At 43.3% G+C, this 144,179-nt stretch overlaps 1 protein-coding gene across 1 annotated transcript; it reads right to left on the minus strand.

Annotated features, from left to right (window-relative positions):
• Positions 1–8,862: 8,862 nt before the first annotated feature.
• On the minus strand, positions 8,863–115,030 carry GPC4 (glypican 4). Its single transcript, XM_061178667.1, has 9 exons — positions 114,334–115,030; positions 42,622–42,780; positions 29,204–29,595; positions 16,800–16,965; positions 11,416–11,546; positions 11,176–11,322; positions 10,451–10,587; positions 9,614–9,789; positions 8,863–9,516 (listed from the first exon to the last, which is right to left on the minus strand). The coding sequence occupies exons 1-9, from the start codon at positions 114,491–114,493 to the stop codon at positions 9,314–9,316; spliced, it is 1,671 nt and encodes a 556-aa protein (XP_061034650.1). The 5' UTR covers positions 114,494–115,030; the 3' UTR covers positions 8,863–9,313.
• Between the last annotated feature and the right edge of the window lie 29,149 nt (positions 115,031–144,179).

Below are 144,179 nucleotides of genomic sequence, written 5' to 3' on the forward strand. Positions count from 1 at the left end.
TGCTGATGCCCAATGCACTTCCCCACCCCAGATGCAGCAAGAGTGCCCTATAGGCCTACTGGTGTTGCCCTCTGGTAGTGCACAGGTGTAGTCAACCCAGTTGTTCACCTACCCAATAGATGTTCCTCCCTTCTTCCTTGCCGATCACCCCCTAATTTGTTCAGGGTAGTGTTCATACTCCTCCCTGTAGCCACATCTTTCAGGTAAGACTGGCCTCCGCCCAGGGCATGAATCTTGGTTAGCCTTCCTACTCAACAGCTCAGGGCATGTGAGCTGATTCTAGGCAATGAGAGGTGAGGGGATGTCTGCCGGACGAGGGTATTAGCTCTTCAAAGGAGACTTGAGAATAAAAAAAGAGTCTCATTGCTACCAGCAGGAAGTTGCGTGTGAAGATGTATTATTACTACAACTGTGACAGCCATCTTTTTTTTTTTTCCAGCTTTATTGAAGTTTTACAACCATCTTTCAACCATGAGCAAAGCTATCCAACATGCTGAAGTTGGCAAAGTTGAAAGATGGAAAGGCTCTGGATCCTTCATAATAATGTTGAGAGGTAACCATCCCTGGAGCTTCCCTACATCGCGGCGTCTTGTTATATGAGATGATAAATCCCTTGTTGTTTAAATCATTTTGAGTTGGATTTATCCTTACTTGTAGCCACGAGTGTCTTAACTAATACCACAGTCTTCGATCGGATCTCGTCCTCTCAGTGTCTTATAGAGATGTGGCGAAACCACTCTTTTAATCCATGTGGTCTGGGCCAGAAGATTACAGGAAAGACAGACAAGGGGATTACTCAGAATCACCCGTTCCCTCCAATACTGGTCTTCCAAGACCACTTTGGATTCTTTGGGGAGATACAGATGGGAATTTGATCCTGGGAAACACTTCTGCATAGCTTTCTCCTTTCTCCCTGTCAACTCTGGAATCAGAGGAGCTGGTGCAGCTTCATTGTGTGACCCGGAGAGAAAAACCTTTCTTTACAAAGGAGATGGCAACTCCCCAGGAACTCAGAGTCTGGCGGGAAATGGGGGAGAACGGTGGAGAGAGGTGGGGTGGGGATGGGTAATCAAGAGGCTGGAGAGGTGCTCGCCTGAGGGTCCTGCTTGCCTGCCTCCTGGGTGAAAGGCTTAGTGTGTGTAATTCTCCTCTAGGAGCTCTGGTAGAGAAGAGTAGAAAGAGGTGTATTTTAGGGATGGAGAACAGTGAAAGGTCAGGGTGGAGGGGTAAAGGGACCCTTTGGAGCTTCTCCTGGTTTGAACCCTCAGATCAGACTACGTCATCATTAGAGAGTTAGAATATTTTCTTGCCAGCAAGAAGCAGGCTTCACACTCCCATCGGCTCACTTTCTAGAAAACCTCAGCCTAAGGCTTTGATGTAAATGCAGCTTTCCTGCTATCACTCGGCAAGGGTCGGCGTCCAGGCTAGCTCCATTCTAAATGCGGACAAGTGCGCAGCCCACAGAGAGGGCGCCAAGAGGGCAGATGGGGCCAAGATCTTAGAGCCCCTGCAGCTGGAGCTCCTTCCTGCCAAGGCCCCAACCTGTTTCCCAGCTCCTGAAGTCTAAGAGAGAAAAGCCCAGCAAGCAGGCAGGGCTTCTCCTTAACCTGATGGATATTTGGCCCGTTCATCCCCCTAGCTGGCCGTCTAATGCTTGGAGAGGTTTCCCCACTCCCTTGCAATCCCAGGTCCCCGCAGGATGGTGTCTGGGGAACCAGACTCCAAGGATCCTTCTCTGTGTTTCTCTGCAGAGCCAGGAGGCCAGAGCGGAAGGGTGTGGCCTAAGATGCCTTGGAGCTCTGGAGGGCCTGTGTGGGCAGAGGCATGCAGGTGAGCTGGAAGCAGTGCCCAAAGAAATGGAGAAGGTGTGTGCGTGTGGATGGCTGGCATGCCAGGGTGTGATGGGCTGGGAGGCCGGGAGGAGCGCTTTTAATGTGTCTGACTGCATTCTGAGTCTGGACGTCCAAAAAGTACTCCTTGGGTGGAACTGGGCTGTCTTCACCAGTAAGTTCCAAGTCAAGATCGTTTAGGAGAGGCGAGAGTGTACGGGGTTATGAAGGGAGCTGAGCGCTTTAGGCTGTAGAGTACAGTGTTGAGCACGTTGTCAAGCCCAAGGACGATCCCATACTTAGTTCATCTTCTTTATACACCCTGGGCATCGCGTCAAGTCCTATTCAATAATTTGCATTAGATTGTGCCCCCCTTGAATTTTCAATTGCCTTGCCTGGCTTTTGAGAGCTTCGTATTGACACCCCCCCCTTCCCTAGTCCCATACTAGCAAACGCATCGCCTCTGCGTTTTACACACATTTCCTTTCTGCCGCCTCACTACCCATACCTATCACACTACCATTCCCAGATCAGTTAGTCCCATATCCCCGTTTCTCCCCAGTGGCTTCCTGACGGTAAGGACCCCATCTGACTTCCATCCTCACTCTTGTCCTCCCGTGCAGAAACCAAGGCCAGACATATCATAGATCAGATTACTGCCCCAAATCCCATGTGATTTTGGAGGCCCACATATCCAGAGCCATTAGAGACCTCTGCTCACCAATAGCTGGCCTCTCTAGGTATTTCATCTTTGGAGTCTGTTTCAATATGACAAGGACTTGCAAATTCGTTTGCTTGTACAGTTCTCCAAAAGGGAACTTAGCAGACAAATTACACAATGTGGGGCACATAAGGACCCAGCCAACCCTGACCTGTGTGGAGGCCAGTGGCCCAAGGGGCAAGTTGAAGAACACCAGTCCCTCTCAGCCACCTCAGACGCTGCCTTGCTCCCCCATACCACTCTGATCCACCTCTTGGATCCAGGGATTTTGGTCATCATCAGCGTACAGCATCTTTGGTTTATCCAGTTACATAACTCACTACTCATCGAGTAAGGGAAGAAACCCTCTTTGTTCAAAATGGACCATTTACACATTCTAAGAAGGCAGTTTGCCTTTAGTTCTAGAAATTCACCCTTCCCACAACTCCCGATTCTAGAGGTGTGATTCACATTGCCTCCCAGCGCCTCTCTTCTCAGACTAGTGAGGCCATCACTTGCCTTTCATTTGGAGGCAGAGTCCTCGGTCCCTGCTGATCTTAAACTACGTCTCTCTGGACCTTGCAACAAGGTCTGAATACCTCTAGTCAAGGACCTTTCCAAATTTTTCTAGCACATACTGTCTGATGGGCATGCTAGGACATATGTTCAGGAAACAACCAACAAAAGCTCCAGGGTTCTCTCCCCTCCGCCCCCTTGCCCGAGGTAGGAAATGGCAAGTCAAAATCTCTTGACCCTAAAGCACACGTACTGTCTTCAGATGTTGTCCTTCCTAAGATGCACTAAGACCAGCCCAGCGGGAGGAACCTATTGTTACACTCCCCAGGCTAGAGCAGCCCCTGTTATCTCGGGTCTTTGTGTCCAATCTCTGACCCAGGTGTAACTTTCAAGGTGGAATCTTGTCAAGGGCTCTTTAAGAAGCCCAGATACTATTCACTGGGCCCCATTTATCCCATCTATCCTCACAAAGCTCCGGCTGATAAAGCAGGTGTGAATATTCCCAACGTAAACCATGGTATTCTTCTCAACAGATTAAGGCAGCTGTCCGGGCACGCCCAGAGCCCATTCACACAGGGTCACGTGAGGCTGTCCTGCAGATGACGGACAGGTTCACTTGACTTAATCCCAGTTCTTCAAGAACCAGCAAGTAGAGACCACATGGTCCCCTTGCACTATCATCCGAGCTCTTTCTGCTTTGAAATCAGGCTGAGCAAAGAGCCACTGCCACTGTGGTTAGAAAACCTCGGCATCATCAAGATTTGTCTCCAGGTGGTCCTGGACTCCTCGCCCTGAACTCGGGTCGGCCAAGTCAACCAGTGTCTGCCATGACCCTTACCCTGGCCCTTCCGCAGGACCAGGACAAGCTCTACGTGCAGCAAGCCTGACAAGCCCCGTCCCTTCCTGATGATTCAGGGAGGTGGAATAAGGGGAAAAGGGTAATCAGAGGAAAAATACCACTTGAGATAAACAGGCTTTTGTGGCAGACCAACCTCAGTTCCAGACCTGGTTCTTGCATTTCTTACCTGTCACCCCTTGGACAAGTTACCCAGCTTCTTCCAGTCATTTGACACATCTGCAAAATGGAAGGATTTCTACTCTGCCGGATCGTGTGAGATCATTGCCGTGGCCCAGCTTTTGTGCCAGGCACACAGGTTCAACCCACCTCGCTGCTCAGTCGAGAGATTACAGGTGAATTAACGGCAAGGAACTACTTTCCTTTTTACAGTAAATATGCCCAAATAACTGTTCCTTGCTGCTGCCAGAGCTCGTTCCAAAGTACTCAGAACTCCAACAACAAAATAACAACAATTTTTCTTTACACTTACGAGAGACGTGAGAGCAGGGGCACTAAAGACCTTTAAAGGCAAATGTAGTGAAAGAGGATTGAGATCCTAGTGTGTGTTCAGAAAATCACCCGCTGACCATGATTATTTCTTTCTGGCCAACCTGGCACCAACTGCCCATGCGGTGAGTCACCAAGAACAGCGGGCTATAGGCAGCTTGAGGCTGTCGATGGTGATGCAGAAAAGCAAACCCCAGGCAGTGGTAAATCTAAGAAATTCTATCTGGAATGCATTTTATATGTGCATGTGTGTATATTTTTTTTTTCTTGGCAGGAGACTTACCTTCCGAATTATGTTTCCCTTAGGCTATTATTAAAATAGTGTGCATTTCCCAAGCACACACCACTACCAGCAGGGCAGCCCATAAGTGACAGGGTAGAGTCTAACCGGGATTAAGTGTTTGAAAATACACAAATACACCTCTGTGTGTAGATATGATTGTGTGTATACACACACAAACACACAGGACTTCCAACTCTGTCTGCTAAGAAACACAAGTGCAGAGAACTTTGATCAAAGTCCATAAGACTTTTAGAAAAGCATGTTGGGTCAACACACATGTGCTGTCTTTTCAATTCTTTAACCACACCTGTCACCTTTCATCAGCTTTAACCTGACAGGATTGACACATGAAAACCTTGTTCTTTACAATGATCCTGTTTTTTTTTTTTCAGAATTCCTAACATTTCTTTAAGAAATGTCAAAAGTAGAGTAAAATGGGCATTTAATTCCACACATGGACACTCATAACTTCTAATTCCGAATTTAGAAGTCACTTCAAACATTGATGAGTAAAAATTTAATCTTACATGAAAACTGAATGTGGACATTTGCATATCCTAATGATTCCTCTACCGCTGGACAGATAAATCACGCAGTAACCCAGACGATCTAGTTACACGTTTTCCTGACACTCTCACCTCCATCCTGTGTGGCAGTTGATGGTGCTTCCAGGCATCTGGGCGTGAGGAAACATTAAGAGTACTTCATTCTATTAAACATGAGTCGATTCCAGGGCACAACATTTCATTTCTGAACCATTTCCAAGCATTAAGAGTGGTATTAATGCACTGTGTTCTAAGAGGATCTTCCCAATCGCTTTTGCCAATGTCTTCTTCACTGGTGACGATATGGAAATAAAGCGCCAAAAATGAAGCTTAATGAACCACAGAGAGCATCCTAATTGTGCACTCCAGGATGATAGCACTACAACGCCAAACTGCTCCTCGTCAATTCCATGTTTGTTTCTTGAAAAATTACCTAGATTAATCTGGGCCAAAATGCAGTAAAAATCCAAATTGTGGTAGCACGGAGAAGCCATGCCTTTAGAACAGGAATCCATTATCTTTAGGGACTCCTCCTCCTCCTCTCAATACTTTTTAAAGTTAACCTAAAAAAATATGATGATTGGGTATAATATGCTACCTTTCATGTAAAAAGGCAAAAAAGAAAAATCTATTCATATTTGCTTCTATTTGTATAAAGGAACTTTGAGAGAAGATATATTAAAAAACTAATAAGTTTATCTAACGTGTGGGGGGGGTAACTGGGCAGATGGATGCAGGAACAGGACAGAAACTTGTGCTTTGCACCTTTATAGTACATGTTTTGGTTTTTAAACCCTGCCTATATATTACCTACGTAAAAACTAAATTAGACAAGCAAATATTATATGGCATTTGCCTTACTGATGGACTCGAAACTCCGATATTACCAGGTTATCTTTCAGGTATTTTTCACATATATAAAAAGGATTTTTAGAAGAAAATAATTAGGAGTTTAAAAGTGGAAACTGAATTTTTAAAGTATAATGTATCACGGAATGCTGAATTATATTTTTCCCACTAAGCTTTAAGTTGGAAGAAACTTCTCAGTGCTTTTTTATTTCAAAAAATAAAGTTGTATTTGGTAGTCTGGTATTTGCTTGAGAGTGAGTGCGCACACATACACACACACACACATACACATGCGCACATACACACACACACACACACACACACACACACACAGGCTTCCTGTAGTAGATACAGTTATTAACATACTAACTACCTTTTAGCTATGCAAATGGACATAGTCTGCCAACACAAAAGGGCAAGTAGAATTTTGTGTAGCACCATCTATACGTATTTTTGTTGTGGTTCTGTCATCACATATGATAAATTTTACTTCAAAAAATTAACTGTTAATTTTCGTTAAAAATTACCTGCAAACTGTTAGGTTTCTAACACTCAGGAACTAAAGTTCAAAAATTTAAGTCAATTGTTTGTATGGTTTTATCAAAATCATAGGTGCTAATTACTGACTTTTTGAAATAAAGTACAAATCTAAGTGTCGTAAAATGTTGTTTCTTAAGGTACAGATGAGAAACGACTTTGTAAAGCACGAACCCTTCACGTGCTATTAACTAAGGCTTTGGAAAAGTAAGTTCTCCTCACAAAGCTTTTCTTCTACCTCATATGCTGAACTCTTAGGTTTTAAAATATTCAGCTTGCCTGTATTCCTGTTTTGGGGAGGGTGTGGGGGTGTGAGCCTGCCAGCTGGTTAGAAGCCAAGAGTTATCCAGTCAGACCTGAATGGAAAAGTCTAGGATTTGTTTATTTCATATTCGAGTTCAAAAGCAAGAGACAATTTAAATAATAAAAGAGTAACAGGAAAAAAAATGCAAAGAAAGAAAACAAATCAGTTAGACTCCAGAAGAACCTTCAAGAATATTTAATTCGGAAAATGTTATTGGTTTCGAGAACTTGACTGAAAGAAAACAGCTGGGCAGAGTTCAAGGTTTTAAATTAAAAAACAATCTAACAAGGTCTATGGGGATAACTCTTCGAGCCACATTTTGGAGACCAGATTCATTTCTACCAAGTAAAAATAATAGCAGTCTAAGCTAAAAAGGAAATTCCTCACAACTGAGGTGGTTACTAAGTATCAGCATATTTTCCAAGTTCTCACAAGGCAGCTTAGCTATTTACAATCAATTTTTCCTCATACATAAATGGAGCGCCTTTTCAATTTTATGTCTTCTGTGATTTGTTTAAAAAATAAAAGAACAAAACACTTATACACACCAGCCAGAATATGCCTATTTTATTAACATCATGCTTTAATAAATAACTGGCTACTTCTAATAAAATTAAGCCTCTGTTGACAACAGCCCCCAATATTCCATTTTGTCCATTCTACAGAATTTGGTGTAAAAAGTTGAAGGAAATGTAGACCCTGAGCTATCAAGTAATTATGTTTCAATATAAAAATAGAGAATTACTCTTACAACTGAAGATTGAACAATAACACAAACAACCTCTCTGTGGGTTTCAGCTTCCATGGAATTGGTTGGGATCTTAACGGCTGTCAAAGCAGGAAGAGACTTGCAGAGCGTGATTCTTTCTGAAGACTTCTGGGAACTCTTTTTAACGTGATTTTGTTACATTCTCATAGTTTTATGGGCTGTCATTTGGTAAGGACTCAAGGAAAGAAAGGGCTCCAAAGGGGCCAAGGCAGTGCTTACTTACTCTTTGGCCTGGGACGTGTGGCTAAAGGTCACCACTAAGATGTGGTCTTCTCAGCTCTACCTACTCCCACTCCTTCCCCGCCCCCCGCCAAATCCTGACAACACATGAAAAACAATCTGGACACTCAGATCTCCCCAAGTGGGCTACTTGGCTGATAGGGTAGCACACAGCTGTGAACCATGCATGGCAAGACCCTTGCCCTTCTGATCAGATGGGGCTGGGAGAGAAAAAGACTCAAATAAGACACCTTAAATCTTTTTTAAAAAAAAACCTGGGATCCAAAAACAAACGCAAAGACACCTGCTCGGACGAAAACTTTGCTTGAGTGTTGATAGTTACTCCCTGAGCCCAGGCTGTACCCCAGTTCTGGCCAGCCCCCAGACAGCTCCCTCTATATGACCGGGGTTGAAATCTGGAACAAGAAGGACCAAATGAGATTGCTGGGATATCAGTTCAAGGAGGGTCAAGTGTGGACGCGAAGACCAGCACACAGAGGGCGTGCTAACTTGCCTGGATAAAAAAACCCAACCAAACCAAACCCAACCCACCCCCAAACTAAGTGTGAACAGGCGATAACTAGGATATCCTGCATGCCTTATATCTTTCGAGGGAGAATGCATCAGGAATCTTCTAGATGGACTACACTTTAAGTATAAGTGGCTTCAAGAAATGGACCTGTGATCTTAGTTTACACAATCCAACTCAACCAAAATGGGTAGTCTGCAGTCTCTTCCAGTCACCAGCTATAAATGAAGTATAACCTTCTTCTTGTATTGATGTTTGAATACAACCTGACAAGTGACTCAGAAGCCCCCTTGCACCTTCACATTCTGTCCTAACTTAATAAAAAATTTAAAAAATTACCTCCTCTTCTCTCCAGATAAGGCAACTAAAAACAACAGGGATAACTGGCAATTTTACTGCTTGTTGGGCTTTTTCTTTTAATAAGATAACATGATAAATAAAACCTGCTTCTGTACAGCTATTTAATATTTCAGAAATACATACATGTTACATGCCAAGAAAGGACCCTGGTTTTCTTGTAAGAAACAAGGTGAGACCGTATTGAAGAAAAAAAAAACCCACAAACAAACAAAACAAAACAAAAAAAACAAACAAACAGAGTGATAAAAATCACAAATGCACAACTAACTACAGTTCTGTACCTACACTGTTAGCCACATTTAACATGATTCTGAGGGAGCAGGACTGACCTTACGTACAAGTCCCCTTTTCCCGCAAAACTGAATGAAAAAAACAAAGTCAGCATCTTTTAAACCAGTGGCCACATAGTAAAAACTGTACATTGTTGTCCATTCATTTAAAAAGCAAAGTCACTAGGATGGTATAAAAGTGATAACCAGTGCCTTTTTAACTTTTTGATGATGAACACTTTTTCTCTAAGGTTGAGAATTATCTCCATTCTCTCTGCATAACCAGGGCCAAGACGCAGAAGACAGTGAGGAGGTAGGGCCGGGCCCCAGCGGGGACCTCAGCGCTGCTGGCTTTATCGTTGGCACTCTTCCCAGAGTGGTCAGTTGCATTATACTCAAACTCCGAAGGGCACTGCTGATACTCACATCCACTTCCACTTCCTTCTCCACTGCTCTCATCACCTATTTTTGAAAAAAAACAATGGAATAGAGATTTCATTCTGCTGGTTCTCATCACAAGGTATACAACAATTTGTCCTTTAGAAGCACAAATGCTTACTGATATCAAAGAAGTCCACATCATTCCCATTATAAGCATTCTTCATTTTACTGGTCATAACTCGAAGAGCCATGATTTGACGAAGGATCAGTATGTCCGGTTTGCTGGTGTCAACCTGGACTTCCGGATTATTGCCCTGGTTGGCTAATCCGTTTCCTGTCACTGCAAACAGGTACCTGCAATGAGGAATGACCCCATTCACATGATCAGTAAAACAAAAAGTTACAGAAGATTGTCAAAGATTCCTGCCTAGGTTCTAGTATTTTCCACTGAGTGCAACGAACTGCAAGTGCTTGCCTTTCGAAGAACTCGAATCTCTCCTTTTCCTGGGTATACATTATGTTTCTCCAACCTGACTGTGACCTTTTTGAAAACTACCCATTTTGCGGAGGTTGGTGGGTCAGAGTGAAGTGGGTACTTGTCTAACTTACTGAATATGTAGGGGAGGGACACACAGCATCATCAAGTAAGAGAATGAGACCTTTGGAGAACTGGTACTTTATGAGGCCAGGCCATCGAGCACAGGACCACAGGTATAAAGCATTAAAAATAATGACACTATTAAAACAGCTCAATCCCTCATTGCAGCTGTAACACCAGCTTATAACCACTGTCACAAACCTTTGCCCCAGAACTCTTTGCAAGTAGCTGGGGGCCTTCCCAACACTTCTACAGCAGAGCCAATTCCTAAGAATGTCTAGAAGCCTTCCATGTTGTTGCCACCTACTTGTGAAATGCTTCATGCTGCCTCGACTAAACAACTGAGCAGACCTTCTCTGAAAGGACTCCGGGCATCCAGGAAGGGAGAGATTGCACACCCGTTCGACGGAGGCTAACCTGCTTTTGCCTTTGCCATTCCAGCAGTCATCCTCATTGCCGTTTCCTGCAGCCATCCTCTCATCGTTGCAGACGTTACTAGGAAGAGAGGACCAGAACTTCTTGGCCTGTTTCAGTTTCTCCTTGACATCAGTAACCTCATTGAGAGAGAAAAAGAGACCTCTGTAAAACCCTAAAACTACCTACACATGTGCCTTTTTCATCACTGTAAAGTATCTTCAGAGTCTCTCTGTAGTCAGAGGAGAAAAATACAGATCACACTGATATGTAAAACGTATAAAATCACCCAAAGAATTAACAGGTGAAATAGAAGCTCTGTGAAAAAAATGTTGCCTAGTGCCTAGATCCACCGTCCATTCTCACTCTTCATTAGAACCGCCCTCTGAGGCCCACCGGGTCTCACGCCCCGGAGATACACTGATAAGACACAGTCTCTTCTGGCAGGGCTTTTATAACTCAGGATCCAGCCTATGTGTTACCCACACTGTGAAACAAAAGGCAGGTGTTCAGATATGCCTCAGCGCACCCCACTTGTTAGCCTACAGATGAAATTTCTGAGCTAGGGAATCAAAGAGGCAGATTCACTGACATCCCTGTGCAATTTGCTGGAAAACTTTCACTTGAAAAGACCCAACAGTTGGAAGCATCCCAAACAAAGATGCATTTTGAGCAAATGTTTTCAGTTCTTTGTCATTAAACACGGCCATTCCTGCCAAAGTGCTCACCAGTCGGTCCAAACTAGTGCCAGCTGCTGTGGTTGGGCGCTCCTCGGGGTGAAAGGGTCTGAAGCGGGCACTGAAGGCACTTTCAGAGATGGAACGGGAAATCCGACCAGCTGGGAGAGGCTTAGGGGGTCCACATCCCTGGAAAACCTGCATTGGCATAAGTGTGGTCACGTGACGGAAGTGACATCGCAGGCTGGAGCGGGCCCCTTCCTCTCCTTTCCAGGACCCGGCCTTCCTTACCTTCTGAGACACCTGCACGCTGTTCTCCTGCATGTTCATAATAGCATCCGAAATCTTCACATCGATGGGATCCATGACCGATTCAATGTTGAAAGGACCCTCTAACCTCTCGGCCACCATCAGCATAGCATCTAACATGAGGTTTGGGGCAGAACAATACAGCATACAAAGGAAATCATTAGCTTGGCCTTGGGTGATCAGTCTGATTATTTTACTGTCTTTGTTTCCCTTGGGGGGTGGTGCTGGGGGGGCGAGGGAGAGGCATGATCATCATTAATTCATGCTTTTAGATCTATGTCTATGACACAGAACTTCATTCAGTCAGTATGTACCACTAGCTCTCTAGAGTGTGAAGTGACCAGATGAAGGCTTTATTCCACAGCAAGGAAACCCAATCGGGAACCTCCTAACACACTGATTATTCATCCCTCCATGTGTCAGTGGCTGTCGTTGTACGGCTCTGAGCTAGCTCCCAGCTGACAAACCTAAGGCTGGAAGCAGAATAACATGCCAGTTCTCCCAGAGACCTCCACGGATCTTCTCATTTCATGTTCCATTTACAAGAGTCAAAAACATAAATCAGGGGGCTTCCCTGGTGGCGCAGTGGTTGAGAATCTGCCTGCCAATACAGGGGACACGGGTTCGAGCCCTGGTCTGGGAAGATCCCACATGCCGCGGAGCAACTAGGCCCGTGAGCCACAACTACTGAGCCTGCGCGTCTGGAGCCTGTGCTCCGCAACGAGAGGCCGCGATAGTGAGAGGCCTGCGCACCGCGATGAAGAGTGGCCCCCGCTTGCCGCAACTAGAGAAAGCCCTTGCACAGAAACGAAGACCCAACACAGCCATAAATAAATAAATAAATAAATAAAAATTAAAAAAAAAAAACCATAAATCAGTTCGAATCCTGGCATACCAATTCTTTTCTTTCATTTTTTAAATGAAACCCTTTCAGATCCTTGAGTGCACAGTTAGAAAATACAAATGAAAGTGCTCCTAGGAATTTTAATGACCTTCCAAATAATGACATTTTGAGAAATGCAATTTTTGTATTAAGATAAACTTCCCATTTCAAATACAAGGGCCTTGAGTTATTTTAAAGCAAAAACATGTACCTCTTTGTATTCAAATGAAAAGACAACCCAAGACAGGGCACAAAATCCATGTGTTCACAATGTGTGTCTTCACTAATTACTCTGGAAATCACTTTTACATTTTGGAGGAGTCTAGAATTTTTTAGGACACATTGAATCTCTTACATGAAAAGCGCTGTATGGGTTTTCTTGTCATCCATGGTTCTTGGGATTATGAGATTTAGTATTTTTCCCTGATACTTATTGCGTAAAATTAGAAGAAATTGGAAAGGTAATCTCCAAATGAGAAAAAGGATGCCTCATTCATGACAAGCAGTGAACTTTTAAACTTGTTCTTTCCCCTTAAAGGAGAGTTAGGCTCACATTCTCCACAGCCTTCAGGTAGTCCAAGGACAGCTGCCAGAAAGAAGGGCGAGTTTCTAGAAGATGGTGTGTCTCTCTCAAAGCGCAGGCCACAGCTGAACTTCTACCTAAGCTCGCTGACGGAAAGGAGTTCTGGCGTCAGCAGATCAGAGAACCCAAATCTGGTCAGCAACCTTACACCTTCCCCCGAGAACAAACGCAACCCAACATTTTAAAGCATGGGCTCATTTCTTTCAACTACAGTTCCGATGTCACAAACCACGAAGAGATGTCCGTGCAATGCAATTTTTTTTGAAAGTCGTAACAAATGAAGTTTCAGGTTGCATTGTGCTAAGCGCCAATAAACTGACACTTCCAATCTCTAAGGAAAGGCTGCCAGCATGAATCTACCATTGTGCTCGAGGAGAGGAAAGATGCGTTTGATGTGCTAGCAAAAGGGGACCTTTGTAAACAAGCGGAGCACAACCTAAACGTGTTCATCATCGTCAAAGCATATCGGGGCTGCCACGCCCGGAGAGCACATGCCTTCGGGGCCGAGGAGGAGTTGCTGGCTCCAGAGAAAAAGATCATGAAGGGACAGACCATAAACATCTCAAACACAGAGGTTTCAACAGGAAGGAAACGGCGCACCTCGTCACTACTTATTCCCCTAGTGGCAAGGAAAGGCCAGATCATGAACGTGTTCGTGTGTTTGCGAAAGGGAACATAAACCCCAATTCTTCTGGCTGTTTGGTGTCTTTGTCAACTCCAGGCCAGCCGGCCGTGCACAAGGGCCCGGGAAGGGAGAGGGGCCAGGCCCTTGTCGCGCCGGTGCCATGGAGTTGCGTGTCCTGCGACTGAAGAATGCGAGTGAGGCTGTGGTCTGCCTGGAGCCTGCAGCCCGGGAGCCAAAGGCGCCCCTCAGCCCCAGGGCAAGTCCAGCCTGGCTATCCACTGGGCGCCTCCATAGAGGCGGCCGGCCCTGATGAGAAGCCCCAAGAGGAGTCCCACGATGGCTGGTCCGGTGTTGTTGCCTCTGATGGATCTAGGCTGCAGGTCTCCCTTTGCGGGGTATCTGACCGGCTCCTGCCTCTTGCCAGGAACTGGCTGACGTCCCAGCCGGCAATCCCGACCCCCTCATACTAAACTCCCAGTGGCAGCAGACATGTGACGTTCATAAGGGTGGCTAGGAGTCAAATGAATGTTACCACGACGGCAGTATGCGACGGAGAGCAAGTTGCACCTACCCGTAATTTATGATTCCCCAGAAACTGACTCTCGTGGTGGTGGTGGTGGTGGGAGTATTTTTCAAAAAGAAGGTTTCCTGTAACCAACCTCTTACGAAGCCAAGTCCAAGGTGTTTTGACTATTCGGATCCACCTTGATAAAGGTGGACGGCAGTTGAATAGGTACAGTTCAAGAGAGGGACAGAAGAGCTCGGCAGCGAGAAGGCAGAGTGGAAAACTCATCCTTAGTCTCTTCAAAGGGTCTAGTCCCACTGCAGGATTTCAGTGCTCAGGACACTCCCCCCGCCACCCGGGCAACAAAGCAGCCCCTTCTCACGAGGGAAAGCGATTCCTCTTGCACTGTGCCGCCGATAATCAGAGACCCACATCTTCAGCCTCGCGACCCGACTGGATGAACAAAAGGCAGTTTCCCGACTTAACCCCAACATCTGATTTAAAGAAGTGGGGAAAAAAGCCCTTGCCCATTCATTAACTGCAGTCATTTTAAGGGGGGGAAATTCCTTGCAAAGAAAAAGAAAAACAAAAAAAAGAACTTATGGCCAAGGTATGTAAATTGGAACTGAATTCTATAACCACAGAGCAAATTAATTAAACCCTTGTGAAAATCCACGAAAAAGCACTGGAGATTAACAATGTCTATTACTCCTGGCCTTTTATATCAGCTTATTAGAAATAAATAATAAAACACCCATTAAAAATGAAGTTTAGATATAATTATATTCCTCCTCCCTCCAGAAAGTATCATTTAAAATAACTGAAGAAAATTGATTCTGAAATCCTACCAATTTCCACTTGGGTTGAATTTTTGTTTCATCAAAGACAACAAATGTAATTTGTAAAACACACAGTGAGAACAGTGGCAGCAAGGGAAGTCCTCCTTGATTTAGAGTACCTGGTTGAAGACGTTAATTAAGCAAGCCAGAGTACGGTTTTGACATGGACCTGCAGACTCTTGGAAAAAATATGTAGAAGAATTTGTATTTTAAGACGAGTTTCTGAGTTATAGTTTCTGTCAGACACATTAGAAGAACAGAATAGTGTACTTCATTCCTGATGTGCCTGTAGAAAAGTTAGCCAAACTAGATCATTGTCACCAGACATTTTTGCTACTGTATGGCAAATGCTACAGCTCTGCCCAGAGAACTAGTGCATTAGATGTTACAGGAGAAAGCGGAAAGGCAAACCATCTTGTTTTTTAAAAATGAATTTAGCAAAAGTGAGCTGCAAACTTGACGTTTGGGGTGGGGGTGAGAGTGGGATTAAAAAAGAGAGAAAGAAAAAACTTTCAACTTTCGATCTAGAAATGCCATGGGCTTTTACTTCCATGGGAAATGTTTTCCAGCAACAATTTCTCCCATGGCTTCTTTCTGGGCACGATTTGTGCGCGTGTGTGTTGGCTGGTCTTATGGCTTCCCTTTCATGGGATTCTGCTTTTCTGTGTGTGGAAGATTTTTTCAGGTCTTCTAGCTTTGAGCTATTTAGGGTACAATTGTGCTGAAGCGTTTAATATTCACATCTTTTTTTTTTCCCTTGTGTCAGTGTTCTCAAGAATCTGTCGGAGCCAATTTATTGATGCACTTTCAGAGTTAATACGGTAATCAGCTCTCATGCAGACTAAACAGCATTCCCCTCCCCCAAAAAACCCTCAGCAAATTGCATACGTGTTCCCATGATGTGGACAAGTAAGTGAAAAATAGGTGCTTACAAAGACAATCAAATTCTACAATTATGTAAATGTAACTGGGTATGGGAGAAACACCTGAGTTTGTTTTGGGGTGTTGATAGTATGTGGGTGAAGCCCCACCACTAGCAGCTTCAACAACCGCCACTAACATTCCGGGATTCCCATATGCATTAAGCAGGCATCGAGGGAGTCAATGACTGGATATTTCAATCATCCATAATTTGTCCTTTCCCACAAATCATAATTAACGTTCTTAGAAACAGGCCACTTTACTTCCATTGCTGTCTGGGTTCCCAGTAATGGTTTTCTAAGTTTTAGATGTAGATGAGAACACTGACCTCTAAAATTATCAGGACAAAAGTCCTTCCATTCTCACCAGAGCAGTCTGTGATTGTTAAATCTCTACAGAAACATAACCCTTAAATTTCCACAATCAGATTGCACCTGATCCAAATACCCAACGGGTATCTGGCCGTTTGCAGAAGATTTGGTTGCAATGTAACAGATATAACATTTGAAAAACCGCTTTCACAGCTCAGTGATGGCTGCACTCCAGCATTTACATGGATACCAGCCTATGATGCAGAACTAAAACTGACCTTTAGGGGGAAAAGGTCAAAAAATCACTTCCTTGTTATTAAAACTTGGTATTCGCCGTGTCTAATGTCTGTCTAACGTCTTCAGAAATGCCACCATTAGTTCAAGGGGACATTTACCTGTAGAGTGGTGGAACTTTGAGTACAGTTAGAACTCTGGCAAACACTATATAACGAACAGAAATTTCATCGCTGACAATTAAAGCATTCCTTGGGGAATTCCCTGGCAGTCCGGTGGTTAGGACTCTGCGCTTTCATTGCCAGGGCCTGGGTTCAATCCCTGGTCAGGCAACTAAGATCCCGCAAGCCATGTGGCATGGCCAAAAAAAAAAAAAAAATTAAGATTAAAAAATAAAAAAAGCATTCCTTGTAGCCAGAAGCTTAGCAATCAATAGCAACAGAAATACATTAATCGCCTGCTCACCTATGAAATTGTTCCACTCGAAATCAAGATCCCCTTGGTTGGCCAAACAACCTCTCATGATGTTGGAGCAGTAGTTGTAACAGGGTTTCACAGTCACGAGACCTTGGCAGTGGGAGCAGTAGATCATCTTCAACAGGGCATGGGTACACTGGGCTGTGGGATTTACCTAATTGGGAGAAGAAAAAGAGAACGGTGGGGCAAAGATAGACACAGCAATTGCAAGTCTATCAAGTTGACTTTGAAGGCTTGGCCATGAACTTCCCTTAAGAATGAGTCGTGATGGGTCACATTTAGCAGGCCTGGCTTGCTTCCTGAAGAGCAAAATTAGATAAAGAAAAGGGGTATGCTGGGAAGAAGGCGGAGGTAGGGATGAACACTGAATTACCTTAAACAACAAAGTTGCATATCACAGACACACTCACACTCATTTTAAACGGCTCAATGATTTCAAAGTCCTTTTACAAATAAATTTCCAGGATCGCCGTAAGACGCAGTAGTAGAGGTGGTCTTTACCTGCCCGCCATCCATGGCCAGCTGTGGCCTCTCCCATCACTGTGTTTGCCTTGCCAGACTGGAACTCAAGCACATCTTCTCTTCAAACACATTGACTACAAGACTGCCCTTTCAAACGTAAGCCCCCAGTCAAAGTTTAGAAGGGTACCTCGTGTGTACTCCCTTCTGTGCCAATAGCTGCACAGAAGACAAAATTAATGTAGCCTACAGGGAAGAATGTGAATAAATTTGAACCTGGGGTTCTGTGAAGGCCGTCCAAGGCTTGGGAGCAGTACAGCATAGAGTGCTCAGGGAACACTTGATGAAGAGGTGGGACTTCAGTTAAATTCTGAAGAAGGGGTTGGATTTATTTATTTATTTTTAAAATTTTTATTGAAGTAGAGTTGATTTACAATGTTGTGTTTAATTTCTGCTGTACAGCAAAGTGACTCATATTTATATTCTTTTTCCTATTCTTTTCCCTTATGGTTTATCACAGGACATTGAATATAGTTCCCTGTGCTGTACAGTAGGATCCTGCTGTTTATCCATCCTACATATAATAGTTTACATCTGCTAATCAGAAGGGGTTGGATTTCAATGATCAAATGAAGGCAGAACATCGCAATTAGGAAGAATGAAATGAACAAAAGCATACATGGTACTGAGCAGACCGTGGAATCTTAGAACGGGGTTGAGGAATTATGGGAAATAAGGTTGGCTGAGTATAGGAAGGGCTGTGTATGTGGCCAGACAGTAAAGGGGATTGAAAACCAGGCAGAAATCAAGACACCATATGGCAGGACACAGGGAGCTACTGAAAGTTCATGAGCAAGGGAAGAGGCAAGGATGAAGGCGGCACCGAAGACGGATTGGGCTAGGCGTCCTCTGTAGAGAAATGAGACTTGGTTTCATCTTTCTTCAATTGTTTCACCTTTCAATTGCACTCCTATAGGGTGCAATTGTCTTGGGCATAGAAGAGCCGATCCCATCCTGTCACTCATTTCCATCAATGCTTAGAAAGGATCATGGCCAGGATCACAAGCTGGCAGCTCCCCAAGAGTTCCTGTGTTCTCATTCTCTCTGCCCCACCCTCCCCTTTTGGAGTCAATATCAGAGGATTAGTGCATTCCTCTCTATCAGTACCAACCAGCTCTGCAAACAGAGACTTCTGAAAGCAGATACCACTGCAGGGAACAGATGCTGGGATGCAGGGCAGTCCAGCAGTGCACTTCACCTGCTCTGGAGCGTAACTTTGGATACCACTTATCAACAGTAGCCTTAGGAACAGGAATGGGGGATTAGCACCATCAGGAGACAAACTTCACACTGTTAGGCTCCTATCTGATGTACACACACACACCCTCTTATCTCAAACAGAACTCTAGCCTAAAAGGGGGAGGAACATCCAACAGGATGGTAGTTGTATACACCGAAGTCAAGGTTCCCTGCGAACAATTAGGACTTTTCCACAGTTTTAACCAGTGCCAAATGTTTTCCTAGGCAGTAAATTAGTCCTTTTAACTATGCATTAATGTACAGTAAAATCTTGGCTAACCAATACCCTGGAGGAATAGCCAATCTGGATAGCTCAGTTTCCTGGACAGCTACAAGAGCATGCCTTTAAAGTCACAGAGAGTTAGGACTTTGATACTTTCCCACCCCCTCACTGGACAGAGGAACAAACAGGCCTGGAGAGAGGAGGTGGCCAGACAATCATAGAAGTTGGAAGGGGCCCTAGAGATCACTGAGTACAGCTCTCATATTTGAGAGATGAGAAAACCAAAGCCAAAGAGAATAATCGACTTGTGGGCAGCCACCTAACTGCATATGATTCTAGCACTGCACCTAAACACTGAAACGACTTCCCACATATATCATGTGTCCCTGCCTCTTTAAACTGAATATATGAAACTCGAATCTTAAGCATCGGTAGTTTTCTGCTTTATCTTAAATTAGGTTCCACATTGGTGAGATTGCCAAAATGGCTGGATTTTGGAGAGGTAAAGAGTTATTATGAAAATGCCTGTGAAAACCAGGTTAGTGCACGGCATTTTTTGATTATGATGCTTATCAGGAAATGATGGACATGTCAACAAGCAGTTACTGAGCACCTACTATGTGCCAGGGATTATTCTGGAATGCATTTGTGATTAGGTAGCAAGGCAAGTAGGAATTTCTAGACTATGAGACCTGTCCTAGAAAACACAAAGAAATTTCCAAATGGTATAGACCTTTTGGAAATAAGAAAAAATTTTAAACTCTACAATTGTGCTCGAGAAACACTTTTGGCCAAAGAAGTCCTTTCCCCTTCTCTTTTTTAACTCTAGGAGGGGGTTCACCATATCCTTGGTTCAACTGTAAGTCAAATCATTTATGCAGTAGGCCTTATAGGAGTATCCTAAAATAGGTTGATGGAGCCTCAAGTTTTAAAAGAGAGACCAAACCAAATGACACAGTAGAGTTTTATTAAAGGAAGATTATGAAGCTGGGTTTGGTGGAGTTTTTCCATTTCATTCTTTGGCTAAGTACTGGCTCATGTTCTGCACATGATTTGTTGCGTAACTACTAAAAATGATCACAAGGAACTCAGCTAAAACATGCTATGGAAACACTAAATAATACCAGAACTGGGGAAGTTATAAGGAAACTGGGATGAGAAAGGACATATGAAATACCAAAGTTAGAGAAATTCTGTCTTTCGTCTCACAACCCCTAATCAGACTACCATGCAGTGTTTTTTACATGAAGGGAATTCAGAACCTGGGAAATAAACCCCTTGTGTGGGATAAAGTAGAAAGACAAAGGTTTTTAAAACAGTCATGAGAACTAAAGAAATAGGGGTCCCCTGCAATGCTCACTCCCCCAGAAGAAGTGATGAGACCACCCCCCAGGTCTTGGGTCCCCATTCTCACTGACCTGACCAAGTTCAGGAAGGTGAACACAGAGCACTAAGGACCAGCTCTCCTTTCTGACTCTGGACTACCCCAGTGGACAAACAAAATGGCTGTCTCTCTTTTGGAATCGTCTATGGCTTCTCGGTAAAGAGCAATGTAGGCTGGTCAACAAGCCAAAGGAATACTATTGCACTGGGAAGAAAAAGCCTAATAGTATACAGTACTTCAATTTAAAATCACCTGTGGAGTTTCTGGTAAAATCTAGCATCTCCTTGATCCAGTGATGGCTCTCGCTGTCATGTCATGATATACCAGGCCCTCAAGGGTGCTCCATTACAAGCTCTCAATGGTCTCTCCACCATGCCACGGGCAAAATACTAGCAGATACTATTATATCTGCTTTCACCCGAAAGCAGATATAATAGTAGACTCGTAAGCAGATATAATAGTAGACTAAGTCATACTGTGTTCGGGGGATTTAATAATTTTGAATATAAATTCAACTTCACTCACATTCTACTCCCTTGTAACACTCAAAATCAATTACTTCTCTCAAGTCCCCAAATAACTTACTTACTGAAATAATTTACACCAGAAGCCCCAAGACTCAGTGGTAGATCATGCCACATGGGGATTAACAAAACGGGTAATCATACTCTAAGATCTTCCTTTAGTCCTCACTTACGTACTGATTCTCTATGGCATGCCATGCCACTTAAAATGATCAATCTGATTATTCCTTTGGGTCACAGGTCTTGACTAACGTTTGATATGTTTTCCTTTTATTTAGAAGGGTCTGTTGAGCCCAGATGTGACTTCCAGAATCCTTGGGGCTGGGGGAGGAGTCGGGTAGGGGTTAATTATGGTTGCTTTTATAAAAGTCAGATTTTTCAGACCTCACTTAGCAATTAAATAGTTATTTCTCAAAATGATATTTAGAAAGAACTAAAGGAAGGAAAAGGAAAACTGTACACTCCTCCCTTCCTCCTTTGAACCACTGACATAAAGAATGGGTTAATGGTCTGAGAGAGAAAATGCTTATTCAGTTTCTATGGTTTCATGATCATGAAGGTCATGATGTTAATACTGAAGAGAAAAATATTCTGTTCGATGTCAGAATTAATTTTCTACTGATAGCTTTTATTGGACTTTATTGCTTTATATGATATAGAGTACTTATTATGTGCCAGGCTCCGTTCTAAGTACTTTATTTATATTAACTCATTTAAGCTTCAAAATAATCATAGGAGATGAGTATTATTATTTCGTTTCACAGATGAGGAAGCAGAGGCCCAAAGAGATTAAGGGACAAACACAACATCTTCCAGTAGATGGCCAAGATGGGAACTGGGGCAGTTTTGTCCTAGAGCAGGTACACTCAATTTCCTTGATGTATATCTTTTGAGTGCCAGACTATCGGAACCTTGAGGGCAGCACATGGGCCTGGTCCTTCTGCATAGTTCCCAGATCTAACATAGGGTATCCACACACAGTGAATACCTCAGCTCTGGGGCTGGATATTTTCTAGTGAGAATTTGCAGGTTTCAAATTTACTGACCAAATGAATCAGTTTTTATGTTGATGGGCAAGTTAGGATGCAACTGTTCTACATGGAACAATATCTGACTGGACAACTATGGATGAGATGACAGATTTTTTAATAATGACTTATGTACTCAATGCTACAGCCTTACAATGGTTCAAGATGCTACAGGGATGAGAAAAAAAAATATTCACCAGAGGAAGACACAAAGAACTCAAAAGCTCAAGTAAACACTGCTGGACACAAAGAGAAAAGAGGTTACTGGAACAAAACAGGAAACTATATATTTTGCCAAAGTTTTAACAGTTTGAAAAACTTGCAGCTAAATGTAGCAGAGATGATCAATTTCTACTAGAACGTGGCATATTATTTATATAAGAAAAAGGTTTTAACGTTAATTATAGAAGAATGAGATGGCTTGATTTGTTTACTTTGGGGGACCAGTATGATAGAAAGGGAACATCGTCTGGACTCAATATTCCTTTATTAACTCAAATCAAAATCAATCTGAGTTATTGAGCATAATGACAATACATTAATAGCCAACTTCCAAGCCTTATGAAATCCTTCAAGACTGACTAAGGTGTTTCTAAATGGTAAGGTAACAAAGAATTTAGATCTTAGGAGCTAGTCTATGTTTCACGGTAAAAGTCAGTGGAGGGGGAGGGATCCTCATTTCCTTTTTAACTTATTAAGACTCTTAAAAATACTCATTCCTGCGTTCCTCAGGACATACATTTAACGTGACATCTGCACTCCATTTCTGCTATAAAATGCCTTTGCAGAAAAGTCCTTTTCTCTGCAAAGACTCTCTTAATATAGATTGGGATTTTCTACCAAATAACCTGCATTTTCCAAACACCACATTAAAAACTTCTGCAAGCCGCCTGAAAAAAGGGAAATCCTGGAAAAGAACTCTTCACACAGCCTGGATCTCATTTCAGTAATTCAGAATGAGCCTTCAGCCACATTACACAGTGATGGCAGTCAACATGTGGCACTCAAGTTAGAAACACATTTCCTTCTAGTTTCTTCCAGTTCCTAACATACATTCACTGCAACATTTTTCCCCTGCACTGCCAATAGTACCAAACAAACAGAAAGGGTCTAGATTTTTATCTGTTCTTGGTAACATAAGCACCCAACAAAAATAACAGGAAATCGTTCCCCAAATTATGGTCAAAGAAAGAGATAGAGGGACTATCAAAGAAAGAGATAGGGGACTTCCCTGGTGGTGCAGTGGTTAAGAATCCGCCTGCCAATGCAGGGGACACAGGTTCAATCCCTGGTCTGGGAAGATCCCACATGCGGCGGAGCAACTAAGCCCCTGCGCCACAACTACTGAGCCTGCGCTCTAGAGCCCGTGAGCCACAACTACTGAGCCCGTGGGCCACAACTACTGAAACCCATGCGCCTAGAGCCCGTGCTCTTCAACAAGAGAGGCCACCGCTCGCCGCAACCGGAGAAAGCCTGCGCGCAGCAATGAAGACGCAACGCAGCCAGAAATAAAGAAAATTAAAAAAAGAAAAAAAGAAAGAAAGAGATAAGGAACCCAAACACGCTGTGAGATGTGAAGGGTTTATTCAACAATTTCCCAACTCGGTTTGATTTCAATACAGAAACGTGCAAAGAAAGAAGGTAGAGATTCTCCTATGTCCCTGATAATAGGATTTTAAACACATAACAAAAGATATAAAATAAGCTAGGATTCATTCAGGAATATTTGGAGCCACACTGTAGGTAAAACTGAAACTGCATAAATGCTTGAAAATAAGTCTTGTTGTGTTTTAAATCAGACTCAGTTATGATAAGTTGAAACATCATTGTATCCGCCCCCTTGTAGAGGGCTCTATTATTGTTTTGAGAGTATTCAGTCCTTGACACTTCCCACACCCCTACCTTCCCCATGTCCACCCCTGTATATATTATAATGTATAGAATATATATATATATATATATATATATATATATATATATATATATATATATATATATATCCCACCTTCCTCTTTGCAATTCTAGTCTTTAAGGTTGTGTGTGAAAAAGAATATTAAATGTTGAATACGTATCTACACTTAAAAGCTTTTTGTATTGCTCATTTTTTAAAATAGACATAATGATTTGGGGAAATGGCAAGCTAATTTGTGTAGTACTCTTGTAGGTGTCGGGGCATTGCGAATAGACAACAAAGAAGGGAGATCAATGAAAATCATTTTCAAGGCAGGACAGTCATTTAGACATCACAAGGCTAAGGCACCGATTTCTAATTACAGTCCCCGGAGTTTGGGGTTGGGGTATAGACACAGCCCCATTATGTCAGTGTTAATTGAAACCATGAGAATGCAACTCTCTTTGGCATAGGAGCTATTAATTTTCACGGTGCATGTAACCACTTGTGCATTTTTGAAAGACCACAACAGACTTCACCCTTCCAGGCAAAACTGCTGCTGCTAGCAGGTAAATAAGAAATGTATCATGAACGATGACAAGTAAAGATGGAATAAGTAATACAAAGATGTGTAGCACCAGGGTATTCGTGAACCATCTGTTCCTAATTAAAGGGACTTTTCTGAAGTTTGAATTGCAAAGCTCAATGGAGTAAGCTGAAATCACTGGATGTCTGCGCCCAGAAAAACTGAAGCAAGGCAAGTATACTTCAAGTAAGAAGTGAGTTTCTCCTGACGTCAGTTAAGCTTGCTGGTGCTAATAGCCTTTAAAAGGTTTAGTGATAATCAAATCATTGCTCAACAAATAACCGCAACCCTTTTGTTGCAAAAGTAAACTGGAGAAGCAGGGCATCTGCTCATGAAAAGAAAGTGTGAACATCTCTGAGTTAAGCATGCATAACTAGTCCCAAGACCACAATGGTTTTCATAGTTGACTTTAAAGACTTCTTTGTAGATGAAATGGGTGAGGTTCTCCACCCTGAAGGGTCTTTTTCAGGCCCAAGGTAATTAATTCTACTGGACACCAAAAGAAGGAATGTATTTCTTGAGTTGCTCCAGTTCCACCCGCCAACTACATTTGGGCAACAGTTCCTACATGAAAAAACATTGCTTGGGTCCCCACACTGTTAGAGCTTACTAATTTTTCTCAATCAAATGTAGATTATTTTCAACATGTTCAATTTGAAATATGTTTTTCATAGCCAGATCATTTACTGTCTTCCCCATACCACTACACCTTAAATTAAAATCTCTGTTGAGCTGGTACTCATACTCCAAAAACGAATGTAATGAATATTTTTTCAAATGTGCGAGTATTCCTTTCCAGCCTTCTAAAAAGAAACATTACACTGATGATATATTTTTACGTAATTTGTGTTTTGGCGTCTTTAGAAACTGATTTGATGCTTGAGTGTCTTATTATTATGTAATTTAGATATAACTCAACCTAGTTGAAGGGTTTGATTTCAAGTCAGTCCTTAAGTCAAGAAGATGCTCAGTAGTAAAGCAAAACATTATTTTTTAAAGTTTCCAATTACAAACACAACATTTAAAATAGTCATATTTCTCCAAAAAAGATATACAGATGGCCAATAGGCACATGAAAAGATGCTCACCTTCACTAATTGCTGGAGAAATGCAAATCAAAACTACAATGAGGCATCACCTCACACAAGTCAGAATGGCCATCATTAGAAAGTCTACAAATAAAAAATGTTGGAGGGGGTGTGGAGAAAAGGGAACCCTCCTACACTGTTGGTGGGAATGTAAATTGGTGCAGCCACTATGGAAAACAGTATGTAGGTTCGTCAAAAAAAAAAACAAACCTAAAAATAGAGTTACCATATGATCCAGCAATCCCACTCCTGGGCATATATCCGGAAAAACACTCTAATTCGAAAAGATACATGCACCCCAATGTTCATAGCAGCACTATTTACAATAGCCAGGACATGGAAGCAACCTAAATGTCCATCAACAGACAAATGGCTTAAGAACACGTGGTACATATATACAATGGAACACTACTCAGCCATAAAAAGAGAATGAAATAATGCCATTTACAGCAACATGGATGGACCTAGAGATTATCATATTAAGTCAAGTATGTCAGACAGAGAAAGACAAATACCATATGATAGCACTTTTATATGTAATCTAAAAGATGACACAAATGAACTTATTTACAAAACAGAAACAGACTCACAGACATAGAAAGCAAAATTATGGTTAGCAAAGGGGAACGGGGTGGGGGAGGGATAAATTAGGAGTTTGGGATTAAAAGATACACACTACTATATGTAATATAGATAAATAACAAGGTCCTACTGTACAGCACAGGAAACTATATTCAAATCCTATGATAAACCATAATGGAAAAGAATATGAAAAAGTGTGTGTATGTGTGTGTAACGAGAAACTGTACACGAGAAACTAACACAACACTGTAAATCAACTATAATAAAAAAATTTTTTTAAGTCATAACAGTATTTTCCACTAAACAATTGGCAAGTAATGTTTTACTGAAAGTAAATTGAGCCCTATAGCTTGTATTCATTGTATTCTCATATAACGATACAAACATCTCTTAGGCAGACATGAGAATACAATGAATATAGAATAGGGATCATTTCTCCAAAAATTTAGGGTCATATTCGGAAATTAACTTTCTCAAACAACTTGACAAAACTAAGGTACACAGAAATGTCTTTCTTGCTTTAAAAAAATTCATACCAAAAGCAACACTGGAAATTGTGATTATTTCCTTTTGGGTCACATACTCTTTACTGCACAGGTAAGTAAGGGTGAACAGTCAATCTTATTGATTTCCCACCAGTCTTATTGGTGGTGAACCAATCTTATTGGTTCTCAGTTAATTCTGGGAACCATGTCAAGAAGAATGCAATACTGGGAAGCCTCGAGTGTTTATTGACCCTGGGAGGTGGCATGACGTGGACTAGACTTCTAGCCTTCAATCTTTTAACCTGCTTCCTTGGTTCGACCACCACCTTCCCCCTCAAGTTAGGGGTTCTGGAATCTCAGTTCTCTAAAGGGGCCCCAACGGGGCTAAGGGAGGCTAACACCACGGCAGGCTTGTGTCAGCCTGGTCCTTTTTCCCAGGAGTCAACTCAGAGGGGGGGATGGTTGATGTAAAGAAACCACTTTCAGACACTTGCAAAGGGTGTTCTAGTCCTTGCTTTTCTCTTTGGCACACACATGCACACGCACATAGACGTTCCAAACCACATGGCATGCATGGACTTCCCTGGTGGCACAGTGGTTAAGAATCCTCCTGCCAATGCAGGGGACGTGGGTTCGATCCCTGGTCCGGGAAGACCCCACATGCCGTGGAGCAATGAAGTCCGTGCACCACAACTACTGAGCCTGTGCTCTAGAGCCCGCGAGCCACAACTACTGAACCAGTACGCCGCAACTACTGAAGCCTGTGCACCTAGAGCATGTGCTCCGCAACAAGAGAAGCCACCGCAATGAGAAGCCCACGCACCGCAACGAAGAGTAGCCCCCACTCGCCGCAACCAGAGAAAGCCCGCGCGCAGCAACGAAGACCCAATGCAGCCCCCCCCACCAAAAAAAAAACAAAAACAAAAACACAGCAGCACCTTTCTGCCTATTCAGCTTAGGATAAATGCGAGGAATTGCTGAAGGAGGGCAGATGTGTTAGGCGAACTACTATGTAATTAACTTTGATCTGGATTAACTGTGCACTGTTTAGGGACTCTGACACGAGCACCTCCAAGATTAGTAATGGTTGCAGAGGTGGGGGCAGCAGTTCAGGATTCAGACTATTCCTTTAATTATACCCATCATCTCCCTACTTGCTCCCACCCACCCCTCATATGCCCCAACAATTTTTTTTTTTTTTTTGCAATTTATGATGAAAATATCAGGAGGAAAAGGAGTGAACAAAAACGTACTGTAAGGAATTGTTTCCTGATGGCTTATGGCTGGGAAATGGGAACACACACACAACTGTAATAATGGAATGCAACCAACCAACTAATACTAACATCCCCCAGTGCTAACGTGCAACAGCCAATAAGCACCTAATTTTTAAAATACACAATTCTTTATCTTCACTCTGGTAAACGTAAGGTTCCTCGCTAGGGGGACCATGAATCCTGGTCTGCCCGTGTTATCTGGGTGTAATTGTTTTCAAGCACCTCCTGGTTTGGACAATAAATTATATGGCTACCCTAACTCTGAATGAACTCTCTAAGAAGCCACTGGATTTATATTTTACCGTTAGTATCGCTGTCTAGTTTCTATTTTGACCACTCCTCCAGTCCTCAAAACCACCAAATGGGCTAAAATTTGGCTTTTCCTTTGAGGGCCTAAAGGTAACAGCACTAAGATCAGTCCTGCAAAGATAACTTCGCTCCAGAATATTCTATTTCTTCACTGGCATTGAGTCACAGAGGGGTAGAGGTGGAAAGGCCTTCAAAAGGTTTTCAAATTTCATCTTTTTTGGGGGGTGGGGGGAGTGAAGGAGCCATAGAATCTTTTCCCCCTTGAAATCATGTTCAAAACCCTACTACATACAACTGAGGAAAGCAAAGCTTCCCTGGTGCAGCCAGGAGATAAAGGCACAGATGCAGAGTCTCGCCCACTAGAAGAACCCTGTGTCTCCCTTGCCTCTCCTCAAGGAGGCCCCTGAGGTACCTCCTTAGCTGGCTCCAAAGAACAGTCTGAAAAATACTGGTCTGGTCCAATTCCTCTAATTTACAAATGAGGAAAATGTGGCTCATTTCATTTGCTCTTTCCTGCTAGTACAATTCCATTCTCTTTCCTGGTAATTCTATAAACAAAGCCATTAAGTCAAGAGCAGGTGGTCCACGTTAATTGTCATAGAAAGGTCTGTCTTCTAAAGGGCTCTGAGTATACCTTATAACAAGGAAACATATAGTAATGGATGTGAACTTCTTTTCTAGACTGTTAACTAGCAGGCTCAAACATAGTCACTCAAAACAACCAAATGTGGAGTCTATCTGTATATGTTTCTTTCTCTGAAGCAGAATAGGAGCTGAAAAGAATATGGAGGTATTAAATCCATTTTTTGAAAGTTTTTTTGTTTGTTTGTTTGTTTTTGTGGCTGCACGGCATGTGGGATCTTAGTTCCCCGACCAGGGATCAAACCCTCGCCCCATGCAGTGGAAGCATGGAGTCTTAACCACTGGACGGCCAGGATAGTCCCTGAATCCATTTTTCAAATTAAGGTTCCAAAGTGAACACGTATCCTGCTTCTAAGAATAGCTACCAAAGAAACCACAGGAAAGAATGATGTTGATAGATGTTCATCGCTGTATTGTTTATAGCCACATGATGCACATGTATCAGGACGAAGTGTAGGAGAGAAGAGGGGAGAGAAAGATGAGAAAAGAACAGAAGAAAAAGACAATTACTATTGAGACGATGGAATTCTACTGACTTATTTTTCCACATCTCCCAAACTTTCTTTTAACGTGAAACAAAAGAAAACAATAACACAGAATGCAAACAGCGCTTACCACCGAGACTTTGCTCACTACATCTCTTGCAACTGCTAAGCCCTGAGCAAAAGTGCGGGCTGCTACAAATGCACGAGTGACCTGGAGCTTCAGTTTCCGAGGGACATCTCCAAAGGGCTTCAGCTGCTCCGTGTACTTGCTCACGCACTCCAGATAGTCGTCTGTGAAGTGGTACTGGGAGTTCACCAGGCGGAACATCCGCTCCAGGAGGCGGGCCCAGAAGTCATTCAGCATTTCTTCCAGGTTCACATTTCCCGCCACATAGTAGCGCTTCAACTCTTCGAAGAGATCTTTAAATAGCTCGGAATTTTGCATGTACAAGTGACCATATGTCTTCACAAACATGTCATTCAGGGATTTCTCCGCATTTTCAAGTAGTTCTTTGAAGAATTCTAAAAACAAAACCAAAAAAGAAAGGGTTCTCAGTAATTAAATAACAGAGTGCTTGCTTTTCAGGTAAATCTGAAAACTGGAAAAAAAAAATCCTGAAATTAAATTGGAAAACATGCTTGTATATAGGGTGGATTTCTTTGGGGGAATTTGGCATCTCTGATCGTTTGTCAATGAAAGGAAACCTATGTCACAAAGTCACGTGTGTCTACGTCTAAGAGAGGGAAAAAAATGAAACTTTAAACGGACAACTTCTCAGGACTCCCTCCCTTCCTCCTTTTCTCATTTAGTCACAAGGTAAATAAAGAACTGGATAAAAATGGATACATAAAGTCTAAAACATGAGGTTTCCCAGAACTTTTTACTGTAAGAATCTAAACCAAAGTGGATAATGCCTCCTCATTGTAACCCGACACCAGGACAGGTGTCTTTAAGACATGCTGTTTACTTAGACATGATTTTTTTTTCCTTTTCTCCTCCTTACATCTACATGACATATAAGAAAACTGCCTGGGAAATGCTTGAGGCCAAGAAACAGAATGAAACACGCCACATAAGCAGGAAAAGAACTTCTCAGGTGTTCCCGGTGACATTAGTATAAAGTGGGATATCCAAGGTGACCTCGGGTTCCTAAAGGATTCATACAGTAAGACCATGAGATTAAGATAACATGGAAAAATAACTGGGAAAAAAAAAAAAGAATACCTGTGTTTTTTGGGTTTTTTTCAGATTTACTTTTTGGGCACCGCATAGCCACACAGCCTAAATGTTAAAGACTTTAATCTCTTAAATACAAATGTCAAATGAATTTCTCCTGAAGCTTTTCTCAGGAAGTTCCCTGAAGACAGGAGCTAACAGTCTATCTGCAACATTAATCATTCTTAAAGACTATGTCTGGTATAAAAATAAACACCTCATGGTATCAAGTTTATAAGCAGGAAATGTAATAAATACCAAAGCAAAATATAAGGACCACATCAAGAAAGAAGCTGCCTCCAAGTGAACATGGAACAGACAGGAAAATAAGACAACTCCTTCAAAGCCAGAAAAACATTAGTGATCTTCTCAAAATGCAATAGCGCTACAAAACCATTCTCTCCCGTTTGCCTTTTATTTCCTGGGTTTTCTTCAGTGAGAGAAAGGGAAATCCCCATTACAACTGCACAGCCTGGCATTTTTACCAAAGTTCTCTCCCTGGAAGGAGGCCAGAAAGTACATAAGGAGCTAGGGGAATGATAATGAAAAGAGTTAGTCAAATCAGGTAGCCGGGAAGGCCGCCTCTGATTCTCTCCAAACCCCAAGTGGTTCTCGAGTGTGCTTCCATGGGCACACACCATCACCACCGGGACACAAGTTCTTGGACCCCACCTTAAACCTACTGGATCAGAAACTCTGGAGGGCGGGACCCAGCCATCTGGCACTCTGCTATACCCCAAAGTTTGAGAAGCAAAGTTGTGGAATCTTAGGGTGAGAAAAGACCTTAAATGTCATCTGGTCCACTTCCCGTACCGTCCTTGAATCACTAGCGGCCTTGCCAAGTGGTGCTGGCTTTCACATACTGGAAAAATAAAGCCTGGTTATTGAGATCAGTGTGGAAGCCTTGTGTCAATCCAGTGCTACTAATATTTCACCATCCAAAAGAGCGCATTCCAAAGGCAACCATAGGTCCTTCCTTAGATTGGATTTTTACAATATTGCTCATAAAATTGGCACACATCATTTAGTGTAGAAACAGGATGTTGAGAATTATTTGACTTGTGCTTTCATGACTCATTAAATAAGTAATTCTGAATACTCACTTGCATTTCTAATGAATGCTGGTTTTAAGGGTTGGGGCAGAGTGGCATGTCGAGCTCAGTTTTAACTGAAAAACGCTATGAAATGTCACTATTTTTTTAGGCTTAAAAGTGTTCCAGGTCAAAGAAACGCTAAGACACTGAACATTTTATGGAAAAAAAAAAAACATTCTTAGAGATCCTCATTCAGGTCAACAGCCTATGGGTCGGTGTAGTTATATATAATACAGCTACTTCAAAGTACAAGAGCAATGATCCAACGAAGAACAGGACTGATTTTAACCCAGCATGCCCTCTGTCCAATATCACAATGGACCTTACTTTATTTCCTGGGACTCAAATTCTGCTAGGAAGGTTGTGTGTGTGTGATGTTAGCTTATATTTTCAGAGTTTAGTTTGGTGCTGTATACATATTAAACTCTAATTCATTTAATCATGCAGAAAATTGATTTCCTTTCCTTCACATTTTAAAAGATTCTTTAGTGTGGCCGTATAAGTTGCAAATATAATTCCACTGAGTGGATTATATATAGAAATTCTACAAAACTGATATAAGGAGTTAAAATCTGCTAATTTGATCTCTCCAAATAGCTATGTAATTTGACAAGTATGTACTAAGTGGTTGGTATGGGCTCAAGTCAAAGCACACAGCTTTGCCATGCATCTTAACCTTCCTGCCCAATGAGACTGTAATGAAAATTTCTAGAACGATGAATTTTCTCCATCCAATTCACCTTTACTATACCCGCCACTTTCCACACATGGTTTTATGGAGGCACCAGAGATTTTTAAACCGTCTATAAAATCCTTAATCTTTCATTTCATACAGCAAGTTTTGTTGTTGTTGTTTTTTTAATATTCATCTATTTCACCTGCGAAGTCAACAGAACAAAAGTCAAGCGAACCAAAAGACCCAAACTCATTTCTCCTTAGACGTGTTCTTACTGGCCCTGGTAAATGGGGCTATTCTACCTATGCTTTTTGTCTCAAAGAGATCTTTTAAGGATGGCAGACATAATTTAAATGCTGAAATCCATACCAATTAGGTACCATACCTATCAAAGCATAATAATTTGCTGTAAGAAAAAAGGGGGGAAAAAACTTTTACATCTATTTCTCCTATCAAACTAGCCGCTCTCATATGTTCTTGTAGATTCCTTAACCTCCCCACCTCCCCACCTTTCTTCCCACATTTCCTTCTACAATGGGGGATAGAACACAAATTAGACATTCAGGATCTGGTCCCCAGCCACCAAGAGCAATTTCATTCATTGCTGCAAAGCTCATCTCCACTTTTCCCCCCATTATTTAGAACTCAGAATCAGATCTTAACTGCTGAACAAAAACTGTGCAGGTTTGAGACACCTAGCAATCATCCCATTGTAAACATTATGCCTGAAGCCAATTATAAGACACTTGGTGGCTAAGAGAGAACCAGCCAGGAGCAGTGTAAACCAGAGTTCCACCAGGATAAGAAGCTGACTTAATTGGAATTCAGATCTCCCTTGCAGCAACTGCTTGTATTCATGAAAAATGCTGCTCAGAGAGTCTGAAAGAAGAGTGAGAGAGGAGACAGTTCATAAGCATTTTAAATATGGTGTCTGTGAGCAGGGTTTATTTCTCCTTCAATTTTCAGTTCGGGCGCTTAAGGATTTATGTTCCAAGGATGAAGCAACTGCTACGCCTAGGGCTCATGAATGACCACAACATAGGAGTGGAAATAAACACTTTAACGTGCTAGGATCTAAAGCGGCATGACACAGTGGGAAAAGCATGGGCCCTCTCATTTATGAGCTGTGTGACCTTGACGGGACAGAAGATCTAAACTCTCTGAGCCTCTGTTGCTTCTTCTTCCATAAAATGGGGCTATTACTGCTCACCTCATATGGATAACGGCTAGCACACAATAGCTGCTCAATGAATGGACACTACTCATAACATGTGAAATGATGTTACTGTCACCTTCAGAGTTTCTTTATATCTACAATTATTGAAAAAGAAAAAAAACCTTTCAAGGCTGGTTTTTATCTTTCTTGGCAGAGTCAAATATTATCCATCTGGGGGGAATATAAATTAAGCCAAAGCTGCTGGAGAATGGTTAAGAAGACCCAAGGCCTTATAAAACTGGGAACAATTCAGCCAAAGGAAATGCTTAATGGCTCTAGCTTCCAATTCTGTGAAACGTCCCAGACATCTACGAGGGTGGAGCGACTCCTGAGTGAAAAACACGGGATGAAGAAATCCAGGGAAGAGATTTTACATGATATTACAACACAGAGTATCATACACAGCACGCGTATATACAAAAAGATCGAGGCAAAGAATCAGGGAAAGGAAAATTGAGAATTAAGCTGCAGGTCAATGCCCCACCCTCCCCATGTATTTCATCTGCATCCTACCAGAAACACCTCAATGCAAGGGTTGAGCTAGGAGACTGGGAGATTGGGAGCGTTTTCTGGCTCTAACATCTGATTATTCTTAATGTCAGTAGTACCAATTTAACATGGAAAAAACTACTAGAGAGAAAAGGCAAAACCTTTCCATATAAAAGTTTTCTATGTAAATATCCTGTCTTTTACAAAAAGAAGAACATCATGTACTTCTGGAACTTCTATCCCCCGCCACTTGTCTTGCATCAAATAAACATTCAAAATTCTTGAAACAGGTCAAAAGACCCTCAGTTCTGCTATTAAATGCCATTAGCTACTACTTTATAAACAATCGACTGGCTATTGATTAATGTGCTAGAATGCATTCTAGAATTAACCTGTGATCTGAAGAGACTGGAAGCCCTTTCTATTCAATCCATTTGCTTGGTGCTATAAATTACCCCCTTGTATTTATATTATTAGGAAGCTGCCTTTTACATATAAGGATTAATTTCCTCTTTAATGTGAAGGCTGTATTTCACAGCCCTGGTGTGGCGTGCAAACAGTTAAGTTACCACATCCACAAAATTCCTGAGAAAGAAGTCTCCTGGTACATGCTACAAATCATACTTCTCACACTGTTAAGAAAACTCAGAGTTATAGCCATCCATTCTTTCACCCAAGACCAAGTACTTGATGAAGAACAGCTAACATAAGCACCTACAAATGGAAGGGGGGAAAAAAAGGAAATTAAGCAAGCATTTTACTGACTGAAACCAAAGACTAATCTCCTCCCCTGTCTTGCTTTTTTGGTCAAGTCTGTGTTAAGTCTCTAACAGGCACTTTCCTCAGGAGTGCCTGCGAGGGAGGGCATGGTGTCCTTTGAGGGAGGGCATGGTGTACTAAAAGGACGCGTACTTGACTAACAATCATCAGCTGTAGCCCAACAATGGTCCTCTCCTAGGATGAGAAGGCCATTGCCAGCTGAGGCCCTTATTAGGGGCTGCTAGCATATGAAAGGGGGCTAGGGGACCCTGCCACTGTAGGAGCAGCCCTTTCTTCCCAAGGTTACTTTTAGTAGTTAATGCATTTTGAATGCTAATTCTCTCTCCGGACTAACTTGGCCAGGGACACACTGTCAGTACGGTAAGTTCCCTTCCCCTGGACCGCATTCCATTTCTAGCAATGGTACTCCCAGCACCAGCTAGCCAAGTCTCTTTAGCACAGCCGAATTCCTTCTCACTGAGAAGGGCCCACGAGGGCATGTTTAAGAAAGCTCTGAGGGGACTTTTCTGGTGGTCCAGTGGTTAAGACTCCACGCTTCCACCTCAGGGGCCATGGGTTCGATCCCTGATCGGGGAACTAAGATCCCACATGCCACGTGGCCAGCCAAAAAAAAAGAAGAAAAGATGCTCCAAGGCTGAAGCAGTGTTCCAAGTGCTCCAGATACTAACCTCCACGTGGACCTATTATATGACCTCATACACAAACCTCATAATACAGTCTATCTGCTCATGATCTAATATCAAGAGAAAAATCAGGACGCAAAATGGCACAATCGGTTATGATTCTGATTTGTATGTATGTATATACATTGTCTACCTGACCAAAAAAAGATGAGGTGCACACAGTGGTGTTGGATGGGTGTTAGGGATTCAGCGTGATTTTTTTCAATGTTTCTCAATTTAGTTCACCCCAATTTTGCAGGGACACCATCGGAAAAGTAATCTATCTCATGCTTTCAAAAATGACTTATTTCCCTTTATTCTATTCATCCGACTTAAATGCTGGAGGCTTCGACGCATTTTTTTCTACTTCTTCCAAACTGTCTACAGGGAGCACTGTAATACTGAAAAAAACCCCAAACATGGCAAAATACCACCAAAGCAGTTCTTACATTTTTCGTTTAAAAATACCGTTTTTTCCTATAAAGTATTCCTTTCAAATTGCAGCAATTTGAAAAATATGGCAAGGTATGAAGAAAACAAAAATTCCCATAATCCCACCATTAAGAGAACAACAATGGTTTATTGAATTTCTTTCCTGCTTTTTCTGTGAAGGTATGTATTGTCACATGGTTGAGGTCATACTGTATTTATACCCTGTTCTCACGAAACACTGTATGGTTAGCAGTTCCGATGTGATTAAAAAGCCTTCAGAAACATCAGTTTTAACAACTGCATACTATGACACCATACGAACAGATCATAATGTAATCATTATGGGACATTTAGGATGATTTCCTATATTTCATTATTACAAGTAATACTCTGATGAACATTCTTGTACATAAATCTGTATGCAGATCTTTCTTTCCTTGAGATCAAAACCTAGAAGTACAGTTACTGAGTCAAAGGGTATGAATGAAGCTATTTGAAACCTCTGATACACTGCCAAACTGACCTCCAGAAAAGGTATGCCCATGTAGCATTCCCTGCTCCAGTCCTCTGTATTATGAAGAGCTTCAGATTCTTGAGGGGGGAGGGGGAGGGGGAGGGGGAGGGGGGAGGGGGAGAGAGAGAGGGAGAGGGAGAGGGAGAGAGACCGCGCGCAAAGAGCGCGCATTAGAGATGGGCCAGGACAATGAACAAGAAAGGCCTGACTGGCTTGGGAATTCTCTCAGTCAGAGTCACTGCTAGATCAAATAAGCCCTTTTCTTTGCTGGGACAGACAGACGCATGGAAAAAGGGTGAGCAGAGATGATCAACAAGGCTCTCAACTCCCAGGCTCAAAGCACAATGAACCAAAAAATAGATAAAAGCAATTCGGCTGAAGCTCTTCTGTGTATTTACTCGCCTCCAAACAGATCGGCTGCTTCTTGCTGACGCCACGCCTTCTTTAAGAAGCCACAGCTAATAGCAGAGGCCCAAAGAGAGTGTGCTCAGGGCTCCCTGGAAGCTGCACAAGCATTTTCAATGAGACGGCCAATGCTACAGCCACAACTGGCCACACCTGAGATAACAACTCAAAAGGCAGAAAACCCTTGTCAATACAGAAAAGTGCGTGTTTTATCTGAGCTCTTGATTTGATTCCATTAAGCTGGCAGTGGCTTGTTCTCATCACGCTTCACAGAGATTATCAAAGAATTAGCAAAAATACCCAGCATTTTAGTCTCTTTTGTCTGGAAAGGAAAAAAAAAAAAAGAAGGAAAATAGAACTGTAAAGCACAGAGTAGCAGTGCTTTCCAACCAAATCAAACACCCATAGTATGATCTGGAAGGAACACTGCGTTTGCAGGAAGGTCAGAGGCCTCATGTCTTTTTCTGTACTTTCGGGGCTACTCATCCTGCCTGCCGCACTGTAGGAGAGGTTTAAAAAAGCTACAAATTTTAAAAAGACATCTTAATGAATGAAATCTGAGGTAAGGATTAAAAAACAACCGTATGTTGTATGTACGTCACACATTTCTATGACACATTTATCTTGAGGATGTCGAAGACTTAAACTAAAGACCCGGGAGGTCTTCACGAGGTCAGTATGGCCGTGCAAAGGACAATAAGAAAACCATGCAGCTGAAAAATGCTTGCAGTCAGGGGTCAGGAAAATTCCAGAAGCTTCAGCTTAGCCAACAGCCATGAAGCTTAGTTGGCTATATTTGTCTTTCATGGGCATGGGAATCCAAATGCCTTCAACTCGCTGAGTCTCCACACTGCTGAGCCTACTGGCCTAATGAGGTAATGGCCAGGATGAACCATGGAAAATTTTTAGTCACTGATTAAAACAGAAATTTGGCTCAATATGAAGAGTGGCCACCCTTTCCCTTAAGCTCTCCAGCCCCCTTGTTTTCTATCATTTCACAAAGGCAGGACATGAAGCACTCTTCAGATAGATGGGACAATTATTTCTTTTATGTGCGTTTTAAGCTAATTCAGAACATTTCTACTATTATTCGAGTTAACAAGCTTCAGGCTCATGGGAGGGTTTTCAAAGACCCAGTGAAAGTAGCGGAGGGTTAAGAAATGATAGGAGGAAAATAGAGGGGACCATGCAGACGCCTAATTAACATCTTGTAAGACCTTTCACTGAAGCAGCTGGTCTAGTCACATGTTGAGAAGATTCACAGAATTTGAAGAATTGAAAGGGTCTTTTAGAGAGCATCCAGCTCAACCCCTTCATTTTATGGATGGGAAAACTGAGACCAGTTAATTGCCCCAGGTCACAGTGCGCTCACAGCAGAAACAGGCTGACACAGGCTGACAACTCGGTGGGCTCTGCCTCCTGGGCAAAGTTGCTACATTTGCTCCTACAATGGCAAATGAAAGTAGTCTTCCCAATGCACTAGCGTCAGACAACATCACTATTTTCTTAAAATTTCTTTTAGAACACACAAAAACATCTAGCAAATAACTTGATTCGGGGAGTTTGCAAGCAATAATCTATCTTTGTAGTTGTTAACATCATTTTTACTATGTAATTCAGAAATATATTTAACATGGCAGCTCTAATCTTCTTAATCTATTTGGGTTGTTTGATTTCGCTCTGATTCTTTTAAAAACAACTAGTCTCTCACAAAATGCGACATTTTGGGGCGGGTCTTTATGTTGTGGTCCCCAAACACGGATTATGCCGCACTTCTATTGTTTCTATTCCTTTTGCCAAGCAATTCTTTCAAAGCCCCCTGAACGGAGTATCTGATTAGCATATTCATGAGACAACTGATTCAGCTATGTTAATTAGCAATTCTACTTCAAAAAAAAGAAAAATTCCCAAAACTGGCCAAGAGGGGGAGCAGCTAGCTCTGTCACTAAAGTTTTCTGACTCTATGTCTCTAGCCCAGGATAGTCCATTTCTGGTATTGAATATTCTAAGTCAAAGATTAGATGAAGAAGATTAACGTGTAAGAAAATAAAGAGGTGAGTCCTTAAACTCAGAGGCGCAGGTTTAAAATATGGGAAATCTGAGAATTGGGAGGGGGCGGAGGTGCTGCCTAAGGAAGTTCTTCTGTACTTCAGCCAGGTCTGAAAACACACACACGTGCACAGAGTTTACAACTTAAAAACTGGTTTATACACTGTATAGTCTCTTTAGAGGTACAAACGATAGAAAATTACATGTGTAGAACAAAAAACGACCTTAGAGATAAGTGGACTGACTCCAAAATGCCAGCGCTGGCGCTCAGACTGACCAGAGCTCATGGAGGCAGAATGAAAATGGGATGCTTTCTGGTAAAAGAAGGCTAATGCCCTAAAAGCCTCGAAACCTTATTTTTATTTGAAAGTTTATTTAAAACAAACACACAAACAAAAAACCTTGTTCCTGCCTTAGAAAGAAGTGGTATCTCATAAACATGACTGAAGTTTTGATGACAGATGAAGTTGCCTGAGGTCAGCATCACCACGTCAAAGTTATGCTGTAAACTTGGAGATGGCAAAAAATGCTCCTCTGACGTACTTTGACCTCCTACGTTCCCATGTGTCCTTTGCTATTTCCTCAGTACTTATCCCCAGCCTTCCTTATGCCACCTTGCTGCCCCATTTTGGTTCTCCAGTAGCCATCTTGTTACTCTGCCTAACTTCCTCCCTTTCATGCACATCAATAACCCAGGGTTTGGCTTTTATACAAGCTTAGAGAATTCTTTGACCAAAGCACACTCCACCCTTGAATTTCTGAGAGTCACCACAGCCCCTATACAATTTCACTCAACATCGTCTTCAGGCCTTGTGGAGTATTGGCAGGTCATAATTGCCAACCTTAAAAATCAATCAATAAATGCAGCACCCACTTGAGGATTACGGTTTGTTGGATACCAATCAACTGAGATTTTTACCATATAAAAGCAGTTAATTGTCTCAGAAAGCCTAGCTTGGAGGAAATATGCAAAATATCCCAGCTCTGTTCTGATCTCCAGGCCAAACACATTTAGGCTACAACTCCTTCAAAAAAATTTAAATCTATGCTCCCTACCTTTATTGTCTGTGCCATAGTCTAATTTGAAGTCAGAAGAAACAAGCTGGGGTTTCATCATCATTTTTCATGGGCAGTTTTGAAACTGATAAACAGCGTTAAACACATTTATTGAAGGTGAAGGCTGGTAGGGAAGGGCAAGAGAAACTTTTTCTGTCCTTTTTTTTTTTTTAATTTTATTTTTTGGCTGCGCTGGGTCTTCTTTGCTGCACGCGGGCTTTCTCTAGTTGTGGCGAGTGGGGGCTACTCTTGGTTGCGGTGTGCGGGCTTCTCATTGCGGTGGCTTCTCTTGTTGCAGAGCACGGGCTCTATGTGCACGGGCTTCAGTAGTTGTGGCGCACGGGCTTAGTTGCTCCGTGGCATGTGCGATCTTCCCGGACGAGGGCTCGAACCCGTGTCCCCTGCATTGGCAGGCAGGTTCTTAAGCACTGCACCAACAGGGAAGTCCCTTTCTGTCCTTTTTAAAAAAACATATGTTAATACTTACTGATAAAACTTCTCTGTATGGCTTTTTAAAAAGTACACACTGGAATCATATGAGTAATGCTATAAAACCATGGGGAGTGAGAAGGGGAAAGAATAGTGAAACTACCAGGCCCACTGGCAAGAGAAATCACTAAATGTCTGTGCACTCCACACCTGGAGGAGACACGTCTAAGAAGAAATGGGGTGATTTGGAGGCAGTGACCTTGGAAGTTGGAAACTGCCTCATCTCCACTGTATCTTGCTACTGACAGGCTAGCCATTTCTAAAGAGCAGGAATTTTCCCTTCTAAGTCCCATTATTAAACCCCCAAGTGGTAATTTTTAAATATCAGCATCTCAAGTTTTCAAAGATGACTGTCTGATTATCTAAGTTTTCTCCTCAAAGGAAAAGAAATTGCTTCGGTTACTGTCTTGAATGAGAAATGCCATTGTCAAGAGAATACCATTCTTTTCAATAATCATACTGATAATTTAGTGGCCAAGAGACAGAGGTGGTCTAATGATGTCTTTGGCCAATAACACTCATCTTCACGTGGTGTTAACATAGTTAACAGCCTGTGCATTGGGGATTATAGAATAATAAACAGGATATATAGATACGTAAATTATTTCCATCCATCCAGGGAAAGGAGATTAGTAAAGACTAAACACAACTCCACATACAAAGCATTGGGGGAAATGGGCACAATAAATGGTACACTACATGGAAAATTTTAGTTCAACTACATTACAAATTAAATATGCTTTTGTCAGGGCTTCCCTGGTGGCACAGTGGTTAAGAATCCGCCTGCCAATTCAGGGGACACGGGTTCGATCCCTGGTCCGGGAAGATCCCACATGCCGCGGAGCAACTAAACCCGTGTGCCACAACTACTGAGCCTGCGCTCTAGAGCCCGCGAGCCACAACTACTGAGCCCACGTGCCACAACTACTGAAGCCCGTGCACCTAGAGCCTGTGCTCCACAACAAGAGAAGCCACTGCAATGAGAAGCCCGCGCATCGCAACGAAGAGTAGCCCCCGCTCGCCACAACCAGAGAAAAGCCCGCGCGCAGCAACGAAGACCCAATGCAGCCAAAAATAAAATAAGTAAAATAAAAATAAATACATTTATTTTATATATATATATATATATATATATATATATATATATATATATATATATGCTTTTGTCGTCTAGCCTGGGAACCGACTAACACATTAAATCAGTTACCAGTTTCAAATAACGAATCTCAAAGGCAACATTTGAAATACAACCTGTTCTTTAGCTGGGGGCTGCCTTATCAGCTAGATCAAATCTAATTTAATCCCACTTCGCACCATGGTAATGAGCCCTTTACAGAAATGCTCAAAGACATTTCACGTCTCAAAAATTTGCCTTGTACTTCTTCACCACACAGAATGTCAGGAAAAGCATGCTTCAAAGGTACTATGTAATTAGAATGGCCTTTACAACAGGTACAAAGGAAATCATTCCTATTAAAATTAAATTTACTTCATAACGACCTGCAGACTGAGTGAACAGCACCAGAGAAAGGAATCCTGAGGTGTCTGGACCCCATACTCTAGTTTTGAAAGTCTGTTATCTATTACATTGCTTCAGATACGATTGAAGTGCCTCTCTTCTGGCTCAGATTGTCTATTTCTTCACTCTGAAAAGAAAGCGTGCATGTGAAAATCTGTGTTTGGCACAGGGGACTGAAATGGGTTTTCTTGTGGCTTTAACGTGGATTGACCAAAGCTTCAGCTAAAATGAGGCCAGGGATGGTGCTGAACTTAATGAAGACTGGAGCCCAGGAGCTACCTCTGGGTCACTGCTGCATGAGCTTTAATCCTGTGTTCTACAGGGCTTCTAGGAATTCTAGTTGGCTTTGAGGGATCCATTCTGAAATTTAATTTGAAGTCCAGCATCTGCAGAATCTCTGTGGTTATTTTGACTAAGTTTTCAGATGCCTGCTTTTTATTAGGAAGATTTTTCTTTAGTGACTTGTGTCAACAACACTATTGTGTGTTCACTCAAGAAAATAAATGAAAGCATTTAAATTAAACTACTTTGATCTCTTTTTTGGCTCCTTGTGACCATATTTCCATAATGGCTACCATACCGTACAGATTCTAGTGTATCTGGAAGGATTCTAGCAATAAAGCTGTAAGGCTAACTTGCCCCTGGGGTCCAGCCAGGAGAGCCTCTTGGGAGAAAACTTGAACACTGAGAGAAGAAAGGCACTTGGGAAAAGCAACTGTACGAACTTCACTGGCAGCTCGTAGATGTGACTTGACTAAAAGGTATACGATGAATTCAAGGGAGTTCCCTGGCGGTCCAGTGGTTAGGACTCGGCGCTTTCACTGCTGTGGCCCAGGTTCAATCTCTGGTCAGGGAACTAAGATCCTGCTAGCCGCATGGCAAAAAGAAAAAAAAGAATTCAAGAACAAAGCAAATATCTACACTTACTTAGGCCAAAGTTCCAATACATACCATCAAACTTCTTGTAACGGGACGCAAAGACAGCTTGCAAATGATTGCACTGTTCACTGACCACACTTTTGAAATCATCCTTACTTTGCAGGCTGTACTTCTCCTCCATCTCTTGGGAGCAGCAGGTATAACCCTGGGGACAAATCTTCAAATGATCACCTGGAAGATAAAATGTAGGACAATCAATCTCCATCATCATTCATCAAGTCCAAAACGGAAGAGTTTGATTTAGGTGCACATGCTTGGCTTCATTTCTCTCCGTGATGTTCCTGCAAAGGCCCAGGCATCATGCGTATCTAAAAAGTTTCATTATACTGAAAATATTGATTTCCTTCTTGGAAAAATAAGATAATGAAGCCATCTCCAAAAGACAAAAGAACTTTCCAATCAGGAAGATTGTTATCATACAGGAAAAATCAGTGTGGCCAGTAAAGAGAGTATCATTCAATATCAATGGAAGGCTCGCATAAATTCCTCGAGATTTTATGCTAAATACTGTGCAAGTCATGCAAATGAGACATAGTTTTTCTAGCTTTGGGAGCTTACACTGCAAGAGAGGGTACCGTTAATGAAGAATGATTTGTAAAATATGTGACAACAACCAAGAACTGAGCAAATATATAAGCAATTGATGTGGCAAACAGAGCAAAGGGATAAGTGCATTTCAAGGAGTTGTCAGCCAAGAGGAAAGAATGGAGTCCACGCTGGGATTTGAGTCTATGGTAAGTCACAAAGGGGGATGTTAAATGATTCTCAGTTTTAAGATTTTCTTGTTCAGCATCTTCTGTACAGATGTTAGACACTATAATATTGACCTTTATGATTGTGTGCGGTGTAGCCACTTGTCCAAATACAGATGAATGGCTTCCAGGAAATGTCGCCTTTAGGTAGCCCTAAGGGCCAAGAAAATGTCAAAGACATGCAGACCATCTGCCTCCCCTACACCAGGGGCATTCTGTTTGTGGTTTGGACCTGAGAGTTTGGAGAGCTTCTGCCTTGTTCCTCCTCTGTCACAGACCAAAAATTGTGCTTTGAACAGACCACGCCTCTCCCTCATAATGACCAAGAGATATGGCGCCACTCAAAAATAACCCCACCAGGTACTATCACGTTAGTCAACCAATATTCATTTGTGGGGTATAGGTGCCCTCGTATCATTTTCTACAGATGTTTATAAGGATTTACCTTCACTGTTCTTCTGTTATTTATTGCAGTTCATGTTCCATGACAGACAAAAGGGGTCTGAAAAGACCTAAGGTCTCAGGAACTCAGGAAGGCGTTTACTGAAGACATATGAACCTATCAATGGTAAGTGTGTATAATAAATCAAGGGAGGAGGAATGAAGAGCAAAATCTTTTTAACAACACTAATCATGGCTATGAACTGGGCCAGGAGCCGACGGCCACTGCTGCTTCTTGGCTGTGGGTGCTTAGAGGAAATAAGTCTTCACTTCGGACAGATACCAAAGTAGTTTTGCGGAGGGGGCGGATTTCAAATAACGTGGTGTTGGCAATTTATTTGACGAACACTAGTACTGTCAACTGCACAGATGCAAATAATTACATAATCAGATATATTCCTGATCATTCTTCCTTCCTGGCAATTCAAAAGTAGGGAGAGTGTTATTGCCAGACAAAAACGGGTACGCAGCATTAAAGGACTTTTAAAGAAGGGAAGAAGGGAAACATTCTTCAAATAACTTCCTCATCCAGAAACTGCTAAATGCTTCATTTGGCATTTCTGAAACCCTTGGTCAACCGATAATTCTAACAAAGGCGGAGGGGGGGGGTGGGGGGGGGGGAGGCACAGGGAAGAATGTGAAAGAGTTTAGAGCTGTGAGGTTGCCGAACATCTTAGATCTCATTAGTGGAAGAAGCTTAGTTTTCTGGAAACATCTTGTTACAACCAAAAACAAAACTGCCTCTTGACTGGCTTAACAAGTTCACAGCAGGCCTTTGGTACTGGGACACCTAATTAACAAAGAGATATCCAGTTGTCTCCTGGTTTCAGGGTTGAGGATCTCCCCAAACACAATCTTAATACATAAAGTAATACAAAGGACCCCCAACTAGTACAGTACTTGATGTAGCTGTATTAAAGAATCCATATCACTCTCACACACCACAAAGAAAATTAATTGAAATGCTCACAGTGAGAACTTAGGACGTAATGAATTATAATAAGAGAGCAGCGGGCTTCCCTGGTGGCGCAGTGGTTGAGAATCCGCCTGCCAATGCAGGGGACAGGGGTTCGAGCCCTGGTCTGGGAAGATCCCACATGCCGCGGAGCAACTAGGCCCGTGAGCCACAACTACTGAGCCTGCGCGTCTGGAGCCTGTGCTCCGCAACAAGAGAGGCCGCGATAATGAGAGGCCCGCACACCGTGATGAAGAGTGGCCCCCACTTGCCACAACTAGAGAAAGCCCTCGCACAGAAACGAAGACCCAACACAGCCATAAATAAATAAATAAAAATTAAACTTTAAAAAAAAAGAGAGCAGCTACTTATTTAAGATTTTCACAGGCTAAAATTAATCACAGGCTGGTTTTCAAGCCCCTGCAAAGATTCGATTGTGGTAATACACTGAATTTCCAAGGCAAAACAGTTCAGAGTCTGGAAGCGAATCTATATTCACCTAATCTTAACATGGTTCACACATACAATAAACGAAAGGGTCATTCATTGGATCTTATCAAAATAGGCGTCTATGACCAAGGAAAAAAAGCACCCTTTTTTGCACCTCCAATGCACATACGCACAGACACACACACAGAACCTACAGCCAGAAAATTCGAAGAGACAGCAGGAAAGAATACTTTTCTACATATAAGAAGGTGCTAGATGTTGAGGATTTTAAATTTTTGGCACTGAACAAACACCCTTCAAAAATGGGTCACAGCAATTAAAGTTTTACTGGTGACCGACTGAACTAGCCAGCAGCTAAACAAAAGGCCCGTGCACTCCGCCCACCACCTACCCACCAGGGGCCCTCAGCAGGACCTTCGGGAGACCTGCTGATATCTGAACACTGGAGCACATTTATTTGTTTTGGCAAAAACTAAGGAAAAAGAGTCCACTTCCATGTTACAGAGAAGATCTTTACAGGAAGACTCTGTCTAATGGTAAAGGCTTGCCTTGTGGAAAGGGTGACAACTGGGTAGATACCTGGCTAATGTTTCTGCTGGCAAAGTCATCTTCCCCTGAGTGCAAACAAGCCACTCCAACAGGCCACTTTTGCCCATCTGAGCCTTGCATACACCACGTATTCTGTCTGTGTTTCTAAAAAGCATTCCTTGAAAATGTAATCTGACATTCTTGCCAAAGGCCCTGTCCAAGACACACTTATGAATTAAATCCCAAGCCACACATGGGCCAGTGGGGATTCAGTGCCATAACCAGTTTCCGCTGATGAGAAGTTACTAGGAAGGAAAAGGGGACAAGTCTTGGTGCATCTGAAAATGAAACTACAGCTCTGCACTGTACTAAGAACTCGAGCAACTCATTTGATTTTTAAAACTTGAATATTTCTACTGTAACACCAAAAATGGTTTCTATGATTAAAAGCCAGGGCATACGTATCAACGGAAAGACATTCCATTTTGCCTGCTGGAGACTGCTTCTAAAATGCTGTGTCTGAATGAGACATGCTTTTTGTTTCTGGAGATCTCTCAACCTGGTGATCCTGTATACTTCTTATTTAAGAAGGATGTCACAATTTGTTCTTTAGGCTGAAAGCGTTGAGCACAGGGACGACAGGATCCAATGTGGGACAGGAAGATGACAGCCACTGCAGGGGAAGCGGTGAGCTCACGCATTTAAAAAAGGGGGGGGGTGGCCCTAGAGGATTCTGATATATACCCTTCCTGAAGAATTCTAGCTTGAAAGGCTGAAGCATTAGAGCCACAGAAGAACCGGGAATCGAAGTTCATCCAATGGTTTGAGTAAACAGTGGGCTATGATATAAACCCATCATTTGCCTCCTCTATTTCCCTAACTCAACCTCCTGCTTCCGGGCCCTTCTGTGTTCTTCTCCATGGCCCTCTTCTGTCTGCTTTCCACTCTCTTTTCACTCTGCCCATCCTGTTCTCTCTTACCACACTCCACCTCTTCTAACTGCACATAATGTGAAACCGAAGGACTTTTTTGTTTGTTATACTTGTTGAGAGTTCCCTGTTCTTAATTTTGAAAGCAGGTGAATTGAAGGCTTTATGGATTTCTAAGAAAGCACCTAAATTAAGTTGCTTTTTGTACATGGCCCTCGATTAGGGTTTTTCTTTGTGGGTCAGTGGCCCTCAAAAGAAAAAAGGTCCCTTAGCCTTGTCCTCGGAGGCTTGGATGAGAGTCAATGAAGCGTGCTTTTAAAGCTTAACTCTGTGGCATTAAAAACAAAAAAATCACTCGAAAGAGCCAAACTTTTTTCAGTCACACCAGCTCTGTGTAATTTCTCTTTAGTCTTAATATCAATGCCTTCGTTTTTCAAAGCTGAACAAAGACAATCACAATAAATTACTACTCAATCCTGCCGAGTGTGGATTGGTTCCTTTTTTTTTTTTTTTGAAGCACTTCAACTCAATAGTTAAAGAAGCAGGCATTGAATATGAGAAATCTAGTCCATCCTTTAACAGGGCTCTGCGGCGGGCAATCTGTAGAACTGTGCTTTCTCATTTTATTTCATTTATTCCTCCCACCAAAGGCTGGCTGTGATGTACAGATGGGGTGCAGATAATGTCCATTTATTTCCAGTTACTCATAACCCACCTGCCCATAGAAAATGTTATAAATGGTGGTTACATTCTCAGGCCAGCTCCCAGCCTATTTACTATCAACGTAACTACTTCTAACTGTAACTTCATTTTTTTTCAGCTTAGTATCATATTTTATTGAAGATACATTTAAAATAACATCCAGATTCATGTCTTTTTTACATAAAAGGACATTTTCTGTCAGTGTCATGTAAAAGACGAGTAAAGGGACATTATTAACATATTTTATAATAAGATTCTCCCTGATACACCACTATACCCCAATTTATTTTTTTCAGTAATATTTCCACATTTTACGTTTATTAAAGCATACATATACTTTTTTTTATACAGCAGGTTCTTATTAGTTATCCATTTTATACATATTAGTGTATATATGTCAATCCCGATCTCCCAATTTATCTGTAACTTCATTTTGAAGTCCAAGTAGAAGCCAAGAAAATGTCTCTCAGATTCTCACACATTTTGGGGGACATGATGATAGGGGAATACTTGTAGTTACCACTAGGGTGTCAGCTTTCTATACCTGTAGGAGATAAAGTAAATGTCTTCAGGATTACTCCTCCAGAGTCCTAAATGGAGGAAACAGCAGCCAGAAATTTTTATGGGACACAATGCAGAAAACCCAGGCGTGCCTGCACCAGCACGATTTGGACAGCAAACATTCTCTGCAGCCCAACTCATTTTACCAAAAATGCAACCAAATGCCTTTGGTAAAGAAGAGACACACAAACTGCACCCTAAGGGTGGGGGCTGCAGTGAGGGATATTTGAGAATAACAGACTGGAAAGCACTTAGGAAAACTGCCAATGTAAGAGATTCGATTTTGCAATGGCCTTTCATGCAGAAAGGGATTTGGAGAAAACTTAGCTCCTTTTTCGTGTGTGTTTTTTAAAATTTTATTTTGTTTAAGTAGAGTTGATTTACAATGTTGTGTTTAATTTCTGCTGTACAGCAAAGTGACTCAGTTATACATATATATATATACACATATATATATATGTGTATATATATATATATTCTTTTTCATATTCTTTTCCATTATGGTTTATCACAGGATATTGAATATATAGTTCCCTGTGCTATAGAGTAGGACCTTGTTGTTTATCCATTCTATATATATAATAGTTTGCATCTGCTAATCCCAAACTCCCAATCCTTCCTTCCCCCTTGGCAACCACAAGTTTGTTCTCCACATCTGTGAGTCTGTTTTTGTTTCACAAATAGGTTCATTTGTGTCATCTTTTAGATTCTACATATAAGTGATATCATATGGTATTTATCCTCCTCTTTCTGACTTACTTTACTTCGCTTAGTATGATACTCTCTAGGCCCATCCATGTTTGCTGCAAATGGCATTATTGCATTCTTTTTAATGGCTGAGTAATAGTCCATTATCTACATCCACCACATCTTCTTAAGCCGATCGTCTGTTGATGGGCACTTGAATTTCTTCCATGTCTTGCCTATTGTAAATAGTGCTGCAATGAACACTGGGGTGCAGGTATCTTTTTGAATTAGAGTTTTCGTCTTTTTCTGGATATATGCCCAGGTGTGGGATTGCTGGATCACATGGCAACTCTATTTTTAGTTCTTTGAGGAACCTCCATACAGTTTGCCATAGTGGCTGCACCAATTTACATTCCCACCAATAGTGCAGGAGAGTTTCCTTTTCTCCACACCGTCTCCAGCATTTATTATTTGTAGACTTTTTAATGATGGCCATTCTGACTGGTGTGAGGTGGTACCTCGTTGTAGTTTTGATTTGCATTTCTCTAATAATTAGAGATGATGAGCATCTTTTCATGTGCCTACTGGCCATCTGTATGTCTTCTTTGGAGAAATGTCTATTTAGGTCTTCTGCCTATTTTTAATTGGGTTGTTTGGTTTTTTGTTATTAAATTGTAGGACCTGTTTTTATATTTTGGAAATTAAGCCTTTGTTCGTCGCATCATTTGCAAATATTATATCCCAGTCTTTTCATTCTGTTTATGGTTTCCTTTGCTGTGCAAAAGCTTTTAAGTGTCATTAGGCCCCATTTGTTTATTTTTGCTTTTATTTCTGTTGCCGTGGGAGACTGACCTAAGAAAACATTGGTATGATTTATGTCAGACAATGTTTTGCTGTTCTCTTCTAGGAGTTTTATGGTGTCTCATCATTTTGAGTTTATTTTTGTGTATGGTGTGAGGGTGTGTTCTAGCTTTGATTTGCATGTGGTTGTCCAACTTTCCCAACGCCACTTGCTGAAGAGACTGTCTTTTCCCCATTGTGTATTCTTGCCTCCTTTGTCGAAGATTAATTGTCCATAGGTGTGTGGGTTTATTTCTGGGCTCTCTATTCTGTTCCATTGATCCGTATGTCTGTTTCTGTGCCAATACCATGCTGTTTTGATTACTGTAGCTTTGTAGTATTGTCTAAAGTCTGGGAGGGTTATGCCTCCAGCTTTGTTCTTTTTCCTCAGGATTGCTTTGGCAATTCTGGGTCTTTTATGGTTCCATATAAATTTTAGGATTATTTGTTCTAGTTCTATGGAAAATGTCATGGGTAATTTGATAGGGATTGCATTAAATCTGTAGATTGCTTTGGATAGTATGGCCATTTTAACAATATAATTCTTCCAATCCAAGAGCATGGGATATCTTTCTATTTCTTTGAATCATCTTCAATGTCGTTTATTAATGTTTTGTAGTTCTCAGAATATAATTCTTTTACCTCCTTGGTGAAGTTTATGGATACTTAGCTCTTGACAAGGGGTTTTAAAGAAGTGAATTTAAAAAGCTTCCAAATACTTGATACTATCTGTGTCTTTTATTCTGTAGGCCTAATGGTAGTCTGGGGATAAGAAGACTGATCTGGGGAGTAAGAAATATGGGTTTGAGTCCCAGCTCTACATGATTCACTGTAGGCTCTTAAAGAAGCCCTTTGTAAAGAAGGAAGCATTATGAATACAGTGCAATTACAAAACCAAGACAAAAATGAAGAGCATCTATTATACTGATAAGCTACTGAATGAAGTTCTCCAGGAAGAGACTTTTCTGATGACTTGTACTAGGTGAGGCAGAGGGGCCAGGAGAGCAGCACCTTCTTTCTTCCAGCTACTTCAGGGAAATTTCTTATTGGAGGCAGAATTTAGGGGAATAAAGATAGCCAGAAAAGAGAGCATTATCAATTAGGAGTTCAGTGGCATGCATAAGTGATGGGGAACTGACAACAAGTAAGTACAGACATTTATTTAAAGGGCCTTCAAAAGAAAAGCCTTGGGAGCCTAAGGAGACATGATGACGAGATATAATGTGGTACCCTGGCTGGGATCCTGGAACAGAAAAAGACATTAGGGGAAAATGAAGGAAATCACACAAAAACTTACATCCAAATGTTCATAGCAGCATTATTCAAAACAGCCAAATGTCCAACAATGGATGGATAAACAAAATGAGGTGTATCTGAATAATGAAATGTTATTCAGCCATAAGAAGGAATGAACTTCTGAAACGTGTTCCAACATGGTGAAATCTGGAAAATACTATGTTAAGTAAGGAGCCACTCACAAAAGTCCACATATTGTATGATACCATTTACATGAAATGTCCAGCCTTGGTCAATCTATAGAGACAAAAGGTGGATTAGTGGTTGCCTGGGGCTGAGAGGGCAGGGTGGTGGGCAGGGGGATGGGAAGTAAGGGAGGCGTTACAGCTAAAAGGTATGAGATTTCTTTCTGGGATAATGAAAATGTTCTAAAATTGATTTTGGTGATAAATGCACAATTCTGTGAGTATATTAAAAGCCACTGTATACTTTAAATGGGTGAATTGTTTGGGATATGAATCATACCTCAATGAAACTGTTAGTAAAAAAAAAAAAGCTAAGGAAATCGGAATAAGATATAGACTTTAGTTAACAATAATGCATCAATATTGGTTTATCAATTGTGACAATGTACCACAGAAATGTAAGATGTTAATAATAGGGGAAACTGGGTTTGGGGTATAGGAAAGCTCTGGGCTATCCTCGCAAATTCTGTAAATCTAACTCTTCTAAGATAAATTTTATTTTTTCTTTTTTTAAAAAAAGCAAGCTTTGGACTTCCCTGGTGGCGCACTGGTTAAGAATCCGCCTGCCAATGCAGGGGACACGGGTTCAAGCCCTGGTCCGGGAAGATCCCACATGCCGCGGAGCAACTAAGCCCATGTGCCACAACTACTGAGCCTGTGCTCTAGAGCCCGCGAGCCACAACTACTGAGCCTGTGAGCCACAACTACTGAAGCCCGAGTGCCTAGAGCCCGTGCTCCACAACAAGAGAAGCCACCACAATGAGAAGCCCCTGCTAGCCGCAACTAGAGAAAGCCCATGCAGCAACGAAGAACCAACACAGCCAAAAAAAAAAAAAAAATTAAACTTAAAAAAAAAAAAAAAGCAAGCTTCAGTTTTCAAAGTAAAAAGGATCAATATGTGGGGCGGGGGGGGGCTTTCATCAGTATTACATCAAACACTTGATGTAATTCTAATATTGGGGAGCAACATCAAGCTATTACTTGCTGCAGTAATTTTCCTAATCCCTCAATTGCTACTTTACTCTTTTCCTAATTTTTATTTGTTCTGAAGGTAAAACAATTCCTTGCCGTTGGTCTAAAGAGTTACCAAAATAGTTTCTGTTCACTTTCTAGATCTAAATTCATGTAGCCACAAAGTGAGCTAAAATGCAGGTTGCTGTATAACTCCATCCCCTCCAAGCTATCTAAGAACCCCAGGAGGAATATACAATGCTCTGCTTCATGGGAACAAAGAAAGAAAATCTCTAAAGGTTTTTAATAATCCCAGGGGGATGAGGGAATGTATACATTAATCCATCCTTCCTCCCTTGCAAAACAGCAGTGAAATGACTGCATGTAATGTGCTATGCACATCCAAAGCCTGAAACCATTTGACCTAAACCGTAATAATAAAGCACATAAATTACAGTCATTATGGAGATGTATGATTTGAGATCACCTACCAATCAGTAGGGGAAATGCAGCCAGTTAGCATTTTGCAAAACCTTGCCAAAATATAGCTCTGGAGGGCTTTGCTACCGATTATTTTTAGGTCCACTAATCCTGCAAGGTAGGCTAGAAGGCCAATCAGAAACACATACATTTCAAAAATCAGTTTTATTATATTTTTCTAAGAATACTTCGTTTAAGTGTAGTTGGAAGAGTTAGGGCTGCTACTTTCCACACTTCATTTCAGTGAGCTTGCAACAGCTTTAAAATCCACCTCAGATCAAAATCAAGCAGGGCTTTTTATTGCTTTATACTGATAAGCAAATTATGAACCAAAGTTTTTATCTGACAATCTTCAAACTCCATTTTAACTGTACCAAAGGTTCACTGAAGAAAGGCACATCAACCAAACTGAGTGAATGACCTGAAATGCATACTCTGACCTTATGTTACCATCACTTTAGAGCACGTAGAGCAACTGCATCTATTTTGCACATTTCCAACCGCTTCGTCCAGGTCCAGGACTCAACAGGAATAATAATACTGGCAATTAACCCAAATCTCTTCAACAATTCTGAGGATCCAGTAAATACTACCTTAGCTAATAAAAGGCTCCCGGAAATGTGTTGGTGACTTGGGTGGGGGAGCGGATAGGGGCAAGCAGGAAAAGAAGGAGCTCTCTTACTTGTTTTACAAATAACGAAGATCTTTCCTGTCAGTGATTCAGGTGCACATACCTGGAGTAGCATCATTTGAGAGTTTCTCTCGAATACTAGTTTACGATCTCCATTGGGCTCGTCACTTAACAGAATGCCTGAGTCCAAATATGCCTGTTTCAAATTCAGCTACAAATAAAAAGTAGCCTAGAGAGGAAACACCATTGGCTAGAACATTTTTTTTCTTTGGTGCCCAACAGTACTTCTTTCTGTAACCTATGTACCCAAGCCAAGTGTCCTAATTACTGGTAGACCGAGCCCTCGTGAGGGCCGTCTCTAAGGACAGTTGAAGAGACCAGGCTCAGAGGGTCACGGGGATTCCTGGGATGGGAGGGATGCTGGCCCCCAGCATCTTGTCCTTTCTCTGCACCCCTAGTGTACACTCTTACAATGATCCCTGTGAGCAGTCTCCTGCAGGCAATCACATCAGACCTCAGAGAAAGTGGAGGAGGAAGGCAGCCTCAGAAAAACACTGGAGACATTCCTCTCCTCCTCCTCCCAGGGGTCTGACCGAACACCAGACTTCCAACAGGGAGCGATTTTCCTTATTATCTCCTAATCATCTCTAAAGAAACCCCCAGGAGCCCCATTCTAAGATAACCTGCCACAGCCATTTAGGTTTCACAGCAAGATTGGAAAGGGTCAACAGCTGGGTACCAAGTTTATTCCAAGTGTAGGAGAAAATGCAGTAGGTGGGTGGGGAGGCGCTAATACAAACATTAAATAATGCCTTTCGCTTTATATGCGTGTCATGGGTCGTGTGGGTCATGAACATTTTTAACATTGTTTTCTCTTTTTTTATGCCTTTTTTCAGCTTGGGTAACTAGAAAAATAAAAACCCTCCTTAACTTCTCTTTACTCCCCCTTTCATGACATACCTAAAATTCCTCCCTCCAGAATACAGTGTGAGAATAGGTTTTTAGTAAATCTACTTTCTAGGAAAAATATACCTAAATAAAAACATAGTCATTCACTAGGAATTCTCCCACAGATATTTTTCCAAATGGCCACTTAGAATGCCTTTACCCTAAGTGATAACAAAGTTCACTGCCTCACGTAAAGAAAAATGATTCTCTAACAACAGATTTCAAGCCACATGAACCATTCTTTAAAATTCTAGCCAGGTATCAATGAAATGGCAAAGGGGAAAGAAAAGTTACTTTTTCAAAGTCTGTACTTAATTAAAACCCTTAAAACCCACTTGCACAAAATTCTTGTTAAAGGTCACAGTAAGTTACAGCTTACTCTAATACAGATCTGCATTTAAGGACTCTTAATTAGTCTCCCTTCCCATGGACATGGGCCACAGTTGAACAGGGGTTAATTTTTATAGCATGAGATAAAAATGTTTCTCAACCTTAGCGCAGGCAGATGGAGGAAAGGCAGAGCCCTCATTTTGCAAGGCTGAGTTTCCCCAACCCTCAAAAAAGCTCCTCTTCACCATTATCTAGTATCCTAACACCTGGGCCTGCCACCCTTGGGGCAGACACCCTAGAATTCAGTCCCATTTTTGTTGCCAAAAGTAAAGTTTTCAACGTACATTTCCTCTTTTAGGCCATTTACTAGAGTTTTAAGCAAAATTTGTCTCCATCCTAATTTTGGAGAGAATGCCACTGTTAATGTGGCTATACAGAGGCTTGACTTATTTATCCCTAACCCTTTGCTTCCTGCCTCAAAGCCAATCATAGTATTTGATGGAATAGCCCCACAATTCTGTGGTGATGCCAGTTATTTTAAGTTTCCTTGGCTTGCTGTGCAATCCCACGAAGAGGTTTCTGAAAGCCCAGATAGATCACATTCACTGGTTTCCCTTTGTCCACATATGCTTTAGTCCCCTGAAAAACACAAGGTCATTAATCAAGCACAGATTCCACTTATAGAAATGATGTTGCCCTTCCTAGAAGATTAAGTTTGCTTAACTTTCCAGTCTTGCCATTGTCTATTATACATTCTACCTGCTTGCCTTTATAAGTAAGGCATCCCAGGTCTGATTGGCATTTATTTTAATGGCCATCTCCCTGTTTATTCTAATGACCGTCTCCTTGGCGCCATTCAATTCCCCAATCTCACCTTTCAGAAGCTCTCCTTTAGGATCAGACCTGTTGATTAATTACATTTGATTTGTTCATTAGGATTAAAAAATTCAGTACATTTACTACTTCAACCATTCCACCTCAAGAGATTATCTGGAAATGGAACCCTGTCCTAAAATTTTCCCCAACTCTATACCAAAGTCTTGGTTCACTTCTCCCAAACTAACCTTTGGCTCAATTTGGCAACACAAAAAAATTGTTGGTGCTTAATGCAGTATTTACCCAGTGCCTCTTAACGTGCTAGATGCCATTCCTCAGTGCAGAAAAGGCAAAAGGCTTGGTCTCCACCCTCTTGAAAATTATAAGATGAACAGAAGTGGATTTTATTGTTGCTCTATAGGCTTTTTCTCTCTCTCTCTTACTGTATATTCGGAATCACTCCACCCTCCCCCCACCAAAGATCTCTGAGGTCTTCTGATCTCATCTAGAAACAACTCAAGTTCGAAAGACAGGAGGAGAGGGGACACTATCCCAGGCAAATCCACCCAGCCCATGCTTCTTACACTGGGGCATCAACAGATGTGCCTTAGGAGGTGCCTTTGGACAAACTGGGAGAGATTCATCTACTCAAATATAATCTGTACGCTGCCAGATATGCCGTGGCCATTTTTTTGAGTCATCCAAAACTAACAGAAGGTATTAGCTTGGACTCAAAGCAAAATCTTGCAATGAGCAAATTCCTTGGGGATCTAGTTCCGCTGCCTTTCTTGGTCAATAAAGCAAAATCCACAAAGGAAAAACTTCACACAAATGCTTTACTTATTTGGCTTGACAAATCAGGTCAGTGAACACGCAAATTAATTTAAAAATGCCATCTCTCAGACGATGCTCATGCTTCAATTTTTGAAAAGTCTCTAAATCTAAATCTGCTCCCTTGATGATGAGCTTCCCGAACCTTATATTCCAATAGTCAATAAATCACTGGCGTGACACCCCATCCAACTTCTGCAGCTGAGGTCAGAGGAGAGGAGCTTCTATGCCCTCAAGTGACTGACAAACCAAACAGCAAAGGAATTGAGAGACTTCATAATTCCTCTCTACCATGCTAGGAATAATCCCTGTTTGTTCTGGGCTCTGAAACTGATAAAAAGGTACTTAAAGTTAAATGTAAGGTATCAATTAGGAAATTCTTCAGCTGGGCTGTCATGCCAGCCATCTACCATTTTCCTCTGGTTTAAGTATCACAGAGAAGGGAAAAATAAGGGCAGATCTTGGGCACTAAACAGATTAATGTGATTACTTATTTATGACACACAAAAAAATTTACTTCGTTACAGAAGAAGATAGAAAAGTGACTGACCTTGCCAACAAGTGACAAGGAAAAGAGAGAAACCGGTCATTCGTTCTGCATTCAAGCCCCCACAGGCCTATTCCATTCCTGACCATCCTCAGATATAGGCCGACCAGATCAGAGTCCTCTTAGTCACCCCAGAGCCACAGAGATAGATATGAATGTTCCAGAAAGCAACTAGTGCATCAGAGGTACCCTGGCCCTGTTTCCCGCAGAACTGTCAGAAAACTAAGAATAAAGGGGTTGCCTGTTCCCGTGTTTTGCTTTGGGTGGGGATGAAAGGAGAGAGGCCATTCTGCTTTGAGCCTCGAAGAAGACAGGAAGGTTGCTGCCATAGGGCTGACACTGGAATCACTATAGAATGGTGTCTGTCACAGGACCTAAGAGAAGTACCAGAGCATCAGAGTCTGGCCAGGAGACAGTCTGGAGGCCTCATGTTCACAAATTCCAAGCATCAGACAGCTTTCCATGGCCTGGAGCAATGGGAGAGTAAGTACCTATTTCATTATTTCAATATCCAATTGCTTTCCATAAATCTTTTGGGTCATGGGCCAACTACTCGTAAAGCAACTGATTTGGTCAAATATCTGATCCCAAAGAAGTTCCAATTACTCCTCCAGTCTGAGAATGTGACTCTTCGTCAAGACCCATCAGCTAATTTAGGATGAGCAACAACCATGGGGGATGGGGAGGCTCAGGCTGCAGGGGCAGGGGAGACAGAGAGCAGGAACTGCAGAGAAATGGGCCCAGGGAAAGAGAAAGAAAAGGAAGCTGGTGTGTGACCCAGGGCTGAGTAGTGGCAGGGCCACCTAAAGCTGATGCTAGTGGCAATCTGGCACCAGGGCCTCAAGTTCACGGTAACTCCCATCAAGCAGAGGGACACGTTTTTCTCTCCAGTTTCCACTACACAGAGCCTGCAGATGGCACACAGCATTACTACTGCAATTATTGACTATAATTATTGTGAAAAGTCTTTGATGTGATAGCAAAAATTATTAAAATGGCCCTTCTTAGAAAAGAAGGGCAGTAAATACAGCCTCCTTTGGAAAATTCAAGGACCCAATTTCATACCAGGACTTTTTGCCAGAAAAGAATAAGTCACTTTAATATACTTGTTTTCGGCTCCTCTCCTTGAAGATGTTTTATCCTATGGGAAAAATGAATAATGGTATGTGGTTTAGGATGTATTTTAAGAATATACTTAAAGGTACTTCAAAGGAAAATAAAAACTAAAGTAACTTTCTCCTTGCAGACACACACACCTATATTTGCACAAGCTCCTAGTTTTTCCAGATCCCACAGTAACCCACGAGAGGCAATTTTTTAAACTGTCTTGGAGGATGAGAACAAACAACAAGCGACACTAAATGTCTGTCTTGTTTTAAAAATAACACTGGGCAGTGCTGTGCTTATCTGTTTGAATTAGTAAACATTTTAGTGTACTTAAATGAGTATTGGTAACTAGAAATATGAAAGAACGGAGAATAGCTTACTTTGTCCTCTTTGTCTTTCATAGGATCATAAACCGTGCAAGGTCACATTTTTAAAAAACATCTACCTAATCTTACGTTTTAACTCTGAGCCAAGGTGGCATGACCCCAAATAACAGCCAATGTTACAGGAGCATATGCATTACCATGGTGAAAGATTTTCAATCACATTCTGGAATTAGTTTCAATGTAGTAGGGAAAGGCCATTCCAAAAGCTGAATGTCCAGCATTATAAGCCCTGGTTTTTGCAAATAAACAGCTTAAGTTAGAATGAGTTCGACCGGGTGATCTGAAAAAAAAAATACTTATGTTTTTGCCCATGGGAGTTTCTATGTTTAATATATTACAATGGACACAGCCCAATACAAAAAGACCAACTAATCATATCGAAGTTTAACCCTACTAAGATAAGTTCAATCATATAGAATATGATTCTGAGACCATAATTAAGTAAGCTTGGAAAAGAACCACAGTTCAATCTCAAGTTTCATAAACATACACGCCAAGAGGTGCTCAGTGACACAAGTCTGACTTTCTGGGTTTCCATTTGGCCTGATGACTGAGTGGGTATGGGTAAATGGTGGGTATACTCTTATAAAAAGGCATTGTTCCATTATTGTGAGATGAACCTCTGTGCTACCATGATCTGTGGCCGCAAATGTAAACAGAAATTATCTCAGGGATTATTACAAAATGAGCCTATGGAAAAAAAATAATGAGCCTATGTTTAAAAAAAATCATGATGCATTCTTGGTTAAAACTCTTATAATAGTGTTGACAAATGTGGTAGCCCGGGAATGGCATACAGAACTCAAGCTTCTTTTCATCTCTCCAGTGAACAGCAACTTGGAACAGGAAGGATCAGGCTCTTAAAGAACCTAGAGCTTCAGCTTGTTTTATTCAGCATCACTAAGGTTCCTCAGTCAGACCAGTTCATTACAAAACAAATGAATAAAGTCACAACAAGCAGGAAACTCAAACAAAGAAAACTGAAGAGCTTCCTACACACAGTACTTGTTCTGAGTCTTTGAGGCAGGAAGGCACCATGTTACACGGAAAGCATCAAGGCTTTGGAGTTACATAGACCTGAGTTTGAACTGAATTCTGTGGCTTACTAATTGTGCAACTTTGGGTTGATCTCTTTACTTCTAGACTACTTCTTCTTTTGTAGAATAGGGACAAAAACAAACTACTTCATAGATTCGTTGAAAGCATTATCATTGAAAGCATTAAACTATATAAGTGTCAAACTATATATAATATATATACAATATAAGCATTAAACTATATAGTGCCTCACTCAGTAGTAGCTATTATTATAAATACTGACATCAAAAGATGCTATACAGTCATCTCTCCGTATCCACAGGTTCCACATCTGTGAATTCGACCAACCGTGAATAGAAAATATATATATATTTTAAATTCTAGGGACTTCCCTGGTGGTCCAGTAGTTAAGACTCCACGCTCCCAATGCAGAGGGCCCGGGTTCAATCCCTGGTCAGGGAACTAGATCCCACGCGCCGCAACTAAAAAAAAGATCCCGCATGCCGCAAGTAAGACCCAGCGCAGCCAAATAAATAAATTAAGTAAATATTTTTAAAAATAAATAAAATAAAATTCCAGAAAAGTCCCAAAAGGCAAAACTTGAATTTGTCGTGTACCAGCAACCATTTACATAACATTTACATTGTATTAGGTATTATAAGTAATCTAGAGATTATTTAAAGCATATGGAATGATGTACTAGGTCATATAAGGGACGTGAGCATCTATGGATTTTGGTATCCCTGAGACGGGGGCGGGTCCTGGAACCAACCCCCCACCCCAATCCCGAGGAATGGCTGTATATTCCTCAGAAGGGGGGTCCTTTCTATGCTTCAGGGTTCAGCTATATTTAATCAAGGGAAGAGTGTTGTTTTCCTGTTGTGATTATTACTACTATTATTAGTAGTCTTAAGAAGCATTATTTCTAAAAATTACAGAAATAACCAGCAATTTAGCTTTATTTAGCCCAAACACAAACTGTCCCTTGGTAAAAATTCAGGCTATAGCAATATCACTTTGGGATTACAGACTAGAGGATCTTTTCTTTAGTTTTGAAATGGCTCTGTTATAAAGTTGGAGATTAATAAAAAAAAAAAATAATAAAGGTTGATTCATATGAAGTTGCCATTATTGCAGGTCAAAAGGGTGAAATATCAACAATTTCACATAGCCCAGCCTAATATTTTGAGGAATCAACTTTGCATCAATATCCAAGTATTTCTACAAATAAACTATGAATCATTTGCATTCTAGAACTCCTGCACTCATGAATACAAAAGACTGAAATAAGACACTCCTATTTACTTACTTAAATATGCATGTTTACTTTTTAAAAAAATACATGTGCCTGGAGTACATACTATGTTAACTGCACTATCCTGACAAATGATCAGTTTTCTTAATAGCCAATCACTTTGCTGAAAGAACACTGCTCTATAAAATAAAGGTGGATGATTCAGAAAGTTAGAGTATCTAAGAATAAATGTGTATCAAATAAAAACAAACAAACAGAAACACTCACCCCGAGATGAAGGGAGTTTGTTCCCTATCACATCAAAGAAAGGGAGAACAAAGATGGAAATGACAGCTCCCCTGTACAATTGTGATGCATTTAAGTGCCGATTTTTTGATGTTGCTGATGAGAGTATATCGACCTCAGAGCGTCTGTCAGTTTATCATCTGATCACCTCCTTCTACTCTCTTTATTTCTTTAATATTTCTGTCAAATAGCTCTTTCTCTACTAGGTTTTAGACTGGGGCCATAGATTTCCCTGCATTTCCCCTTCACAATTGTGCATATAATTTACAGACATGAGTGAGAAAAGGAAAACTCATCAACATAATACTCACCTGCCAGGATGTGGAGGCAAGGTTTGGAAAGATGAAAAATGCTTCCTGAACCAATGTTTCCATGGGGTGAGGGTGTGCGGGGAGGGAGGGGAGGACGGGGGCCTGAGATACCCTGGCCTTGGTCCTGAGTAGTATACAGAAGTTAGTTAGGCACCAAGGAACTGGATAAACAGTATGTAGTGGGGATCCTAGCACTCTGAAATTCAACAATGCCATGGGAGAGGAAAAGAAAAGTTCAAAATTACATGGATTTTTTCCCATTTTAGACTAAGAAGCTATGACAAAACCAGGCATTACTGAGGGAGAAAAAAAGGGTTCAAAAAGTAAACAACAAGCAAGATGCCTGGAGACTGGTTTGAAAATAGGGGGTTGGGAGGGGGGAACCTTTCCTTATTGTTACTTCAGAGTAAATGCTCCCAAGCACTTAGATTTTGAGGAGAGGGCTGGAGAGAGAGAGAAGAGAACCTTCATCATGGCTAAAAGGCCAGAGTAAAAAGAAGTAAAGGTATCATCGATGAAATAAAAAGCTAGTCCCAGACTGGGTACAGAGAAAAGCCCCAAAGGCATAGAAGGTTAGACACAAAATAAAAATTAGGCAGGGGCAACTTGCAAGAGATTGCAAAGCCAACAGAGTAAGAGAGGAAGCCATTTAGAGCATCCGAGGACCCACTTAATCACAGTCACACAGCTAAAAGGGAGATGCTCAAGAGACTGAATGAACTCTTTGTCTTGGAAAGAGATTCGCATTCCCAAACCAGAACACTGAACTCGGCAGGTCAGAGGTACTAGATCAAATAGTGGTAAACACGATGCTCTGCATCTAATCACAAACCAGGAGTAGATAAATCACTGGGACCAGATGGTATCCACCAGCCAGTTTTGAAGTCACTCAAGGGTGAAACTGTTTTGGCCAACATGTGTCGGCCGTCATTACAAACAGCCACTGTGCCCAGGAGACTGGCGCTTGTCAACGCGATTCCTAGTCATAAGAAGGGTTCCAGAGGGGACCCTGGGAAGCAGAAACCAGTAAGACTCATTTCCATATCAAGTAGGCCGGCCAACTTTACCATAAAGGTGAAATCAGTGCATTTTTACAAAAATAAAGCCTGGGAGGAGAGAGAACACCAAATATTTTGGCAAAGGAGAAAAATCCAGTTCATCTAATAAACTAGAGCTTGTGGGGTCGGTGAGGCAAGGAGAATATGCATTTGAATAAAGGGGACCCTGAATATACAAGTTACGGAGGGTGCTAAAAGCATAACAGAAAGCATTACCATGCACCTGTGCTCCTGTGTACTGGCACTGAACCTTAAAAGATACAAAGGAGATGAGCAAAATTCCAAAGTTAGATAAAAAGAAGTTAAGGGAGGTGGAGGAGACGAAGGAAAATAAATTAAGGTTTGGTGTGGAAAGATGGGAATATTACTTTTTTTAATTACACGTATGGAGAGGCTTTAAAAGTATTTTTTATGGACTCCCGATATATTACACTCATTCAGTAAACAACCCTAGAAGCATGGCAATCGCTCACACATTGCCTCAACCTTTGAGACAACCCAATGAGCAAGGGAAGCCGAGGTTTAACAACAACAACAAAAAGAGGAAAACAGAAACAGTCAAAGTCTGTGAAATTTACTGTAGAATATTGGAGCCACCCTCTGGGATGCAGCCTTTATTTTGCACACAAATATTCCAGTTGCATATTTAACCAACTCTGCTGTCTGATTTCTAGACCTTCAGTTCTGCCCTGGGTGGAAAAGGACAAAGAGTGAACCCAAATCAAGGACAGCTCAAGTGACAGCTGAAAACGGAGGCAGAAGCAACACAGGCAGAACCTTCTAGGGCCACTTAGCTTAGGGGCAAATAGCTCCTCATACTTCAAAAACCCCTAAGGACATTACCGCATTAGAGTATCATTTATTAAATGATTTCCCTGATGACCCTGGGTCTTCTTTAATTAGTTATGTTTTTTATCATTCTGTTTAATTAGGCAGGAGAATAAATAATTCAGAAATATTTTCACTGAGATGTTTAGAACATCTTTAAAAGTTTGTTTGATGTGTAAAAGAAGAGTTATCTAGAAAAATCTGTTACTCCAAATATTTCCTTTTCAGATGAAGCAAGACAACTAACACATAATATTTGACTGCCACAAGTGTAAGGTCAACAGTTGTCCAAGGTTACAACTCAAGAGCTTCACAAAAGTTCTAGATGTATTCAGAGAGAGATCAATGGAGTGATTTATTAACGAAAACTGGTTTGTTTTGTATACATTTAGATCCTTAGATTTTGTTCCAAAAAAGAACATTCCTTGTCCTTCCACCTGAGTGTGGTGTCCTTGCCAGAGACACAACTGACCAGAGAGCTGACCCAGGTCATAATGCTGTTTTTTCTTTCAAAGGGCTTCAAACAGCTGATTCATATTACCAAAAATGTTAATCCTAAAAGATTTAAAAGAAAAAAGTTAAGTAAACATGAAAATAAATTTATTTCTCAGAATGGGCTTGTTTATTTCTACAAACACATATTTTCCTACTTGGGAAGAGAGACTGCTGTCTGCACTTCAGACCATTCTTAATTTCTCTCAAGACAACTAGGTCTTAGTGAAGGAAACAGATCTGAAACATCCAAGAAGAAAGCAAAAATAAGATGCTTAAGTAGAGCCATTTCTCAAACCATATGCCTTAGAATAAGCCACTGTGCACACCAGAAGAACACCATAGCTGTCTGAAGTGCTCCAGGGAAATAAAATGTTAGAAAACCTGGGTAATATCAAAGACCAAAATAACCAAGGTTTCTGGAAGACTAAATTGCAAAAATTCTATCATTCATTCATTTTAGAGTACCCCAATGCAAAAATTGCTCATCTCTCACAAAAGAGAACAAGTGACAAGGCAGGACGCTCAGTAAGGAAAAGACCCCCCAAACAAATTACATATGATAATGGAAACAAAAACCTTGAAGGAAAAGGACAGAGAAGGGAAGAAGCAGGAGAAAACAGTAGCTCACTATTTCTCATTCTAAAAGTGCCAGTGTACCAAATGTTACCTGCCACATCTGTACCCTATGTGTAACATAAACACAGTACAAGTTCAGAACGGTTTTACAATTTTAAATGGCCCTGATTTGGAGACTGAACTTTGATATAAAACCGTCATGGCTCCCAGTCTCATAGGGCATTTTATAAATGGACATGTGTGTGGTCATAGATGGTGCTTAGCACTGATATTCGGAGATCGTTTCTTTAGAACAAGGTCCTCTTAACATTTCCTACTTCTTTAGCAGGATCAGACATTAAAAGCACCAGACTAATGCCTTGCTAAAGAAGGGATGAAAAGCTTACACACTGCCAGCATTTCTGAGGGGAACGAACAAACATCCTCTGTGAGGGATGTCCTGAAAACAGCCCTCTGTGATGGCTCACACAATCTTTATTTCCGGAAAACCTACACAATGATGACTTTTCAGTAAAAGCTTGTAAACTCCTTGTTTCCTCTCAGACCGATGATGAATGGGTGCTGCTGTGGATATGGACCCCCTCCACCTCCCACCCATTGCACAGCTGTCTCCCACCACAAAGAACAGGTAAGTCAGGTCAGGCGAGCCAGGCTAAGGGCAGAAGGGGAGGGCAGGGCAGAGACGATGTTCCTTTTGGTAAAACAAATGGTGGTGATGGATTGCGGTTCTGACAAAAAGCTGAGGCATGAAGAGAGCTGGGATTGCCATGGCAGAGAGGCCAAAGGGTGCCTGGGTAAATCATTGTCAATGCCCGGCCTGGATCAGTAATAGGAATTAACCCCACATGCATTCCCTCGCCCAACAGTCTGAGAAATCAGATTTGTTTTTTAAACATATAGCTCTGCTATAGGCTGAATGTTTGTATACCTCCACCCCCCAAACTCATATGTTGAAACCTAATCCCCATTGTGATGGTATTCGGAGGTGGAGCCTTTGGTCATGAGGGTGGAGCCCCCGTGAATGGGATTAGGGACCTTACAAAAGATACCCCAGAGGCTCCCACCAGACACTGACTCTGCTGGCACCTTGATCTTGGACTTCACAGCCTCCAGAACTGTTAGAAATAAATTTCTGTTAAGTCACCCAATCTATGATATTTTTGTTATAGCAGCCCAAAGTGACTAAGCCAAGCTCCTTTTCTTCCCCCCTTCCCCAGATACCCTCAATGAAAAGGACCAACATTACCCTTCATTCTCTGGGGATGGAGAACAGTGAAATAAGGTTGCATGTAAGTAAATGCCATCAAAGTTTCCAACTACTAAGAACTGGAAGGGACTTATGATCTTGAGATCACATTTCCTCAGTCTATAGAAGAGGAAATGAAGTTCCCGGCAAATGTGGATGAACTTGTCCAAGGTGGGACAGTATCAACTTATTTGGTTAAGGCCAGAACCCTGGTCTCCTGTGGTCCAGCTTGTAATTCTTCCATCCCATCAGTCAGGTGAACCCTGACATTAGCCATTTGAGAACTGGACATCGGAAATGATGCTAACATGCTGCTTTCCACTCCCACCCTGCAACTTCTAAAAATCCTAATATAATTCACATACCATACACTTTGCCCACTTAAAGTGTACAATTCAGTGGGTTTTCGTATGTTTAGACTTTTGCAACCATCACCGCTATCTAATTCCAAAACATTTTCCTCAACCCCAAAAGAAATTTCATACCTATTAGTAGCCACCATCACTCTCTCCCCTCCAACTGCACACACACATCAGCCCAAGGCAACCAGTAATCTACTGTCTGGCTCTATGGATTTGTCTATTCTGGACATTTCATATAAAAGGAATCATACAATATGTAGTCCCTCTGTACTGGCTTTTCTCACAAACCATAACGTTTTCAAGGTTCATCTGCGTTGTAGCATGTATCAGTGCTTCATTCTTCTTTGTGGCTGTGTAATATTTCATTGTATGGCTATACCTTAGAGGCATACCTCAGAAATATTGCAGGGTTGGTTCCAGACCACCACAATGAAGTGAATATCACAACAAAGCAAGTCACGTGAATTTTTTGGTTTCCTGGTGCATACAAATGTTATGTTTACACTATACTATGTCTTAATTTTACATGCCTTCTTTAGTACAGACCTTAATTTTAAAATACTTTATTATTAAAAATGCCAAAACAATTACGATAGTAACGCCAAAGACCACTGATCACAGATCACCATAATAAATATAATGAAAGTCTGAAATATAGTGAGAATTACCAAAATGTGACTGAGACATGAACATGCAGGATTGCCACAAACCTTCAATTTGTTTAACAACAAAACAAAACCATGCAATATCTGTGAAGTGCAATAAAGTGAAGCACAATAAAACGATGTAGGCCTGTACTTTGTTTATCCATTCATCTGTTGATGGACATTTAGGTTGTTTCCACCCTGTGACAACTGTGGATAATGTTGTGACAAACATACCTACACTATTTATTATAGTATCAGATTTTTATTTTGATACTGGATACAAACATTAATAGGAAACCATCTTTACAGCACTAAAATCTCAGTAATCCCCAAATTTACAGTTTTGTTTTTCTTTTTTCTGCCCAAAGGGTTTCAATTCTCTTAGGTATGTACCTAGGAGTGGAATTACTGAGTCAGATAGGCCAAAAAGTATGTTGAATGCCATCCATAGACATTTTACAGTTAAGAATCCCGTCTGAAATGACCTCGCATACAAGCTTAACACAAGTTATTGGTCTCCACAAGCTTCTCTGGCCACCAGAAAACAACAATGCCATTTAAATTGGGAGTGATGACCAAAACAAAACAAACTCGAAAACATGGGTTTTAATCCCTCAACTAAGAAAACACTTAAATATAGTCACTACTTCCTGTTTTCATCCTAAAATTTAGCCAGGGCATTCGGAACTTCAATACACACACACAATTGTAAAACTGGAATGAAATAGTAAATAAGAATCAGATAACACCCCCCTTCATTACTTTAATAACTCTCATGTGAATTACATCTTTCAGAAATGGTAAAAGGAAAACAGAATCAACTTTCCAGGTCAGAACACAACAAATTATCCCAAAGATATCCAGATATGAATGCTGTTGAAAATCTAAGAATAGCCACTGTTTCTAACACAGCTGAAAACTGAGTAAGAAATTTAAGACAGTCTCATTCTCTAACAAGAGATCCTACTAATGCAAACATTATCAATTCATTTTAGGAGAATGGCTTGGGTGGGTAAAATGTCATTCTTGTCAAAGATGGTGGGAGGCAGCAATTGGACAGTCACAGAGCTTGTTGATTTATTTTCTTCGGAAAATTCTTTTTATTCATTACTCAGGCTGCCGGGCAGAGCACTCTCCCTGATGACAGCTGCAGAATTTTAGCCCCAAAGCCAAATAAGTAATTTTTTACGACCTCCTCCAATTTGTTTTTAATGTTTCATTCTATTTCAACTATAGTTTTGGTGGCTGCCTGTAGACACACCCTGTGGTTTCCACTTAATTTTTAAAACTTGTGCTTTTTAATCCCAATTTCATTAGCCTTTCACCACTACCATGCTTGCTCTACCTATGTATCTCCACCAGTTTTCTTTCTCTAGTCACTCAAGCATGGTGCCAGATGATGAGGATAAAAAATGAGCACACTCTCTGCCCTAAAGGAGCTCGGGCTCTAGTATGGATTATTCCCCCCCAACCCACCCCTACCCATTTCCATTCCATCCCAGTTATGACAATATCCTACCAAGCTTCCATGTCAAACTATCTATTTGAGAGCCTGCTGAATTTGAGATCTGTTCCCAGAAGACCCTCTGACTTACTGCTCTATCATACTCAGATTATTCGATTTTTATTCTGATGCTGAATACCAACATTGACAGGGAAATCTCTTCAGAACAAGAAAGTCTTAAGAATTTCCAGCCTCATTTAATAAACCAAAGTCAGAATGATTTTATTGTCGGAGGTCTTCCAAACCTACAGGCTGTGATTTTTTTTCATTTATTTTTTGTTAGAAAAGGAAACAACCCTGTTAAAACCTGCAAATATGCACTATTTTCTGCATTACTCATCTTTCCTAAATAGTTGCAGCTGTTTCGCATGCTTTTCTCTGCAAAAAGATGGAGCAACATCCTGTACTAGATGTTAGGTTAGAGGGCACACGTTTTAGACAGTAAGATCAGAAATGGCAAATGATTGGCTGATAAAATGTTAATAAGCAATCCCTCAAGAGCTGGACAGCAAGGATATAATACTATAGCAGGACATTCATCAGTCCAAGTGTTTACATGCCATCAGAGCGGCCTTCTCAAGTCCTTACCAGCTTCATGCATTTCAGGTCAAAAGTATGTAATGAAGGCACGGATCAGGTATGCACTGAGATGACTCAAGCTTAAAAGCATTTCAGATCATAACATCAAGTTCCAAGACCAAAGCTCCAAATGTTACCATTACATTAAGGCACACACACATGTTTTCAATGGTTCAGTTCAGTGGTTCTCAACCTGTGGGTCTTAGCGATATGGCCAAACATCTATGGATTTACAGGTCTGCCAAGTACTTTCTGCACACTGAATACTGCCCCACTTACAGAACGCACTATGGTTTTCTCAGACTACAAAAGGTTGGGATCCACCGCAGCCTACCCTGAGCACTACTGCACATCCCTCAGAGAACGCAGCCAGTGAGCTGCTGCACTAAAGACAAATGATCAAAATGATTTAGGAAAGGATGGTGAACCATTCTCACTCTGTACTCAGCAAAAAATGGTCACCATGGATGACACCAAACCAATATTCTGTTGAGCCCAAAGAGAGAGAGTACCACAGTATCATTTAAAGAGCAATGATGAAGGACTTCCCTGGTGGCGCAGTGGTTAAGAATCCGCCTGCCAATGCAGGGGACACGGGTTTGAGCCCTGGTCCAGGAAGATCCCACATGCCGCGGAGCAACTAAGCCCGTGCGCCACAACTACTGAGCCTGCGCTCTAGAGTCCGCGAGCCACAACTACTGAGCCCGAGTGCCACAACTACTAAAGCCCGCGCACCTAGAGCCCGTGCTCTGCAACAAGAGAAGCCACGCAATGAGATGCCCACACACTGCAACGAAGAGTAGCCCCTGCTCGTGCAACTAGAGGAAGGCTGGGTGCAGCAACAAAGACCCAACGCAGCCATAGATAGATAGATAGATAGATAGATAGGTTGATTGATTTAAAAAAAGAGCAATGATGAAGAAGATGAGAAGCCTTGGTCCTCAAATTGACTCTGCCACAAGGCAGCTGGGTGAAGTGGGTCAAGTATCCCCCTGTCTGGGTGTCAGTGACCTCATCTGTTAAATGACTTCTGACCCCCGCTCTGGCTCCAACATTCTATAGGAGCTCTAAGATCTTACTATGCTCCCATGATTCTGTTCCTCAGGGGCACCCAGGGACCTCCTGTGGAGGACAGAGCTGAGGAGCATTGGCCCCCGAATGAGCTCCTAGACTGGGTGCTCCTCTAGCAGCCAACGGTTTCTTTTATTCACCTGAGCGTCCTCAGAGCTGCAGTGCCTCCTTGGATGAATAGGAGGGCTGGAAAGGGCCTTCAGACCAAACCTCTCATTTCTTAGTCAATGGAGGTCCTTAGAGGTTCTTAGGAAGATCGGATCATTTTGGATTCCTTCTGCAGTGTACTTTCTCTTCCCCAACCCTGCCTCTCTGAGTTCAACGGCAACTTCTACATTCTGCATTTAGTAGCAGGCCAAATAGAGTAGCTGCATTTTTATAAATTATGAGACTACAGTTACGTCTACCTCTGTGGGATGGTCCAGTTGGTACGTTCCAGTGTATGAATGCCAAAAGCTGGCAACCAGCAGAGTTTTCGGTCCATTACGTCTGAAAGGCTGGAGGCCTGCCAAGGCTAATGGGAGGACATTTCTACAGAAATAAACGGGGTCCCTTTGCAAACTTGTCCTTTGGAAACCAATTTTAAACTTATACCACCGACAAACAGAATGATTCCGATTCTATCAAAGGGTGAAGGACTGAAAACAGCAATGAATTAGACGGTAATAAACTAAAGCAAAACATTCTTCCCATGGCCACTGCCAGACTAACCTACTCCCAGTGCCAGCCTAGCACGACACAGGTAAGTCCCTAGGACCAACTTCATAAATTGTATCCAAGCAAAGTACTTAACCTTTGGGGGTCTCAGTTTCCCCTGTAGGCTAGCCCCAAGTCTAATGTACTATGGTCTTTCTCTATTTAATTTTTCATTTAAAAGAATCCAGGGAAAATCACTTGCAATTGATTAAGGTAAGAAAATCCTAAGAAATAAGTGTTCTAATCACCACTGAAACTGACAGTCAGCACAATTAACATAACTTGTTCCCATGACCATAAAGGTCCATATGTGAAGCTCTCTGACAATGAACTCCAAGGGCACAGGGCTCCATGGAACGCAGGCGGAAGTGGTCCGAATCTGGCCTTATGAACTAAGGTAGTTTGAAAACATGGGGATCCATGTGTTCTATCCTTGCTACTTGCCCTATTCCCTCTGTCATGGTCTCTCTGAAGCAGATGGCGTAAGAAGCACTTCCCAACTGCTCCAAGGTAATCCAGTTTTCTCAACTGAGATATTCTCCTGGTAAGTAACTTGTAACTGCCCTATCCACTGCTGCCCAAATAACTCAGTTTTCTTATCATCAGCCAGGGATGGACTGGGACCCCCTCCTGGCCCAATTTAAAGCTTCCCCAGAGGGGCCTGCCACTCATGGCTCCAGTTTAAAACACTGCCTGCCCTGGAAAAGGAGCTGACCCACCCTAGTGCCCCAGAACTAAAAATAGTCCTGCAGGCCTGTGGGCGGGCCAGTTCCAGGCCTTCTTACCTCCTGCTACACTTAGGTTGCACATTCCTGTCCGGGAACTCTATGCATTCTGAATCTCATCCTGCTCGGGGCAAGGGTTAGAGCTGAAGGCACTTGTAAAGCCCTCCGTGACCTCTCCTGTTTCAGCAAGCGAGACACAAGGCTGAGTGAGTGAATGTGTCTCCTGGAAGCAAGCAATTCACTCCTTTAACCCCAGAAGAGTATTTCCGTAGCTTTGTTAAGCCTCGAAAAGTAGAAAAGGGACCTAAAGCACAGAGGGATTAAGTGACTTATCCAAGGTCATCCCATAGAGCCTGGGAATCAGTCTCCCTACTCCAAGTCCACTAAACCACATGTCATAATAATAAACACATAAATCTGATTCGAAAACACCTCTTCTGCACTATTTGGACATTTCTATCCAACTTGGGTATTATGGCGTTCCCTAGGCTGAGGAGATTTGATCACCAGGCACAAAACCATAATTCATAGTTTCGCCCTATAGCACTGTAAGCTGTTTTAAAAAAAATGCACAAATAAAACAGAACAGAGCGCTTCTTGGCTGCTCTTTGTTGTTCCCTGGAAAGAGGTTCACAAAAGAAAAAAGATTATCGGCCATTTCAAAAACAAAAACACTGGCAGGCCCTGGAGGAAGGCAGCTGCATGCATATTCTGCATCCAACTCTCAAGCAGAAGCCTGTGGAGGGAGGCAGGTACTTGAGAGCCCACAAAACTCCTCCCCGGGCGTGAGTCGTGAGCCCTGACTCTCACTGCGCCTGCGTGCGCAGCCAGGGTCAGGAGAGGTGCTGTTCGTAACGGTGGCCCTGGAGTGCCATCAGAATCGGCCTCAATTCTATTCTAAGTGATTCTTTTTAGACATCGTCTAGATGGCTTTCTTGCATCTTTGGAAAGTGCTCTTCCAACATACACAGAACCTGCTCCTCCAGGACATCAACCTGCTGCTGACTTAGGCTAACTCACATCGAGCAAATATTTGCAAGTTCACTTACCCATTTTTTGGAGCAAGACTCTTTTAAATCATTTTTAATTATCGAGTTCTTTTTGTGAATATACCGTTTCCTGTCCTTAGGGTGACCGTAAATTAGTCCACCCCAGGACACGTTTGAGAGTGAAAGGAGGCGCTACTAACAATTATGCTGGGACAACAGGTGAGAACCCGGACCGTGCTGGGCAAACTGGAACAATGAGCCCCTCCCTCACCTATAATATTTCAAGTAAAGTATCTATTTGCTGAGATTTTCAAATAAAAGGGTAAAACAAAAAATGCATAGTGGTTCAACTCCATGCCATCTATCTTCCAACTGTGAATCATCTTGAAACCGTACTGGAGATGAAATGGATATGCTATTATTTTTCCTGGCAGCATATGAAGTCTTAATTTAATCTCAATTACCTGCATGGCCAATCTAGGCCCTTCAATAACGATGCAGGCCTCCCTGAACAAGACACCCCGGGGCCGGCGAGGCAGCATATTTTACAGACCTCCCAATGTCCAAGCTGAAAACACCGCATTCTTTCCATCCTCCACACCAAGGTCTAAGGGGATGTTTTCATTTCACAAAAGCTCTGCTAATAAAATTAATCACCTTTCGACGTCTTTTGTACTCTCATGACTTAACAGCTAAAAGATTTTGTTGATTCACTTAGAGCTTCACGCTCAATATTTTTAAGAGCATGGTAATTTTATCATCTAAGAAAATACTGACAACATTACTTCAATATAAAGGGATACAATGATGGATGACACATCTTTAGACTTTGACCTGGCTTCTTGATTTTGTTCATATATCCAAGTGTAAATCCTACTTATACATAAATGTATACATGCAAGATGTCATAAAATACAGTACAGACGGTCCCTGACTTACAAAGGTTCAACTTACGATTTTTCGACTTTAGGAAAGTGCGAAAGTGATTCACAATCAATAGAAACTGCACTTCGAATTTTGAATGTCAATCTTTTCCTGGGCTAGGGGTATGTAGTAGGAGACTCTGGTGATGCTGGGGCAGCGGCAGCCACGCATTCACGAGGAAAAACCATCGATAAATTTACAACCATTCTGTACCCAGACGACCATTCTGTTTTCCACCTTCAGGACAGTATTCAATAAATTACATGAGATTTTTAACACTTTATCATAAAATAGGCTTTGTGTTAGATAACTCTGCCCAGCTGTAAGCTAATGTAAGTGTTCGGAGCAAGTTTAAGGTAGGCTAGGCTAAGCTATGATACTCTGTAGGTTAGGTGCATTAAATGCATTTTTGACTTATTGTAAGTTGAGGAAGATCTGTACCTTTTTGATATGCAAAACCAGGACATTTTTATCCTACTTATAATTAAGTAATTTTATATAAAACCACATCCTTTTATCTCCCCCAAAAGCAGGACATACAATTGATTTAATCTTTATTACTGCTATATGTTTGCTTTCAGTCCTGTTACTACAGTCCTTCATGTAATAAAGTGCTCTATAAAAACTAGTATATCAGTCAAGTTTGCCTTCTCTGAGAAAGGTTATGATCCTTTTATACCCTGGGGGGCCTTTGACCCTAGTTCCTGTTTTTCTTATATTTCTGTGAAGTTATAGTTCTCACAGAACCACTGTCACTTATATGAGATAACCAGAGTCTGTCTTAAATGATATTAAACTTGTACACATTAGACAGTGTGAGCTAAGCAAAGAAACCTAATATATTATGATGCACTTGATAAAGAATGACATGAAACCTAGTCAAGAATGTCAAAATATTTTTCAAATGCTTCGTTTGCACAGTGAGTTATAATGCAGTCACTCAATCCACGGTACTAGTCTCTTCAAAATGAATTGAAATTGAATGAAACACCCCAGTATTTACAAAGCTTTCCTTCCAGGACACATAGTTCTTTCTGCATATGATATGAACATTGAAATGAGGAATTCTTGAATGGCAAGTAACTAGTTAGAGGTACAGTACTGAGCATTTAATTATCCTAAGGCACTGGGGGAAGACAGAGGTCAAGAATTAGGCTTTAAATAAATCATTTTCATCAGAAAATTGTTTAGTGACCTATGAAACATTCAACCAAGGAATCTGGACTCAAGCACTCACAGCCCAGCTGTGACTAATATTACTATTAACAACCCACCATTCAAGAGGCAGATCAAAATAATTAACACTCGACTTGATAAAAAAAAAAAAAGAGGCCAAATTACTCCCATATGATTGCTTTTAAAATAAGCAAGTTATGTCAACTAGTTGATTACTTAGTTAAAAATGAAAGCTGACAAGGTGGATTGAGCAGAGGTGGGAGGTCAGGGCTCTCAAGCCAGTACATATGAAAATAAAATTTCAAAGTCAAGTGTCTTCTTACCAAACGCTTTAAAACAAAAACAGAAGAGCGCCTCAAAACCCACCCACATTGCTCCCAAAATAAGTGTTTTTGCCCTGAGAATACGGGACATGCAATCTGAGGTTTTTGTTCACCTCGGCAGCAGCCACAGCAGCAAAATCTGTCCCCCAAATTTTCTGGTAAAGTCAACAATCTGTTTTGTCTTTTACTGTCAACCCAAAACCAACCATGGGTGGAAGGGAGCGTGGGAGAAGCTATTTTGCAAGAGCTGGTTAAGAGTTCCAGGTTGGTTTGTTTGATGCAGAAAAGCATTTTTCTAGAGAACCACTTGAAATAAAGAAGCAAACAAGCAGACGTGGAACACTGGGAAAGCGCATCATTTGGACTCATCTGCATCAATTCATAGTTCCTCTACCTAAGTTCTTCAGGTTTTTTTGGAGACTGGAGATTCCTTTTTTCATACCTTCATTGTTCCAGGGGGACAGTTCCATCATCTCTACTTTTCGACCTGGATCAAATTTCCAGTCTTACCCAAGAGATGCTTTAAATGCTCCAGTTGTAATAAGCCATTTTTCCCTCTTTGGATGTTCTTCAGCCGCCAGAAGCCACTTAGAGATTTAACTAATTTCCCTGCCAAGGACTGAATGACCACTAGCTTTATAACTATTTAAGACCTAGTCCTACATTCAGAAAAATTCCATAGAATTGCTAACCAAAAGACATGTTCTTTTAAGACTGTAGCTCTTGGGGGGGCGGGGGCGGGGGGAGCTCCAAGTAAAAAGGAAGTTTCAATTACCTTGTGAAGTGAAGCAGAAAAATCAAGTGAGATCCAAGCAAACTTTATTAGCTATGACAAGCAATCCTTAATGCTTTTGTTTCATGAGTGCTCTGAAACCTTTCCTAAAATATCTGAAAAATTCATCAAGCTGTAGCATCCCAATTTACTGCTGTGTGTGTGTGTGTACACATATATGAAACCAGTCTTTAAGTTCCCCTTCAGTGTGTTTTATGGGCATCATTTTTCTTAAAATCCTAAGCCTTCTTCCCGTTCAAATATAAACATAATTGGAAATTATGGCAAATATTAAAACTATTAATTAAAAGTCTACTTTATTCTTGACTTCTAGGCCTAAATAAGACAGGGCAGAACTACAAATTGCTAAGAAGCAACTCATACTCAGTGATAGTGACATTTTTAAGGCAAATACGCAGTCCTTTGAAACACGTGTTCGTTATTTTAAATTACTTTTAGTTTCAGGACTAAAAGCTCACACACACAGTATGTGTGTACATATTACTACCAACTCTTTTGCTTTACTCAAATCACTGTTGTCTTTTGGGGGAAGTGTCAGTAGCCTCCCTGCCCCAACGCTGAAACATGCTCAGGTTTTGGAATCTAAACAAACTCATCAAAGAAAAGCCTGCAGCTAGGGCTTCCCTGGTGGCGCAGTGGTTAAGAATCCGCCTGCCAATGCAGGGGACAGGGGTTCGAGCCCTGGTCCAGGAAGATCCCACATGCCGCGGAGCAATTAAGCCTGTGCGCCACAACTACTGAGCTCGCGCTCTAGAGCCTGCGAGCCACAACTACTGAAGCCCGTGTGCCACAACCACTGAAGCCTGCACGCCTAGAGCCCGTGCTCTGCAAAAAGTGAAGCCACGACAATGAGAAGCCCACGCACCGAAATGAAGAGTAGCCCCCGCTTGCCTCAACTAGAGAAAGCCCATGCGCAGCAACGAAGACCCAACACAGTCAAAAATAAAAACAAATAAATTAATTAATTTTAAAAAATATATAAATAAAGCCATCTTTATACACGAAGCTTGTCCTTAATGGACATGCGATTTCTTTGACAGAAAAAAACATGCTTGAGTTGATTTCTCTTTTTCCAAATTGGTCAATATAAACCTAAGAAACTTTAGGCCATTATATGAGTTACAAGGTTTCTCAGAGAGAGAGGCAATTCACAGAAACCGAGGCCCCAAGATTTACTTTCCAGGACATTCTAAAAGTCATTCTAAAATTGAGCCCAAAGGGCTGCAGGTGATTTCACAGCAATGAGTGTGGCCCCCTACCCTAAATGAGGGGCTTCATTCCTTCAACGCCCGGTCCAACACCAAGCCGCTCCACCCAGACCCTGGCTCAACAGCTCGAAGGAGGCTCCATGAAGCCCAAATTTTGCTTGTCAATTTCAGAATGTTTTTTTGTTTTGTAAGGAGGCCCCAAGGGTATAAATTAAGGGTAATCATAACATGCGGGTGTTCATTTTCTAAAACGAAATCTCCTGACCCACTCTCAAGCTTAACCCTCGGACCCCTCTCTCCAGAGTCATCGAACCCTACTTGTAAAGACCCCCCCACAGCCAGTCAGCTTCAGGACTACTCCTGACAACCACAACTCTCAGATGTTCATGGAGAAAACACCATTAAATGCAGTTTCTCGTTCAATATGAACACCTACTTACCAGTTCCTTCAGAATTCTTCCCGTTTCTTACATTTTCTGGAAATGATTAAAAATCGAGACACATGGTATAAAGGGGAATGTGTCCCACACACACACTCGCTCACTCACACACACACACGCCCCACTCCAACAAAACCAAATTATAACATTTTCCTAAATGCCAAAATATAGTAAAAGATTTTTATCCCCCTGCCACATGTTAGAGAAAAACAGCTGTGGTCTCCATTTACTGATAAACACTATCCCTTCATCTTTCCTGAGGAAGATGGAATTACTTCAAAATTCTGGTTGCTGACAATTGTATCTACAAAGTTATAGATATTTTGCATCTCTGAAAATATTCTTCTGAGCCGCTCTTCTACCATCTACTTAGAAGCTTCTCAATGGACTTGAGGACACGGGGAGGGGGAAGGGTAAGCTGGGACCAAGTGAGAGAGTGGCATGGACATATATATATACGACCAAATGTAAAACAGATAGCTAGTGGGAAGCAGCCGCATAGCACAGGGAGATCAGCTCGGTGCTTTGTGACCACCTAGGGGTGGGATAGGGAGGGTGGGAGGGAGATGCAAGAGGGAGGAGATATGGGGATTATATGTATATGTATAGCTGATTCACTTTGTTATACAGCAGCAACTAACACAACATTGTAAAGCAATTATACTCCAATAAAGATCTATTAAAAAATAAAAACTAAAATAAAATAACAAAAGCTTCTCAAGCAATACAGATCCTAATTCTAGGAAAACCAGTCATTACTTCAAGGTCACAGCCAGCCAGATAGGCATCACTTATTTTCCTAACGCGGAATTTGTCTTCTGGACTGTTAAAAAGTCTTTAATGAGAATGAACAAACAATGAAAGTGATTTCTTTAACTAAGGCTTGATTCCTAGCGGTATCATGGCTAAATGGGGCCTGAGGGTGGGAGCGCCAACGATCCAAAGCTTAACAAGAAGCCAAGTTTTCACTGATGGGGTTAATGTTGTTACTAATAAGTCACTGTGCCCGGTGGGGACAGTGGTCTTGGAGGGAAAGTTGTGGCAGCTCGGAAAAGAGGATCCTCTCAAATTCCCTCCCCTTTGCTTCCCAATTCCTTTTCCACTCTGTCCATGGTCCACCTGCCTTGACGACGAGAAAGTAGCATGAAATGCTCATTCCCCAACCCCTACCCCACGCCTCAGAGGTTAAGCTCGACTAATTCTCGTAACTGCCAAACGGGAAGTTTTGCCAAGGCCTTTGATAAGGTCTCTGGTACAAATTAAGAGCATTTGAGGCGTTTGCTTAAGAGCAAGCACATGTCTTTGGAACTGCTGCATTCCTGCTTATCACACTTTGAAAGTTGCTGGGACAGTTGAGATAGCAAGCTTTGCAAGTTCAAAGCAATTTTCAATATTGTGCTCCTTAGTGTGTGGCTTTTAATATCCTATTGCGGGACGACATTAAAACCAAATGACCCTACAGGTTTCACTTTGGAATCTTCACTGATACCAGAGGGATGTGAATATGTGCTGAGCTTCAAAATGCCCTGAACTCCTGGAGTCTCCCCATTAACATTTTATTGACACTGTCTCAACTTTGACACCAAGCCCGATGTTACGGCAATCAGAGATATCTGAGATAGAATGTCTCACTCCCACTTGTTTTCTGACTGCACAACAGGCACGTCCTCAATGGCAAGTAAAAGCATTCCTTGCCAGATACTCATCCTCAGATAAAGCAGAAAAGCGCTAAAAAGAACCAAAGCAGCTACCTGGAGTACTGATGTCTATAGCATTAGTCCTACTACGTCCTCTAAACCTTCTCTTTTTTTCCCCTTAAAATAAACAGAGCATCATGTTATTTTCTCCTCGATAGGGACCAGACTCACAAGACAAGAAACAAAAGGTTGAGAGGAAAGCATACGTCTCATTAGTACACAAAATGAGATACATCCCGAATTTGTTCTGACGACAGTTTTACATGCTATTTTTAAAATGATTCCATAGTTGGGTTATTTAAAGAAAACACACACGTACACAACAGCATAAATGAACTCAGTTAACAGTGACAGGTATGTCTCAAAATGCTAGGGTAATTTAATCTTCATTAATATCAGTGGTAAGCTGACTCATTCAGCGAACACTGAGCATCTGCTATGCCGCAGGCAGGCACTGGGCTCAGAGCTGGGGTTTCAAAGTCCCTGCCTTGAGGAGGCTTCCAGTCTTGGGCTTTTCTATCACCAGGGTTCAGGGGCATCCGACAAACAACGAGGCTGCAGGAAGTCAGACATCAGAAAGGGAGTTCAACACAGAGGCTCTCCAAGGTCCTATCCCGGAGCCTGTAGAATAGGAATTGGAGTGCAGGGCACACTCATCTCCAAGCTTACTGGACTCTAAAGAAGTTAGTGATATGTCAAGCTAGTGAGGAAAAATGGGCAAAAATCAGGAAGGCCACTGTCAAGGTGGGCAAGTGAGCAGCCACACGGCTCCTCTAATCACAGGGAAGGGACCGTACATTGGGCCCTCAGGATGTCACTCTGTACACAGAAAGCAGATTTGTGGTTGCCTAGGACTGAGGCGGGGTTGGGGGGGGATAAGGGGAGACTGACTGCTAGAGGGGTTTCTTTGTGGGAGGGAGACAAAAATGTTCTAAAATACACTGTTAAGTGATGGTTGCACAACTCCGCGACTATATTAAAAACCACTGAATTGTACACTTTAACACGGTAAGTTTCATAGCATGCCTTATAGAGCTGGGGGGAAAAATACTCCAGTCCATGAGAGACGAAAACCAACACTCCCCCCACAGCAACCAAAGGAAAAAGAAAGGCCTACTCTTTATACAAACCAAAGGGTAACTCACTTGTGCCTGGAATATCGCCTGCTATTCTAAAACACATGAACACTACACTACCAAGAGACTTTCTGGAGAAGGGCAACAACAACAATAAAATGAGAGAGACAGGAAGGGAGAAGGCCAGTGGGAGAAACAGACAACCAGTGGAAGGTGGGTGAGGAAAGAAAAGAGAGACCTGCAAAGTCACAAAGAGCATGGCCAGGGTGATCTGAGACCTTCTTTGATTATAGAAACCTTTAAAAGGTATCCAATCAGGAGAGTGGGGGAAAGGGCAAAAGCAACCTACATCCAGTCTGTTACACATGTTGAGAGGAAGCAAGGCTGACTCAGTCTGACTCTGTGACCTTGAGGACAAATCAGTGACCCTTCTTGGGCTTCCACTTCCAGTCTTCAAACGCAATGTGATTCCTAATTATGCTCAAATCCTCTCCCATTAATCAAGCAGAGCCCTTAAAGAACCAGGAGCTCCTTGTAGCAGGGCTATCGTATTCCATCTGAGCTCACAATACAGAAATTGACTAAGAAAGTCATTCAGCAGGTATGTGGATGACACAGAAATGGACCAACATTTCACAGCAGATATTGAAAACCCATCCATAGGGTTTAAGACCTTGGCAAAACCTTTGACCAAACCTTGTTGGTTTAGGCTGTGAAAACTCCCCAGGAACCTTCAGGTTTGTTACGAGATTGTTGCAGCCTATTAGGAGACTGTGTATTTTTTTTGCTGCCCAGTTGGCCAGTATAGTCTAAAACAAGAAATATAAACATTTCCACTTTCACATACTGCATAATAAAGCATCTTCAAAGTTTCGGGCAATTTCAGACCTCCATTTGTAAATATCAGCTAGCATGCATGACGAAGTAGCTCACAGCATTAATACAATCATGGAAATTCTGCCAACATTTGTGTATTGTGGGATCACAGAAACCGAACCAAGCACCCCTGGTATGTGTATATGTAGTCGTCTACAGCTTTTTGATTTGTTAATGTGTCCTCCAGGAAATAATTCTAATGGAAGCAGCTCACAGTTACGTTCTCCCCAAGATACCAAAAGAAACATGGTAACAAGACGGATAGAGGCATTTATCGTATATTTATACCAAAGGGCAGTGTATGGAAAATGGAAAAAATCTGTCTCTTTTAATAATCAGATTCTCAAAAAACAATTTATTCATAGTCATGGAATAAACAGCATTTTTTAAAAGCTAAAAGCCATTGACACTAATAAAAGAAAGTTTAATACGAAACCACTTTACAACCGAGGCAATTTCCATTTCTTAACAATATTAAGCTGGGGAAAGTACAAGCAGTTACACATTCTGGAAAATGGCCCACTTGTACTTGGGAATACCATAGCCTTTGGCCGTTTAGTGGTCCGGTTCTCAAGTTCTGTTCAGGGGAGCAAAGCCTCCCTTCTTTCTTTTTCCCTCCAAGGCACTGAAAAGCAGACTTTTTTTTTTTTTTTTAAAGAATGAGAAATGCTAACCCAGGAAAACAAGCGCAGGCTCTAACTGGTCCAACCATTAAAAACAAGCGCCTAGATTTGAACTTTCCTTCTTATTGTCCATTTCAACGGTCCTTACCATATTTTATTGGTCCAGATACTGGTCTAATCCCCTCCATAGCTGCGGAATCACAAAAGTACACGAGGGGATTATGCTGTAGGGTTTGCAACAGTAAAAACCCGTTTAGGAAAGGAGAGAAGAATGTCACTTGAAATAAGACAGAGAGAAATGGCCCCTCTTCAAATTTCCCAGCACAGCTTTGAGAGCTGTCCTATAGCCAAGTCTCCCCAGGGTTCTCCTAATCCTCGGCAGCCACTGAAGAGAGCCAGGATGAAACTTTTTTCTGAACAAAGAGAACTGAAAAGGGCCAAGTCTCAAAGTCACAGGTTCCCAGCTCGCCACTGGCTCGAAGCCAGGGAGCAGCCCACGTGCTCAGGCTGGCAGTCCCACAGCTGATGGACAGACAGCAGGCTGGAGAGGGGTGGGCGAGCAAGCAGGGAGAAGCTGCACATCAGAGCCCAGTGCCCTTCCTGCTGCCCATGACCACTCCCCCAACCCCGGGCAACAGGGCTGCACGCTCCGGCCCCCGGTCCTTGCCAACGGCATTTCACACTTGCCAGCCTCCTGGCAAGGATATCCCCATATCTGCCACGATGGCCCGGGCATGGGCTCGGCCACAGTGCGTGCGTGTGCGGCTTCAGCTGGCAGAGGCATCCCTACCCCCATGATGGAATCCAGCACAGATGCCCTCACAGAAGCAGACACCAGCGCTGAACAGTCTCTCGGTGACAAATCACTTAGTGGGTCGGTAGCCCAGGGTGTTCCCGGCCGTAGAACACGACCAGTCCACGCAGGACACCGGCTTATGGAAAGGAGGCGCAGAGACGGCAGGAAAGCACTCTGTGAACCGAAACCCTTAACCATACTGCCTCGCTAGGCACTTTACACACTCGGTTTACAGCCTGCCCACTGGACTCGAGAGCATGTTCTCTGGACATGATCCTCAGTCCCTTTATGTGTTTGCTTTGAGTCTGTCTCCTCAAATACTGGGGGGAGGGAGGCTGTCTTCGCTCTTGTGTGCCCCTCAAGTGGGACATCGTCCCGTGCCTGGAACCTGCAAGTTGGAACACAGACAAAGGCTTGGCTCTCTCTGGAGGGCCTTCAGCCTGAGAGCAACTGGACCAGCGGAGCAGCTCGGCGTTTGGTTCTGCTTTCTTTTCACTCACAGATCCCTGTCTTTTAGGCTCCTGCCTTCCATCCCATCCCAGCTTTTTCCTCCGTTGCTCTAGAAAAGCTGCTGGTTCCTTTGCTAGCACGAGCACCTAGCTCCAAGTTCCTGGGTATGGGAGGCATTAGGCAAAGAGAGAGGAAAACATATCCAAGGGAGCTAATCTACACCAGGACTCCTCCAACTGTGGGATCATGACCTCCAAAGAAACCGGAGAGAATTTCAAGGGGGTCAGAGACCCTGGAGCCCAGAGCCCAAGACCTCCCAACATCTGTTGTCAGTGAAGGGCAGAGCAGCCTTTTTAATACAATTTCCTCTCCCACATCAGCACCAATATTCTTTTTCTAGCCCTTAGGTCTCTACCCAACGCCCCCTGCCACATGACCTCATCTCCCATTACTATCCGAATTATTGCCTCATTATGCTGTCCTGTATCGCTCACTGCCCTGGCAGCAGGGTTGAACTAAGAATTCAAATTGTAAGAGGAATTCCACCTACTTCCTGTCTTCACTGTCCCATCATGAACACCATCTATCAGTTGGATCTTCAAAAACTATTTTATGACGCTAATATTAATAGTTACCAGCATGCAATGAGCACTGGTTATGTGTCAGACGCCATGCCAAGCGCTATATTATCTATATTAGCCCCTTTGATCTCCAGAACTCTATGAGGTAGGTATAACCTATTATTTTACCATCTTTTACACATATGAACCCTGGAGCAGAAGTCACTAAAGAACCTGTCCAAGGTCAGTTAATAAGCGGCAGTAAGACTCCAGAGCCGACACTGATTTTTAACGTTTTAGTGACATACAATATTCACCCATTTAAAGTACACCACACAGGGACTTCCCTGGCGGTCCAGTGGTTAGGACTCGGCACTTTCACTGCCAGGGGCCTGGGTTCAATCCCTGGTTGGGGAACTAAGATCCTACAAGCCGCGCGGCGTGGCAAAAAAAAAAAAAAAAAAAAAAAAAAAAAAGAACTGTATACCACACGATAGTTTTTAGTATATTTAGTGCAACCATCGCCACAGCCAATATTAGAACATTTTCATGACCCCTAAAAAGAAACTCCATACCATAGTTATCACTCCCTAAGTCCTAGGCAATCACTGACCCTACTATCTATGGATTTGCCCATTCTGGATATTTCTTAGAATTGGAATCATACAGTATGTGGTTCTGGAGCCTACCCTCTTCACCACTACTTGACACTGAGGAAGAGGAGATGGCCACTGACAAATTGCAAACGCCTGTTCTTTCCCCCAAGCCGAAGTCATATTACCACCAACTTCCCCTCGAAACACGAGACACGCTGAAACGTGCTTCTGTTGTTGGCTGGAGGGGAGACTTGGCAGGGGGCTGCTGGAGCCTTTGCGGAGTTATTAGGAGACGGTATGGCCTAAGAAAATGAGCACAGCCTCTGGTGTCAGAAAGACCTGCGTTCACCTCACACCTGCTGGTGGCAGTGTGAAATAGTGCAGCCACCGTGGAAAACAGTTTGGCAGCTCCTCAAAAAATGAAACACAGAATTACCATATGTCCCGGCAACTCCACTCCCAGGCATATACTCAAGAAAACTGAAGCAGGTGTTGCAGACAAAAACGTGTACATGAATGTTCATAGTAGCACTACTGAAATAGCCAAAAGGTAGAAACAACCCACAGGCCATCCATCGAATGAGGAATGGATTAAAAATGTGGTATGTCCATACAATGGACTATTATTCAGCTGTAAAAAGAATAAAATGCCAATAGATGCAACCATGGGGATAAACCGTGCTAAGTAAAAGAGGCCAGGCACAATAGGTCCAATATTGTATGATTCCATTTAAATGAAATATCCAGAATAGGCAAGATGCTTACAGACAGAAAGCAGATTAATGATTGCCGGGGAGGGGGGTGGGCAGATGAAGAATGGTGGCTTAACAGGTACAGGATTTTACTTTTGACATGAAAATATTCTAGAATTAGAGTGTTGACTGTTGCACAGTATTATGGAATGTACTAAATGCCACTGAACTGTACACTTTAAAAATGGTTAAAATGGGGAATTCCCTGGTGGTCCAGTGGTTAGAACTCCGCGCTTTCACTGCTGAGGGCGCGGGTTTGATCCGTGCTTGGGGAACTAAGATCCCACAAGCCATGCGGTATGGCCAAAAAAAATAAAGGAAAGGGTTAAAATGGTAGATTTTCTATGTGAAATCTACCACAATGAAAAAAAATAAAAGAGTTAAAAAAAGAAAGTCTTGGGTTCAAACTGCATGCTGCTTGATGCTGTGCAAGAGACTTAGATAAGTCTCAGTTCCCTTAAGTGGAAAATGGGGGAGGGGGGGAGTAGTTTTACAATGTTTTGCAAGAATGAAAGGAGGTGACACACGAAAATCAGTGCTGAAACAGTGGAGTTTCCATAGAGAAGACAATGGTCCTAAATAGCAAATAGTAACAAAGAAATATGGGGCTCCAGGAAAACTAGATGGCTTTGACCCGGAGATGGGACAGTTCCGAGTTTTCTTCACAAAACCTTAACCTTTTTACAATGTCAGCTCCTAATTCCAAGGACCCATTCCCAATCAAGCACAGCAGCCCCATAAATTTGATGTAGCTCCCAGATAGCAAGAAGTTTTAAGGCTAAGGATCTATCTGCCTCAGCCAATCTACAGAAAAACCCAAAGGTTCCCAAGAATAATAGAGCCAAAGCATGTTTAGTGAGGGGGATTATAGGAAATAATACACATAGAGCAGAGCATCTGTATTTTGTGGAGAATCCCTCCCTCCAAAGTGAAAATAATGTATTTGTTCCCCAGAACAGAAGGGCAGCATCTTGCTGTTGTTGTTAGAGCACTTGTCTATATATTTATATGCAATGTGAATGTCTATATTTGAAAATAAATTCCTCTCTAAGGTGTTGTTTACCCTTTGAAAGCGAGGTTTTGACATGATTGAAAGTTTCCCTAGTAAAAGACGGTTTCTTTAATCCATAAGGGGAAAAGTGCACAGAAAAGAGACACAACTGAATCCAGTCCTCTTACGATCCATGCCAGAGACTGGAAAGAAGACCAGAGTCTAATATGCTTTTAATTACTCTAGGAAGACAGTCCATTTGAGGGCTCAAATATACAGCCAGCCTTAGTTAGACCAGCTCCAGGGAAGCCTTCTTGCCACTCACTGCTGGCCAATGCCTTATCCACACCAGCAATTTTGAGTAAGCCAGAGGTCTTAACACAGCATTCTCCCATCCATATAAAAGCAGAAGTCACTCTTCGCATGCTAACCGGCCCTCCCAGGCAGCACAAGAGGCCCCTTGTGCAGGGACTGACTGGTGATGAGAGCCCTGGTCAGTGGACCCTGAAGACCAGCACTTCTGGGCAGCACATACAAAGGAGGTCATATGTGAGCAGCTACTACCCACCCCCACCCCCACTCAAGAAATCAACAAAGGATATTAACTATAGTCCCTATGCTACAATGCTTATTTTGAAAATGTAAATTTCTTCCAATGCAATTGATAAATTAGGAAGCAATTTGGGCATAATTGTGAATTTCACAGCTCACTTGTGGTTCCGTCACTGGTGATTTCATCTTCAAGAAACACTAGGTAAAAGCAGAGGACTCCAAACAGCTGAAACAAACCAAGTAGGAATCCACACATAAACACACAAACATCCACCAGCTCTGTCAGTTCACTGTGTTGAGTCACACCCATTCACATTTATTAATTTCCCATCTGATTTCAGATAACATCCTTCCACCACTTCACCAGGACTCACAGTCTGCAACCCTTCTGACCACCCGCCCCCCGTGGCCACAAGCAAACTTCAGGTGTTCTTTAAGGTAAAGTGTCGTATTTATTGTAGTTTTTATATATTTCTTAACCATTTTAGCATGTGCAAAAGTAGGCTATTGTGTTTCTTAGGTTTCCTGCTTTTAAAATGTGCCACTGGTGAAGTTTTTTTTTTTTACTGTTGGACCCTAACCCCAATATTCCCAATAAGCCCTGTGGTTTTACTGCATGATTTTACATAGCAGAGTGACTTTTAGGAATGAATACGTTGTGTTATAGCAGAACTAACTGGATTTTCTGACGTGGTTTATACATTCAATAGGTTAATTGGCAGCTGCACACTTAATTGATCGCTAACTTTTACCTGCCCTTTCACCAGAGTCATGTTAATAAAAGTGAATCCTTCAGCAAGCCCGGGGGAACATATACCAAGCATGATCTGCCTTAAACCCTACATATCTTAGGTGAGATATGTAACCAAAATTAAAATGTCTAGCTGCCAGTTAGAAGAGAACAAATGAACATCTGTCATAGGATGAAAAAATATTAATAAGAAAATGAACAACCTGATTAAAAACATGAGGCAAAGACCTGAGTAGACATCTCACCAAAGATACACAGATGGCAAAAAAGCATTTGAAAAAATGTTCCACATCATCACTAGAGAATTGCAAATTAAAACAATGATGAGATACCACTACACACCTATTAGAATGGCTAAAATCCAAAACACTGACAACGCCAAATGCTGGTGAGGATGTGGAACAACAGGAACTCTCATTCATTGCTGGTGGGAATGCAAAATGGTACAGCCACTCTGGAAGGCAGTTTGGAAGTTCCTTACAAAACTAAACATACTCATTTATCCAAAGGAGCTGAAAAGTATATCCACTCAAAAACCTGCACACAGATCTTTATAGATTTATTCATAATTACCAAAATCTGGAAGCAGCCAATATAACCTTCAGTGGGTGAATGGATAAACTGTGGTACATCCAGACAATGAAATATTACTCAGTGCTAAAAAGAAATGAGCTATCAAGCCATGAACAGACATGAAGGAAGCTTAAATGCATGTTACTAACTGAAAGAAGCCAATCTGAAAAGACTACATACTGTCTGATGCCAACTATAGGACATTCTGGAAAAGGCAAAACTATGGAAACAGTAGAAAGATCAGTGGTGGCCAGGGGTTGGGGGCAGGGGGGGAGGGAAGGATGAATAGGCAGAGCACAGAGGATTTTTAGGGCAGTGACACTATTCTGTGTGATACTGTAATGGTGGATCCATGTCATTATACATTTGTCAAGAACCCACAGAATGTGTCACACCAAGAGAGAATCCTAATGTAAAGGGTGGACTCCGGGTGATAATGTAGGCTCATTGATGTAACTCTGTAGGCTCAGATTGTAACAGATGCACCACTCTGGTGCAGGATGTTGATAGCAGGGGAGGCTGTGCATGTGGGGAGGCGCAGGGTACATGGGAACTCTTTGTACTTTCTGCTCAAATTTGCTGTGAACCTAAAAGTGCTCTAAAAAATAAAGTCCATTAAAAAATATTGAGTTGCTCTTAAAGTTAAAAAGCCCTTTCAAAAACATTTATGCTTATTTTGATAATGGAACGTGAAAAGTTTCTTCAGAGAACTAAAAATGCACAAAGAATTGCACTTTAATGTGTCCATAGGAACCCACCACCCAGAGCAAATGGCCATGCACAAAATAAGAAAGCCCTAACTAATTGTGACAACTTTGACTCCTTTATGAAAAGGAGCCATACAATCTTTTTCTTTTTTCCTGGAAGGAATCCTGCTATCTGTTTTTTAAAAGTTAGTAAGTTTCAAGGATCTCTGTCAAACAAAGCCACATCCTTCAGCTGAAGCTGGGAGCAGGGCCATACATACAATGTTGTTAAATCTGCAGTGAATTAAACTCATTTCTTAAACCCCAACCCCCACCCCCACCCCGGATCTCAAAGCTCAAACTTTGAAAGGGGAAAGAGAGAAGAGATGAGAGGAACTTTAGGGTTGCTATAAATGTCTCAGTCTTCAGTTTGAAAGGTTACATAAGGATGCACAATTACCTGAGTAGGAGGGAGAGCCCAAGCCAAAAGCAGACTCGGGGCCTTGTCTTTGGCACATGTAAAGCGTTTCCGGAAGGCTTCAGAAGGCTTCAGACGTTGGGCTACATGTACAAGCAGGAACCTCGAAAGGTCCCAGGTCAGACATCACTCCCCAAGGGTGTCAGCAAAGACCTTCAGAGTAACCAGGAACCCTAAGAAGCTACCAGCACAGATGTCACATCTCAGGCACATGCATACAGCCCTGCGCCCCTGCAAATCTCTTACTAGCCAGCATTCCCCTTTCTGACCTGCCGCCCACTCCCCACAGAACAGGAAGAGTATCTGGACCCAGCTTGAAAACTAAGGCCTGCCCTCTCTAGTCTGTAAGACCCTGCTGGGAGGCACTGCCCTTCAGGATCCCCTCAGCAGCCCTTTTGAACTCAAGAGGGGACTCAGATCAGGGCCAGAGAACCCTAAGCCAGGACTCATAATGAATGCACACCTGTTTGCATAAAAATATCAAAATGTATCTCAGTACAGGTAACTGATGACTCCAAGAGCCTAGTATTACTTCCTTACCAAGTCCCTGCACCTTTCCAACTTGTGAGTAAATAAAGAAAATGTATTTAGGGGCAACACAGCCTCTGCCTCACAGGAAACATGTCCTTTTTGACTTTGTAGTAGAGCATTTCGTTCAAGGACGCAGTATTGCTCACAAACAGGGTGACCTGCAGTGGCATTTACAAATCAATTTTTATGGGGTGGCAGGTTAGGGAAAAGGAGTCTAAAAAATGTTTGTAATCGAGGTGGTCTTAGGAGAAACGTCAGAAACACTAAAAAATTCTGTTGTTAAACATCAGGAACAGTCAAAAGATTGGGCTCATTGGTTTTGATTTTTACTTGGAAGTACCTATGTATAACCAGAACAGAAGTAGCTGTCTTAATAATGGCACCTCACATGGTTCATATGGCTCTTGAAGCATCTTCCCATATATTATTTTCTTTTGTCGAAGGTAGTATCCTGTTTTACAGTCAGAAAAACTGAGGCTCAGTTTCTGATCAGAAAAATGAAGAAATAAAATCCTCTTCCAAGATGCTTGTGAAGTTGATATATCGATAAGATTTCCTGAGGCTTATCCCAGAATAGGCCCTCTGTACTAGTTACGATACAGGTCATCTAACTGCTGAGCTCCTTCTTCTGTTCCCACCTAGATCCCAAAAAGCAAGGGAGCCAAAACTCATGTTTGATTTGTGGATGGCTTATCTATGTGTATGTGCTATTAAGCTAATGCTAAAATTAAGGGACATTCCTAAAATATTGATAATAGTAGTTTGGCAGAAGGATAGGACTGGGGTTTCAGCTTTGCTGAGGGTACTGATGCTGTTTCTTTATGCAGCAGCTTTTTGATACGGGGGCCTTGTGGCTGTGAAATAGCAGTAAGGGCACCGGTGTCCATTTTACTTGATTTGGGGAGGTTTTTTTGTTCTTTGGGTTTTTTTCGTTTTGTTTTGTTTCGTTTAGTTTTGTTTTTAAATCTAAGCAGTTCCTTCAGAGGACTCTACCAGGGACACAAATGGAATTGGAAAACGTTTAAACAAAGAATACATATTTGCTTGTTTAAATTAAAATTACTTCTAGGCACATTATCAAGAAACTTTATCTGGAAAAGTAATTGGGCAAAGCACCAGGGCCCTTAATTTTAACACGTCGTGTTTCAGGGAGAATGAAAGGGACATGATTTTACTCCCTTTCAAAGAACAGCAATAAAGAACGTTGATGGTCCTGTATTACACATGATATGCAGCTCTTAATGACGTGAATGGAAATGGGAGGCAGGTGCACATGCTCAGAGCCTAAAGAACAACCTGAGAAGTGGCTGTTAAGTCAGAGATCTGTCTATTCAGATCCCCCCTTGCCTCCAGATCCCCCCTTGCCTCCCTTGTTTTAAGGACCGGCTCAATAACTAGCAGAGTTGTGAAAGCATTAATAGTCCTAATTCACTCTGGCACACTTAAAGTAAAAGTACCTATTCTCTGAGTACAAAGGACTCCCCCCCGCCACCCCCCCGCCTCCAGTTTCTAGTCCGTTTAGTTTATGTTTTTGAGATGAGAGCTCCTTTTATGCAGAATTTGATTTTAGAAAAAAACTCACACCCGGTGCTTCTGGACCCCAAGCTAATTCTCATGACCATTAGAGACCAGATTCTGTGGGAAGACTTGAGGGGGACAGCAGCCAGAAGCCTTCAGTCCCTCCCTCTGAGGGGTCGATCATGCAACCCAGCCCATTGGTGGGAGCAGATGTTGGGATCTGCAGCCCATGAAGGATACCTGTGCTATGGGCCAATGGGCCGTTCAAATCTTCACTGTGACTTCTGATCAGCTGTGTCCTGACAGGAGCCTGTTTTCACAGATGTCCACTAAATCTTACTTGGCCATAACACACCGGCCTCAGTTCGCAAGGGCAAAATGGCTTTATGGGAGAAGGCGTCTGGTTATCCTTGGGGTGAGCTGAGAGTCTCTCCTTTGGTCTCCCAGTATTTTCTGTTATTGTAGTCATGCGGCATGAAAACAGCAGTGGGTTTCAATTATATGCTGCGAATAACTGTCCTGAAGCATTCTGTAGTGATATTAATTCCTTGTTATTTATAGTTGTCTGCCAGAGTAGAAACAGCAGAGAATTGGAAGCATTTCTGGGGAGTAAAGGTTAATTTTTGAACATTAAATAAATAAATAAATAAATAAATAAGCCAGCAAGCCAGCCAGCCAGCCAGCCAGCAAGCACAGAAGACTAAATGAGATTTCCAACTTGTTAGTGAATTATAGCTTATAGGTTTAAAATATTATTTCTCAAATTCTTTCCTGAAAGGTTTAGGAATAATTATATAGCACTTAAAGGACAGGCCTTGCCAGATAAACCTAGTAAGTCTATAATTTGTACTAGAGGCAGGGTTTCCTATAAATGAGAGCTGGATTTAATTTTATCATCATACTTCGAAAGGTGTGTTGATAATTAATCACATGATATGTAGGACCTGTGAGGTTGCAGCCCTTCGTTTTCCTAACTCTCAGTGCAGCACTGATGCTTGAATCAAAGGGCTTAAATACTTGAATTCCCCCAGTAAATTCTTCAGTTTCTAACTCTGAACACCCATTTACACTCAGCATAATAAATTATCCCTAGCTATATTATTGTCACACTAGACTCAACAACTAGATAATTAGAAGCTGTTTTCTCCAACACCACTGTGTGATCTAAAAGCCTTATTCTTCCTGAAACAATTCTTCTGCTAGGCTTTCTTACAGCTGAGTAGATGGCATCAAATCTTTTCAATAGATGCACACAGTTGTAGCTAAAGCACTCTATCAACTCTGGGCGTAACAAGATAGGTGGCAGGCTGGAACGTGCACTTATCCAGAAGTACAAATGGGCAGAAGTCCTTATTTTGGAGGCTTCACAGTAAAAAGAAGACCCTTCCTGTACCTGGCTGGCAGTGACTGGTCTTAACCCTCCGTGTTTTTAGTTCACTTGATGTTGAGGGAAGTGTGTGCTTCAAAGACTAACACGCCTGCTGTTGTTAGATCAAAGCACCACGCCAACGACGACACTTTGGAAAGGGCTTTTGGGAATGTATGCCCTTTTTTTTTTTTCATGGGCAAAAAGCTGGGTGTTTTTCAAATCAAGCTAATAAACACTTATGGAGCCCCTGTACTGTGTGCGAGGCATGATGGGGGATTATAGAGCTGAGCAAGACAGGATGCCTGACTTCAAGGAGCTTCCAAACCTGGAGAGGTAATAAAACCAATAGCCAATTTTAATAGGAGATGAGGATTATTTCCTTGAGGACTGAGACACGATCTGCCTTTTTATATCCCTAGTAACTGCCACTTAGTTGGGCACATAGAAGATGCTGTATAAATGCTTCCAGAATAAGTGAATGAATAGTTCATTCTAATTCTAATTCTAATGTCCATTCATTCGTCCATCTATTCCTTCCTAGCAAAATGCTACGGGCAAGAAGGAGAGATGTTCAACCATGGGTATCAGAGAAAATGAATGCGAAGGTTTGAGAGACGCAGAATATTCAATGGACAGAAGTAGGTAGGGGCAAGTTTAGGCAGAAGAAAGAACACGTGTACCACGGTTGGTGGGGAGGGGACCTGACAGTCCTGCTGTTCTTGGGGAATGAGTAGTCTGGCTTCTTTTACTTGGCAAGGTTTATCCACCTGGATTGTGGGTTATGTACTGCTATTGGCCTGATGGCCAGAGAGACTATTCTGAACATAATGACGAATCATTCATTTCACTTCTGTCTCATGCAGGAGCCACTGAAAGAAAATTCAGAAAAAGGAAGCATATTGGGATGTTAATGCCTTGCCGATGAACTTTCTGAAGGGTGGGCTTGATTGAAGTTCCCACTCTGGGACTACGCCCTGAGTCACAGGGAGCAGCGTGTCTGTAGCTTTTCAGAAGCTCGAGTGCAACATTCCGGGCACCAGGCAGACAAGCGAATCCTAAACATACACACACTGGCCGGGGCGGCACCCTACTTCAAGCAGAGAGGCCCGCCTGGGCCGGGTTTCTCTTTAGAATCCAAGCCACAGCTCCTTAGCCTAGCTCTTCACTCCCAACCACTTTTCTGATCCTTTACAAAACGAGGCATCTTCGGATGCATGTCTAGCCATCTGGCTACACCTTGGGATACACACTGACTCCCCGGCCCCTTCCCGGTCTCAGTGCCTCCTCGCCTCCTCTCATCCACCTACTCTGACTAATTAGCTTAGAGAAGAAATGTGCTTATTAACTACACTAATGTCTAGCCTGAGACAAACAAGGATAGAGTGACACATGGCCTATCTGGAACCTAAAAATAAGCCCCAAAAAGCTCTGATCAGCCAAAGTCCACGGGCTGGGGTCATAGGAGAGGCCCTCCCAACAGCTTCTCTCCACTTACTTGGCACAGAGTTCTGATGAGCCTAATGCTACGGTTTCTAAGAACACAAGGGAAGCAGCCAAGAAGGGGGGACAGGAGTTGCTAAAAGCCGGCACGCTGACAGCGGTACAGAATGACAGCTGACAGCGAGGAAGGAGACAAAAACCATTCAGAAAGCTCAGTTACCCAGAACTGCTCATTTCAAGGTTTTATTGTACTCGAGAATACATATGCAATGAGGAAAGGGCTTTCCTGATATTCCTCTCATCTTTCCAGATCATCTCATCAGCTCTCAACACATTTGCAGTGAAATACAGAATATCAGAGCTAGAAAGGATCTTAGTGATAATCTAGTGCAACGCCCTCCTTTAATGAACACCAGGAACAAGGCCCTGATATGATGACTTATTGAATGCCCATCACCCCGCTGGTCAGGGGCCGAGCAGGGAGCAGAACCCAGGCTTCCTGACTCACAGGCCGTCCAAGGAAGGCTCTCTCCTGCCTGCCAGTGATATGTTTGCATGCTTATGTTACAGCTTGTGTCTGCTTAGGGGAAAAACCAAACCGAACCAAACCAAACAAATCAGCTGAAAGTCGAATGTAAATATTCTAATCAAACAGCATAGTGAAGTAGCTTAGAACTTCTGAAAAGGTCAGCAAAAGGAATTAAAAGCTACGCATATTGTCAAGTTTCTCGAAACCCCTCCCTAAAAAAACTTTAATTATTATTGCTGTTATTGCTAGCATCTGCCTTCACTTAGGACACTGAGCCACTTTCTTTAATATCAAGGCTCTCTAATTTACAGTGAATTTCTAAAACCCCATGCAAGAAGCATCCCCCTTCATGGCAGACAGAAAGCTTTCCCTGCCTCAGCAGATGGCCCTCTTTCCAAGAGGCCTTTGTTACCACAGTGTTCTAGTACAAAAAGACAATGTGGACCGACGTCTGCTCCCTGCTTTCACCGTTACTGACCACTCCGCTTCCTCCCCAAGAGGCCACTTGGAAGCCAGGATTGGGCTAGAGCAAGAAAAGAGGGTCTGGAAAAGAGCCTCCTAGATCCCAAATCCTTTCAGTTATGTATTGTCTTAGCTTCACTTGTTTTACTGGTTAATTCTTTAGACCGGTTTAAACCTTACATCTTGTTCTTAATTATTAACAGGGCTTAATCTGTTAAATGTACTGTAGTTGACAACACAAAAAAAATTGTTCCCGAACCTAGGGAGGGGATGGGAATCAGAAAACACTCTCCTACCTCTCTTCCAACCACCTGGAATATTCTTGTATAATTCTGGGTTGTGCAAATGAAACAAGCCGTAAACTGAATTGAACGCTCAGGAGACAGAAACTGGAATGATGAAAAGTCGGTGGTAGAATGGGATGAGGAGTGAGGGCTGTCTGGTACGGGAGAGAAGATGTAAAGGGATACATATGTATTCTAACTCTTAGGACATCATAAAGGCCCATTAACCCTAGAAGTGACAATCTCAGGAAGCTACCAATAACCAAAGGTTAAAAGACCTGGGGAGTTGCTTCAGTTATAGCAAAGAAGCACTAACTTATCCAGCAGGCAGTCAACAGTCAATTTGCCATCCCCAGGAGTGGTATAAACTAACGCAAGCATGGCTAAAGCAAATCAAGACTATTGGAAGATATCCCTGAACACCAGGGTCACTGAGACCATCTGAGATACCACGCTGGCCTGGCCTCTGGGGCTGATCCAAAGCTACAGCTCCCCCGAATAAAGACACCTAGCCTTTGAATGACTTATCACTACTGTTCACCATCACAGGAAATTAATCTACACAGTTGCATCCTCTACAGATTCTAATTCTGTTCCCAGTAAAAGGCAAAGACCCCGAAATGGTCCTAAAAAGGGTACAGCTGTCTTCCAACTGGAGGCCTTGTCGGCAAACTCCTCTTTCAAGGCCCCGTTGAGGAGAAAGCATGATAATCACTAGCCCTGTGTCAGAAAGCCCCAGAAGAAGCAGCTAACCTCTCTCCTCTCTCTGCACTGAGATGCCCCTCCTCCTTTACCCCACCCTGTAAGCACCTCTTTCACCAGCCACCTGTCAAAATAAAGCAAGCCACGGATCTTTCAAAAACTGACACTGGAAAGAAGCCGTTGGACGATTTCTTTCCAGGACCTGTTGAAAGATAAAAGATGAAGCGGACAGTTTAAAGGGCGAGACTGTACCCTCCCGATCACAAAGCTGAAAGCAGACAAACCGTGGAAGTCAATGACAGAGGAAACGCCCTTTGACCAGAGACAGACACTAAGCATAGCAAACTTATTTTCCATAAAGAATAAGAAACTGAATTAAGCCATTTCACAACTAATAGTCATAAAATCTTCTCATTGTCAAAAACTGGGAAAGGAGTGAGAAGGAGGGTTATTACAAGCCCCTCCTTTGAGAAAAAATGACACTGCTTTCTAGGAAGTTCTGTTTAGATGACAAATGTTTTTAGGAAGGGTTTTGTTTGGGTTTTTCCCCTTTGTTTTGTTTTGTTTTGTTTTGTTTTAAGTGGGACCCACAGACATGTGGGAAACCCTCCTCCAATCAAAGGGCAGAAGAACCAGAGAAAAAGGCACTGCCCTGCAAGCAACTAATTCATACTCGCCTTCAGGTTTAATCCCCCCTCCCACCAACCAACATTTGAGCTGTTTCTGGGATTATTGCTGAACTAGGTTTTTAGGGACCAAAGTACATGTAGGTTCCTGGCAAGAGCTGAGAGAGGGTGCATCTGGGAAATGCTGGAAAAAACAACTGAACTCTTAGAGCTGACCAAGTCCCTGGGTTAAACCTCAGATTTCCTCTCCTCTCTCTTCCCTGCACACCTGAACAGAGGAGCCTGGAGTGTGCCGCCAGCACACTTTAGACACCAGGGGAATGTTTCCTTTTTTTTTTTTTTTTTAAGCTTTCTGAAATTAAAAAAAAAAAACCCAGAGATTTACATAAAATTTAACTTAAGGAAGTTCTTCAACAGAAGCCAAACACATAGGGATGAAGATGATCATTGTTGTACTCAATGTAAAACCCAACACACACATCTACAAACCACCAGAAATAACTAAACAGCTGTATGGGGTACGTAAAATAGATTCTGGTACATCAACTTCCGGGACTACTATACAGCTATTAGAAAATTTGAATTCTATAGAACTACAGAAGCACTTTTCATGTTATGTTAAAAATAGCAGATACAGGAGGAATTGGATGAAGGTGGTCAAAAGGTACAAATGTCCAGTTATAAGATAAATAAGTACTAGGGATGTAATGTACAGCATGATCAATAGAATTAACACTGCTGTATGTTATATATGAAAGTTGTTAAAAGAGGAAATCGTAAGAGTTCTAATCACAAGAAAAAAAATTTTTTCTATTTTTTTAATTTTCTATCTATACAAGACGATGAATGTTCAACTAAACTTGTGATAATCACTTCATGGTATATGTAAATCACATCATTATGCTGTATGCCAACTATATCTCAATCAAACTGGAAAAATAGCAGATACACCAAGTACTATAATTTAAGCCACATAAAAACGTGTACATGTGAATAGGGATTGGGCTGTGATGTGCAAAGGATATAAAAGTTACTCATTATTATTACTGTTATATCATCTTTTCAATTGGAAAAAATGTAACCTACCATAAACAGCAATCTCTGGAGGCCAAATGACACTCTGACAATTCTGAGTGCCAGGTACAAAGTCCTGAGAGCAGAGTTAGTCAGGACAGGGAGAAGAAAAATGGCTGAAGAATCAAAGATGCTGTCCAGCTGCCCAAAATGGTTTCAATCCCTAGATCTAAAGTGGCTTCAGCCCACAGGCTCTCACTTCCCCTGGTATGTAACTCTTTCTGGTTTTCTGGACATTGCAGGTGGCTGTACTTGCTGCTATCATGGGGTTGTTACAGGAGAGCTCTGACTCAGAGACCAAGAGATATGAATTCATACACAAAAGGAAGCAGTTACCCAGAAAGGTAGAAGAGGTGAATTCTTTAGACTGAAGAGAATACCATGGATCTGAAAGCCAGACTGAATTTCTCAAATGTTGTTTCTTGGGGTTTTTATGGGAGATCAGTACAATAAATGAAATCATGTTGATGACACTGATTATTACACTGTTTGATGTCTTTTACATAAAAACCTATATAATAAATTCTTTCCAGGTTTAGTAACAACAAGAAAGTGTCTTGCCTGAAGAACTGTCAGGTTTCTTTTTCTCAGATAAATGCTACCTGGAAAGCCTACTGGCATAGCCCACTCACTGGCATAAGCCCTGCTTTTAGAATTCCTCATTCCCTTCTCCTTCCATCGTGTCTTTTTATTTTCTGTTTATATAAAATGGGTTACTCTATATAATGCTTTCCAAAAAGACCCATAGTGAGTGCTCAGTACATACTACCTATTGTAACTAAAATAATGATGATCACTATGATTGTAGGAATCTTACTGAATATGGATTAAATAATCTTAAGTAGGTAGGGTTTATATTACAGTTAAATTTTTAAAACCTTGGAAGAAAATGGCATGACTTCTCAAAGTTTCAGGCCCTGCCAGATTTTTAAAAATTAAAGACATATGGCTGAAGAACCGGTCACCAGCATCCTTGCTGTTGAACGGACCAACAGATTTCCATTAATAAAGCAATTAGAGGGCTAATGAATTCACGTTAGCCTCTTCTTGGTTTGTTGTGTTTTTTTTTTTAAATATTTATTTATTTGGCTGCGCCGGGTCTTGGTTGCGGCATGCGGGATCTTCGGTTATGGCATGCGGGAACTAGTTCCCCGACCAAGTATTGGACGTGGGCCCCCTGCATTGGGAGCACAAAGGCCCAGCCACTGGACCACCAGGGAAGTCCCTCTTGGTTGTCTTTTTAAAATGGAAAAGATTTATCAATATTGACTGATTAAACAAAACAAATATTAGGAAAGGAAGAGAAGAGAAAGGAGATGAGAAAGGCCTGGTCAAGGTTACAATAAATTGTTTAGAAAAGAACAAAAGCACAAAAGTCAACTACTTCAGTGGACAGAATTCAATACAACCAACAAACGTACTGAAGTGATGTGGTATTTGAAGAAATCTCCAACATTTTACATTTAGCTGGAGTAAAATGTCCTGCTATTCTTCCTGGGGTTTTTTTTGCTTTGTTTTGTTTTATATTTTGGCTGCGCCACACAGCATGTGGGATCTGTTCCCCCACCAGGAATCGAACCTGTGCCCCGTGCAGTGGAAGCTTGGAGTCCTAACCACTGGATGGCCAAGGAAGTACCTATTCTTCCTTTTTTTTTTTTTCTTTTTAATATTCCCTCCAATTAAGAGGGAGTAACTCCTTTTTTTTAACATAAATTCATTCATTCATTCATTCATTTTTGGCTGCGTTGGGTCTTCGTTGCTGTGTGCGGGCTTCCTCTAGTCGTGGTAAGCGGGGGCTACTCATTGCGGTGGCAATGCACGGGCTCTAGGCGCGCGGGCTTGTTGCAAAGCACGGGCTCTAGGCGCACGGGCCTGTTGCAAAGCACAGGCTCTAGGCGCGCGGGCTTCAGTAGTTGTGGCACGCGGGCTCAGTAGTTGTGGTGCACGGGCTTAGTTGCTCCGCGGCATGTGGGATCTTCCCGGACCAGGGATCAGACCCGTGTCCCCTGCATTAGCAGCGGATTCTCAACCACTGCGCCACCAGGGAAGCCCTATTCTTCCTTTTTTAAATTAAGGATCAAAATTGTCCTTCATTTCCAAGAATGACTATACAAGTGAAATACTTTAAGGACATTTTAATGGTCCCTTGGAAGCTGTCTGCAGTTGGGGTTCTGCTTTCTTCCACAAGAGCGTACAGTACTAAATATACACTATTATGAAAATTTAAGGTTTGATCACACATCAAGTAACTTGAAAATGGTGAGAAATTCCTTTACAACCAATTTTTAAGAAAAACACTTAATACTGAGGCAATTCATATTTGGCAAAATACAGGATCTAAATCTTACAGTTCTTAAGTGTCACCCCAGGAAGCCACAAAGCATTGGCATAACACTCCAGCATATAGCACAGATTCAAAGACATTTCTGAAATTAATAACTGCGCCAATGCAGTCATTTCCCTTTATTCTTAGTGATCAGCTTGCATTCCTCTCACATGAAAAACACATCTCAATTTTTCGGGTTGTTTTTTCCCTTCTGCAAACTCTGAGGATACAACAGCTGCTGGGACTTCAAGAAGGAAAACAAATATCCTGCCCTAACAGCAGAACTGCCATTAGTCGCTCATGTTGCTATGGTCAATTATAGAAATGCCTTCTATAAATTTGACTAATTGGAGGGAATATGAGTTGAATTATACAATATTTTAAAGAAACACAGATTTATCACTTTTAAACCCAAAGTGACTTCTCCCCACGCTCCCACCATCCGAAGTTTTAAAGTCACTTAGAGACCCTACTTCAATAAACAGAGATATACTTGTAACTAACACAATGGTTTCAATTAAAATGGCTGTTCCTGAGGTGTTTGGAGATCCTGCTTCCCCTATGCAGGTGTCAAACATCTCCTAAGATCTTATTTACACCATTCATTTGCCTAGGAAACCCTTTTATTACAGATCCAGCAGAGATAAACAAGCTTAGCCTCAGCCTCCATTATCCCAGAATCTCACTGTATTTTACTTCATTCTTGAGCTTAGGAGCAACCAAGAAAATCTCTGGGCTCTAAGAGAAACACTAAGAGGTTATTGGAAAAAATGGTCCACGCTGTGTCTGTTTTAAAAATAAAACCAGAGACAATTAATCACTTCTCCCTAAAAACTTAAAGCTATGTTTAGATAGCTAAGGACTGGTTTGCCCCAGCATGAACCCACACATCTTAGTCCACACCATGAGTACTTCGTAGCATATGGACCATTTGCTTGATTGGACAACAAGAAACAAAATGCTTATTTCTATTTTTAATCAGGCAACTTATCCTTATATATTGATAGTGCCAGCCTATTGTATTTAAAATAGGGCATACGCCAAAATCTTCATATTTAAATCCATATATAAAATAGGGAACACCTTAATCTGCGTATCTACGCAAGACTTGGCCCTTGCATACAAACATACGCACCCATTTACTACAGATACAGCCAGTTCACTGCATTAAATCAAGAGCTTGGGGCTTCAGCCTTCATCACTGCAATACAGACTGTCCTTGCTGTAAAAGGAGGGGGTCTGGATTAGAAGATGCTGAAAACCACTGGTTTGTAACCGGGAAACACTGGGAATACTGGGATCTCATGACTACTTGCGCACTGGTAGGTAAAACTGCCAAGCACGCAAGGTGGTGCCTATACATAATTCAGCCTCACGGTTCCTCATTAGAGCTTGGAATTTCCGAACATACTAACAAAAATAAGGCCCTATTTCTATCCAGAGTACTCATCTAAAATTCTGAAAACCATCAATCCTATTTCAATTTAAAAATATATATATAATAAAATTCTGAAAAACACTCCTCCTTGAAATGGGGACAACCCTGTTCTGAGGGGCTCAATGTACGGCAGGGAATGTTCCTTCCCATCCTGTTCCGATGATAACTGCTAGAACACTTAATCACTTGGGCTGCATTTCCTTACAATCCTATCATCTCCCTGGCCAGCCTCCGCACTTACCCTCACAGCCAGGGTCCCCCTCTTGTCTTGGAGACCTGCACACTTGGTTGCCATTCATAAAGGCTTGGAGAGGGAAGGAATCCTGCTACCAACTGGCAAGAGCATCTGGCCCATTTCTGCCTACCCAGAATTCTACTGGAACAGTCACTGCGGGGCCAGAGGGCTTCGTGCTGAGCCACTCACTGGTCAAAAAAACTCGCATTTCAATTATTAGAGAAATGCAAATCAAAACAACAATGAGGTACCACCTCACACCAGTCAGAATGGCCATCATTTAAAAGTCTACAAATAATAAATGCTGGAGAAGATGTGGAGAAAAGGGAACCCTCTTGCACTGTTGGTAGGAATGTAAATTAGTGCAGCCACTATGGAAAACAGTCTGGAGGTTCCTTAAACTAAAAATAGAGTTACCATATGATCCTGCAATCCCACTCCTGGGCATATACCCAGACAAAAGTATAATTCGAAAAGATACACGTTATATAAATGTTCATAGCAGCACCATTTACAATAGCCAAGATATGGAAACAACCTAAATGTCCCTCGACAAATGAATGGATAAAGAAGATGTGGTGTATATACATACATATATGTATATATACATACACATATGTGTATATATACATACACAGATGTACAGATATATACATACACATACATATGTATATACACAGAATATTAGTCAACCATTAAAAAGAATGAAATAATACCATTTGCAGCAAACATGGGTGGACCTAGAGATTATCATACTAAGTGAAATAAGTAGACAGAGAAAGATAAATATCATATGATATCACTTACATGTGGAATCTAAAATACGACACAAATGAACATACCTACGAATAAAAAAGTCTCACAGATATAGAGAACAGACTTGTGGTTGCCAAGGGGGAGGGGTGGGGGAGGGAAGGATTGGGAGTTTGGGATTAGCAGATGTAAACTGTTATATACAGGATAAACAACAAGGTCCTACTGTACAGCACAGGGCACTATATTCAATATCCTGTGATAAACCATAATGGAAAAGAATATGAGAAAGAATATATATGTATAACTGAGTCACTTTGCTGCCAAGCAGAAATGAAACACAACATTGTAAATCAACTATACTTCAATAAAATATTTTCTAAAAACTAGCATTTCTGTGGTCTCTATGGGACTAAGAGTGGACGCTGACCTTTCACAGAAACCTGGCGGCTTCAGTACTCATGGTAGCTGGTGGTTCCTCCACGGAGCACCCCGAGAACAGAAGACAACCATGCAAAGTGACACAAGAGTTCACCGTGCACTTTCTGGTGCCCACGTAAGCCCTGTCTCTAAAATGATGGCCGAGAGATAAAACCAGAGAAGAGTGCTCCGTGTAAGCCTCGCTAACTTAGGCCCATCTCCCCTGTGCTGCTCCAAGTACTCCGGCCTTCGCCTCAGGACCCGCTGGCAGGAACAGACCCTGCCATTCAAGTTGCAGGGGCGGTGGCTGTGATGGTGTAAAACGCACATCTCCTAGGAAGTGAGAAGAGCCCCACGGGCCTAAATGGGGGGTCTAAAGTTCCAGCACACTGTGCTTCACTCCGATCATGTGCAACATGCACTCAAGGCTACTTCTCCTTCAAAGTCGTTATCAGAACTGTCACTAAATACTGATTTGGAGAATTACCAAGTCAATATGTGTCTCACCGTTTAGACCGTGACGCCATGCATGCGAAGCCTGTGTCCTCTTTGGTCGCTGCCTTACCCTCAGTGCCCAGCACCATGCCCGTCAATTCAGAGGTAGTCGGTAAGTAGTTGCTGAGTGAACCTTCAGCCTAGGCACCCTCTTTCTACAGACGGAGGGTCAGATGTGTAGCCTCACACTCACAAGTAGAATGCTCTTAGTCAGGAAAAAGCTTTCGGACGGTTAAGAGCACGCTGCTTGCCAGGAGGAATCACTCATGCATTCATTCAACAAACATCCGAGTGCCAAGCAACACACTAGACACTAGGTGTAGGGCAGTGAGTAAAAGAGGCGAAGTCCCTGCCCTTAGGTCAGATTGTGAGAACTGAACAGAGCAGTGGGGGAGAGGGACAAAGTGTCTGTGGGGGGCATTCTAGTTTACACAGAGGTCAGGAAAGGCTTCTCCATGAAGGTGATAGGTAAGCAAAGCCCAGAACCCTGTGAGGGAGCCAGCCCTGTTGAGGAAGACAGACCTGTATACGGGGGAAAACGATAAAAAGCGCGGGCTGGCATGGGAGGGGGCCAGAGGCAGACCCTGTAAGGCCTCCTAAGCTTCTGGCTTTCGGTCTGGGTGGCAGTGGGAGTCACTGGAGCACTTTAAGCACAAGTGATAAGGTCAGAGTGAGGTTTAACAGAATAGGATCACACTGGCTAATGTGCTGGGAACACACTGGTGGGGAAGAGGCTGGAGCAAGAGCCAGAGCAGAGAGACTCGTCAGAGGCAACTGCGATAATCCAGGGAAGAGGTGATGGGAGATGAGATCAGGACGGTAGTTATCGAGGTGGTAAAGAAGAGGACAGATTCTTGGATCCATCTTGAAAGCAGAGCTCAAAGGCAGAGATTCTGAGAGAGCATCTAAACAGAAACATTTCCCACCCAGTCACCTAAATCTCTGTTCTGATCCCAAGAAAATGAACAGTCTCTTATTTTGGAAGGTTCTGATTTCTTCATTTGCCCTCCAACCTGAAAGACACAAGACCATCTCCTCCCATCACCACACTGCTTAATGATCAACCCACCTCCCACCAGCAGAGCCTTCTTCCCAGAATGAATCCAGGCCCCTGGGACCTGAAGAGGCAGGGGGAAAAAGAAAGTTACTTCCAAACTGGGGATAAACAAGGCAGGATATTAACCAACCAGCCAGCTGGGGGCATTTAGTTCGGATTCAGTTTAAAGTGAACCCACTGCACTCCTCCCCTTAAAAAAAAATTCTCCCCATAAAAACAAAAAACTATTCCTCATCATAGCCTCTGACACATCCTAGTCAGAGAGTGATTTTTAAGGACTATTTCTGAAGTACACCAGTGAAAAGTTGTCTTGCGTTGCTTTTTAAAATCTTAGCATGGGGAAATATTCTATAATTAAGGCAATTTTAACAATAGTAGATAATAATTTGACTATAAATTGTAAGGAATGCAATGACTGCTTATTCTGGCACCAAAGAAGCAGGACTTTTCTGTGAAGTGACTGCCAAGAAAAATGATACTCCCACTCAGGCTGGACCATTGCAAGTAGTAACTGTTAACCACATGCTTCACACTGCAGTTTGCAAGGACACAGTTCTTTGTTTTCATCTCTAACCAAACACCAGACTGAAAACTCAAGGGAGACAAACCCGTGTGGTGGAATAGAAACAATAACTGAAGGGAAAATTTTTTTCTGCGGCTTGATGCTTGCTGGGATGCCGACGTCAAGGGTTTGGAGAACTAAGGAAACCTCTGCAGTCCAAAAGAAACCACTTCCCAGTCTGCTCCTGTAGACAGAAGCCCAACATCAAGAAAGAAGCCAGGCTTAAAGAGGCTTGCGAAAGCCAACGGACAGAGTAGCTGGGAGGAGAAAGGACTGGCATGAAAAGAATGGCTGGGATGAAGGGGGGGACCAGGTGACCTTGAGGCAGACTAGACAAAGACGGCAACCCTGCCTGGGGCCCAACCTGAACTGCCTGGGGAAGGGGAGGGTCGCGAGCACCTGGCTGAGAGTCTAAAGGACCAGGAGCAAAGGCTATTTTTCCTATAAGTACCTCTGCAGGTACAGCGGAGTTGCTGTTAATGTCTGGAACAGACAATGTAAGAAGCAGCAACCATTTGTCTACCAGGATTAAAACAAACCACATGAAATACTTAGCTCCCACCTCTGAGCAAGCTGAGAAATAACACTACATTCTAAGTAAAAAAAAAAAAAAAGAAGAAAAAAAAAGATTCTCTTTCTCACTTAGGCATCTAGGACTAAACGTATTAGAAATTTTAAAATAAATAGCTAAAAATAAGTTAACTGAATTAAAAGGGATGGATGAATAGAAATATTCATTCCCAGAATGAATACAAAAGTCACAAATCATGCTTGAACTTCTTTGTGAACCACAAACATTTCTCTAACACCTACCATGTGCCGGGCAGTGTGATAAAAGCTGGAGCTGCATGGCCGTGACCGGGCAGCAACAGCTTCTTTTCCTTTAAAGGTTCCAACAGCCACCTCATCAGAGACAAGGACCCTCAAATGTGTCCTCATTCTTTTTTTTTTTTTTTTTTGGCTGTGTTGGGTCTTCGTTTCTGTGCAAGGGCTTCCTCTAGTTGCAGCGAGCGGGAGCCACTCCTCATCGCGTGTCCTCATTCTTAATACAGGACCCCCGTCCTTAACTTCTAGTGTTCCTTTAAATATGATTATCCCTTTACTTAGTTTGGTAAATGTATAAAAGGGAAACCAATATTCACAGATTTAAACCTGTCACCTCTAAGTCAAAACCAACTCTTGCCTTTAGTGACTTCAGGTCAGCATGTCAGTTTCCCAAGCTGAGCGCAGCAGGTGGTAACAGCAGTAGGGGCAAAATCTGACATTCTAGGGGGATTAAAAGACAAGGTGCAGAGGAACAAAATCACCAACCGAAAGCTCTGAAGTGAGTAAACCACCGAATTAATAATACTCAGTGGTATTAATATTAGTATTAAAATACTTTTTTTTTTTCCAGAAAAGGACAAAGTGACACACAGAATTGACTCCTTATTGACCCAGCACTGCTGGGAAACTAGGTGCTCTAAAAAGGTAATATGCTTTCAAGAGCAATTTTTGTATTTCGAAGATGTCCACTCTTTCTAAAATATACTTTCTGGGAAATCCCTGGCGGTCCAGTGGTTAAGACTCTGCGCTTTCACTGCTGAGATTCAATCCCTGGTGGGGGAACTAAGATCCCACAAGCCACATGGTGCAGCAAAAAAAAAAACAAAAAAAAAAAAAACAAAAAAAAAACCTTCGGAACTTTTAAATCAGAATATACCAAACACAATTATTTAATACTGCCCTGAGGGACTTCCCTGGTGGTCCAGTGGTTGCCTGCCTCCAAACCCATCCCTTCCTCTGATGGGTCCACAACCCAACCAGCACTACTTGCTACTCCTAAACAGGTAAGGAGTAGCAAGTAGTGCTGGGAAGCCAGGTAACCTAAACTTTTTATCTTCCCACATTTAAACCCTATCTACCTAATTTGAATGTAAGTGCCTCAAAAAAGCTTGATTCTGGTTTTAAACGAACTCTTTGAATCCCCAGCACGTAGCATTCTGCTCTTGATGGAAGAGCTATTCAATCAATGATTGCGGATGATAAATTTCTGAAGGTCTTTTCTCCAAGTAGAATGCATGGGCTTTATGACAGCTGTTTCCATCATTTAGCTTTTCTGCTTACTTCCACATTCCCAGCTGTGTTCTGGATGGTTGTGCCGACCAGAAGCCTAGGGATTTACTGTACTTCTATTTCTTGATAAGATACTTGAAGAGAATAAACACATGGCAAAGAGGACATTAAAGTAAGGGATAAAGAGTTTTTTTTATTTTACCAATAAAGAGAGGGGAAGAAGTATCACCTAGCACACTGACACTTAATCAATAAACAACAGCAAGGCTGGATTCCCGTCTAATTCTCTCCAAAGTACTCTCAATGTCCTAGTCTTATTTCTCCACCCTCAGCAAAGCATCACTGGTTATGGCATATACTTGCGTCTTGATTAAAAAATATTTTTCCCAAGTTTAACAGACGTTCCTGGACTTCCCTGGTGGCGCAGTGGTTAAGAATCCTCCTGCCAATGCAGGGGACACAGGTTTGAGCCCTGGTCCGGGAAGATCCCACATGCTGCGGACCAACTAAGCCCATGCGCCACGCCACAACTACTGAAGCCCGCGTGCCTAGAGCCCGTGCTCCGCAACAAGAGAAGCCACCACAATGAGAAGACCGCGCACCGCAACGAAGAGTAGCCCCCTCTCGCCACAACTAGAGAAAGCCCGCGTGCAGCAACGAAGACCTAACACAGCCAAAAATAAATAAATAAAATAAATAAATTTTAAAAATAAATAAATAAATAAACCAGACGTTCCTCTTAAATCCAAGTTAGCCAAGATTGAAACAAGCATGCACTGGGTCTAAATCAAAGCTCTCTTCTGAGATAACACTTTGTAATGAATTTCATTGGAAAATTCAGAATCACAGAATCTCAGAGATGGAAGGGAACTCACAGATCATCTAGGGCACTGGTTCTCAACCATGGCTGCTCATTAGAGCCACTGAGGAGCTTTTAAAAAGTTACCAAGACCTAGCCCCACTGCCAGAAAGTATGATTTAATTGGTCTGGGGTGATGCCCAGGCACTACTGGATTTTAAAAGCTCTCCAAGGACTTCCCTGGTGGAGCAGTGGTTAAGAATCCACCTGCCAATGCAGGGGACACGGGTTCGATCCCTGGTCCGGGAAGATCCCACGTGCCGCAGAGCAACTAAGCCCACGCGCCACAACTACTGAAGCCCATGTGCCTAGGGCCTGTGCTCCGCGACAAGAGAAGCCACCGCAATGAGAAGCCCGTGCACCGCAACGAAGAATAGCGCCCGCTCACCTCAACTAAGCCCGCACACAGCAACGAAAACCCAACACAGGCCAAAAATAAATAAATAAATAAATTTATTTTTTAAAAAAAAAAGCTCTCCAGGTGCTTTAAAGAGTAGCCAGGGTTGAGAATCACTGATGTAATCCAGTATTCTAACAACCCCACTCCCATTTTTCAAATCGAGGAGAAAGAACCTCACCAAAGGTATCAGACAACTGACTTGTCACAGAGCTAGGCTAGAACTGCTCTTTTCAAGAAACCATGGCCCTTCCATGTAAACTACTCCACCTAGGACAGTGGGATTTCTTCCCTCTCCCCCCGCCCTTCCTCCATTATTTCCTCTTTTCAATAAACCAATGTCCTCACCTATCCCAAAGTAAATGCATTTTCTGAATATACTCCGTCTTGGAATCCCATTGCATAATTCTTGACAATCTAAACTAGGTCTGTTTCCCTGTATCCACCCACTTGCTTCTTTCAAAGAACTCTGGGAGGTTAATCAGGCATGGCTGCCCCTTAAAGAAGCCATATTGCTTTTCCTCTAAGAGGCTGGACTCAGCCCACCCTTTTCACCATTATCATCACATGGGCCCTTTTTCAAATCCCTGGCAAGGTTCACCTGTGATTCTCTTTCAGCTGACTTAATTTCTAGTTTGTACCTGCCCTGCCATACCTCGTGGACTTCCCTCTTCTGCTGGCTTAAACTTTCCATTTTGTGAAAGATGCCTTTTTCCCTGAAGCACCTCTTTCACTCTGCCAGTTAGTCATGCCGGGTTCTTTTTCTCTTCCCCCAAGCAGCTGGTCTTTTTGATGTCTGGCACACATTTATCTGGGCTTCCAATAAGATGTTTTTACATAGTTTCCAGGCTTCCTGGAGGTTATTGACTTTTTTTTTTTTAACTCTTCCATTCAATTTTTTCCCTAATTTCTAACATTTGTTAGAGTTTCTTTTTCAAAAGTTGAATACCTGGTTGATGGATCTCTTTGATTTTTCTCTCCCACCAGATTGCTGAATTAAATGCATCAGAACTTAAATATATTTCAAATTACCTCCAAGATGGAATCGCTTCATGAATTTTCTGCACTTTCATGTTCTCTATAGTAAGCAACAGATGTTTAGCCAAGTGGAATTGAAAATGCTAGTTTTTACCTGTTCGTATTTTAGCGTGTCTGCTTTTTTTTTTTTTTTTTTTGGCCACACCACACGGCTTGTGGGTTCTTAGTTCCCTGACCAGGGCCTAGGAAGTGAAAGCACGGAGCCCTAACTACTGGACCGCCAGGGAATTCCCTGCTTATATAAAATATTGATATCCTTAAGCCTGTGTTCTTCACCTTGGTAAAGACAACAAATTTAAGATTTTATTTTTTTTATAGGTAATTGACGTGCATCAGACAGCTCCATATGCTGAATCTAAGATGTTAAATTACTCTTCTCCATTTGTCCTAAATTGCCTAATCACAAGTCTCAATTGTTTGTTTCTTAAAGAAGTATATCTCAAGGCGAAAAGAAAAACAGAATTCCGAATCCTTCTGAAAAATTCCTATGACACTCAGTTATTAATGAAGTGGTGAAGATGAGTACGCTCCCAAAAGAATAAAAACATTCTCCAAGTTATAACAACATTTCTAGGAGATTTACTCTAAATTTATTTCACTTCAGAATGTTTAGACCCAAAAGCTTCCCAGGAGAGCAAGAGACCATGGGATGATGATCTATCACCAAGGCAGTATAATCCCATGATAGCACCAGTGTCCTGCCAGACAAGGCGATACAATTGTCTATGTCATCCCCCTACTTGTTTAACAAATACTGCACTGCGCTCGCGCACTTGGTACCATTGGGTACACAAAATGCCAGGAGCTGCCATCTGTCCTCAGGTTGCTTATAGTTGAGGCAAGAAGACACACATGTGCCTGCACACATGATGAACTAGGAAACAAGACAGTTGTGTGCAAAGACCATGGATCCGATTCAAGCAAGCAGGGGATTCAGAGGAAGAAGGCACATAACCCTGGGGAGGTTCAGGAGTGACTCAGTGAAACTATCATTTGAGATACTTGGAACCAGGGAAGCTCAAAGCAGAGGAATGACTCCATTCAAAGCACTGCTGAAAGCAAAGGAAGCTGGCAATATTTAGGATGGAATAGGGGGGTAACAGACAAGAAGCAGTTAAGAACTATTAAAACAGCCTCCCAACAGCTCTCCCTGCCTTCCCCTTGCCTCACCAACCCTGAACTCTGCAGTGCCACTAGTTATCTTCCTGAAACAGCCTGACTAACGAAATTCCCCTCCTCGGAAGCCATCCCCTCCTCGGAAGCCATCCCCTCCTCGGAAGCCATCCCCTCCTCGGAAGCTATCCCCTCTTCAGAAGCTATCGTGGGCTCCCCATGACCCAGGAAATACAACTTACAGTCCTTCTACTGTTAACATTAGATTGTCCCTGTCCGGGTACAACACTTTGCCTGCAAAGGACATGACTGGATCTCTCTACTAGAGCATCAGCATAGTGCTGTGATGATGGTCTTTTACTAGTTAGTTGCTGGTCCTCTCATAGCTTATGTTTCTAAGACCAGCCCCCTATGGGAGTTGGGAAGGTACTTTCTTATTATCTGTACAACATAGCATAGACTATACTTTGGGTCAGATAAGACCTAGGGTTCAAAGCCCACCTCCAACATTAACTAGCTGTAAGACTGCGAATAGATTTCTAAATCCCTCTGGGGGCTTCCCTGGTGGCGCAGTGGTTGAGAATCTGCCTGCCAATGCAGGGGACACGGGTTTGAGCCCTGGTCTGGGAGGATCCCACATGCCGCGGAGCAACTAAGCCCGCGTGCCACAACTACTGAGCCTGCGCGTCTGGAGCCTGTGCTCCGCAACAAGAGAGGCCGCGATAGTGAGAGGCCCGCGCACCGCGATGAAGAGTGGCCCCCGCTTGCCACAACTAGAGAAAGCCCTCGCACAAAAACGAAGACCCAACACAGCCATAAATAAATAAATTAATTAATTAAAATAAATAAATAAATCCTTCTGAATCTCAGTTTGTCTGTAAAATGGGGATGATGAAGATAATCATCATTCTGATTTTATATGGTTGCTGTGGACTTTAAATGAGACAATCTTGTTTAGGACCAGGCCCAGGGAAAGCACTTAATAGCCACTAGCTCTTTTCATCTTTTCATTGAAGCCAAAATGCATTTTTGGTGAACATATATGGCAACCACCTCAGTGCTAAAACAGATGTTATTGGGGAGCCACAGACCCCTTCCCAACTGACTTAGATGAACACTAATGTTTCCCTTGTTGAGACAACAAAAAAAACCTTCCTTTTTCATTCCTCAGTCTACTCTCCAGCTAATCCTGAAATTGCATGCAACCCAATGTGAGTCAAACGAAAAAGGAAAATAGTAATTATGCTGAATCAAACATTTTATATTTGTATGTTCTAACTAGAGATTGAGCTGCATAAGCCAGAACTTTTACCAAGTTCTTTTTTGATCATGTCCAGGAGATAGTCCCTGTACTACTTGGGACAATTTCTATACTGACAGGTGAGAAAAATCACAAGTTCTCTGCAAAATCCAACCCATCTACTTAAAGTAGGTAAGAGGGAATACAATTCTTGAAGACATATGCTGTGTGTCTTACATGGAATAATCAACGCAGTATCAGAAAGTATTCCTACTTCTCCAGCACACGTTTTCCCATGTAATCTTAACACAGCTTATGTGATTCCCTCAGAGGTATACATATGAGCATGCGTGCACACTCACAGGTGCACTGGTCATGAACGTAAATGGGAACAGGAAAATAAAAACTACCAAATCACAACTGTGATGCAAAGTTCTCCTTGGTATCATTCGATGTCACTGTGGAAGGGACCTTTGGCAAGGTGAAGTAGGTTTCTAACCAACTGCCTCACTCTTCAAGACAATTTCAAGCAAAGATTAGATTAGTAATAAAATGCCAATTGTTGCATATCCTTTATCCTGTCCTTATGGAGGGAGGTGCAATGAGAATGGTAAGATTTTACAATTTCTTGTTATAAATACTATTTTTTTTTTTTTTTTTTTTTTTTACTATTGAACTACCATTAGTAAGTTAATACCCTAGTCCCAAATCCCTTCTCACTTGAACTCCCCGGGTACTCCTTTCTCCTCATCTGTACCACTCATATGGTCCTTATCACACACCATGTTGTATTCCAATCGTGTGTGTGCAAGGCTTATCTCTCTATTACCTGGGAAGGTCCTGGTGGCAGAGACCCTCCCGTCCTTCTTGCTGCCCCCATGATGCTGAGCACAGAATATCGCACACAGTAGGCGCTCCAAAAGATATGCCCATTGAAAGCTGAACAAAAACCCGTCCTTTGTGTTAAAGATCCCTTTTGATCATGGCATCTGGGCTCCCCATTATTTGGTTAAGTTCAGGTGTCAAGTGGATAGGCAATGCAGGACCTAGGTTGGAGCCCCGTTAGCATGCTGTACTCCCTGACACCCTTGTGAGCACATCAAATTATCTCAATTATGATCTAAAAAGACTGAGAGTCCTTAAGAACGTGGAGTATTCTCAAAGCCTCTTCAAACCTCTAAGAAGGCAAGTGCAAGGCCATCAAGAATCAAACCTTAAACTTGGGGCTAGGCACCCAGACACTGTGACCCTCTGCCTGGAAAACAATCCTGGACTTTTTGCACTTAAGAAAACATACGCACACACCCCCAACCAAGGAAAGTGCCTGGCAATTAATTCATTCAAGTCGCTACATTGACTATGCTCTCCCAAATGACCAAAATTATCTGAGTGGAGCCCAGGGAAGACAACGACAATGTATGCATCTGGAGAGGCCAGGGTGATGGTAAAGATTACCCCGTTTCTATACTGGCCGTCTAAAGGTATTTACTTGGGTCTGTCTGTGTTGTGACAGTGTCCTAGACTCAAATGAATGCCTCTAACACTCCACATTTTTGAGCCATTCAGTCATGCATTTTTGTTATTGTTGAAAGTGGTGCGAAATTGCACTGCATGAGCTAAAGTCCTTGGTGGTCTTCCAAGGATTCCAGCTAAAAAGGCACTTCCTTTGTTCCTCGGGAGAATGCAGTCCAGTAGGTCATTCAAAAGGGGAAATAAAAGCAGCAGCCCTGGGAGGGAGATGAAGGACAAGACAAAAAGAATAAAATGTTTTGGGTGTGAGCACATTAGCTTCCATTTCCTGCTGCTGGTCACTAATAACGCTCCTATCTTTAGAGGGAATATGTCCAGAGAAATATTTATGCAAAAATATTCCTCAGGTGTTTTCTGGGGACCATGACAATCAAAGGGAACACCTAGCACTGTCCTTGGGCACCCTTCAAACTTCCTTTCTCCTGAGATGCTGGCGGGGGAAGATGTCCTGCCCTTGCAAGCCCGCACAGAACGAAGTTGGAGAAAGTGGGGAGGGCAATTTCACAGCCCACTCCCCGAACGCCTTCAGTCCACCTCAAAGGCACATCTTGTTTTGCATGAGCAGAAGATGAAAACTTGTCACGTTCCCATTTAGTGCATCGCTGCATCTATCCCTTCAAAATGTGGGAATGACAACTGTAGCCTTCACGCCAATCATCTCCGCTGGGCCCCGGGCCCAAACCGTGCAGGGCACGAAGACCCCAGGTCTGACCTGTGGAGCCCCCAAGCTTCAGTGGCTACTGGCTCAACTTTACTTTTTCGAGCGGGGTGGAAGGGAGAGGGGAAAGAAAGAGGGCTTCTTAGGGCTCTACAACCAATAAAATCGTGCCGCTGTGAAGACAGACGTGAGCTCCCCAAAAGACAAGCAGCTCAAGGGCAAACAGTCTCTAATCAGTAACGTGCGAGTTACTTGATAACTCCCAAGGTGCGCGGGCTCCTAGGCTGCTCCAACCATTTCTTAGGTTCTATTTCTAGATAGATGCCGGTCACACTCAAAAAGTGCCCAGCAACTTCCCTCAATTACCTTTGTAATTTATATGTAATTGATGACTGCACTTAATCTCCAAGGTTATTAATAGCCCTTCCCAAAAAATGACCCCCAAGTCTTCCTAAGCCTTTGGAAGCGCCTGGTTGAAATTACAGTATTTCCTTTGCTGGCTGCCGGCCCCCTGCCCGCCCCACCCGGGTGACCAACACCGCGAGGCAAAGGCGCGCTCTGCTCACTTCCATGAAAGGTTCGGAATGGAGGCTTGGCCCCCGGGGCTCGAATCGCTCACTTCTCCGTTAGGTTAAGCTGGCCATCAGCCAGCTAGACTCGTGGTTCTTTCCGAATCCTCGGGGCCAACAGGCTACCTGCGCCGCCGCTGGCCCCAGCGCGGCCCGCGGGGCTGCGCGCAACAGTTGGACTCTCTGCGAATGAGTGCCACCCAGAGGGGATCGGCCCGGCCACCGCCGCCAGCCTGGCGAGGAGGGGCGAAGGGCACCCGCCGCAAAGCTGCCTCCCCAGCGCTCCAAGAAGGGCTTTCACAAACACCCCACGCACCCCCAGCGCCGAAACCCGGTGAACTTTTTCACAGGCTAAGCGGTCTCTATTTGCATAACCATCTCCAAACTGAGATTCAGGCTTCCAGTAATCAGTCCTTTCAAAGGTTTGTAATTTAAAGTGCAATTAACCCTTAAAATGAGGTGAGAAAAAAAGAAAAGGGGGGAAAATACCCTTCTCGTCCAACACGTTCCGGAAAGCAGGAGAGTCCCCAAAACTCAGGGTTTGGAGGAGTGGAGAGTCGTTTGCTTTTTAAAGGCCACTTCTAAAGCCGCTGTAGCTACTAAAACTCCTAATCCGTGTCAGCGGTGGAAGAGAGGCGGGGAGTGGGTTTTTAAAGAACATCAATGAAACATCAAGTTCCACGTTTTGCGCCCCCCGGAACCTGGCAACCCCCACCCTACCCGACCTCTCGTCACCCACACAACAAAGCGAGGAGCCCAGTAAGGAATTCAACCCGGAAAAGGCGAGGGAGCCGGTGACACGCACTTTGCGGGCCAGAGTCCTCTGGGGCTTCCTGGGACCAGGGAGACCGCGGGAGGGGGGGGGGGGGGGGAAGGAAGCAGAGCGCGGGAGTGCCGCCGGGTAACTCGGGGGCGCCCCTCCGCCTGCTGCGCACCCGGGGCCCCCGCGTCCGCAGGGAACGCTCTGCGTCGGGGCTCGCTCTGGCGCGCCTGCCCATTTCTCCGTCTCGGCTACCTGCGTCCGGCGCGGGGGGCGGCGGGGCGAGGGGGCTTCTGCGGCCCCTTCTCCCGTCTCTGCGCTCGCCTCCCGGGGGCTCCCACCTACCGTTGATCTCGTGCGTGGGGGCATCGTTCTTGTCGAAGCCTTTGGACACGTAGAGACGTCGCACTTCCGAGCAACTTTTCGACTTGAGCTCGGCAGCCAGCAGCGCGGCGCTGAGCGCGGCCAGGGTGCAGAGCAGCGCGGGCAAGACGAACCGTGCCATGGTGCCGGCCGGGGCGGACGCGCTCCCACCTTCGGGACGGGACGGAAAGTGGCGGGCGGGCGCGGAGTCGGGGACTCGCGAGCGGAGTCTGAGGGCGAGGGGAGTTGGAGGAGTTGGACGAGGAGGAGGAGAGCAGCAGGAGGAGGAGTAGACGCGGGGCGAAAAGTGGAGCTGGGCCTCGCGCGTCAGGCAACGGTCCCCGGTGCCAGGCGCCCAGCCCGGGGAGGAGGAGGAGGGCGTGGAGGCGGTGCGCGGCCCAGGGGAGCGGAGGCGCGGGCCGGTGACCTCCCGGCTCCGCGGGGGCAGCGATCGGGGCGGGCTGACCGGAGGCGGGACAGGGGCGCGGGGAAGGAGGGGAAGGTGGCAGGCGCCGCGGGGGCCGAGGAGGGCGTGAGGGGCGGCGGCGGGCGCTCGCGGCGCGCGGCTCGGGCTGCCCGGCGCTGGTCCGCCCTGATAGCTCGACTCGGCTCGGCTCGCTCTGCCCTCGGCCGCACCGCTGTGCCCTCTTCAGCTCTGCCGCTGATTGACTGGCCGGCGTGCGCGGCGACGCTCGACAAACTTGGCCCAGCGGGCGGCACTCAGGGGGAGGGGGCGGGCGGCGGGGGGGCCGGAGACAGGCGGGAGCAAGCAGGGCCGGGACGGGGGAAAACCTGGAAGCGGGGTTGGATCCGGAGCGTCCAAATCCACTTCCTAGGGGGCCCGCACCGGGCGCGCGACGCGCCCTCGCGCGACACGCCCCGCGGGACTCCTCCCTCCTTCCCTCCTCCCGGGAGGCGGGGAGCCTGCCCGCCGCCCCCCACCCGGGGAGGACAGGCTGACTTCTCCGGGGTGAAGGGCCCAAGCCCCAGGGGACCGAGAGGCTGGGGACTTGAAACCCACGTCCGAGTCCTAGGCCTTCTGCGCGCGGCCACCTGACCCGCTGCCCGCGGGCCAAAGCCGGACGGAGCCCTCCGGCCTCGATACCTAACCACCAGCACCCCTCCGCCGCTGCTGCAGCCCCGCAGCCTGGAGGACGCTCGTAACCGCCCAGCTCCTGGGCTAGGAGGGGAAAGCGCTGGCATTAATCTCATTGTTTGATGCGGGCACCAGAGGGACTTGGGACTCCGAGCTGGCCCTAGAGCCTCACCTGGCCTCCTCAGACCTGCTTTCCGGCAGACCGTGCTCATGGAGCACCGACCTGTTCGGAAACCTGGCAGGCATTCTCAGACCCCCCAGCCCCCAGTCTGGTTCTGCTACAAGTCTAATCAAACCCTGAAGCGGGAGAACCGCCGCCCTGCCAGCCGCAGAGCAGATTCAGGGTTGACCTTGGAAATCTTCTGGCCCAAACCCTCCTTCTTCACGAAGGGGAACGGGGGCCCAGAGAAGAGAAGCGACTTGCTGATAGCATGTAGCTGGCGCGGGGTGGGGTGGCGGCGGGGTGTCCAGAACCCGGGACTTGACTCCCAGGTCATATGAAATAAAGGTAGCCCAGGAACCCCCTTCCCCTCTGCCCTTAAGCCTCTTAACAGAGTCTCACACCTCTCTGGGACCCTGTCTCCACTTAGCCACCTGAAAACTGGAAATGGGTGAGTCTTCCCACCTTCTAAGCTTTGTCACATTCCATTAATGAGTGTTTTTGAAGCTTCTAGGGCTCCTTTAATGAAGGGAACTGTGCAGATTGAGAACTTGTCATTACGGTTGTTATTGTTACAATCTGCTCTAAGAGGTTAGGGTGAGAAGGGCCTCAGACACCTCGGGAGTGTGCTGGGAACTGGGCAGATAAAAGGGGCTGGAACTTATTATTTGGCTGGACTCTCAATTCCCATAAAATTACATAGGGTGAAGATATGAACCATCATTACAATTATCGCCCTCATGGGGTTTGTTGAGACTTCCTCCACTGTTGTTTGTGAACCTCGTTGACATGGTTGGCTGTGAGGAGCTGTAGAAAGTAGCTAGCTGTTGTTTTGAAAGCCCACTGCAGACTCTTCTACATTTTATTAACTCTTGGAGATCATCAGCATAAACAGACAGATTGTGACCCATCTATAAGTGGGACTTAAATTTCCAGTTTCGGTGGGTTGGCATAACATTTAACTCTGCAGCTAGGAGAGGAGTCTTTCTAAATATGCAAACTCAACTACAGATGAATTTCCTGCCATTTTCGAGGGACTTTCAAATGGTCCAGGTTTTCCTTAAACTGATAACCATCAGGTCCTCAAGGCATTGCTAGGGCTTAGCCCAGAGCACTTTTAACTTTCATTGATTGATGCATTTACTTAAAGATGTTCTTTACCAAAAAGAATACGATCTGAGATGCAACCAACATTAATAATAAAATGAAACCCAGCCACTGTAAGCGAGAAAAAGATACTCCCAAACTATGAAGCCCAAATCAGAGGAAGCTTCCTTTCATACCAAGTCCAGGGGGAACTCATTCCTTGCCCCCCAGTTTACTCCGGCTCTTCCCGTTCATGTATTATTAACCAAAACTTAAGCCTTTTCCACCAGAAACAGTAACCTCTGGCTAGAAACGGATCTGGACAAGTCTGAACTTTACCACACAAGCCAGGAACCCCAAGCCCTGCTCAGAGGCGGCTCCCACTTCAAAGCCTCCTTTCATTTAAATACAAACAGGGTGAACAACTGGCAATCTACGAAACAAATACCATCCAGATTCCCTTTTCTGATGGCCCGAAGCTCCTCCTTCCCTCCCCCCCCCCCCCCCCCCCCGCTCCCATTCCAGTTTTCCTGTGCTCCTTAGTAGAGGTGCATCCACTCTGTAAGTTCTCTGAATGCCAAAAAATGGATTGGGGTCTGCAGGTAGAGTGCAAGAATGAACAACTTCTCAGGATGATTAACCTTCATATAGCCCTTTTGGGGGGCTTTTTAAAAACTGTGATAAAATACATTAACAGGGAATTCCCTGGTGGTCCAGTGGTTAGGACTCATGCTTTCACTCCCAGGGTCTGGGTTCTATCCCTGGTCAGGGAAATAGGATCTTGCAAGCTGCCCGGTGCGGTCAAAAAAAGTGTACAATTTGGTGGCATTTAGTACATTCACCATGGTGTACAATCATCACCACTATCTAGTTCCAGAATATTTTCAGCATCTCAAAAGAAAACACATTAAGTCCATTCCCTTCTCTCCCCAACCCCTGGCAACCGCTAATCTGCTTTCTGTCTCTATAGATTTGCCAATTCTGGACATTTCATATAAAAGGAATCATGTCACATGTGGCCTTTTGTGTCTCGCTTCTTTCACTTAGCATCATGTTTTTAAGATCTATCCATGTGGTGGCATGTGTCAGCACTTCCTTTTTATGGCTGAATAATATTCCATTTTATGGATACACCACTTTTGGTCATATAGTACTTTAGAGTTTGCAGAGTGCTTCCAGGCACACTCCCATACTCAGAAAATTTTAGTGATTTTTAAAATAGATCAGCAGGGACTTCCCTGGCGGTCCAGTGGTTAAGACTCCGTGCTTCCAATACAGGGGGCGCGGGTTCGATCCCTGGTCAGGGAACTAGGATCCCACATGACATGCGGCGTGGCCAAAAATAAATAAATAATAATCATAATAATAAATAGATCAACAAACTGTCTCACTGAATTTATGTGGCTTGTCCACAGCCACAGAGCTCTTGAGTGGCTGAACCAAGACTGAAAAAAATGTAAGGCCTCTGACTGAATCCCATATGAGTGTCCCTATTTCAGATTAATAAATGTTCATTGAGCACCTACTATGTGCCAGATGCTGCCCAGCCCTAGAGAGAGGGGAGATATACAAGCCAAAAGGAGTTCACGGTTTACTGTATTTGTGGTATAGTTGGTCTTCCCAGGTGAGGCATTTCTCCTGATGCAGCACTGGGGTATGTTCACTGGCAGGCAGAGGGAACAAAGTATGTACTCGCTGCTGCTGTCCTCAAGAATTAGTTGAGTTAGGTCCATTCTCTCAGCTTTGGGGGCCCTTCTCTTGGCCTGCTGGGAAGCTGCTTTGGTTGCCAAATAGGCAGACAAGGAGTAGGATGTGTCTTCCTCTCTTAGGATAGGTCTTGTGGGCCTCTAGTCTCTCCCCCTACCATACCCAACCCTCCCACAGCCATCAGAGTGAGCCTTTGACATCAGTTGAACAATGTCCCCCCCCACCCCTGCTTAACCCTGCCCCTCTCCCCCATGGTACCCTATTGCTTTCCAGGTCAATTGCCAAGTCATTCAACAGCTCTGGATCTTTGCTATTGGGCCATAGTCTACATTACCAGGTTTCTCACTGGGCCTCCCCAACCCTGTATCATTCTCCATCATGCCTGCATCCTTACCCTGCCCCTGCTGGGAATACCTTTTCATTCCCCTCCATTCTTTGGACAAGTCCTTCATACTCATCCATCAGAACTCAGCTGAGATAGTATCTCTTCTTGGAAAACCTTCATAGATTCCCCCCAGGCAGAGCTAATGGCTCCTGCTTCTAGGCCTCCAGAGCACTGTCTATATAAAATGACTACCACATTTGTGCCTTAACAGAGGTCCTGATTTCTCTGAGGATTCCTCGACCCCCAGCCTCCAAAAGGTTTTTTTTAGGCTTTTTATGTAAATGCCTGTTGCCTGCAAGGGTACAGGTTCACCTGATGGGCAGTTTCCCAGGGGAAAACAAAGACCTAGAATTGTATCTGAAATCTCCTGATTTTTTTGTTTTTCTTGGCCAGGCAGCACAGCTTGCGGGATCTCAGTTCCCGAACCAGGGATTGAACCCGAGCCACTGCAGTGAAAGCACCAAATCCTAACCGCTAGACCACCAGGGAACTCCCTGAAATCTCCTGATTTTTAAATTAGTTACTACTTAAGAACTCTTAAAAGTTTCCTGGACAAACTCAGCCTGTCTTCAGCCTAGATCTCACCAAGTAACTTTCCTCCCTCGCTCCACACCTCTCCTTTTCAAGCAACCAAGCAAGTAGTGTCTTCTGACCACTTCCTGTGAACAAAAGTTGGTTCTGCGAAGGCCCTAGAAACTTGAAAGACCAGAAGCCTTTGAGGAGCTGGCATCTTGCCTGGGGAGGTAAGATCCATATCTACATGGAGAAAGACACTGGCAAAGAAAGCAGAAGGCAATGCACGTCCCTCAGGACACTCATCCCAATTTGCTGTTTGTTTCATGGTGGCCCCTCTCCTCTTGGTCCCTCTGGAAATTTACAGAAGTACCAGTAATTGAAGGATCAGCCACTTTGAAGAAGTTGATGTGTGTGGTCTGTTCCTGTCTCCTTACTCCTGACCTCCCTTCAGTATTCTTTCTCTAGTGCCTGAAGCTTGCCTTACTTTTCCTTCTCTCTCAGAGAGCTCATCTGTGATTACAGCTTTAATCACCAACTCCAGGTACCTAGCCACCATACTTTCCTGTTTGTGCCAGGGTTGCCCCCTGTTTTCCCCAGACCATAGGTGCCACACTCCCTCTCTCTTTATTAAAAACTTGGACTGAGTCTTCCTTTCCACTCAACAGCCATCAACCTTTGTCCAAGTTCTATTACCTGTTGTCTAGACTGTAGAGCCAACACCTAACAGATCTCCAACCTCTCCCTCCATCCATCCACCCAGGGACTGTCACAAAATCAATCTTCCTATAGCATGATTTCCAAGTGTCACACTCTTTGGTGAAAAAAGAATTCCATAGGAAGACAATCTCACAATAATAACACATTTGTTTAGTGCGGCAGAGTTTAGGTATTGCTTCCACATGTATTATCTGTGAAGCATGTATTATTTTCCATAATTTACGGGTGAGGAAACTGGCTCGGAGTCTTAAAATGAGGTCCTCTGAGTCCAAGTTCAATGATGTAGTCACTTCTCACTATGTTCCAAGCCCAAAATATGCCCAGGAAAACTTCGAAGACAGTGCAAGGCTGATGTGTAAAGGAGTGGAGAAGGTAGGTCTCCATTTGGACCATGAAGGATGGGGAAGAATCACTAGGCAGAGAGGATTGGGGATTATGAGGCCAGTGAAGACACCATCTTGACCAAGTACAGGTTCATCCGGGTGACTATCATGAAAAACGGTGCCAGATAAGGGGGGCACATTACCGTGGGAGGATGGTGCCATCTTGATCCTATCAACACGGAAGATTTATAAGCAGAGAGTGAAAAGATACAAGTAGTGCATTCGGAAGAATGAAGTGAGGAAGTGAGGAGGCATAGGACGGACTGAAAAGAGGCAAGTTAGGCCATGGCAGTCTTCTCAACCAAGTGATAAAGTCCCAACGATTCCTCATCCGGGGATTCTTTATGAAGAGCAGAAAATAAATACAAGGCAGAAGAAAGGTAGTGTTGCCCAGTGAAAGAGGCGAGGCTATAGGGTCAGGCAGACCAAGAGCTGAATCCTGGCTCTGCTACTTCCTGTCTGTGTGTCCCTAGATAAGTAACTTACCCTCTCTGAGCCTCCCTTTTCTCATGTGTCATGCCTACACTGTGAAGATTACAAGAGAAAACATATGAAAAGCATTCCTCTTGGCCTGGAGCATGTCGAATTACTTTATGTGCCCTCAGCACCAAGCATGGAGGAGAAAATATCTATTCATTGAAATAATCAAAAAGCACTTACCATACAGCCTGGTACAAAGCATCCATTTATTTATCCATTCACTCATTCCTTCATTCAACACATATTTAGAAGATCAATACTCTTTCAGGCTTTGGGAATATATTCATGAATAAAACAATGTCTCTTCTCTCATGGAGCCTAAAATTTGGGGCTCAATCAATATGAGCCAATACTATTGTTTTTATGGTTATTATAAATTCCATCTACTTCACAGTTTGCGCAGATCCAGCCCTGTCAGCATTGAATGCTATTTAGCGGGATAATAAATTGGTCTGATAATTTTGTATTGGGATACATGAATTACCTCTGTATTGGTCCATAATTAGCATTGAATTATACAAGTTGTAGAGCAGAGAGGGATCTGAGTTACTTTCATACAGTATGGCTCTGTCACTACAGGGAAGGTGTTTCTTATTATCCCCATTTTCCTGATGAGATAACTGAGGCCCAGAGAGTAACGTGGACATTTTTATGCAATAATCACATATCTACTGGTATTGATATTTTCTCATACTTTATTACTGGGGCAAAAGTTTCATGAAGTATGTAGTTTGTAAAAATTCCGACTCATGTCTCATGCTTGTAGGAGAACAAAAACCAAAGGTGGTATGGGAAGAGATCTTTTGTCTCTGGTCTTGGTCTTCTGTACACCTAAGCTCTTATTTATAGTCTGATTTATAGAGAGGATTTCTAATTAATGGAAAAAAACCCCACTTTTCAGTGGTTACACTTCCATGTGATGGCAAAACTCTAGCTGTTGACTATAATTTGCCCTGCAGCTTTAAATATAAAATGTGTATTTCAATATAATTGGGAGAGAGTTCCTTCTGTAATTTACCCACTGGACATAAATGGTTCATTGATGGAAAGAAAATTATTTCTTCATATCCTTCTGATTAAATAAAAGTACTAAGTGTTTGGCATTTAGATTGTGAAGGCGCTTCTGGAACATTCATTTTTCAGAATTGTTTATATAACTCTTCCACATCTCGCCTAGCTGATGAGAAAATCGCACAGGCGAAAAGGTAGCATGGAGGCAGGAAACCCAGCATGGTCTGAGCAGAGGCTACTAGAATGTGAGATCTGGAAGGGACCTTGGCATTTGTCTAGTCAGTCCACCTCAAACTTGACCTTTCCTTTTTTGTTTGAAATTTCAAGCCAGGGAAAGACTGTCAGAGGCAAAACATAGGTTCTGACTAGAACAGTGGCCATATTAATGGTGTTTGTCCAACCTGGCCGCTTCTACTCAGGATTTTACCTGAGAACACAGGCTCCTAGGTATCGGGCACACTGTGGCTCAAGGTGGCGAAGGACACCCAGGGACACGTGGCACTGCCTAGCGCATTTTATATTTATTCTCTGCTTTGTTTAGAAAAACAGACAAGCCGTCTGGTGGCAGCTTCCCACTTGCAGGGCTCCAAGAAGCTGAAGGGCACCCTCCCCAATACTGGCCCTGAACATTCTGAAACCAGTTCCTCTGTGATCGTCAGCATACTGAGCTACGAAACCACGGAACCAAGGCCCCTTTAGAAAGCACCAGAATGTTTTAAAGGAAGTTCTTAATGAAGTGCCAATTTAGCCCAACAGGTTTTTGGACTTGCACTTCACACCTAAGAAGTCTGAATGAATGCCTTTTCTTTTCTTTTTCTTTTTTTTTCCCCCCATCTCCTCCTCCTCTTCTTTTTCTTCTTTTTCCCTAGCACCATCATCCCTGCTTTTATGTGAAGAGACAATGTGCATTTTTAAGAAGACCCAGCAGGGAGCAGGCATTTTTATTCCAAAGAGATACCACAGATAAAAAGAGCTGAAGAGAGTCAGGGTCAGACATAGTTTGACATTGTCATTTTCTAACCAGTGATGGGTAATGTCTACAGAACGGCTGCTCTCGCTGGCGCTCGAACAATAACACATTCAAATGAGCAAGGAAACCATTAAACCTGGACAGACATTCCGAGCCTCTCGCTGAATCCAGGCTGCACACGCAGCACAGGGGTTTGGCCTTGCCTGTGTCCCTCTCTGCTGACATACACGAGTTTCCCTTACCCAGACTGACTTTCCAGAATTCAAACTGCCATTTTCTTAATTTTCCGAGTACACAGCATGCACGTGGCTTGGGGGGAAGGGGGAGGATGCACACGAGTTGGCAGAAATGAGAAAGAGGCTCTTCCCCACTCTTCCACTTCCACCACCTCTAAGAGAACCCTGCCTGTTCTGCCCTGACTTCTCAGGGGCAAGGTAAGGGGGCAGCTACAAAATGTATCAAGAGAAATTTGTTTTCATAAGTCAAATTTCCGATTTAAATGCTCTCATGTCTCTGACTCCTAACTTTATTTCCTTTGAAGTATAGATTCGTGTCAGGTTGTCCACCTTTAATAAATATGTACAAATGATATGATTTTTAAAATTTGCTGGTGTTAGGCAATATTTATGAAAAAAGGAATTCAAGAAAACCTTCTGGGGTGTTAGAATGTTCTATATCTTGTAAGCACCTCGTGGTGATTACATGAGTGTGTACATATATAAAAATTCATCAGTCTATACATTGCAGATTCATGCACTTTACTGTATGTGTGCTATACAAAAGAAGGGGATACAACAAACCACGACTATAATTTTTTTCAGTGGAAGGGTTGAGGGGTGTGTGTGTGTGTGTGTGTGTGTGTACACATAACATTTGGAAACTTTTCTGTATTTTACAGTAAAAATGTGTGATTTTTACAGTCTCAAAAATAATAAACATATATATTTATTGAAGTGTAGTTAATTCACAATGTGTTAGTTTCAGGTGTACAGCAAAGTGATTCAGTTATACATATATATATGTGTATATATATATATATATATATTCTTTTTCAGATTCTTTTCCATTACAGGATATTGAATATAGTTCCCTGTGCTATACAGTAGGTCCTTGCTGGTTATCTATTTTATATATAGTAGTTTGTATCCGCTAATCCCAAACTCCTAATTTATCCCTTCCCCCCCTTTCCTGTTTGGTAAGTTTGAATAAACATATATTTTTAAAATGAGTATCACTGTCCTGGTGAAGAGAAGCTCTCATTTTCCTTACTTGCTTTTTTCTTTCCTCCCTAACGCTCCCAGTCTGTTAGTTACATTCTATCTCGGCTCACTTAAACAAAAGTCTTCTTTCTTGCATTATTCCCAAGCATTTACCAAGCAGCTACTCTGGAAATCTGGCACCTCAGCGCTCTCAGGTGGGCATGGGTGTGGGTGATGATTAGAATGCAGTGCTGAGTTATCCAGGCAAGGCCTGCCCAGGGTGCTCAGAAGCTGACAAGCTGGAAAAATGAATGAACCAAGTCCTGGAGGGAGATCTGAGGATGAAAGATAAGTGACTGTATAGACACAAGCATCCCAGGGCTGAAATGGTGGCATTACCAACTAGAGAGCTGAAAGTGGAAAACCAGGTAGAAACTACATAAGTGAGAACTTGGTTGGAAACTAGGGATAAAGTCAACAGTACAAGCTACAGGGGGACTTCCCTGGTGGTCCGGTGGTAAAGAATCCGCATTCCAATGCAGGGGATGCGGGTTGGATCCCTAGTCAGGGACTAACTCTGGAACCTGCGTGCCACAAGTACAGAGCCCACGCGCCACAACTACAAAGCCCACGCGCCCTGGAGCCTGTGTGCCACAACTAGAGAAGAGAAAACCCGCACGTCACAACTAGAGAAGAGAAAACCCTCATGCCACAACTAGATAGAAACCTGCGAGCCGCAACGAAAGATCCCGCGTGCCTCAACGAAGATCCCGCAGGCCGCAACTAAGGCCTGATGCAGCCAAAATAAAATAAAATAAAGAGTACAAGCTACAAGTTCTATTGAGGAGCATAGTCCATCTTTAATAGTCAGGAGAACCTGAGTTCCTGGCTGTCCAACTGCTTCAAGGTAATAGGGTGCGAGAGTCACCTCCCCTGAGCTGAATACTGTTAGATGTTGCACTTTTAAGGTCCAAGACTCATTTGGCTCCTTTGTTGTTTCTTTCAGGCTGGTGGAAGAGGGTGCTGCCCTACCCTTGATAACAGCTACTATTTATTGATTTCTTCTCATCTATACACCTTCCCTAAAAATATTATTTACCACCTTTTGAGCACCTGCTATATGTTATTTAATCTTTGTGGCAACTCCATGAGGTAGGGTCTGAATCCCCATTTTACAGGAAACTGAGGAAACTGAGGCTCAGGGAGATTAAATCACTTGCCCGAGGGCACCCAGATGACTAGTAGCAGAGCTGAGAACTGTCCCTGATTCTGATACTAAAGCCCTGCACTTGACTGCCAGGCTGGTCTTATAACACTCTTTGCGTCCCAGTGAGACCACGTGGGATGCTGGGGCAGCCAGCAGTCAGATACGGCCTAGACCTATGAGCTAAGATGCTGACATGCTTTTTTTCCTTCTTTTTTTTTTTTTTAAATTGACTTGGAATTCACATAACATAAAATTAACCATCTTAAAGTGAACAATTGCATGGCATTTGGTGCATTCACAGGGTTGTACAACGACCACCTCTAATTATGTCCAAACCTTTTCATCACCCCAAAAAGAAACTCTACACCCATTAAGTAATAACTCCTCCTTTCCCCCTCCTACTAGCCCCTGGTAACCTCTCATCTACTTCCTGTCTCTATTAATTTTCCTATTCTGGACATTTCATATAAGTGGGATCGTACAATATTGGTCCTTTTGTCTGGCTCATTTCATCTGGCATAATTTTTTTTGAGGTTCGTGCATACTATAGCATGTATCAGTACTTCATTCCTTTTTATGGCTGAATAGTATTCCATTCTATGAATGTACACATTTTGTTTATCCATTTATCAGTTGATGGACATTTGGGTTGTTTCCATTTTCTGCATGCCCAGGAATTTATCCTAAGGAAATAACCAAGGAGATGCATAAAGAAATCGTTATAAGTATATTCATTGTGTATATATACTGCAATTTGTTAATCCATTCATCCTCTGCTATGAACATGCATGTACATGTATTTGAGTACCAGTTTCCAATTCTTTTGGGTATTGACATACTTTCTTTATCATGGATTGTGTCCAGGTATTATAAGAGAAGTTTCTAGCCTGCTGTCCTCCGTGGCACAGTAGTTGAGTAGTCTGTATTTGGCAGATTTTGGAGAATGGCGTAGTAAGAAGCCATTGGGCCATGAATCTGGAGGCCTCTGATGAGTCCTAACTTTGCCACTTCCCACTTTCTTGACTTCAATTTTCTCATCTCTGATATTTGGGCTCTGGAGTTCCTTCCAGGTCTGACGCTTGATTTTTGCCCCAAACAAGATCCTGACCCTCAAGAAATTTACAATTTTACTTGGCAAACAAGGCATGTCCCCCAGAGACAATTGGTGACCCACCACCGCACACGTGAAACACCAGGAATTAGTCTTTTGGGTGTCGGGAGAAAGGAGTTTTTCTCTCCATCTACCTTCTCCACTCTACATGAAGAAGCCCTTTTTGATGATTTTCAAATTTTTTACCACAGCAGCTGCTGCTGCTGCCAGTAATTTAAACAGCAGTGAAAACAGAAATGTTACAAAGGTTGAAGTGCTAAGCTGTCATCATGCCCAATTCTGCCTGCACAAAGCTAGCCCTTTACTAGGAAATGAGGAGCAGCTGGCCAGAGTCCTCCCCCAACCTGGGGAAGGCTGCTTCCCTAAACGGAAGGAAAAGCAGCAAAATCTCTAACTCTACCCCAGACCCCTGAGGAAACATGGCTCTCCCACCTGCATTGCAGCCTCTCTGCCCATTCCGTGAAGAAACACAGCTACAGACTGCACCGTGGCCTCGCCATTCCTTGCCCTGTCCCTTCTTTCAACTCCATTTTAAATGTTACTTGACAATTGGATAAATTCACAGTTCAAAGGATGCACTGGACAACGTGCAGCAGGGGCCCATTAAAACACTGCTTTGGTATATACCAAAATATACTCATTTTCACAGATTTAAATACTTCTCAGCTCTCTCCAAAGGACTGCATGACAGATGGTTTCAAAGTGAGTCACATTTACAAACAGCAGACAAAAATATTATTTAGCAGATTCTCTAAGAGTTCTTCTGAGCCTTCCAGAACCCGTCTTTTCCCATGGGTTCTTTTATTTCTAATTTGTGGAGGCCCAAAGAAAAAAATCTCTCTACTTCCTAGCAACCTCTGTGTGTATTTCCTGGGCTTGTACAATATAAGAACTGAAAGAAGTTCTAGCGCTATGGAATTGGCTCTTGTGTTATTTTTGAAAATACTACCTTGGCCTGAAAAATATGATTTATTGGCCCATCACAAACACTGAGCCAAAGGCCAGGGGTGGGGGAGAGGAGAGGTTGTGCGAATAAGAGAAGAATGAAGTGATAGAGGAATTGTCACGAGAGTTATGAATCATGTACGCAGCCACTGAGTAAATTACGCTTTGATGAAAGCCATCAAAATAGGGACCATGCCCTGGACAACTCCTTTGCTTTCCAAGTTTTGAAAAAAGTCACGTATCAAGTACATATTATGAAGAGGGAATAAGCCACAGCCCCGGCCTGGCCTCCGGGAGCATCCACTTTTAGTGGGGACCGAACTGTTAACTCACAAAGCAGGCAGTGTGTGTTAGATCCAGATAGCCAGCGGTCCTCATGGTCAGAGGAGGGGTCAGATGGCTGGGCCTTCTGGGGCTGGGTCCAGGCAAGGGGTGTTATCCACACCAGAGAGACCCCAAAGAGGTAGGAGGAAGGCGGAGGGTGTGTCAGATGAACAGAATACCTTGAACAAAGGCCTAGAGGATGAGGAGCCTCTGGAGACGAGCAGAGAGAGGAGTGTGGAGGACATCTGAGCCTGGGGGAAGAGTGGATACAGGTGGTGGGGAGCAAGCGAGCTAAGCCCATGGGGTTGGCAGCCTGGAGCCCGGAGTGGCTGGGAGGAAAGGATGCTCTGCAATGTCAGTGCGACCCATCAGGTTATGTTCTGTCACTGTATCAATGAGGACTGTCTTCTTTCCCTTACTGCTAGCTTTACCCCGAAAACCAATGGTATTTACACCGTCTCTAACGTGTATTGACAAGGAGAAGGAGAAAAAACCTGAGCAAAGCAACAATACAGATCTCGCCTGCTTTCTGATTAACAGCACAATCGTGGGCTGCTGGCGCAAAGCCATCCTACAAGGAGTTGGTGCATTTTCATCGCTTACAGTGAAATTTTCCTGTTTATTCCTCCCACTCATGTCCTAGAATTTTATTTAGAACACTTTTTGGCCTGCTCTTTAAAGTGTGTATACGTGCCTCTGTGTGTGAGAGACTCACTGGGAAACTGAAGTACTCTACTGGGCTTTGCGCTTCTGGAAAGCAGGCCCCACATGCGTTCCAAGTATTACTATGATGACCCATTACGCATAAGGAGGAGCAATATAGACGGTGCCCCGCTGTTCCGGCCACACCATCCTGCGTAGCTGCCTCCTGGGCTCATATCCATCCATTCCGTCCCAGGAAGGCTGCCTGTTCCCCAGGGCCCTGGTCCGGGCCCAGACCACCCAGACAGGTGGCTACAGGTGTCCAGAGAGAGGCCACCAGCCCAGCTGGGCACCTGGCACAGAGATGAACCAGCCTGACAGGCAGGAAGTGCTTGCCAGACCCAACAGGGAGGAGGGGGCCTCCTTGCCCTTGTTTGTGGCTAGTGGTAGTGGCTGCGGGGGGCAGAGGGACTGGAGGAGGGGCGGGCCTGGCCCACACTGAGGCCCCAGCGAGCCCGGGCGTCTTTCCTGGGACAGGGCTGCCTTTTCAGCCCCGCCCAAGCCTGGACAATCAATCACTTGCCTTTCAGCGGGGTGAGGCTCAGAGATGGGCAATCCCTCTGGCTGCAGTTTGGGGCTGGGGGCTCTTCCTTGGGCCCACAGGGAGGTAGAGGGCAGCTCAGCACTTTGCCTGGGGCTGGATGGATGCAATTGAGTTTTTTCCTCTGTTGTCTCATTGTCTGGGTTAACTCATTCATTGATAGAGGGCAACATGATGTAGATTTGGAATTAGGTAAACTTGTGTCTCAAGCCTTGCTCTGCCATTTTGCTCATATGTGATCTCAGGAAAGATATTTAATCTTTCTAGTCTTCAGTTTCCTCATCTGAAAAATGGGAATAAGAATAGGGCATTCCTCAAAGAGTGGTTGTGAAGCTTGAACACAATATACTGATGACAAATATTAGCTCCCTTCATTTTTTACGTCAGTGTGCCATATCGATTTTTTTAAATCCATTTCAAAAAAACATGATCTATGTCAATTTCTGTTGATCTAAATATTACTTTAATCAATGTAACACTGCCTAGAGTTTTCGCCAGCATTTTGCTGTGGGGAGATGTGGCTGTGATGGCGTGTTTTATAGTCGGATCTCATCTGTATGTTCAGAAATTTTTATTCCTTTGGTGTTTTTTTTCTGTGTCCTCTTCAGATTCATTTTTCACCATCCTGCAGAAGAACTCCAGGTTGGACCCAGGCCTTCTTGTTTTTGCAGATTAATGTTTCTGAACAAATAAAATACTGAGAGTACTGTTTTCATTTAACTTAATAATAATCCTCTATTGTATTAAATGAAATAACATATGTAAAGTGTCTGGCATAGGGTAGGTATTCAGTTATTAGCAGCTGCTATTATTATTATAAAGCAGGAGACAGTAGGGGAAGACACTCCAGAGGAAAGCTTTATCATTCCTCTCCTTGATGGAATGCTGAGATCCGAATGGATATACATGACATCAAAGGCCTATTCAGCCATCTCAGCAAGATATTGAAATACCCCCATCTGAAGTCAATGAAGTCCCCAGAGTTGTCAACTTGATCATTGAGCCTGAGACCAGAGAGAAAGAGGAGGCCGGCCAGTCTCAAGGTCTGTTTAATTGCTCCAAACAAAAGGTTAATGAGGAAGTGGAGAGGTCCTTCCTGGGGGGACACAAAGGCAGAGCCCTTCCCTCAAGGAACTTAGAATCTCCCCTTGGCTCACTCCCCTCCCTATTATACCCACTTGTGTGTTGTTTTGTAAGTGTCCTTAAGTCTTTTCTCAAGAGAGTCGCTAATTGGGCCTGTAAACCCATCGAAGACAAGGGCCCTGGCTTTTATTTCTTTTGTTTCCCTCTCCCCCTCCAGGCAACTAGAACAGTACTCAGCGAAGGGCAGAGACTCAACAGAAGTTGCTGACTGTCTGACCTTGGGGACTTGGTCAACAGGCTAGTTAGAAGCCCAGCTTAAGTAGTGTTAAGTGGCATTAACTGGTGACCCTGGCTGGCTGGCTGGCTGGCTCAGACAGTGCAAAAGGAACCACAAAGTGCAAACATGCCAAGGGCAGTTCGGTCCAGAAAGCCTGCCTTCTGGACCTGAGCCTGAGCAGATGGGGGTGGGGGGAGGTGGCACAGGGCGGTGGCTCAGTCATCTCCTTCAGGAGATTGGATATAATTACCTCTCCAACGTAGGCCCAGATTACCTTCTGTGGAATTGAGTCTCTGACAGCAAACTGCCTATTTTGTTTTAATTAAATTTTATTTATTTTTAAAAAAATTTTGGCCGCACCGCACGGCATGCAGAATCTTAGTTCCCCAACCGGGGATCGAACCTGCACCCCCTACAGTGGAAGTGCGGAGTCTTAACCACTGGACCACCAGGGAAGTCCCCAAATTGCCTATTTTTTTAAAAAATAGATTTATTTATTTATTTTTGGCGGCGTTGGGTGTTCCTTGCTGCGCTCCGCCTTTCTCTAGTTGCAGCGAGCAGGGGCTACTCCTTGTTGCTGTGCGCGGGCTTCTCATTGCGGTGGCTTCTCTTGTTGCGGAGCACGGGCTCTACGTGTGCAGGCTTCAGTAGTTGTGGCACGCGGGCTCAGTAGTTGTGGTGCACGGACTTAGTTGCTCCGCGGCATGTGAGATCTTCCTGGACCAGGGCTCGAACCCGTGTCCCCTTGCATTAGCAGGCGGATTCTTAACCACTGCGCTACCAAGGAAGTCCCCCCAAATTGCCTATTAAAAGTGCTAGAAGCCAAAGGGAGTGGGGAAGGGGAGGTGGGGGTGGGAGGATGAAGGTGTCTATTTTGAAAAGCCTGACCTTTTAAGGTATGTTTAATACTGTAAACATTTCTGGTTGCTACTACTCCCACCACAGTAAAGGGTTTTGTGTGATGTTTGCTTCTGTTGGCTAAGGAGTTATTGATCATATTAGCCAAAGCACAACATTCTGGTTGATAACAGAAATTCAGGGGAGCCTTTTTGTTCTTGGGGGAGGGGGTAAAGGAGAGCATACCTGGAGTCAGGAAGGATTCCTAGTGGAACCACTGAGATACTATGTGACTTAGGAACTGTCATGTCTCCTTTTAGGAGCAATTTCCTTCCCGCAAAGAATCATAAGGATGGAAAGGCATCTATCTAACCAACTGCATATCACTATAGCCAATGCCCAGCCAAATCTGAGAGTCAAGGAACAATGTTCCTAAGGCCTCTTGGGGGGAAGAGAGCAGGTTTAATCCATGCGGTTTCTGAGGGAGAAACTGGGAACAAAGGGTGGAAATTACAAGGATAAAGATTTCAATGCTATATAAGGAAGAGATTTCTAACACACTAGAGCTGTTAAAATCTAGATGGGTTTCCTGCTAAGGTAATGAGTTCTCCATGTGGGTAAGTGTTTAAGTTTCTGATTTAGTCCTCCTAACCACGAATCCTGCTTTCTCTGCCCAAATCTGCAAAACCAAAGCCCTAACCGCCCATAATTCAAAGTGACTAAATATGAGATCCTGGCATCCTGACCTCGGTGGCTGTTAGGTCCAGGGCCAATGCCAGTGCCAGCTGGTACAATGGGGATTTCTTCCCTTAGAAATCTAAGTAGGGCCCCCCAAGCCTGTCTCCTGGAGGGGACGTGGCTCCAGACCAAGTACCTCCTGGGGTGAGTTGAGATGCTCCCGCTTTGACCCTCGGGGAGTTGGGCACTCCAGGTGTTGGGCCTTCCTTCTGTTATTGGGCTTCCCAGGTGCCAGGCAGGCCCTCTGGCTGTAGCATCCCACCTGTTTAGTCACTCTCCAAGGCAGGCACATTCTTCTGCCCCAAGGAAGAGCTGCCACCAAGCAAGCTTGGCAAGTAAATACAAGACGTTTACAAACTCCAAACCATTTTTCAGTAGTTTGCCAGTCCCCTAAAGGTTCTCTAAGAGTAAAAACGTGAAATTAGCATTCTTGACCTTTGACCCTACACAAATCATCATTCTCTGAAAGAGTGGCTATTCACAAAGCTGAATTCAGCCATTCAGGCCTGATAGACTCAACCTGGAGATGTGCACTTGGAGAGGCAGATTTAGAGCCTATATCTTTTTTTTTTTTAATATTAGCTCTGCTAGACAGAACAAGATGACAATCAGGCCATAAGACACCCTTTAGGATCTGTGTAGCCTTCTTTTTATTTTTTTAAAATTAACTAATTAATTAATTAATTTTTTGGCTGCGTTGGGTCTTTGTTGCTGCGCGTGGGCTTTCTCTAATTGCAGCGAGTGGGGGCTACTCTTTTTTTTTTTTTTTTTTTTTTTTTTTTTTGGGGCTACTCTTCATTGCGGTGCATGGCCTTCTCATTGCGGTGGCTTCTCTTGTTGCGGAGCAGGGACTCTAGGCACTTGGGCTTCCGTAGTTGTGGCGTGCGGGCTCAGTAGTTGTGGCTTGCAGGCTCTAGAGCACAGGCTCAGTAGTTGTGGCGCACCGGCTTAGTTGGTCCGCGGCATGTGGGCTCTTCCGGACCAGGGCTCGAACCCGTGTCCCCTGCACTGGCAGGCAGATTCTTAACCATTGCGCCACCAGGGAAGTCCTAGAGCCTGTATCTTGAGTTCCATCTAAGTTTTAAGTGTATTCAGCCCTTAAATGAACATTCATTTTAAAGAAAGCATTCAAGACTTTGGAGTGCTACTTTCAATAATAATAATTCGGGGGGTGGGTATTAATTTATAATTTACAAAGGATTTCATTTCTTGGACTCAAAGGAGCAAAGACTCAGCACACCCCAGGAACATATGTGCTCAATGAATGTTAAGATCTCAAATGAAAACTCAGATGACAGGGTCCCACTGGGGTGAAGGCAGGTCAGGTATTGTCACCCACCCGCAGTTTACAGATGAGGAAACTGAGACTTATAGACGTTCAGTGAGTTGTCTTCTGGCCTCATCTGTCAATCTTCAACTAAACAGGGCGAGCAGAAACCATGAAAATGAACTGGCCCTGTGCTGTTCTGGGGAAGGCAAATCTGTTGCAGGGCAAGGGGCGCTTCGCTGCCATCCTTCATATTGCTTTGCACCCTGCCTCATATCTAAGCTGCAGAGTCATGGTTGTCCAGCAGGTTTGGGGTGTGAAACATCTTTTGCCCCCTTCAAATCTTACCCTAGAGGTAAAGGAAAAGCTTTTCATTATTTTAGGGACTCAACAACCCAGACATTTCCCTGAGCTTCTTGGCTGTTTTTGTTAGATTTGAGAAAGACTTTATTATTGGCAGGTTCTCTTTGGTTTTTAAAAGTTTTTCAGGTTTTTTTAAAAAGTTTTTTTCTCTTCTTTTTCATCTTTCTTAAGGGGGAGTGGGTTGAAAGCTGGTAACATCCCAACTTCTCTTGCTCTCTTTTAAATGAACCTGTCACCTAGCCCCTTGATTGTTGACTTCCTCTGTTGCTGTCTCGAGCCCACTTCAATGCATTTTCATGAGTGGGTACAGAGACCCTATGGGTCCCCTCCCAGCCACCATCACCTCCCTTCTGGCCCTTGAGGACATCAAGAGCTTCCTTTCCATGAGTTCCTGTGAAGAGTAGCAGGGCGGAGCTGATCACCAACTTGGGCCGACCGTGTTCCAGGGCTGAGTCCTTTGAAGGAGAACTAGGAGGGTGGCCACAATCACTCCTACTCTGCCCCGTACACTAAATGGGCAAGGAGAGGGGACCGTCATGGGACAACTGTCTTGGGGCATAGCTGGAAACAGAGTCAAAGACAAGAATCAGTGGGGAATCTGCTGAGGAAATTCTTGCCAACGTGGGTGGCAGAGAGGATGTTGGAGCGTGAGGCCTTATCATTTGTTGAGGGCCTGCTAGGTGTTACTTATTCATTTCTAGGTGCTTTCTTATGTTATCTCATGTAATCTTCCTAACAACCTCCTGAGATGAATGTTAATATCCCCTATTGTGTGCGTGAAGAAACAGAGGCCCGGAGAAGTGCCGGCACCTGCCCAAGGCCGCGCAGCTGCCTCTCCGGGTACCACCGTGAGGCTGGCTTCAGGGCTCCTGTTTCCTGGGCTTTGCTGCAGCCTGCCAGCTGCGCCAACCCTACCTGACAGGGAAGAAGAAAGAGGCGATGGCAGGAGAGGCTTTTCCTTCCTGGGTTTCTGCAGTTTCCCGGCACAACCCAAAACCGGGGAAGGTCTGGAGTGGCTCTGCTCCTCTGATTGGTGCCTGGCGGCCTCTTCCTGTGTCGACTCCCCAGGTACCCCGGGAACACACAGTCTTTAGTGTGCCGGCTTCCCCCTTCCCCTCCCCCCTTTCTACAAGCTGGAGCTCTTATCCTAGAATTCAACCCTCCCCGGAAGCAGGAATCTATGTGCTAATGTGTTAATCCTCCTATTGAAAAGGTCGCTCCTTCCCCACTGTGGGGACCAGCAGTAGTCTATAAGCCGCTGCATACAGTACTTCTGTCCTGGGGTGAGCCTTGTTCCAGCCTAATTATAGCACAAAGGGGAGTTTAGACGCACTCAGGCAGTTGTTTAAATTTACTGGGAGGAAATGGGGCTAGGGGATTTGGAAAGTAGCAATAGGGTCCCGACTTCCAAGTTATGGAGACCCCGTGATGGCCAGGGCTCTTAGAGAAACTAAGAGGGCGTAGAGCGAGTCGTGAATGTGTACCCTAGCTGGAGGGCTTCCCCCTAAGAGGCAGGAGCATGTGGGCAAATTACCCAACCTGGGGCCAGGACTGCGTCCTTAGAGGAATGTGGCCCTCCCTCCTGTGTGCCATGGGAGCCTTTAAAGAGGTGGCCTCCATTGTGGGAACCTTTCTTTCCCGTGTGGGAAAGAACTGGGCTCAGGTTTCCACCAGGCCATTCTGAGAAGGCCCGGAGAGAAGGGGATGGTGGGAACAGGCGAGCAGGACCTTATTTCACAATGGTGGCAGGCATGGAGGAGAGGCAATGGTGGCCTCGCTATCTGGCTGGGGCTTCCCAAAGGACAGAGGCCAGATGTAGTTATGGGCACTTGCTCCTACTTTGCTGAGCAAATGAAACAGAGGAGAAGATCTGGGAGAGGAGAAGTGCATCACATTCGGTCCCTCTCCTGCCTCGGTCCCTCTCAGCAGCTGTGGTATGACAGTACCAGGAGGAGGAGGAGGAGGAGGAGGAGGAGGAGGAGGCCCTGGTCACTGGACTTGGGAAGCTGCTGAAAAGACTGGTGATTGAGGGGAAGGAGCACTGGACTGGGAGTCAAGAGTCAGGGATCCAATCTCCTTCAGTCTCTGGCCCTGTGTCTTTCTTCATCTACATTCTAAGCAGGTTGGACTAGCTCATTGCTAGGGATCTTTCCAGCTCCAGTATTCCAGAATTTACCTCTGGAGGAGAGTTTCTAGAAGTTAAAAGGTAGGACAGAACATGAGTCTGGAACACACAGAAGACCTTTCCACCTGGGGAGTCAAAACTGGGATGCCATGATGTTTGCTGCTTCCACGGTGAACAGCCTCGGCGCCTCTGCTCACCCCTCCGGAAGCACTCATGTGAGGCTCTGGACAACCAGCCATGGCTGACCCCGGGGTCCCTGGGGTCCACTGAAGAGCACATGTCTATTGTTGCCCTGCAAAGGCCTTCTGACTGCCAAAAGGCCCAAGGTCCTAATGAGCAAGCTGGGCAAAGTGGGAAAAATATGTACCAAAATGTATCAGTGGTTGTAACAATCCTAAGATTAGGAATAATGAATTTTTTCCCTTTTCAGGAAAGTGTTTATAGTGATTTTTCTAAAAATTGCTTTGTTGCAGGAATTCCCTGGTGGTCCTGTGGTTAGGACTCAGTGCTTTCACTGCTGGGGCCCGGGTTCAATCCCTGGTCAGGGAACTAAGATCCCACAAGCCATGCGGTGTGGCCAAAAAAAATAATAATAATAATTGCTTTGTTAAAAGAAAGTTTGCCAGAGACAAACTGATCTTGATCTACAGGTGGCAAGGTGATTGGGGCCTTCACTGGGCTGAGATTTACTTTGGAATTGTACTGTCCAATATGCTAACCACTAGATAACCATAGCTATTTAAAAAGAAATTCATTGGAATTAAGAAAATTATTTTTTATTTAAAAAAATTTTTTTATTGGAGCATAGTTGATTTACAATGCTGTGTTAGTTTCTGCTGTACAGCAAAGTGAATCAGTTATACATATAAAGAAAAATTTTAAATTCAGTTCAGTTGCACTAGCTACAATTCAAGTGCTAGCAGCCACTTGTGCTAGTGACTATCATATTGGACAATGCAAATATAGAATATACCCATCATCTCAGAAAGTTCTACTGGATACTGCTACTTTGGAACATCTATGAAAAGAGATTTGCAAGTCAAAATCATATCAAATGTGTCTTAATCATACACTAGCCCTACTAAAGAGACCAAACGTCTTTAGAGCACCCACTTGGAATCCTTTGCTGATAGTAACCTGATTGTTTCACTTTATTTCCTTAGATTCATTCAAAGAGGTGAACCCAATCTCTTTGGGCAACACTTTCTTACTGTTATTACATGATGGAAAGTAATAAAACCCTATTTCCTGAAAGCACGATCTTACCACTTTTAAGGTAGTAACTGACCTTGACTCATGGAAAGACCCAGTTTCCCCCATCATTCTCTAAGACAACCAGTCCGTCTGAGAGGCTGCTGTTTGGCAGGATGGGTGAGGCCTCCTGGTAGATCTTGAAATATCTGATCGGATTTTAAAGCTAGTTATTGCCCCCGCACCTTACTCACAGAAAACCAGGCCTTAGGGAGTTTCCTGGTGGCCTAGTGGTTAGGATTCCGGGATTTCACTGCTGTGGCCCGGGTTCAGGAAAAAAGAAAACCAAACCTTATAGTGGGGAGTGGAGTTGTGCGGCAGAGTGGAAATAGAGTGGAGGGGTGGGAAGTGGGGCGAAGCCAGGCAACAGTGACGTTTGACTATTATCCTAATGCTCCAGGAAGTAAAACTCCTCCTTATAAGGAGATTGGGAGGCCCCAGAAATGCTAGACTTTCCCTCTGACTCCTCCCCCAACTAAGAGAGAACACCCTTACTGCACTCTTGCTGTGGTCTCACCCATTAAAACTCCTCAGGGCAGTTTAGACATCATTAAATGGGCCAGGCTACTCTGACCAGGCTCTGTGCTAGGCACCATGGACTCAGAAATGAGCAAGATCCAGTCCCCGCCCTCAAAAAAATCACACTTTCGCAGGGGACACAGACATCTAAGCAATGTGTTTCAATGCAGTGTGGCACGTGCTACGTACAGACATACAGGGTGCTGTGTGAGCGCAGGAAAGGGAATGCTGCACTCTGAATGCAGAAATAGGGGAAGATTCGTGGAGATGACGCGAGAACTAAATAAAGGATGAGTAGAAATTCACTCGCCAAGAATAAGGGAGAGTTGGGTGTTCAAGGGAGAAGCATTGAGGCATCTAAGAGTCTGGCCTTGGATGGCGGGGGAGCAGAGACTAACAGCATTTGGCTCCAGCCCAGGGCAGAGGTGGGGAGGAGATGGGGACACCTGGGTGTTGGAGTTGGCATGGTAGGCCATAGAAGACCCTATGAGGAGTTTGGACTTGATGACAATGGGAACACACTGGAAGGCATATTGGTGAGAATGGACTAGAGGGGGGTAAGTCTGCATGGAAAAAACCAGTAGAGTGTCAGAGACCCTGCTTCTACTCCCAAGATATTTATTGAAATCACTCACTCAAGGTCACTCAGCTTCCAACCAAGTTCTATCTGTACAGTACATTCCATTGTCTCTGAAAATGTACCACAGGCGACAGCCTAGGAATGGGCCATAGGCTAATTTCCATTCATTCAGCTGGTTTATATGAATGACCCAAGGTGCGAGGCACAGTGCTAAGCACTCTGGGAATATAGAGAAGAATAAGGAATGGCCACTGCCCTCAACTCTTCTGCTATTTGAATAATCTAGAATTCTATCAGAGGGTTCGGCTGTAATTTAAACAGTAGCAAATGTAACACTACTCTAAGACATGTAAACATGTTTAGAATGATAACGACTTCTAATAATCACTTTGGTAATATCAAAGCTTTTACCGGGAAATGATAGGGGTTTAGGCAGAAAGTTATTCTACCAAGACTAAAATATGGTATTTAGCTCTTCTGATCGGCCCAGAGAAGTGAGAACGTGACCAGAAGTCAAAGTTAGCCAGTTCCTTATATGGCTTTGGGCATATGCCTTCTCTGCACACCAGTTTGTTCTTCTGGAAAATGAGGAGAGATCTAACAGTGCTTCTATATCTGACAAGGCAATGCTAGAAAATGTACTATGAAGTCCCATGAACTATTTCAATATACACATATATATGCAAGACATTTCATGTTTTTTTTCTTAAAAAAAAATTTTTCCCCCATACTGTATGTCTCAGGAGGATTTGATTCTCTTTCCCCCTATGATTTCCAGAATGTTTCAAAACTCTTCAAATGAAAATATGCGAATCATGACTTGTGGGTAGCAAGTTAGGATTTGTGGGGACAGTTAGCGGGGAGGGCAAACTCTGAGATCTGCCAGCAGTTGTTTTCCCCTGTGATTCGAACGAAGGAAAAGATCATGTTATTTATACAGCATAAGGTTCCAGATTTTCAGGAATGAAATCTGAGCCCAGCATGTCAACATATTGGTCTGGTCTGTCTTGGAATCTACAGTAGATGGATTTCTTTGTGCTGGGAAACATTAGGAAGGTCAATATTCTTTTCTGATTTTTTTTCTTTTAAGAAAAGGGTTCACTCTCACACTCTAAAGCGGTGGTATTAGATATCATCCAGATAATACACTCAATGGTCGTGCCGACTTTGGTTTCAAACATAAAGCCCCAGGGTGAACAGCTTTTCTGTATTCAGTTACATGTTCTTTACTTCACAGATAATGTTTTGCCACAAATACTCCCAGCCCGGGAGGAAATACAGAAGCGAACGATCAAATGAAATAAAAATAATAGTGATGTTAATAACAATAAGTCCCAAATTGCAAAGAACCCAGAGAGACATCAACCTGGGCTTCCCACGCAAGCAGGAGTTGCCCCAGAAAGGGGAACTTGATAGAAGCAGCAGGTTTGTTAGGAGAAACACTGACTGAAACCGACCACCCTGGCCAGGCAAGGAAAATAACAATTTGCATGAGTTATTTTAGGACAGGAGGTCCTGGTAAGGAACAGGGAACTGACAAGCCACCAGCAACCAGAAGAATATGGGAAAGGTCAAAAGGAGAGAGGAGACACCAGTCCACATGTCCTACCAACCTCCCAGAATCCTCCTCGCTGGAATCCATCTTGGCTGAGCGGCTGCACGCGCCACCAGAAAGGACCCTGAGTCAGGATGATTGGCCACAGACAACCCGGAAACGAATCCCATCACCATAAAACCCGAGACTGCGAGCCACACGGCAGAGCAGTTCTCCTGGGTTCCCTCACCCTGCTGCTCTCCCCCGGGCGCCCCTTCCCAATAAAGTCTCTTGCTTTGTCAGCACGTGTGTCTCCTCGGACAATTCATTTCCGAGTGTTAGACAAGAGCCCACTCCTGGGCCCTGGAAGGGGTCCCCTTCCTGCAACAGATTGGGCAGAAGCCTCCAGGCAAAGGTGGGCGACAGCCCTGGGGGGAAGTGGAAAGAGCGCTGGGCTTCAAGTCCTGTCCTCTTTCTGAAGAGCTCTGCAACAAGGTATAATCACTTCCCCTCCCTGACTTTGAGGTTTCTCATCTTCAAAAGAAAGGGGTTGACCTAGACCTAGAGGAAAGGGCACGGCTCTGGAGTCAGACAGCTGGAGGTCTGCCTCCTGGCTCGGCCACTGGCCGGTGTGTAACCTTGGACAGATATTCTCTGAGCCTCAGTTCCCTCGCCTGGAAAGTCAAGGACCATAATACCTTCCTGACTGAGCTATCCTGAGGATTAAAGCGATACTGTTTTTAAAGTGTCTGGCACATAGTAGCCAGCACTCAGGAAACTTGAGTTCCTTTCCGGCTTCCTCTTTAAGTCCCTTCCAACCCTGAAACACTCTGGCTCCAATCCTGTTCCTTTGTCTCCCAAATCCAGTCCACGCCTTGGAGAAAGCCCTAATTCCCAATCACTGCGGGAGCACACACACCTGAATTGCTTCTTTCAGTTTTCCAAATGGCCACTAAAACTTTCTTCCTGGGAAGTATTTGCCCCAATTCACCGTCTCTTAAGAGCCTGGAGTCAGAGTTTTTTCTTCCCTGATTCCACTTAGAATTCCCTTCCCCCAGGCGTGGGGAGGGGGGCGGGGAAGGGACAGCCCCAGAGCAGAGCTCCTCTCGGCCTCCCATTCCGGATCCTCCAGGTGTTTCATTGCAAGCCCAAGATTTAGCAAGTGTTTCCCATGGAGGAAGGGCGCAGGCCTGGCTCATCTTCCAGGCTCTAGCTTTGGGATTAGTGGATCCCAAAATAGGGTCCCTTGGGGGGTTGGTTTCTTGGTGGTTTCACCAACGTGGCAAGGGTAGAGGGCTGTTTGTGGTGGTCCTTCTTTGGGAAGGGAACTTCTTGTTCTGAACTCCTTAATTCCAGGGAGGCTTCAGATATATATATTTATAAAAGTAACATATAATTTATATATATTTATAACAGTAATATAACCACATGACAGAACCTCTGAAAAGTAGAGAAAAAGAAAATCCCTCCCTATTCATAATTACAACTCAACACAGACGCTGGTAGTACTTTACTGTTTTTTAAAAACATTTTAAAGTCTTTCCCTATTTATTTCTATACACACACACACACACACACACACACACTTTGTTGTACCTTGCTTTTCACACTAAAAACTTTTCTAGGTAGATACTTCATAGTTATTATTTCAATAACTGTAGACTACACCTAGGGGATTCAGTGTCACTTATTTTACAGTTTTCTTGTTGTTAGCCCTTTAGGTGGTTTCCAATGTTTCTCTATTGTAACTAACACTACAATGAATATATATTAGTATAATGCCTTTTCACCCAAATTTCTTACTATTTCCTTAAAGTCATCTAATAGAAATTGAAATATGGCGTTAATGAGTATGAACATGTTTATGGTTCCATAAATCTTGCCCAAATGCTTTCCAGAGGGTTGAACCAATATACACTCTGATCACGTGACAGTGTTTTCTCATCACACCCTTCCCAGCACAGGCTATCAGCTTTTTTTAAAAAAATGTTGATTGTTTTTTTCAGGGTAACTATGCTTTGATTGACAGTGAAAGGAACACTTTCCTCCCCACCCCTTGAGTTTGATTACTAGTTTTTTTCTGGTTTTATTTTTTAAGCAAGGCTTTTGAAGTGAGTGGGATTTGAATGAAGAAAGATGGCTTAGTGAATAAAAACCTGGGAGGTTGTCCCAGTAATGACGTTTAAGGAGAAATGGCAAAGTGGAAGAAGTGAATGAAAGTTCTTTCTCCATGGAAAGGAAGGGACAGCGAGAGTCAGGGATGAGCTTGGGAGGGCTAAACGGTGGAGCCAGCAGGCCCCTTGATGTGGTCCTAGGCGCAGGGGTGAGAAAGATGTACCGTGTTTATTAGCAGCTGTTTGGACCAATAGGAAGCGAAAGAGGCTGGACTCCAGACATGAAATCGGCATCAAGGATTTGGCGAAGAGATGAAAGAGAAGTGAATTTCGGATTAAAGAAATGACAGAGTCTCTCAGGTACAGGGGGGAGGGAATCCCCCACTCTGACTCTCACTGACTGAACGCATTCCCCGAGCCCAGGGAACTTTCTGGAGGCTATCTCAATGAATCCTCACACTAAACCAAGGAGAGAAGTAATATCATTAGCCTCATTTTACAGATGTGGAAACTGAGGATCTGAGGGGCTCAGTGCAGCAGCCAAGGTCTCACATATATTACAAGTGACAGAAATAAGGACTTGAAACCATGCCTTTCTACTTCAAACTTAATACCTTCAGGATCATGAATAAGATTTGGACAAAGGAGGGAAGAGAAACAGCATTTATCCAGATCATGAAAGCCTGGGGGTCAGGCCCACGTCGTCAAATTCTTTGGGGAGTAGGGGCTCAGGGTTAGGGGCTCAGGGTCGTCAGAATCCCGGCCTGCATCTGAATAGGTTGGCCCTGATGGCCATTTACCAAGGCCTAACAAGAATTCTGATTTCTAAATCCTCAGCTATTTGAAGGCCAGGTGCCTTAGAGCTAGCCACTGCCTCATTCGGGATGCCAGCTCCTCTTGGGACCAGAGTAGTGAATGTGAGTTTGCAAGCATTCCTGTTTGCCTAACAGGCTCTCCACTCCCCTAGATTAATGAAAGAATGTCTCCTGCTCAATTTCAACTACCTCCCCTCTCTCTCAATTAAAGTGGAAACTGTGCCTGGCTTAGAGGGTCTGTGGTAGACAAAGCCAGAGTGAAATTTTCAAAGGCACCCGTCCCCTAGCCCCTTATTTCAACTCCTTATTATTTCACTAAAAAATGGGTTGGAAACACAGATTAGGTTTGAATGTTCACCAATACAAATGTGTTCTTATTTCACGACTTTCTATTCTGCGCAGTCTTCAAAAGTATGGTTGTGAAAATGGTCATGAAGAACCTAGGGGCAGGACAGGAATAAAGACGCAGACGTAGAGAATGGACTTGAGGACGCAGGGAGGGGGAAGGGTAAGCTGGGACGAAGTGAGAGAGTGGCATGGACATATATACACTACCAAATGTAAAACAGATAGCTAGTGGGAAGCAGCCACATAGCACAGGGAGATCAGCTCAGTGCTTTGTGACCACCTAGAGGGGTGGGATAGGGAGGGTGGGAGGGAGGGAGACGCAAGAGGGAAGAGATATGGGGCTATATGCATATGTGTAGCTGATTCACTTTGTTATAAAGCACAAACTAACACACCATTGTAAAGCAATTATACTCCAATAAAGATGTTAAAAAAAATATGTTAGCACTGAGAACCAGGTACTACTTAATGAAACAAACAAAAAAAGAAAGTATGGTTGTGCAACACACATCATTTGGTGATCTGAGTGACTGAGGCGAGCCATGGAACCAGGGAAATGTCTTAGTTGGGCTGGTTCCAAGGCCTGGGTTTCCAGAACCCACACACCCAGCACTCAGCAAGGAAGGAAATCCAGGGGTCCATTGTCTTCAGAGACCAACAAACTTTTGTGTAAAACAACAGAAATAACAGATAATTATTATGACCTTCCTATTCATTCTATCTCTATCTTTGTATCTGAAAGGAAATACTCCAAAATGTTAGTAGCATCAACATGTTATGTTGTTGCTGGGTGGTGGTATTAGAGCAAAAGTTTTCAGATTTTTTTGTTTTTTTTTTTTGAGGAACAAAAGCCAAGTTTTTTATTTGTTTGTTTCTTGCACTTGAAGTACTCCCCCTTGACGACATCCTTGGCCTGAGACTCTGCTATAGTCCTTAACTACCACACAACTGCAACCAACAGTTGAGTTGCCTCTTGTCAATCTTACAGAGGTCTATGCAATCCCCTAGTTACCTGTCCTCACCAGCCTTAATTAGGCTGCTTTGGTGTTCAGCACAAAGGGCCTCCACCAACTCATCATACCCAGGCTCATCCCAGCTGGATGCAAGCTCACAAAGATAGGCTTTGGCAGCTTCTCGAATTTCACTTGCTAGGTCATCCCGGACTGGACGGTCTTCAGCACCCCTTGTAAAGCCCACTGCTGCTCCAGCATCAATGCCTTCCTGGGCCATGGCCCTGGGTTCCCAGTGGAGCTGAATCTTGAACTCGCCCGAGCCTCCTCCTCCGGGTGATTGGGGGGTGGTAGGAAAAGAGCTAGACTTTTCTTTAAGACCTTCCTGTGTTTTCCCCAAATTTCCATAACAAGGATGATTTGCTTTGATATTTGGCAAAACAGCAGCAAGAAAACAGCAAGTTATTTATTGAGAATGTATTTTATT

The sequence above is a fragment of the Eubalaena glacialis genome, chromosome X (genome assembly GCF_028564815.1).
Source record: "Eubalaena glacialis isolate mEubGla1 chromosome X, mEubGla1.1.hap2.+ XY, whole genome shotgun sequence".
Lineage (NCBI taxonomy): Eukaryota > Metazoa > Chordata > Mammalia > Artiodactyla > Balaenidae > Eubalaena > Eubalaena glacialis.

Coding starts and splice junctions, on each gene's coding strand:
- GPC4 (XM_061178667.1), bottom strand. CDS start 114,493: ATGGCACGGTTCGTCTTGCCCGCGCTGCTCTGCACCCTGGCCGCGCTC. Junction 16,966..29,203: donor TAGTGAGCAAAGTCTCGGTG/GTAAGCGCTGTT, acceptor TCTCCCAATTAG/GTAAATCCCACAGCCCAGTG. Junction 9,517..9,613: donor TGTGGACTTCTTTGATATCA/GTAAGCATTTGT, acceptor TTTCAAAAATAG/GTGATGAGAGCAGTGGAGAA.